The 127,623-nt window shown below is 40.4% G+C and overlaps 2 protein-coding genes across 2 annotated transcripts; one reads left to right on the forward strand and one right to left on the reverse strand.

The window, feature by feature from the left end:
- The first annotated feature begins 43,758 nt into the window (after window positions 1–43,758).
- On the forward strand, window positions 43,759–47,648 carry MOCS2 (molybdenum cofactor synthesis 2). Its single transcript, XM_048291710.1, has 4 exons — window positions 43,759–43,879; window positions 44,752–44,905; window positions 46,306–46,429; window positions 47,540–47,648. Exons 1-4 carry the CDS (start codon window positions 43,759–43,761, stop codon window positions 47,606–47,608), a joined length of 468 nt encoding a protein of 155 aa, XP_048147667.1. The 3' UTR covers window positions 47,609–47,648.
- A 6,112-nt stretch (window positions 47,649–53,760) lies between these two features.
- Window positions 53,761–121,583, reverse strand: ITGA2 (integrin subunit alpha 2). Its single transcript, XM_048291709.1, has 30 exons — window positions 121,428–121,583; window positions 102,406–102,529; window positions 94,351–94,460; window positions 93,311–93,402; window positions 89,585–89,699; window positions 89,054–89,181; window positions 87,776–87,924; window positions 86,631–86,781; window positions 86,037–86,202; window positions 84,695–84,768; window positions 83,233–83,371; window positions 80,488–80,633; window positions 79,640–79,783; window positions 77,551–77,754; window positions 76,649–76,785; window positions 75,080–75,219; window positions 73,952–74,103; window positions 72,780–72,890; window positions 72,125–72,207; window positions 71,188–71,329; window positions 69,443–69,535; window positions 68,358–68,434; window positions 68,176–68,259; window positions 65,010–65,112; window positions 64,107–64,217; window positions 63,541–63,645; window positions 63,123–63,236; window positions 60,866–60,955; window positions 57,429–57,545; window positions 53,761–56,697 (listed from the first exon to the last, which is right to left on the reverse strand). The coding sequence occupies exons 1-30, from the start codon at window positions 121,471–121,473 to the stop codon at window positions 56,608–56,610; spliced, it is 3,537 nt and encodes a 1,178-aa protein (XP_048147666.1). The 5' UTR covers window positions 121,474–121,583; the 3' UTR covers window positions 53,761–56,607.
- Window positions 121,584–127,623: the final 6,040 nt, after the last annotated feature.

Consider the following 127,623-nt stretch of genomic DNA (forward strand, 5'->3'; position numbering starts at 1 on the left):
GAGTGAGAGGCTGGAGAGCAGTGCCATGGAAAGGGCCCTGGGGGTCCTGGTCAGTGGCAAGTTGAACAGGAGGCAGCAGTGCCCTGGCAGCCAGGAGGGCCAAGCGTGTCCTGGGGGGCATCAGGCACAGCATCGCCAGCCGGGCAAGGGAGGGGATTGTCCCCTCTGCTCTGCACTGGGGCGGCCTCACCTCCAGTGCTGGGGCAGCTTTGGGAGTCCCAATATAAAAAAGACATTGAACTATAAGAGTCTGTCCAAAGGAGAGCCATGAGAGTTGTGAAAGGTCTGGAGGGGAAGCGTATGAGTAACAGCTGAGGTCACTTGGTCTGTTCAGCCTGGAGGAGACTGAGGGGAACCTCATTGTGGTCTTCAACATCCTCATGAGGGGAAGCAGAGGGACAGGCACTGATCTCTCCACTCTCTTGACCAGTGACAGCACCCGAAGGAATGACCTGAAGCTGTGTCAGGGAGGGTTTAGACTAGATATCAGTGTTTTTCACCTAGAGGTTGGTTGGTTGGCACCAAGCCTGACAGAGCTCAAGAAGTGCTTGGACAACCCTCTCAGGCACATGGTGTAATTCTTGGGGATGTCCTATGCAGGGCCAGGCATTAGACTCAATGATACTGACAAGTCCATCCCATCTCTGTATATTTTATGATTCTATGATAATAATCTTAGAGCTACAAGGAAGAGTAAAGCACAAGCAATGTCAGCCCAGATTGTCCCAGTGCACCTGAGAAGACTTCAGTTTCCTGAAAACATAAATATTTTGGCTTACCAGGCTTCCTTCAAGGTAAAGGTTTGTAGTTTTTGTATCCCTTGGACAAGAATCATGTTACTTAGAGATATTTGTGCCTCAACTCAGCAAAGAGTAGATGCATATTGGAATTACTATTGTCATTGGCAAACTCACTAATTTGAAAAACTGAAAAAGTTTAGGCTTTTAAAAAAACCACCCTGAGTTCATTTACTCCATTTCAGCAGTATGAAAAAAACCAAAAATCTGTAGGAAAAGTCTGTACCACTGCAAAGGTAGGAAACAGAGACATGGTACCTCTCTATTATGAAAATTGATTTGTTCTTAACTATTAAGACTACCACAATACCAAAATCTTAGTGAAGAGAAGGCAGATTAAAGATTTTACACATTTCGGGAGGCCCTGCAGATAGCAGGAAAATACAAGGCCATAGGTTGATAGCAACCTTGATCTGGCTTTGATTATGAGCTGCGCTATCATGTGTGGCACAGGGTCCCCTTCGGCTGCCAGGTATAGGTAAGCTACTTTACACTAGGAACAGAAGCAGAGCTGTCTTCAGCAGGATTTTACCCTATGTTTATTCTGGTTCGTAGCAGAGGAGCAAGTCACTGCAGGCATGGAATAAGCACAGGACTGCTTGTGATAACTATCCTGGTGTCTTTTTTCATGGAATTGACTCCTTCACGGCAGCAAGAGTAGGATAGTTTGTACTTACTACAGAATATGATGTGCAAGGAACAAATACAGAGCAACCAAATTAATGCATGGCTCTGTGGCAACAAGTTTATATGACAAAGTCCCGGCATAGGTGAGCTCAGTGAACTTGGATCCTTCCTAATGAAGACAAAAAAAAAAGTGTAAGTGTGCAGCAGGTCTATCCATCTTCCAGGGTGATTTTCCTGTCACAAATCACTCCTGTGACTGAAGCAAATGCCCATTAAGAAATCTGACACCACCTTTTGCAAACAGTATCTCATTATATATATTGCCTGATATATTGCTTATCTTCCTTTTAACTGTTGAAACTGTAAACTTAAAGAAACTTTCCTTCGCCAGTGAAATCTTCTTATTTTAGGAGAGCTCCTTTACAGCTGCTGAGGGTGAGGAGCAGGTGACAGATCCACCTCTTCTATTATTGAGGTCTTCAGTGAAAACTCCCAGGTCTTTCCTGATTTGGAGAAACTTAGGTATTCCCACTGGCAGGAATAAATAATTGCAAGTAACACTCAAACACTGTGACTACCGCTAACAATGTTTTTTCCAAATATCTTCAGAAAATATCAGTCAATTTTCAAGTATACTTACTGCTTCTTAGTTCAAAATGTGTTGTTGCTGTGAAAAGCTATGCTTTAAATTAATGTCTAAATTCTAAACTGAATCCAGTGTAGTTCTCAGTGTAATATACTAATTGGATGCCAAAACAAGAAGGATATTAACAATATGACTCAGAAACTACTAAGTGTTCTATCCCAAGAGTGTTACTGTTTCTATATTTCTGACCATTGTATGGCATAGCAATATTTTAAACGATTCTGTTCTTTCATTTCCAGAACCCAAAACTCAGGTGTAGTGACACTTGTCTCCTGCAGACAGGTGTTGTGAGGTTTCATAAATGTCCCATACTGAAAAAATGCAAACACTATAAAATGTAGGAAGCCAGACTGTCAAACCAGAGAAGATCAAATCAAATCAAACTGACAGTTCTCTATTCAAGCATTAGGGATGCCCATCTCTACTACAAACTGGAGTGCACCTGTAGGTCTTGTTGAAAATTGAGGGACTTCCGAAGTTAAGACTGTTCATTCAGATTACAGTCTTCAAATTCACAGAGACTTTAAAATGCAGAGGTTATATTCTCAGTTTTTGTATACATAAGCATTACTATGCATAAATATTTAGATATATATGTGATCTATACTTCGTGCATTCTGCACCTCTATGTTCATATTTCAGAAATTATTTTGCATCCAGGAATGTTTTGCAGGTGGTTGCAGCCTGCTTGAGAGCACACAGTAACATTAATACAAGCCGACTACACGTTGTTTAGCTTGAAGCCTTACTGTTGTCCAGCACTGAAGCTCAGTGTCCTTCTGCCCTTCCATCCTGTCATTACTTTTACAGGTCTCCTCCTTGGGCCCTTTCTAGGATCCTTTCCTGGTTTCAGCTTGTCCTAATGAGCTTCTTTATACACAAGCTTACTCTACTGCAGATGGCTTTTGTCCACAGCCAGAAATAGTTCCCAAGAAGTATCACAGCTCAATAAATAAGTTCAAAAAACAACTTAGTGAAAATAAACAATCCAGTGAAATACTGCTTGTATCAAAACTGAGATTAGCAAGTATCAACGCCTCCGAGCACCATAACTGATCCCTTTTCGCCTTCATCTTAGTTTTAACAGTCTGATCTAGTACACTAGTATTGGAAATAGAATTTTGGTTTCATGATGATATATATATGATTTAATGAGACAGTATTTCGATCTGCCAACACCTATGCTGCATTAAAAACAGGATATTGTATGCTTCTCTAAACTGTACCAGATAGAACTGTTCACTGAGAGTGTAGTGTGCTTTGCATTGCAGGAGTGTGGTAACATGTGCCTTTTACCAGGGGAAGTCCTGCCATGTTTTTTATCATATAGCTGGAATTTTTCCTTTGTGTGCAGGTCATTAATTTTATTTATTTTGTCGTCGTTTTCATTTCCATGTAAAGAAGAAAGTAATCCAGGCATACTGTTGATATTTCATTATAAGCATAATTTCTGTGAAAATATGTCACACTACTATAGAAGAAAGAATGGTAGGAAATAAAATGAACTGTTTTGTCATAGATTAAAGACTTACTACAAAATGTTAATGAACACCATTTTTTCATATGAATATCCTGTTTACCTGTTTCTCTTAGTAGGCTTTAAGAACAGGCACTCACCCCTTTGCATTGCAGAATTTATATAAAGATTTGGCTCCTGTACTCGACACATTTGAGAGGAACAAATTTGAGATACAACCGTAATGAATAACACGTTATCATCCAAAAGTGAGGCTAACGTGTACTGCCACCAAATGGTCAATTAAATGAAAAGCACATTTCTCCTATACACCAGGCAAAATGACCAGTATTCTCAGAAAATACTTATGTTGTTTGTACAAAAAACATGGCTTTATTTATAAAATAATAAATTGCATACAGTACTTAGTATTTCAAGAACAGAAAATAGAATGATAGATGTTTCAGATCCAAAGGGAAATTATTATTGTATTAAATACAATTGCCTAACCTTTTAAAATACCTTTCCTATCCTTCATTCTTTCAGTTCCAGCCTTTATTACACCATTTCCTCACTGACATCTGATCATCCCACATCTGAACTGAGATTTGTCCCTTCACTGCTGCATGAAGGAGCCTTTTCTCCCCTTTAATACTTTTCTACAGCTTTTGTTCCGCAAGCCTACCCAGCATTACCTTGTCAGGGATTTACTGTCCCCTCATTAGGGCAATAAAGAAAAAAAAACTAACCAAGCCATATTCCTCCCCCTCAGTCTGCATGGCTTTGTCTACTTAATTCATCTTGTCACCTTCAAATTCTGTTTCAGGACTTGTTCCTGACACCAACTGATGGCTGATGACAGAGCCACAGTGCGTCAGTGACCGATGCTCTCCAACACCATAGAAGTCCCAGTGCATGATGTAGCTCTGTTCTTTGGTGACCATACCAGCCTATAGCAACTAGTCACCCTGATGCCTATCTCACCTTCTTTACAATACTGCATCTGTTTCCCAAAGTAATTTTAAGTTCTCCAGAGAAAAGCCTGTTTCTTCTTATATGTTTCTATGGTGTTGAACACAGCAGGACCCTGACTGGGACATCTGGGTACTATTATAAAACAAAACATGAATCAATAGTAACTAGGACTTGCAAAAAACCAGCAAAACTTACGGTCAGATTTTGGTGTTAGTGGCATAGGAATGTAAAATGGGCATCTCCTTTCTCATGGTCTCAGGCACAGACTGTCCTAATGTTGGTACTTGGGCTAAAATAGAAAAAAACAAACCAAAAAACCAAAACAAACAAAAGACCCAAAGACTGACTTATTTGAGGTGAGGACTACTCTTGTGTAGTAGCTGGGAACTCAGAGGGACTTTCAGACATTGTTCTAGTATGGAAGTGTTACCCCAGCTTTGACTCTGTGATGAGATGGAAAGGCCAGTCCTTATCCAAGATACCCTTTTACAACAGATGTTGAAGTGGGTGCTGAGCCATGTGGAAGAGCAGCATGACTCAGCTAGAAAAACAGTTAAAGCCTTTAGTCTGTGCAGTCCTTGAGGCAGCACTGTGTCTTCCATCTGCCTGAAGAGGTTTTATTTACCGGCACCCACAGCTGTGCTAGAGCTAGAGCAGAGGGAGAAAGCTGCCTTTGGCATGGACCTCTCCCTGTCTGAGTTTGGATGGGATGAGACAAAAAAGGGGAAGTAGAAGTTGTGAATTAATAAAAGATGAAGGACAAGATAAAGTACTGAGATTGCTGGTAGTTAGAGAAGGCATGTGACCAGCTTGGGATAATATATTTTTTATTTTCCAGCTCTGGTCTTTACAGAAATAAAGTTGTTAATGTAGTCCATGTTTCTTGGCCTGAGGGACCCAAAAGTGAGAGCAAACCAAGGCACAGTGGAGGAAAAGGTGCAGATGAAATCTGAGACGATGTGTAAAGCTGCCTTTTTGAGATGAATGGGGCATCAAAGCTGTCACCCCAGGAACGACAGAGAGAGATAGCAATGCCAAAAGAGCAAATTTAAGTGCTCAACAGATGATTAAAATGACAAGAATAGAAGAAAGTATCCATAAATCCTGTAGTTATTATGCACAGAATAATTTGTAAATATGAAGTTAATTTTTTTATGAAAGGACATGTTGGCATATAAGCACCAGCAGCCAGGAGACAGGCTCCAGTATGCCAAAACCAAGCTTTGGTATGCTCTTCTAGGCATCTCAGTCACAAAACTAGACTGGGTTAATAGAATGTTAATGCTTGTATTTAGGCATCTGAGCACACCTTATATTTTGTAGACTTATAAAAGAAAGTTAATTCCATTCAATTAAAGATAGTTAGGAAAAATTATATCCTGGAGGGCAAGACATAACAAATACTGAGATCTTATCCTATGCTTGTCTGTGGCAACAGCATGGACTTAAAAAAGCAATCAAGTAAAGGGGAGACTCAAAAAAAACCGTGGAAAAATTAGTCTCAGTTCGCCTATCCTCTGGAAAATGTGTCACTGTGATGGTTCAGGATTAATTAGAGTTCTGACTCTACTTTTAAGATAGAAAGCCAAGTATCAGCCACAAAAAAACAATAAGCATTGTATATAATATGATTACCTCAACTACTCATAACTACTGTAATGTCCTGAGAGGACTCTTCCAGACTTTTGGTGCCTATCCTACTATACATATAACCCTTCTGCAACTGTAGCTAGTAACAGAGGCTTGAGCACCAGGACCTCCTCCATACTGATTTATGGGCCAAAGAAATGTTGTCTAAAAAGCTCGGGAAATAAAACCTCCCAGAGAGGACAATAGGTTTTCTTTACAAAACATATGTGCTGAATTTCCATCTTTTTATTCTTCTCTGTGGTTTTACTCAAGATGTATTGCAAGTTAATCACTTTATCATTTTTCACATGTGAATATCATGGAAAATAATCTCTTCTAGATGTCATGAAATAACAATATGCTTTTGCCTAATTGAAGGGGAAGAGATGGGGGTGGGGAAGAGGAGAATTAAAAAAAACAAGCCTGAAAATGATAGACTTGTGCCAGACATGCTGGATCTGCATTTGCAATACCCTTGCTTCAGGGTATTTGGATGTATCCAGAATTTTGATTCAGACCATTAGAGTGACAGAACCCAACTGTAAAAGTCTGAGATCTGAGTAAAGCTTAGAATGTATTTGGAAGTAGAGTCTTGGCTGACCTATTTAAAGGATGATGTTGTGCAAGCGATTACTCCATAATCTAGGCAAGTGCCAAGTAATATTTAATAGTAAAAAAGTAGCCAAGACCTAAAAGTTTTCTCCTTTTTTTTTTTTTAATAAAAACTGTAAAAAAGAACCACATATCACATTGTAGAGTTTCATAGATATCTTCTTGTAGAAAAAGTCAACATTTCTCCCAGAACAAAAACAGCATTCAAATTAAAGGGGGGCAATTTAGGCTTATTTCTGTAAAATAAGACAGATTTGCTGGGGTTATGAAAAAACTGTGAAGTTTCTTTTCCTGTAAGCTGGAAGAGGTTAGTTAGCTACTACCTAGTGATCTCTTTGGGCAGCTTCACCTTACAGAGGTTCAAAACCATGCCACATTCCCAGAGCTGTGTTTATCTCTATTTCAGTTCTTCTCTTGCACTCCAAGAAACCCGAAAGGGTTCAGCTATTACTACTGTAGTTATTATGTTCCTCTAAAACCAAAATATGAGTGCTCTAAGAAGTACTGTACTGTACTGTACTGTATTAGCGTGGTGAACAACAGGGGAAGTTAGCAAGGAAAAGGCATAATCTAAATAATGGACAAAGAATAAGGGTTTTAATCTGTCTTCTGCTAATGATTTCTTTGTGGCCTGGAGGAATACTGCATATTCTGCCTGCCTTTGCTTCCACATGTGAGCAGTTCAGTGAGGGGATAATGATCTCAAAGCTTGCTCTAAGAATTAGTTAATAACAATGTGTGTTGATAATGTCAACAAGCAGTTTTGTGTAACAAGAAAGTGATCTTGAGCATGAGTGAGTCTTTTCCTGATTAAAAGGTGGCATAAAGAAAACAGATTTAATCAAGAAAAAAATATCTTTTAGTCAAACCAGAGCGTTGAAAACGTAGAAAGTCTATTACTGGAAAAAGCAGCTCCAGATTAGAAATGCAGAGTATTCAAGGCCCTGTTTGTAAATATTTGCAAATGTTTATACCATACCCCAAATTCACTTGAATACAGATCCTGTCTAGTCACAGAAAATAGGTCAAATTTATAAATGTAGTAGCTAACATACAGATAAGCACTACCACACACAGAGTATTACTGATAAAATACATTAGGTGGGCTGGCTGATGCTGAGATTCTTCTTGTTGGGTGATGACATATTCACTGAATTCCATCCATATTTGCAACAGCTTGATGGTAATGGGCTCATTTTGGTTTCTCTTCTGAGAAAAACATCCCATCATTTCTATTGGGATATTCGACTCTCTAGTGAGCTTCACAGCATACCTCAAAACATCAAAAAATTTAAAAAAAAAAGTGTGTGGGGGGAAACAATCAACTCAACAACGTCTATCAAAACCCACTAACTGTGGAAATAGGAGTTGCACAGATGGTGGAGAGCTGGGAGGTTGGTCCTGGGGGAGGCCATGTGCTGCTCACCCTGCTGACGTGCCACAGTGCCTGCCTTCTATTAAACTCTCCTCTTGATGGGGTGGGAATTCTTGTGTTCCTAAACCACTCATGGACAATTCATAAGCATAAAGGAAATTTAATTAATTGAATAAAATGTGTGCTATAAGTTAGGCAATTGTGTCTAGTACGCTCTCTGAAAGCTTTGTGCACTCAATTTCAAATGATTCCAAAGTCAGATACAAGGATATAACTTTCGATTTCCTCTGGCCCTCAGGAGTTTAATGTCTGAGTACTTTACCATCTGTGGCATATTTATTCTCACAAGACTCCTGTGATATATAGAGGGACTATTAAATCCATTTTAAATTCATTTTAAGAATGAGGAATGAGAGCCAGAACAACGCTGGGATCAAATAGGTGATTCAGGCCTCAGTAGGGTATGAATTGAAACCTTCCTGATCATTGACTAAAGCCTTAATTACTGCATGCTTCACCCTCCCAGTATTATCTTTGCTGTGATGTTTTTCAAGATGGGGAATTCTGTAAAGTTGGCAAAAATTCTACAAAAATTATTTATTTCCCTTTTCTACAATCTGGATGGCTTTTTCTCAGAATGGAGGATTGGAATGAGAGAAAAATCTGAGATAAGGGATATAGATTTACAAGCACAACTTGAAGGTAAGTTTTGTGGTATCAGTGAGACAGATATTCAAGTGAGGCCTGAAGGAGGGAGGGGATGGGAGAATTTCCTTATAGCTGTGGGCAAAAAAAATCATAAGAGTGACGCTTTATACTTTTTAGAAGTGTACCAAACTTAGGAGCCCTACATGGCTATTACCTAGCAGTGCTGGCTCTCCTGTCAGAGCTGTAGGTAGGTTTAGTTTTTCAAGTTGATTTGTATCTCAGTTCCTGCTGCCACTCACTGCCTTTTCCTATGCGTGTCTGGCCCTGAAACACCCTTTTTAGGCACTAGATCATATTACACATATCCAAACCACTGTCCATCATTATTACCTTTCATTTTTGCTGATATCCATAAATTCTAGATTCTTTGGTTATATTAGGTTGCATTTTTTTCATACTGAATCACAGTATAATACTTTCAATCCATATTCCTTACTTTTTAGTGTGGACTTCTGGCCTCCTTCATGTTTATTTCAGTTTCCAAACCTAATTACTGTATCCTTTTCTGTTGAATCAATAATGACATGCAATGAGACTAATGCCTATGACACTGCATGGATAATTCATCACCAGCTTAACTTATTGCCATGAACTGTTACTTTCATTTTTAACTCTTGAGCTCATTCTCTTCCAGTGAATTTACAATAACTTTCCAAGTTTTTGAGAAGCATCAAAAAAATTCCTCTCTCATATCTGGCTAGATTTCCTACATATACAGTGTCATAAATGTCACTGATGCTGACTTACATGCTGCAATGGGTATTCTTCTCTCTCTCTGTAACTATCTTGATATGATCATTTCCATTTTTCAGAAATTGCAGCAAGAACAATGACCAGGCTGCAAAGTGTGCAGTACATTAACTGAGCCTACTGACGGGGAATGCTGTTAGCCTGCAGCAAATGGACTTAATCTACAAAGGTAAATGTTTGTGTTTTTAAATTACTTTGTAACTAGTGGAGGCTAAAAACCCCACACAATTACCATGCCTTGAATAACTTATGGAACTTTAACTGCATTTTTAAGTCAAGAGTGATAAATCTGTATTGTAAATGCTTATGGATCACAGTTCCATTGGCTCTGATATTCCCATATCAATATATTCATATATCACGAACTATTGAGAACAAATATAGCATCTGTCTTGCCACTGCCAGTATTGTATCACATTGAATGGCGCTGGGACTCTGATTTTGGTGTGACAGGATTCTACCTGGACATACCTGTGAGACACTGAATTGTTGAGGGATAACAACTCAAACCATTCAATTTGTGGAGATGCCAGAGTGCTTTGCTGAGGCAGAGGAGGTGAGCAGTTGGGTGTGCAGTGGCTAAATCTCTGATCTAAAAAGACAGAGGGTGAAGGATGGGCTATGAGTGAGACAGCAGAGGGTCCTGTGGAGTCGGGCAGGTGCCTCTTGCCATGCTGAGTTGTCCTGCCTTGCACAGAACACTGGGCTGTGGGGCTCCCTCTCCATCCCACCCTGGGGAAGTACTGGGCCATTGACTGTGGCCTGAGAGTGTTCATCTCTGTTAATGGCCATAATGGGCCATAATCAACTCAACTGTACTGGTGTGATGGGCAGCTGTGCTGTCTCAGAAGGTGTCAAGGATTCACAAAGGGCCCCCACCCTGGGGGAGGTACCTGGGCATTCCCACCAGAACCTGAGTGGGTATAAACCCAGTAGATTTTGTGTTCCATGGATTTTCCTGTGGATTTTTCCCCACCACTTCTTCGGAACTTCCCCGTGACCCAATGGATCCAGTTTGTGACCACTACTTCAATGAAGACTGTGAAGCAATCAAGGCTTGTTGTGGGGCCTATGGGTGGTGAGATCTTCACACTCTTGTCCTTTCTCTCTCTCTCTTTTCCCTTGTGTATGTTCTTGGGTGATGTTGTACTTTCATATTGCAATGCTTTCATGTGGTTGTATTACTGATAGGAAAGGTGGGTCCTAATGTCTTTGCAAACAATTCGATGGGTGAGGGTCTTTAGGAGAAATGGGTGTTAATGTCTTTGAAATGGGTCTTAATGTCTCTACCAACCTCAAGCTGCACAAATTTGTTGCAGAAACCAGACAGTTTGACTACAGTTTGAACTCCTGAACTTTAGGGCAATAGACAAATAGGTGTGCACAAAGTCTATTGCAGGACCCAGATAGCCTGAATTTCTGAATTTTGGAGGAAAATGACATGTTCAAGGGGGGAATATGTGGTATGCGGTTTGGGAAGGCTATACTTTCCTAGTACCTCAGCCAAGGGGAAAGGAAGAGGGCAACAAGCGGCTGGGAGTTTAGGATCAAAGAAGGTTGCGTCCTCCAAAACCTCGAGAAACCCCATGACCCCAGTGGAGTCTCCTTTTATTCAAATAAAGTTGCAGGACTCCTTTGTCTCCTTCATGGACACTGGCTTTTCATAGCATGATTTTCTTCACATATTTATAGGTGATAATAACCAAAATGCCTACATACTTTCTTTGCTTTGCAACCAAATTGTTTCATAATAAACCCTACATGTGTATATTTATAAACACCAATTATTCACAGTTGTTCACTCTAATCTGCCCCAAGGGATCTATTAAAAGAACCTGGGTCACCTTTACATTCTGCAGCAGGTTGCAACAACACCCAAAACGGTTTTTTTTTGTTGAATTACACGAGATGGAAGAGTTAGAATTGTCCAGCATTTGGGGCAAAAATGTGAACATTGTAGAGCCGATTGTTCATGAATAAATGACATTCCCTTCTTTGACTAAATTTTGAAGCAATCCTTAAATATATGGGTTTTTTCTTCTTTTTTTGCTGCTCAAGGTGCCATTTCTGAGAAAAGATGAAATAAAGTCACAAGAACTTGTGGCAAATTAAATATTTATGGATACCCGTATTCCTATTACTGATTCATATACTTACAAGAAATCCCTTAAACACGTTGACCAAATGCAAATGCTAGTAATTAGATTCAGCATCCCGAAGTATTCCCATTATTGTTTCATATGAAGATGTTTTTCTTAATTTCTCTTACTCAAAAAAAGCTGTTATTCCTGGCATGGTATGGTTACCCTATTCTTCTGTAACAGTAACTGCATTTCAGTGGTGGGTGAAGAATGATTTTTATATGTACAGTCTAAGTTAAACTCTTTGGGATCTGCCATGATGAAAGGTGCTCTGTGTACAGCACTATTATTAACTTACTGTATTTCATCAGGTTATTCTCTTCCACATCATGTCACTCTACTGAAAAAGCCTTGACAAAAATAAAAGCTGTGCAATGTCATCAATTGAGAAAACATACTCCTTCAAGAGGCAATGTAGAATGAAGATAGCAGGCATCCCCAGGAGCTGAGGCTGCCATTGCTGGAGCATGCAGGGATACCTGTGGTTTCAGCGTGTTTTAGGCGTAAGACGTGGTGGTTTTCAATGTAAAGTGAGATGCAGAACAGGAACAGAATTAGATTTTGAAGAATGATTTGTACACCAATTTTTGAATTAATACCTCTTCAGAACTACTGAAAATGAGTATTTTATTAGTTAGAGCAGTTTGTAATTTGACAAATTATTAAATGGCTTGTTAAGCATTTTAGCAGTCCTAATAAAAAACATCTGAGTTCTAAAATAGAAAGCTTCCATTAAATTATTAATTACTTCAAGAGATAAAGTAAAACTATTTTATACTTCCATTTATTTTACTGGAAAGTCAGTGCTTATTTCCTTTAATAATCCTCCTTTTTTCCCCCCTCGCAAGCTCTTTTTAATAATATAAAACGTAGCATGTAGTTTTTGTAAAATTTATAGATTACTATTGTAGCTAAAGAACAAATAAAATGGAGATCAAACTTAGGATCTGATGATTTTTGACTCGTGACTATAACTCCTGAAAATCCTAATTACATTCAACCAACTCATGACTCTAGATGCATTCTAGAACAGCTCATTTTAAAGAAAAGTAGACTCAGATCAGTATCTAATGGATTTTGGAGTAAAAAAAAAAACACATCAACACTTTATTACTTGTTTTGCAAACCTTTGTAAAAACAAACAAGTACTACTGCAATTAATTTATTGTATTCCCAAGGCCTCATAAATCTACAGGCATTCTGTGACAATATATTAACAAGTTTTCTTTCGAAGGTTGTAGCTAATACTCTAGCTGACAAACTTGCCTTTCCTTAAGGCTGAACAGCAGATTTATTCCAAGCCTGGAGAAAGAGGAAGAGCATCGTGCACTGCCACCAGCAAAGACCAGGGCTGTGCTCACAATTTTAGGAACCACCGTGTGCTTTGGCCACCTCAGTGGGGTGAGGAAGCAGTGATTACACCAAGTGTCCGCCGTTTAAAGGGTGTGTTTCACAGGAGATCAGCTAGCACAGCATGCTTTGCACTTCCGTACTTCCAAGCTATCAGATAGCCCTACATTAATTTCCTTATTTTAATTTAAAGGAAAAGAAAAACTGTCAAACATGGATCAGATTCTCTGGTAAACCACACTGTTCTTAGAACAGGAGAATTCAAAATGAACAAAGGTGATTCTTCTCTTCACCTTCCTAATTCTGCCCTATGCCTGAAAATGATCTTTCCTTAGTACAACTCAAAACAGTCTGAAAATCGTTCAAAATTAGACTAGACTGAAATAGGTCTCCATAGGCTGCGTTCTGGTAAAAGAACTAACTAGTAAATGCACCATGGCCATAACTTCTGCAGCCATGGACTCACTGACCACTCATCACCTGCACTGGAATAAGTGATACCCAGGTTACAACTAACTTTGCAGTATTCTAAGGAGTAGGCTGCACTTTCTTCACTGCACTTCTTCAAATGCATAATGATGAAGTGTCAACATAGAAATAAAAACCTGTGTCAAAGTAGATAGTATAAGCTGAAGTAAAAACTAAGGTTTCTCATTTCAGAAAGAGAGGCAGCTATACTAATATTTTTTACCACACTTCTAGTAAAATCTCATAGGGTATTATTCTCAGCCCCCTGTGGCTGTAAGCACAATGGGTGGACTGAGCATTCGCCCTGCATATGCTGCTTGGCTTTAAGTCAGGCCTCTTAACAGTATCTCAGTGGCATTTTCCCCAGGCCAATTTCCTTTGTTGGGTTTTCTTTTCTTTTTCCATTTTTTTCTTCTTTTTAACAGGAAAAAATATATGTCACTGAAGCACCACATGAGAAACAGTCTTAAAATTCTGACATATCTTTCATCTCAATGGAAATGCCTCCAGTGTTTCATCTTAACGAAATTATTGTAGAGTTGGATAAAAATGTAACTTCTTAATAGTAAATGCAAGCAAAACCAGAAAAAAAAAATACTTGCTACCCTAGAGTGAAGTATATTGAACTCCACTGTCTCACTTCATTAGAAGTGACTGATGAAAGACAAGAATATCAGCGATGTAAAACAAGAAGAATGAAAGTGAGGAGGTTTCAGAAGTAGGGAGAAGGAAGTGCTGGCAGAGGTTGCTGAACAGCTGCTTGCTCAAAGGCCTTGTACAAATTAAATAAAAGTGGATTTTAGGTATCTGTCCATTCAAGTTCAGTTAAAGATAAATCATGTATGAAACAATTCGGCAACCTTATCTCTAACCCAAAAGGTTGGGTCAAGCTAACACACCACAAGCTTTTGCAAATTGCACTGACTGGGATCATTTTGGCAAAAATTTGGGTTCTACAACATTGCAGAACTGGCATAAAAAACTGACAAATATTTTACCTTTAAATCAAATGAATCTGCTAGTAACTGACACTTCCTAAATATAATTGGTTAGCAAACACAGAGCATAATTGCAATAAATAACAAATAAATTCCACGTATTTCATATATATTCCATATAGAGAGCCTCTCTCAGACCTTGAACATACTCCTGGCATAAGGCTTTCATAATCCAACTACTTCCTACAATGCTCTAATCTTCCATTAATGGTCAAAAGTTTATTTTTTGTTTATGACAATTACATTGTTTTTATGGGTCAAGCAAGAGGCCTTAGGAAAATGCTGGGATAGAAGGGAGGGGGAAGCGCTTTGAATGTTGATGAAGAATTAATTTAGAACTCAGTTCTTCCAGGCTTTTAATGATGTTTTCTTTCTGGAAAGACTTTAGAGGCTTAATTCATGTGACCTCTATGCCATTTAGGACAATGCTTTGATTTTTTTTTTCTTTACTATGCTTTCTGTTTTATCTTTTTTATTTGTTTAATTTAGACGTCTTTGTTACTTATCAGATGTGATGTTTAAACTCTGCTGTAATTACTGGCTTTTGTTCTTTCTCACATTTGGTTTATTAATGTTGTTACTTAGAGCAGATTGTTTATATATTTTGAGAACTCTTCAGGGATTGACAAAGGGCAATTAATATCAACTGTTGATATTGTATTTTCTTTTTCCCGTGCTCCCTAGATTTTATCTTCAATCTAGATTAAAGGGATGGGAGAAGGAAAGGAATTCTAGTTATTTGGACCAGGATTTAGGATCAAAATGTCTTCAAAGTTGTGCTCAGCTGTTTTGGTTTAGCCTTCTGCAATGACAGGGACCATTTGAGGTCTTTGGACTTGGATCCAGGTTTGGATTCCTTGGAAATGAACTTCATACAAAGAGGCAAAGATAAACACACAAACATAAACACGAATGTTCAGGCTGAACTGGGCCCACCTCTAATTGCATATTTATAAAATTATTCTGGTATCATAACAAGGTTTATAATAGAATAATCATGCACAAAGATAGATGGTCAGAGAAAAATTAGGAAACAAGGCAAAAACTGAAACACTATTGCTAGACCCCATTCCCTCTTCTATTTGCCAGTCTGGCATATAAATCCAGGATATTAATTCTTTGCATATTATGAATGAAGTAAAATATCTTCCAGAAAACACTGACATTTAAAATGCTAAGAGATTCTGTGTGTCTCTAATGAGATACAAAATGGCTCCAAATGTAGGCTCAGCAGTGAAAAGGAATGCACCAGATCCACTGCAGTTATTCATGTATACAAACTTCAGTGGGATAGGAGGAGTCCCAAACAACTGCAGGACTCCTTTGCAGCAGATTGAAATATTTTCCCAGGAAAAAAGTGGATAACAACTGATAAAGCTGACAAGAAGTAGAGAAAGCTCTCTGACCCCAGAAGTCAAGGGTCGAGGCTAGCAAGGTGCACCTGGTATTGACTAGTGGATAGCTATTAAATATTTGCAAAATGACAGCCAGATACATAAACTGGAAATACTTAAGCAAAAGAGGAAAAAGAAATCCCTACAGAATCCAAGCATACCAGCTGCAATTCACCTTTCTGGTCTTAGTCAGCTTTGCATTTCTCCCTTCTTTTAATTTCTCACATTGTACTTTTCCTGTACTTCCAAACTATTTTGTCACTCGATATTTGCAGGGCAGAATGAAATCCAAATCAGGCTCTGAATCTCATGGATGATTTTTGAGCTATTGCTGGATTCCATTCTGTAACAGGATGGAAGGGCTGTAGTACAGGGTGATATGCTGATCACTTACTTGCACAAGGCAGACTTCACACAGCTGTGGATGTTGCCAGCAATTAGGGCTTCTACATGTCTCCCAAAAGCCCAGATGCATATTCTCACAACCCAAGACTTTCTATCATCCCTCATCTTCCTCTCTTCTTCCTATCTTTCATCTCCTCAGCTCAGCATCTCCTTTTTCCCTCTCCTCTGCCTGTCTGCTGTTCTGCCTCCAAAAACTATTCCATGCATCTGTTCATCTATGGTCTGTGGCTCCTGCCTGTGAGCAGGTTTGGACCTTGAGACATGCCAGCTAGCTGCTATTGTTAACTCCTCCATAAAAGAAAAATTAATTAGTGTGGAGTAGGAACCCCCACATTGCTAGTAAGGACAATGCCATTGGCATATGAAAAGTGAAGGACAGAAGCACAGAAAAAAGGTTAAAGAGTCTGGGTCTGTGTGACTCCTAGGAAAATTAAATTGTGGATTCAGACTGTTTGGATTAGGACTGGCCTTGTTAGCATTTGTGCTCTGTCTGGTTTCCTCTCCCCTAACTCTGGGTAGCTAGCCAGATACCTTAATCAGAAATGTATTCATCGTTAGCTCCCTCTTGAAAGAGAAGGGGATGTCTCTTATGCAGCTCAGCCTTAACACTCTCCTGAAAAAGCCTGTTTCTTAACAAACTACTAAGATAGCCTACTGCAAATATGATCCTGATTTCAGTCCCTCAGTCAAACTGAGAGAATTAGATCTTTGTCTTTTGCATTCAGTTGTGCCTCACAAACTTTAACTCTGAATGCATAAAACTGAGGAAGAATGAGAGTGTAGACCTGCAGGCAAGAAAGTGGTGCAGCTGAATCCTGTGTGACACTTTTATTCAGCCAGTAGCACGGCGCATGTCATTGCATCATCTGGCACCCTGAATTTGCTTTTTGGGACATACGGTAACCAGAGAAGCCACAGCGCTGCTCAGTGCTAAAGGCAAAAAAACGTGCCGATCTTTGTTTCCTACATCCCCAGAGACTCAGCCAGCAAGAAACAAATGTTGAGAGGTCTGAAGGAAACCCACAAAAATGAGTCAAATAATGGAACCAGGTCTCCTACTCTCCAAGGAATATACACAAACAATGACATTTTCTGCAACTGAGCAGTTTACAACCTAATGGGTCGAGAAAAAATCTGGATAGGAAGAGTCCTACAGGTTGGGTTAGTTCTATCTGTGGATCAGAATTTTGTGGTCCAAACCCACTACCTGGACAGAAAGAAAAAATCCAGACCATGCCTCAGCTAAAGAAAAACATGAACTTGTTTGGGTTTTTTGTCTGTATCAGGGCTGATTTCAAATTTCTAATACTTCTGGCCATGTGCAACTGCAGTCAGAACAGTCAGTACAAAAAAGTATTTTGACATCCAAGCTATTAAGAGGCAATGACCGGCTTCTGTTCTCAAGAATATGTAGATCAGAGCTAACCCCATTCAAGAAATTTGTGTTAGGCTGCTGTAAAAGTAGTTTTTGTAAAAAGAAATTCACTTTTTATTATTGATAACCATGATTATTCAGCGCTTACTTAAGGTCAAAAGAAAAGTGCCCCACTTTTAAAATCACACTTATTTTGTAAAAATCCTCATTTCCTCCTTCTCAGTCAGTTATTTTATTTTACTAATTAATAAAGGCCCAGGCTTGAGTAGACAGTAAATGTTCCTGAGCACAGAGATCTGTTGTCAACTGAAGTGCAAGAGTTGAAGAAATTAGCACTTTCTGTGTAAGTCCTCAAGACAATAGATTAAGAGAAGAACTGACTTTAGAAGGGAGTGTGGGATATCACCCAATCCAAGAATCTGCTCAGAGCAGGACAACCTGCAATATCAGCTCAGGACGCTCAGTGCCTTGCTCAGATGAGCTGAATGGAGGCTCCACATCCCTTTGGGGCAACATGTTCTAGTGGCTGCCTGATCCCACTTGGAAAATATTTTCCTTAGCATCTTGAAAGGGTAATTCCCAGAGTAACAGCAGGTATCCAATTATCTTGAACTGATTCAAAGGTCGAATGTTTGCATTACAAAAAACATTTCCTGGAAGAGATAAAAAAAGTATTTTCTCTCTGGAAACTTTAAAAATTCATGTTACAAGTATATTCTTCTTCCATTTGCCCCCTAAGAAAATTGTTCTTGGAAGAATAGCCCCTTCAGAAGCTGTTATAACTGGAAACCTTAGAGATGCCAAAGAAAAATGAAAATAAAAGGGGCAGATAATAGAGTTACTAAGATTTTTGTTTTCTTTGCGTAAATGTCACAGAGTAACCTATACTTTTGTGTTTTGCACTCAGTGGAATTGGAACAATATTGAAAGAGATGTCATTGCCATCTACAAATACACTCCTGGCAGTTCATTCTATTTCAATGTTGACAAAAGTTTCAGTGTCTCAAAAACAACAAGGAAAAAACACCCGATTATTTTAATGGGCCCTAGCTGCAGAGCCCTATAATGAGACCACTTCATTGTCAGGGTCAGTTTAAATCAATTCTGCCCTTGATCCCTGTTTTGAGAGACTGTTTACAGCAACTTCTTTCCCCACGACTAAATGTAACACTGATGTAATGGCCAATACCGTTGATAAATGCCAAGAGCTAAAGGCCAGTGATATGAGAATTACCCACTTGCAAATTTTCCTTCAAGAAAGATATTGAACATGGAATAGTTGCAAAATTTATGATCTGTATAATTGCATATTATCAATACCTAACAGTTTCCTGGAAAATACTCTGTAAATTTGCCTGTCCTGCCATAGGTATTCTAGCTGCTTGAGATTGCATGGTGAAATAAAGCTGAGGAGCTCCCTAGACATGCCCCACTCTGGGGAAGGCAACTGAATTCCCAGCACGTCAGTGAGCCATCCTCCCTTACACAAACTGGCTCAGCTGTAAAACCCCCCACCCCAGCAAGGCCACATCCATGGGACATGCACATGAGGGGCAGCTGAGGAGGTGTCATAATCCATCAAAGACCCCCAAATCTCTCCCTAGACTCATTGCAGTAGTCTTGCAGCAGACCACTGCGTGCACTGCAAAGTGATGCAAGATTCAGAGAGATCGGCAACAGACTGTGTTAAACTCACCTCTGCCAGGGGAGGCACCTGGGCCTTCCCACCTGGCCCAAGTGTATATCAATCCACTGAACGCCATGTTTTCAGGGGGCCCTCACCATCAAAAAGCCCTCATGGAGAGCACCAACGGGACACCATTGGGATCCACAGGGTGATGATATTTTCTACTTAATTTGTTTCTGTCACTCTCTTTCTCGCCCCCACCTCTTTTCTATTTCTTTCTCTTTCTTTCTTTCTTTCTCTCTCTCTCTCTCTGTGTCTCTCTCATTTACTGTTGAATAAAAACTATACTAATTACTTTGGTATATGGTCTTGTTTGCACCTTAACTCGGGCAGAGGCATTTCTGATAATTTTAATAAAGGAATCATAAAGTTATGAGAGGGCTAGAAGCCCACAGTTCCAGCAGGTTTGGCTGTTGAAGGGGTGTCAGGTACGGCCCTTTGTGACACAGGTGTATTGTGTCAGGGCCCTTGGTGATGCAGGACATTGTGATGCCCAGAGGCCCTTGTGACAAGGCAGAGTCACATATTTAAGGGGCACAGAGCCCTGGGGTGCCCAGTCCTGTAAGAGCCACTCTCTCAGGAGAAAGCAGCTCCTGGGACCCCTCCGTCCCAGAGATCCGAGATGGAAGAGGACAAGGTGAACCCCAACTCCCAGCCATCTAGTGCTTTGCCCAGCTGGCAGGAAGACCAGGCCCTCAGCGGGCAGTGGGCGGGGGCAGGTGGCGGCTCCAGCCTGCCCCAGTTGGACACTGAGGAGGAGGGGGCCTTTGTCAACATGGATGAAGAGTGGGAAGATGACATGGATCTACAGCTTTCCCAAGGGGGAAATATTAGTGGCCGAGAGCTTTGCCCATGGGAAGAAGTGAGAGTCCGAGAGTTTTACCAATGGCAAGAAGTGACAGTCCAGTGGGAGGTAGGTGTGACAGTCCATTGGGGAGATGGGACACAGCAAGAGCTGTACCACAGGGAAGAAAGTATGACAGTTCAGGAGCTGTACCCATGGGATGAAGATGATCACAGATACCAAGAGTTGTCCCACTGGGAAGAAGATGTGACAGGCCAAGAGCTGCCCCAGAGCAAAGGGGAGGGACACCAGGAACTGTCTCTTCTGGAACATGTGCGAGGCTGTCCGCACATGTACCAATGGGAAGTGGACGAGAGAGACTCAGAGCTGTCCCAAGTGGGAGAAAACAGTGACAAGGAGCTATCCCAAGGAAAAGACTACAATGTCCAAGAGTGGCCCCAATGGGAAAAATATGGGAGTGACCAAAAGCTGTCCCAACAGAAAGAAAGTATGAGCAGCCAGGGTCTATCCCAATGGGGACAAGGAGTCAGTTACAAGAGCGGGGACAAAGCCTTGCACACACAGAATGATAACGATGCCCAGACTTGTGCGCAGAAGAGGCCCAGCTCTCCCAGCAGTGCGGGCACTGAGATGTCAGGACAGGTGGCCCATGAGCTGCCCAGCACCTCTCCTGCCCCAGGAAGTCCCATGGAGGCCAAGCCAGCAGCTGTTGCTGCCCTGGCTGGAGCTGCTGAGGAGGAGCCTCCCGAGCCTCTAGCTCCCAATGTGGAAAATGGACCAGCTTCTCCTGTCCTCAGTGAGGAGGTGCCATCAGCAGGGACTGAGAGCCCAGTCCCTGCCCCACCCAGCCCCCCAGGCTGCAGCCAGGTTCTGCTGGACTTTGCGCAGAGCATCAGCTGTGACATCGTGAGCCAGGCTTTGCTTGAGGTCCAGGCATCAGGCCAGCAGTCAGAGGAACAGAGGGACCTGGAGCAAAGCATGGCTGCAGAACTGGAAGCTCCAGAAGAAAGGGAAGAGAGCTCAGCCTCTGCCCCACACAGCACTCGCTGCCTGCCCAGCCCCTTGCCCAGCCTGCAGGGAACCCAGGTGCGCAGTGAGCAGCAGGAGGAGGCAGAGAGGTGGTCAGTCCTGGCAGAGCAAGAGAGCAAGGAGGGCACCTTGGCTGGGGAGCTTGACAACGATGAGGAAGACCCAGAGCTTTCCCAACATGAAACAAACAAATACCAAGACGTGTCCCAAGGGGAAGTCTCCATGGAGCAAGAGCTGTCCCCAGGAGAAGCTGGTAGCTACCAGGAATTGTCCCAAGGGGAAGCCTCCAGAAGGCAAGAGCTGTCCCCAGGAGAAGTTGGCGGCTATCAGGAATTGTCCCAAGGGGAAGCCTCCAACGAGCAAGAGCTGTCCCCAGGAGAAGTTGGTGGCTCCCAGGAATTGTCCCAAGGGGAAGCCTCCAACGAGCAAGAGCTGTCCCCAGGAGAAGTTGGTGGCTCCCAGGAATTGTCCCAAGGGGAAGCCTCCAACGAGCAAGAGCTGTCCCCAGGAGAAGCTGGTAGCTACCAGGAATTGTCCCAAGGGGAAGCCTCAAACGAGCAAGAGCTGTCCCCAGGAGAAGTTGGTAGCTACCAGGAATTGTCCCAAGGGGAAGCCTCCAACAAGCAAGAGCTGTCCCCAGGAGAAGTCGGCAGCTATCAGGAATTGTCCCAAGGGGAAGCCTCCAACGAGCAAGAGCTGTCCCCAGGAGAAGTTGGTAGCTATCAGGAATTGTCCCAAGGGGAAGCCTCCAACGAGCAAGAGCTGTCCCCAGGAGAAGCTGGTAGCTACCAGGAATTGTCCCAAGGGGAAGCCTCCAACGAGCGAGAGCTGTCCCCAGAAGTTGGTGGCTCCCAGGAATTGTCCCAAGGGGAAGCCTCCAACGAGCAAGAGCTGTCCCCAGGAGAAGTTGGTAGCTACCAGGAATTGTCCCAAGGGGAAGCCTCCAACAAGCAAGAGCTGTCCCCAGGAGAAGTCGGCAGCTATCAGGAATTGTCCCAAGGGGAAGCCTCCAACGAGCAAGAGCTGTCCCCAGGAGAAGTTGGTGGCTCCCAGGAATTGTCCCAAGGGGAAGCCTCCAACAAGCAAGAGCTGTCCCCAGGAGAAGTTGGTGGCTCCCAGGAATTGTCCCAAGGGGAAGCCTCCAACAAGCAAGAGCTGTGCCCAGGAGAAGCCAGGAGCTCCCAGAAATTGTCCCAAGGGGAAGCCTGCACAGAGCAAGAGCTGTGCCCAGGAGAAGCCAGGAGCTCCCAGAAATTGTCCCAAGGGGAAGCCTGCACGGAGCAAGAGCCGTGCCCAGGAGAAGCCAGGAGCTCCCTAGAATTTTGGGAAGAATGCACAGAGAAAAAGCCTTCCCAAGGAGAAGTCGGTAGCTCCCAAAAACTGTCTAACTGGGAAGAATACAGTGAGCAAAAGCTGTCCCATGAAGTTGGTAGGTATGAAGAACTCTCTGATCTGGAAGAGTCCATCGGCCAAGAGCTTTCTGAAGAGGAAGACTCTATTGTCCAGGAGGTGTCCAAAGGGAATGTTAATAGACCTTCTGTGCAGTCCCGCTGGGAAAACAACAGTTATAAAGAGCTCATGCAGGACAACTGGGAACACGTGAGTGTCCACAGCACCTGGGTCAAGCCCTTGCTGCAGGAGGACAGGTCGGATGAACTGAGCATCCTCGAGCTGCCTGAAGAAGAAGACAGGGAGCAAAGACTGAGACGCTTTGCAGAAGATGGGCTCCAAGTGCCTGTCCCTCGGGAGGCTTGGGTTGAGCACCAGGCATTCGAGACGCACCCCCAAGTGCTGTTCTGGGCCTTGCCTCTCCATCTGAAAGCCCAAGCCACCAGAGGACGTCCAGTTTCTCCTGCCTTCAAGGAGAAGGTGCCAGAGGCCTGCCCTGCCCTGTGCAGCTGCCCCAGTTGCTCAGCTCCCCAGGTGGGAGCCCAGGCCCTCAGGTGGCAGCAAGCTCCCCACAAAAAACATCCTTCCCTTGCCAGACGGATCCTGCAGGCACTGCGCAGCCTGTTCTGCTGCCCTTGCCTGATGCCACCGCTGGAGGGTTAATGCCCTCTGCCAGCACCAGGCCAGGCCCTGCAGATGGTGGCTGGCCTGCAGCCTGCCCAGCGTCCTGAGGAAGCCACACATACTGCCCTTGCCTGGACATGTCCCTACAGCCTGAATAATCCCTGGCTGCTTTGGATCATCCCAAGTGGGTGTCCCGAAGACCAAATATTACTGATGTGGCCAGCCCCAAATAAGCAGCCCTGGGGGACATTTGGTGCCAGATGGCTCAGCGGTGAATCACAGAGAATCATCAAGGTGGGAAGAGACCTTGAAAGTCATCCAGTCCCACCATCACCCTGGCACCACCATCATCACCCTGAAACCATGTCCCCAAGTGCCACATCCAGATGACTCTTTAACACTTCCAGAGATAGTGACTCCACCACCTCCCTGAGCAGCTTTTTCCAATGCCTGACTACTCTGTCAGGGAAAAATTGTTTCTGAAGTTTAATCTGAACCTCCCCTGGCAGAACCTTCTCTGGAGGAAAGGCCATTTCCTCTCATCCTGAAAGGATTACATGCTGATCCTTCGGGATTTTATCCATGAGGAATGGGCACAGACAGAAGGTATTGCTCCCAGGACTCCAATGCACACTGCAGGATTGCGACACACGCAGCTCATCTAAAACAAATGAAAGTTGGGTTTAAGTTATAGTAGTAGTAAAAAAAAGAAAACCCACACCAAAAAAACCCACAAAAAAACCTCATAACAAAAAAAAACACAAAATGAAGAATAAGAATAGGAATAATAATAATAAGATTTAGAAGATGAAGAAATAGTAGTACTAAATAAGAATAAGAATGAGAATAAAAATGAGAATGAGAAGAAGAAAAAGAAAAAGAAGAAGACGAAGTAGAAGAAGACAAAGAAGACGAGGAAGAAGATGTAGAAGAAATAATAGTAGTAAAGAATAAGAATAAGAATAGGAATAAGAAGAATAAGATGATGTAGAAGAAGAAATAGTAATAGTAGTAAAAATCACAATAAGTAAAAGAAGGAAAATGATAAGACTACTAAGATAAAGAAATAGTAGTAGTAGTAAATAATACTACTAATGAAAATCAAAATAAGTCTAGAAATAATAATAAGAAGAAATAGTGGTAGTAAATAATAATAATAATTATATTGATGATGATAATAATAATAATATCAAGTTAAAATACACACCCACACATCTTCTAGAATCACAGAATGTTTTGGGTTGGGAAGGGCCTTAAAGATCCTCTAGTTCCATTTGACTACCTTCTGCTGTCTTTCTCTCTGAGACCTTCTTTCCTATTTCTTTCTATCCCGCTACTCCACATTTCTCATTAAATAAAATCTATATTAAATAAAATCTGCATGTTGGCATCATTTGTGCCTTGGTTTGGGCAGATGCATCTCTCCCTAACTGGATTGGAACTCATTCTCTGCCCCACCTGTCTTTATAGCAGAGCTGCTGCAGCTCTCTGGGCATCTCCATCGCTCTCCTCTGAACTCATTCTAACAGGTCCACATCCTTCTTGTGCTGGGGCCCCCAGACACGGATGTAGTGTAGGTGGGCTCTGACAAAAGTGGAGTAGAGGGCCAGAATCACCTCCCTTGACCTGCTGCTCTTTGCCCATTTTCATGCAGTCCAGGACATGGGTGGCTTTCTGGGCTGTGAGCACAGACTGCTGGCTCATGCTGAGCTTCTCGTCCATCAGCACCCCTAAGTCCTTCTACTCAGCCCCTGCCCCTCTCAGCTTCCTGTTCCCTGCAAATGAGCTGAGGGGAAGCTCCATCCACTCTGTGTTATTGGCGAAACCACTAAAGAGCCCTTGTGCCAGGGTAGAGCCCTGAGGGACACCCCTTGTCCCTGGCCTCCACCTGCACATGGAGCCACTGAGCAAAACCCACTGGATGCATCCATCTGGCCAATTCCTCATGCCCTGCATAGCCCACCCTCTGAAGCCAGGCCTCTGCAGTGTGGGGCTTGGGGTGCCGTGTGGCACTGTGTCCAAAGCCTCACAGGGACTCTGGGCACATCAGGGCTGTCAGAGACTGAAATGTTATGGGTAATAGCTTAAACACTGCTATGAAGCAGTTTTGCCCATTACAGCAAAACCATATAAAGAGGCTGAGACCACCCCTCCTTGACCAACTGTGACCTTGAGCTGACTTTGGACTGTGATTTAAGCTGCCTAATGGAACTTGAGATATGAAAATGGTAACACTACTGTTCAATTACTTCAGGTCTGAGGGCAAGTAAACAAGACTAAGGGAGAATAATGTATCCACAAGAAAGCCAAACCCAGCAGCTGTCCTGAAAATCATCCCTGTCTGGGTTTGGTCTGGGGGAAGCCATAGTCCACAGGTTCATCTGCTGAGGCCAGGTTTGCACACACTTCCTACCAACCAAGAAGGAAGGAGGAGAGTTTTGGGGGTGTGGTGTAACCTCTGGTCAGAGCCAGTTCTGGCAGATATCCATGACAAGCATATGTCAGTGAATATCCATCCATATTTCTCACCTAGAGACAGAGTGGTGTTATGTTTCTTCTGGAAACACATATATACACATATAGTGTCCCTTAGTATCACACCCTCCATGAATGTTAACAGGTTCTGTTAGGATTTTTGTGCTGTTGTGCCCTCTTTCCAGCTTGACGTGTTTAAGCTTTAAGATTATGGTGATCTAGGTTGCTTTAGTCTGCATGACAGTGAAATTAAACAAACTGGTCTTAAATAGAATACTTAGTTGAATCATTTTACTGGATGACATTTAAATTTTCCTCTTGGGGTAGCACCATTGTTAAAACTCTTATAGTCTGGGAAATATTGAAATTTTAAAGATTTTTACTGTACTTTAGCTCCTAGAGAATGACATACAATGTGTACTTGATAATTCACATTATTTTTCCCTTTTATATGCTTATAACTAAAGCTGTGACACTTTCCTCTGCATTTACTAAACTGTAGCAAAATCTCTGAAGCACCAATAATCTGATTTTAACAACAGAATGTCTTTGACAGTGGTCAAGCCAGAACTGAAGAAATTCCAAGATGAAAATGTAAAAGCAGTGGTAATGCAAAGGCTTTGAAAGAAAGATACTCTACTTTTCCTTCCCAGCACTTCTTGACAGTGTTGTTCTGTCCCATTCATGTGACAGTAATATATGGCTCATCTATACATAGTTCTTTCAAATATTGGCCTTTGAATGCGGGGACATTATTTTTCCTTCATCGCTGCCAAAAGCAATGTGCTATAATTTGCCCTATCCACACGAAAGGACCAAAAAAAAAAAAGGAAAATAGATCCATTGTTGGAAGAGACAGAAGACAAATCTCATTCAGCAACCTACAAAGGCAACACCAAGGTGAAAATTTTTCACAGTTTGCATGTGCAGCTAAAGTGGTGCTGGGCTTTGCACCAAGTATTAAATTTCCTTTATCTGTGCTGTGTTAAAGGGAATTGTGACAGGCTGAAACAGGCACAGAAGGTATAAATAATATTGAGACTGGTCAGAAATTATTTGAATTTAATTCTTGCCCTGTTACTTTCAGCTTCACAATCTCTGGCATGCCAAGAGAGTCTAAAAGCCAGGATTGTCACATATCAACAGAATGAAAAATGGACAACACAGTAGAAGTGATTTCCAAAACACAGCTGCTCATGTATACCATATGCATTGTCATATGTATGCTGGATTATAAACTCAAGTCTTTTAAGTAACAACTCCCACTCATCTCGTTGTAGAGAAAAAGCATCGCTAAACTGAGCAGCAATTTTTTGAAAAAGAAATAACAAATATGTCCATTCTATCTATATTTGAATCCAAAGGAAAGATCCGAAGGAAAAACTTTAGGCTTGTAAGATACAGGCTTCCACTAATCTTTTTAATTTATGTGTGGATAACTGTGTGCATTATTCAGTCTTAGTAATAAAGAGGCTACAACTGGACGTGACCGGTTTTAAATTGGTCTAATGCCAGTGCTGGGTGAAAATGTGATGAGAACTTAGGAGGTGCAGTCTAAAAAGAGACATTTTCCCCTCAGTCCTGAGAAGCATTCTCAAGATGTAGCAACAGAAGCACAGAGGAAAAGAATGATTACCTTGGGGTCACTAAAGGAGGCTATGTAGTATTTGAGCCCCTATTAGGTTTGTTACAGACCACATTTATTTCCCAGGCCTGAGATCTGAGTACTGAGCCCAAAGGAAATTCCATATAATTTTATACTTTGGAGAGTTTACTTTTACAGGGAAAGCTTTATTCCAGATTAGTTGAGCAATCCATAGGCCCTGGTGTAAAGGTAGGATCTTACTTAATATTCTAGCAATTTCTGATTGTAACTTCAAATATTTTTTTTTCAGCTTAGCTAACCACTTGTGAGTCTTTATTTTGACAAACCAGTCACAGAGTCTGGATTTATTCTCAAAATATAGGACAATTTTACTTTTCAGGAACTACTCCTAGGTCTGCACAAAATCATGGCCTGTGTCTTGGAGCTATCAGCACCCTCACTACAGCTGCATAGAGCAGCTGCTGATGTGCATGGACAGCAAAATGAAAGGCACTCAACCTCATTAATTTAAACCTTCATTTCTTTGACAACAGCATGCCTATCTTCATGGACAAGTTTCCGACCGTTTCTTCTTTGGATTTAATTTTGAGAGAACAATTACATCCTAGTATCAAACATCTGGGGTTCTTTTTAGATCTCAGTCCAGTTTTCTATTCTTAAATTTATGAATGACTATCAAAAGACTTTATCAGTAGTGAGTTTCTACTTACATATCATTGTTATATTGGCAACGCTTAAGTCAGCAGACCCATGAGCAGTTTATTTTGGCATACGCTGATGAAATAAATGATTCCACTTTCCATCTAGCTCCTACCCATATCTTCTCTCCTGAGCTGGCATCAATGTCCATGCACCTGCATGGTGAACTGATACACTTTCTCTGCAAAGTTTTTTTGGCTGAGGCTGGACATCTTTCAGCAGTTACCACATTTGATTGTGAGGCTGGCCACACTAACCAGAAGTGCTTACAGTAAAAATGCTACATATGTATCTACTATGGCAACAAATGTTTTTGTTAGTCTTTTAATACTAGGCCAGTAATCATTAGCATCAGGTTGGTTGAAGTGTATCTGCACATTACCAAAAAAAGGGGTAATCACTAGGTGGTTATCTGCAAATCTTTCAGGGTATTCTGATTTTTGAAAAGACTTGTAAGTGCAAATTCTTCAAAAGAGACATTAAATAGCCTCATTGCAGAAAGTACATAAAGATGTGTGAAACTCAAGCCGACAGATACCATGCTGCATATAATAAGGAGACATGGTATGTTTCAAAGTTTTGGCTGTTCTTACATTTTGTGGTTTAGATGTATAAGCTTAAGAGGAAGTGACAAGATCATTCTTAAGATTAGCTGTAAATTCTGGCCAGCCAGGAAAAAACTGAAATTTGGTAGTAGTTTTACCCTTGGAAAGGCAGAGAGACATTTTTTTATTTTAATCAATATTCACTTGCCATTTGTACCAGTCCTGCAGAGGGTCATCAAGTCTCTGTAAAAGAGCAGGTTTGCAGTTTCCAGAGCCCTGTAAAGCTGCTGTACATAAGTATGGAGTAAGCTTCTCTCAAGCTGCTACAGGTATTACTTTTGGCACACTCTTGAAACATTCTGTAGCAGATCTAGACTCATTGCAAAGGTGGGGGGAAAAAAAAGCTGCTGCCATCTGTCCTGCAGAGCAAACACCAGTCAGAAACAAGTATGTTCAGGTCCTGCTGCTGCCTGGAAAAAAGGTTGGGGGTCCCTGTCAGTATATATATTTATTAAATAAAACTGCTTATATGTTAATAAAGGTAAAAACTTGAGGAGTCCAGAAGTCCAGACTGAGGAAGGGGAGGCCAAAAGTCTGCCTTGAGGCTGTGCTGGGGAAAAAAAGTGGGACATTCCCCTAACTGGGAAAAAATAAAAAAAGGTAACAGAACATCTTAATTCTACTTGAATACTTGAATATAATTTATACTAGCAAATGTTTGCTTCAACAGGCAGTTTGACAAAAGTTGCCATAACTTTAGTTCACTGCAGTTATCTTTACCAATCATACCACTAAGTGATCTCCAAGGTAGAGATATCTGATAAATCATCTGAGTTAATCTATGGAAAACATCTTAGTGCTTTTCCTCATGGAAGGATTACTCTTTTAATAAACAGATTGTTGAGTTTGGGGTTTTTTTCCATTAATTTTAATTTTAATCATCATTTCAAATATGTCACTGGGAAATCAGAAGCCTTTAAGGAAACTTTAGGTCTTGTATCACAGAACCTTCATGTTGTTAGCACATTTGGATTCAGTCTGGGAAACGGTCCACTTGAACCAACTTACTCTTATTTGTGTTTCGAAGTGCCAAGGAAGAGGAGCTTTTAAGTATACAGAAAGATACATATTCTCATTGAATACTTATTAACAAGAGAGGAGTCGAAGAAAACACCACACATGATTCCTGTTATTACTTCTAAATTTTTTCCAGAGTTGCCACTTCCCACAGGATGCCTGTGTATTCAAAGCCTGCATGCTTCTGAACTTCTGTCTACATCACAGCTTTCTCCTGTGTTGCACTGGTGTCCTTATTTGTGTGTTACTTTTAGCACCTGGGTCTCCACATACCAGGCTAAATATTAGAAGTTTCTTATATAGAATTGTAAGCCATGTAGCAGGCAGGTCCTGCTTGATTAACCTCTACAGCCTTTCCCTCATCCACAAGTGGGTCACCTTGTCAGAGAAGAAGGTCAGGTTACCCATCCAATGTGTAGATACGGCACCTGGGGATGTGGTTCAGTGGTGAAAATGTCGCTATTAGGTTAATGGTTGGACTCAATGGTCTGAGAGGTATCTTCCAACCTTGATGATTCTACGATTCTTTGCAGAAGACACCTTTAATCAGACAAAAGTTATAAATGCACACCACCACTTAGAAATTGATGGGACTGTTTCACTTAACTTTGGCTGTCTAAAAGTTATGTGTCTAATCTAGTCCCAGATGATCCTCCTATAGTCAGTGAAACTGTACAGTTGCCTCTAGACAGCAGATATCTTGCCCAGGATAAGTATCAAAGTTAGATTGGTATAAAAGACCTGAACCACTACCTGAAAATGTCGCCACCTCTTCATCAGCTATAAGAGAAACCTAGGCAACAAAATAAGGTTCATTATATTGGACAGCTAAAAGTAGGTCACACTACTCCCATCCTTTCTGACACATTCCCTCTCAGTTTCCTACAGAAATCACTGCTACTCTAGCCAGAGTTGCCACTGCTCTGTGCTACAGCTTCAGCTTACAGTCTTTTGTTTTTCATCTTTTTCTTAGTTCTTCTTGCTCCTGTGATGACTTTGAAAGTTTCTCTAAGTTGTTTGTACCACTTAGATGCAAGAGGCTGTGACTCATATGTGCCAAAAATCCTGGCACACAGAGTGTTATCAGCTTTACCAGTCTCCTCAGGTATGGACACTTCTGTAGTGCTTAGGCCACTGACCCTCTCAGGGCTTTACTCAGCAACAAAGCTACATTTTCTGCCTAACTCCTGTTGGCTCAGTGTGCATGCTGAAGTCTCAGGTTCTCTCTTGTGCATCATTAGATTTATATATATGCAGCTAATCCAGCCTTCGAGATAGCTGATCAAATACTTTATGGATCAAGCAGAACCTCTTCTATTGCAACACTTGAAATACTTACTGGCTATTTTTTTTTAATTAAAAAAATAGGCTATTAAGTTGACATTTTGCACTAGGATTTTCAGTAGATTCACATTTTCTCAATTTTTTAGTACCTGTTCCAATGCTCAGGTTACTTCTCATGCTACAAAACATGTTTCTGTCTGTAACTCTGCTTTAACAAGGACTGAGGATAGTTTAACACCTTTTCTGATTTTTCCAGCTGCATGGGATCTCTGCTGAGAAGAAATTTTCCTAGGATTTCTCCACTCCACCCAGAGAACTCAGGGAGGAAGTTAATTTCTTCAAAATCATTCTTTGGGAAAGCCTATGGGTACACACTGCTTAGAGTCTAGGGAGATTAGCCTCACTAGGCTAAAACTTTTTGTGAATATTCTCTGAAGCATTTTTGAAGTTCCTGACAAGTTTTTCTTTCCTTCAAAAAGCTGTCAAATTGATTTCAAAGAAACATAACCTTTATGTATCTTCATGTTGTGTGCACTCTCCTCTGTCAAACCCTGCAGTCTGCTTGGGTAACCTTCCCTATGCAGGTAACAGACTGATACCTCCTCCTTACAACATGCAGTCTGCTGGTCCCTGAGGAAAGCCTCAAGCCGTTGTGGTTTTGATTGCCTGACACTTTAGGAGACAGGAGAGGAAACTGTACATTGGTCAATGATCTTAATATTCAGCAGGGAAAGGAAGGGGACAAGCTTGGTCTTGGATCCTCAGCCTAACCCGGAGTACAGTATCAATTACTCTCTGCCTTTATTTATTTCTTTTTTAAGATTGTACAACTTTTATTATATATAAAAATAAAATATTAAAAATAACCTGATTGTATTCTTGCCTACAAATGGAATGGGTGTTGACTGCATATTGTTGTGGGTTTAATAAGAATGAAGCTAAAACCTTGGGATTTTTGTTCTGTTTCCAAAGCTAAGAAATAATAAAGTTTTCAAATTTTAATGAATGTTCCCTCAGATTCTATTATGTAGCCAAGTTAAAAAATAATTTTGATTTTCTTTCTTTTAAAAACTTAACATCCCCACATCTCTATGTAATTAAACTATATTTCAAGATTTCTGTTGCATGTAGAGTCTAGGGAAAGTGAAAATATTGCTGCCCTAAGAATTGGAAAAAACAGTCAAATTTGCAGAACTGTAACATTTAACTGCTTAATCTTTACTCTAGCTCTGTAAAGATGGAATGACCATTGATAAACATGTTCATCTCAGAAACAGATTACACACTGGTCCAAGAATAAGATGTCAGCTGGTGCCCTCATGTGGATAAGTGTGCCATTATATATAATGGAAAATGAAACTTTTAGTCAAAACAAAGCCACAGAAACTTTAGCATCTCAGATTTGCACACAGAATTTGGAAAGATTGTTTAAGGGTCTTTAATTATTCACTTGCAGTACAGGCAATGCCATTTACTTAGTTGTAAGCAGAATTTTCTACCTGGATGCCAGGATATAGCATAGGTCTTAATGTAAATTTTAAGTATGAAACTGAACTCATTCTTATCTGCAGAACCACAATCTGTCTCCCTCAAAAGACCCCTACAGATTCATTCTAAAATGTAGAAGTTATCAAGTGACTGGCTTTCAGAACTAATCACACAACTTTTTTCCAGGGTTTGGAAAAATTTCAACAGAATATAATCTTTTTGAAGAAATGCCTTTCTTATTTACAAAGAAAGCATTCCAGCTGCCAGCCATCACAGAGAAGAGTTGAATAAGCACAGGGCATATGGGCTGGTGGAAATAATTCCCTTCTGATCAGCCTCAGTGGAAGAAATTATCAGTCCAGATCTAGACGTGGTTTTCTGGAAGTGTGCAAAACAGGTAAGTGAAAAGCACAGATAAGAATACTAATTCAGTTTTATTTACCGACTGTGTGATGATGAACATCTGCAGACTGTCAGCTGAGATCCTGTGGATGGCAAGTAGGTAAGTATGAGAGCGGGCATGATGCAAGCTGCAGCCTACTCTGTGGGGTATGCCCAGCCACTGCCCTGGAGGGATGTCTGCTGAGATAAGGAGATTGGGCAATCTCCCAGCAGGACTCCCTGGAAGGGCAACCACTTCTCTGGTCACGACCCACAATCCTTTGGGAGACACTATGCAGATCATTCTGTAACCCACTGGTCTGTCCCAGATCCTCTGTAATCCGTTGATCCCTTGCTGATCCCCTGTATCCCTATAAAAGCAAGCTCAATGGGCCCCTGTAGCTCAGAGAGGGTTCTTGTCCCTGGCTCCCCCCTTCACCGGAGGGGACCAACAATAAAGCTACCTCTGTGCGGAACCAGCCACACGAACCTGTCGTCTCTCTCTCTGTCCCTTGTCTGGCCTGGAGGCTGCCCTGCAGAGCTGAGCTGGAATCACGAGCTGACAATCACTAAAGAGCTGACAGCTTCTGCAAGGGCCCTCCTACCAGCAGCTGAGGGAAGACACCGGGCCTCAGGAAGACGGTTCCTTTCGGGACCATCTGCCCGGACCGGTCACCTCTTCCTGGGTCAGAGCCGCTGACCCCCACCACCAGCTGTAATACACTCCCTGCCATGGACAGAGCAGGTACACTTCTACTGTCTACTGTACAACTGTTCCTTTGGAGTGCTTATAAATGTGTACGCATTTTTAACTCTATTACACGTAAATGTTAAACTCTAAGTGTAGAATTAGTCAAGTTGTGCAGTATTCTACAGAACCAGCTATATAATATTTACACCTTAAGTGTAAGGAAGATTGAAGCAAAACTTCCAGAATGTTTTAACAGATATCAAAAGAATCACCCTGTCATATAACCAGAATCTAAACCTAAGATGGACTGCTATTTGCAGAATGCCCTGTCACAATTGTGCTATCTGTGCCCCCAGTGGCAGCTAAAGACACTGACCTGCAATAAAGATACTAAACTAAAATATTAATCTGAAATAATAGTAAGTAAAAACTTCTGCAAAACTTCCACTTCCAAGCTGAGTAAAGCAGCAACAATGATTATAAAGAATTGAAAGGCAAGGTAACTGCAATCTGTAATTTGACATTACAAGTTCTGAACCGGTAGATAAAGAGGTTGACTTCATTTTCATCTGCCACCCACAGATCTGAGTAGCTCCTGGGGAATTCCATTGGCTTCAGCAAACTGATATTGTGAAATGCTGCTTACTTCGTGCTTTGTTTCAAATTCTTACACATCATGATAACTAGAGTGCCAACAATTTAACATTTTTACACCTGGGAATGTAAACTAACAATGTATTATTTATCTGCCAACCTTTCACATCTCCCTGCTCTAGGTGCTTTACAAAAGAAGGACAGAAAAGCATACAAACCCACTGAAATACTACAAATGAGAGATATTTTATCTTTCTAAACATTATTTCAGATATCTGATTTGATAGCATTCAAAATTTCTTGCCCTTTAACCACTTCGTTACAGAAATTCAAGAACTTTGCAGGAAGCAATGCATTTTTGACAATACAATCTCTTTTTTTTCCAAGACAAATAACACATTTGATATTTTAAATATTTAGATTATCCAGATCAAATATTAGCCAGGCAGTTCAGTACAAGGCACTTTCTAATATGAGGTTCTGTGGGTTAAAACTTGCACTTTCCTTTGGCACTGATTACGTTAGCATCAACACTGAATGCCCTAATGCCCTTTCCCATCCTTCTTCAGAGCATGTGTTGTACAACTTAATAATCATCCAAAACTCCATAACTGGCTTTATTTGAATGATGATGGTGTGCATTCTAGTTTAACACAAGCTTGAGATACCTTTTTGGGTAAAGGAGAGTATAAAAATGAAAGAGGTCACCTCTCTAAGAATACTATAGTTGCCAACAGAAAAGAAAAACACTTTTATACAAACCCTGAAAAATTGTGGGTTTTTAAAATCTTATTGAAGGAGTTACACATTTCACTCACTGCTGTTGCTCAATAAAAATAAATTCTTGTAGAAAAGACTTGCCCATAAATGCGACAGTTGAACAGAAAGACTTGTGTGCCTATGAATTATAGTTCCGGACTGCTTATACTCTGCCTTAAAGCTGTGTATTCTTTCTCTGTACTTGTGCAATGCAATTATATTAGAAGGCACTCTTAAAACTGGGTGATCTATTGGTTTAGGGAGCTAAAGATTAATTCCAGATGTAGTCATGCTCTTCTAGCCCTTCAAAAAGTAACTACTGCACCATCTGTTTTGTAATAGACAATTTCAAAGAGTGCCAAGGGGAATGTTAAATACATTGGTCAAATGGCCACAATATACCTCACACACAAGAATCCTAGAGGTCACAGTGCCTCAGACAGATTCATATTTCCAAGTTCTTCTCTCCATTGTTCCACTATGGAAACTCAAAGAAAAGCTCTTCTTCCTCCCAAAATAGTACGGAGATGTTTTCCAGATTATTACCAGTGTTGACATGTACAAGGCCAAATTCAGACCTGAATTCAGTGGAATGACTGGAATTCACAGTGTCACAGACATGTCTCCCATACCTGCCTCACTTCTGGATCCTTGTAGATTATTCCAAATGGTTTTTTGGAGCTTTTTGGGGGGTTGGGGTGTTGATTTTTCTCTTTTATTCCTTGTTTGGCTTTTTTAAATGAAATCAATAGCAAGAATTTAATGCTAAAATGACTTCCAATTTGGCTGGTTGCCCAAGGAAAATGAAGGGTGAATGAGGTAATGAAGGGTTATTCCATGTCATGAGTGATAATCTTTATTTTTCCTAGTTACTTAAGGAAGTCTGAAGTAAAGGAATTGTCTCTGTTCTTCTAAAGAAAGTCTTATGCATCAATATCTACATCTCAAGCATATAAAAAAAAAAAGCACTCAGGTCTGCCATCAACATGGCCTAAATTCTTCGCAACAACAAAACTGGAGTAAAAAGCATTCTCTGAAGATTTCCCAAGTATAAATCTGAACTTCAGAGCAGCAACTCATGATTTATACCAAATAGTCCTGAGAAAAGATCTAAAATGAAAACAAAGGGAAACAGAAAATCTGCTAGAAATTAGAGAATCACAATCTTGTGCAGTCCTAGAGAGGCTTTTTTTTTTTCTGCAGTGACATTAGGTAAATAATGGTAAAAAGAATTAAAGATTAACAACATGTCTCCAGTTCATTCCTCTTTGGTTTTCGCAGTGCAGCCAGTCATATTTTATACCAATTCTTGTAATAAGTTGTTACAAAATTAGCTTAGGACTAGCAGACAGGCTAGTGTACCCATGCTGTACATGTATTGCTGACTTTGCTGTGGTTCTCTCTATTCAACATCACATGTAGACATTCAACATCACATGCAGAATCAGTGCTTTAGACTGTAAGCATAGTGTCTGGGCATACTCCAGCTACATCTAAAAGTTCAAAGTTTGCTGCTGGTAAGTAAGAAAGAATTTAGTAGGAAAAACACACCCTTATGATTCCTTAGTATTATTAAAACTGAACTTCTTTAAGTCACTATTTGGGCAGTGTAAGGAAATCTCATACATACAGGACAATTTGCAGTTTTTCAGTATTAAACATTATTAAAACAAAGAAAAGTTGGGAAGTGGAATAGGAAATACCTGCTTTGGAGGACTTTATAACATAACTTTTTAGAAATTTTAGACATCTGAAAGAAATACATTCTGAAAATGTACACATACTACATCCTGGCTAATGTACCTATTGGTGTGGGAGGATACATACACACCTTCCAGCTACAGCAAAGACCCCATTGCTTAGGACAAGATTTAATTGAAAATAGTTGACTCAATAAGTAACAGAACTAGACGTTATACATTACAGATACTCATACTCCAAACCAAAAGCTTCAAGAAGAAAATGGTGCCTGAAAAAATGATACAGAACAGGAAATATTTTAAGGGAAAATCATAGAGAGCTGGTCTATAGAATTATGGATAATTTTGAATCCTGGTCTCTACATAGCTCACTTATCTCCTCCAGAGCTATAAAAACATCTCTTATTTAATCTTATGTAGGTATCCATAGTCTCCTCCCAAAATCATCAAACAAGCCAAACAACCACACAATCAAATAAAATCAATCCGGATCAAGCTCATTCTTGCAAACCAAGCAGTGTAGTTGCCCCACCTCTTGCTGAGGCTGATGTTCCTGGAAGATAAGGCCTCCAGAATGAAGAGGTACTCAGGGAGAATTTTGTTTTAGACACTAATACTACATCTCAAAGATGGAGCTCAAAGAAAGAAAATTCAGAAGAAAAAAAGAAAGAAATCCAGAAGCAAAGCTTCTCTCCTTATTCCATAGTTTTCTTAACCCTAAATGTACAGATGAATCCTTCAAAGCTCACTGTTTTCTAGGCTGAGAGGCTAATTTTCTCTGGCTGAGCCCAGCACTCCCTCACTTCACTCTATGAACACCTATGGTACACCTTTTGCATGGGAAAAATGTACCAGCCACTTGCTAGCTACTGGCTGGGTCATACACACCATGTCAAAGTGATCTATTCCATTTAAGATGTATAGATCCAAAATTACACATCCCAGAGTAAAAAGAAATCAATTATTTTATGCACTTGACACAAGCTGTGTTTAGGAGAGTTCAATTTGTAACACTAGTTAATCATTCACAAAAGAACAGAGTTTTAAAAAGTAACTTATTTGTTCCTCACAGCAGAGGATTAAGACACAATGTACTGAATAACTGGTGCAGTACAATTGCTCTGCAGAAATGATTATATTTCTATCACACACTTTTTGGAAAACGTAACCACTTTAAGTTTCATTGTGTTTGTAACTCAGAGGCAAGAATTATTACGCAGAAAGGTCTGCTTCCTTTCTCAGCCATCTTTTTAATTATTTGAGGGCTTTTTTTTTTTTTTTTTTTAACTGACAGTGTTGCATCCAGCAAAGATTGATGTTCATATCCAGAGAAGGGCAACAGAGCTGGTGAAGGGTCTGGAGCACAAGTCCTGTGAGGAGCAGCTGAGGGAGCTGGAATTGTTTAGCCTGGAGAAAAGGAGGCTCGGGGGTGACATTACCACTCTCTACAACTCCCTGAAAGGAGGCTGTAGCCAGGTGGGGGTCTCTTCTCCCAAGTAACAAGCAGCAGGACAAGAGGAAATGGCCTCAAGTTGCACCAGGGAAGGTTTAGTTTGTATATGAGGAACCATTACTTCAGTGAAAGGGTGATCAGGCCTTGGAACAGGCTGCTCAAGAAAGTGGTGGAATCACTGGCGCTGGAAGGGTTCAAAAAACCTGTGGATGTGACACCCAGGGATATGGTCTAGTGGTGCTGGGGTAACGACTGGACTCAATGACCTCAACGGTCTTTTCCAACCTTAACAACTCAATGACCACCATCCCAAATCACAATAACTGACCACAAATTCTGTGTCACTGATGACAGGAGAAATGAGTGTGCATGTCTTTACAAATGACTAGATAACCTGAAAGAACCAATCAGGTTCTGGAAGAATGGGTGTGGGGGTGCATGTTGGAGGGGAGATATGCAGTATGCAGATCTGGAAGGCTGTATCTTCCTAGTACCTCACCCAATGAGGAAAGTAGGAGGACGTTTAGAATAAATGGAGGCTGTGTCCCCTAAAAACTCTCGAGACACCCCAGATGGGTATGCCCCAGCAGAATCTCCCTAGTTTTGAGTAAAGCTGATTTTTGCAGGAATCCTCTGACTTGTTTGTGGACACTGGCCTTTGGCAATATGATTTTCTGCACACTGGTAACAACTGTGGACTTGCCCTGGTTTGTCTGCCTGGAGGAGCTCCTCCATTACTGCTGTGAGGTTGAGTGTCACCAGACAAGCACTACAGAAACAACCCTCGCCACCCACAAGGAATCGGTGCACAGTTGTGCGTTGTGGAACAACTGCTGTAGGTCTCTCGGCAGCACTTTCTACACACACCATGCCACTCGTCCCTCCCGGTGAGAGCCAGCGTTTTCCCACCCTCTGTCCTTCCATGCTTAGCTACTGAAAGCAAAGGTGTAGTTGTCCATCCCGCGCTAAAACAGGCCCTAACCCTGAAGTACTGTGTCTTGCGACGGATCCGTGGCTTTTACACGCCAACTACACCTGTGCATTTAGTAGATGTTTAACACGTGCAAGGCTGTGGACACGTAATGTTTGCGAACATCTGCAATCCCGATGCGCGCGGGGCTCCGAGTCCCCCTGAACATCCGGCTTGTAAAAGTGCCGTTCCCAAAACCTCAACCTGAGTTTTGGGGCAAAGCCGCAGCCTCTCCCACCTTCGCCACCCACCCGTCCGGAACAGCAGCCGGGGCTGCCCGGCCCGACAGCGCAAGCGGGGCCACCGCGCTCCCGGCCAGGCCGCAGGGGGCGGTCCGGGCCCGGCGCCGCTCTCCCGGGCGCAGGCGCCGCCGTGGGCCCGCGGCTGAAGGCAGCTTGCCCCGGGACGGCGGCTCCATGCGCTGCCAGGTAGGTGCAACCTGTCGGTGACCCTGCGGCCGGCCCTGCCGGAGGCTCCGCTGGTGCCGGGCAGTGCAGGGAGGCAGGGCTCCCGCTGCCCCTGGCCTCGGCGGGCAGCGGGAACGGCCTGGGCGGCGGGAGCGGGGCGCGGATCCGCGGTCACTCACCGCCCCCCGCCTTCTCCGTCTTTTCCCCGCTCTCCTGACAGCCGGGGCAGCAGATACGCAGCAGAACCGATCGGCTTCGAGAAAAGCCAGGGAAAGCTTTTCCTGGCGCTCTCGTTCCGGTTGTGTGCTGGTATTTTGGGAGCAGTGTTTTGGGCAGGCCCCGCGCCCCTGAGCGCTGTTTGTTCCCCGGGCAGGTCTCGGTGCTGTATTTCGCCAGGAGTGCGGAGCTGGCGGGGCTGCGCTGCGAGACCCTCTCGGTGCCACGGGAGATCACCTCTCTGCAGCTCTGGGAGGAGATCGTCAAGGCTCACCCCAGGTATCCAGGAACTTACCCTTAGGGTGCGCAAAGAAGTGTGGTTGCCTTTTTTTTTTTTTTTTTTTTTTTTTTTTTTTTAATACAGATTCGGCGTTTAGCATTGAGCTGGAGCACATAGCAATACTTCGACAGCACAAAACCAGTGGCGCTACCGCCTTCTTTTGGTAACCTGCACCAAATGTTTTTTATTTTGCACAGTTGGAAATGTAGTAGCTTTATGTATACACAAGGAAAGCCCAGATCCAGTACATGTACGCAAAACTGGGCCTCAGAGATACACGTGGCCCATTGTCCAGGAGGGCTGTGGTGTGGTAACCTGAAAGCTGTACTGTTATTGGCCTGTGGAGAAGGTGAGATGTCTCAAGGAGGGATCAAGCACAGCCAGGACAATAAATGAGAAATAAATTATAATATGCCGGTGTTTTCAGTCTCTTGGGTTAGACATTCGGATGAAGTTCTTCACTGAAAGGGTTCGTAGACATTGGAATGGATTGCCCAGGGAGGTGGTGGAGTCACTGTCCTTGTAGGTTTTTAACGAAGGACTGGGCTTAGCGCCATGATCTAGTTGACATGGTGGTGTTCAGTCTTAGGTTGAACTTGATGATCTCAGAGTGCTTTTCAAATTTAATTGATTCTGTGATTAACTACTGTAAGCCATGGGTACGAGTTTATGGCACACCCTGGAAGGCAGGTCAGGAAGGGAACTGAAGCCCCCACAGGCTTCCATCCACTCAGCCCTGACACAGAAAATAAGTTCAGCCACTTCAATGCTTTGAAAAAGACCCGCACCACTGCTGGTTGCATTTCATGAGGAGTCTGGTCCTGAGAAAGCATTGTGTTTGCTGTAAGGGCCTCTACAGTACTGGTGCTCTTTGGGGGTGTCAACAGAAATGTCCCCTCTGTTTAAGGCTGAGGGAAGATGCTCAGTCTTGTCAAGAACTAGTCTGACAGACAAAGGTGCAACACCATTTTGGAGGCATAGAAGGGGGTAAAAAAAAGTAAGGTATAAGAGAGGTTGTGGTCCTCAGGATTTAGTGCTCAGTGCTCTAGAATTTCCATAACTTTGGACTTACATGTCAAAGTCTTCCTTTAGGCACAACCTTTCTTTAGTAAAATACTCTCAACACTATGAAAGAAATGAGCTATTTAACAGTGGTATCTGTTTACAAGGGAGAAACTCTTCACAAAATGCTGGACCAGGGGCCTTTTTCTCACAGAGAGTTGAAATAAAGTATGTTTGGGTGGGAGAGGCAGTAGGGAATGTGTGTATTTTACTTTGCAGCCTATTCCTCTGTGTCAAATGCAGCAGCATCATCGTTGGTCGTTTTGCCATAATTTGTCAACCTTGTCCTTTTATGAATGATGACTTGGGGCAGCACAATTTGCATTTGCAGTTACTTCACAGCGGCCTCCTTGAAAAATGCTTCTGTTCCTAGCTTTGCTGGAAAAACTCAATATAATTGTAGGGCATTGACCACAGACTTCTATTCATATTGCTAATGGATATTCAAATTGCATCTTGAGCATACTTGACAGTGCTCTTCTGTTCCCCAACTAATTAGCTTGCAAGGGACTTCAATAAGAGCCCGTCCTTCTAATGGGCACTTCAGTTTCATGGTTATGTGCAGTTCTTTAGTGGCTTGCTTTGCTTTCATACAATTCCTCCCTTCAGTCTGTCTTCTGAATCAGTGGTACTACTGATTCAGAGGACAGACTGAACAGTGCTCAGCCTGTGCCTTGACTACTTTTGTCTATCTGGCTGGTAGGAAATAAGATGATTTTTACTTTTACTCTTTTGGTATGCTTATTTGTTACTAGGCAATACAGCTGAGCTGGCTGTGCCAGATTTTGTAGTCTCAAACAAGAATTGTTATTATGCCTGCACCATCTGAAGTAAAATGCAATTCTTTTTTCTGATGTCTAACTGCTGTGGCCCTCATGCTTGCTGTGTAATTGCACTTAGTCCTGGAAATGACTCCCTGTCTCATGATATCCAGAGCTATGGACTCTCTCAGCAATATCTCACATAAAAAAATATGTAGAAGATCTGCCAGAAGACACATCACATTTACTCTCTTAGTTCTGTGGCCACTCCTTATGAATAGCAGATTTCAGACCTGTAAGTAAGTACAAAAGACCGAAAGCCTCATAAAGTCTGAGCACACACAAGAGCAACTCTTTGACCACTGAATCTTCATGAGATCTCATGAACAGCATACCACAATGCTTCTTGGTGTGTAAGAAAATTACTCCAGTCCAGCCAGACTGCATCAGGACAATATTTCCTTCTAATTCCAAATTGTATGGCTGCTGCCTCTTGAGTTACCAACTTCTTTATTGTAAGCTTCTGAAGTGGGTCTAGTATGCATTGGTTTGTTCTGACATAGGCCTATGACAAATTCAATTCCTGATTTCTGAAAATCACTCTGATCTTGTTTCTTCCTGGCCATTACAAGAAAATCCTAGATTAGGAGGTGGGTGTTTGTTGTATTTTTGACAATGTCTTGGAAGCAAAGTTGTGTAAGTCTCAGTGGTTTACCTCAGCTGCCCTAGACTGTGTACCAGTTTGCTGGTGATTTAATGAAATCTCATGGTTAAATGCAAACATTGTTTGGAAACCTATTTATGCTCTTGCCAATCCCCCTCAGGCTTGCTGTCATCCGGGATCAAGTGGTTTTTGCTGTTCGGCAGGAGTACGTGCTTCTTGGAGATCAGCTCCTGGTCCTGCAGCCTGGAGACGAGGTGGCCATCATCCCACCGATTAGTGGAGGCTGAACCTGTGCAGGTTCTGTTAGGTAGGTGTCACTCATTGCCTAGTTTCCTGTGGTGTGTAATCCTGTGCTAAAACACCTCAGGAATTCTGTATGATGTTACAAGAACCTTTTCTTGTTTAGGTCCGGAGATGTGGCTGCAATTCTCTCCCTCCACCCCAGTACTCTTTTGAGAGAACCCAGCTTGTATTTCTGTCTGGAGAGTGCAGTTGTGCTGAGCAGAAACTATAAGCCAGTGCCGCTGTAAATGATTAACATGTATTCAGTAAATGTAAGACATTTGGCAGAGAGGTCAGGCATTGCTTTGAATCTGGGTTTTAGGTCTTGTTACTCTTTCCTGGTTGTTTCTTCCTACCAATAGATACTTGGCTTGCCTAAGTAAGATAATAATGAAATATTTCCTGCCACTTTTTAACAGAAAGATAATACAGAAAAAATAATTTTCTGCTGCTTAGAAATTTTGTTAGTTTGTTGCTGTTAAAGCGGTGTCCTTAGAATAGCTTCATTTCTTTGCCCACTTTCAAGTGCCTGTCTGTCTATTCACTGGAGCTTGTTCCATTGCTGCTGATCAAAATACTTCTCATTCTTAGGTAATCTGATGACTGGTTTCTACTCAAAAAAGTGAGAAGTGTCTCCTGTGTGTCTGAAACAGACTGATAGTATCAGGTCCTGAATGTCCTGGAGAGCATACTCAGCTTTAGGATTAGAACTCCAATCGCTGTTTATCAGAAATCTCTGTTATATATTACTTGATTTGGTAAGTAGGAGGGACTGACAATATCACCACAGCTTTACCAGCAGCACACGGTGGTCTGTGCTGGTTGAACGTAGTGTTAAACCAGGGCATCAGGCTAGTTATAGTTTCATCCCACTGTATGAGACTTTCCTATCAGAAAGAAATATGTATGCATTAAAACCAGGTCATTGCTTGTTATTTGCAGCTAATATTCTCTCAGTGAGACTGCTGAGAAGTGAATTTCACATGTAGGCTAGTCTCTTGGGCAAATAGATAGTGCCTATGTTCTGCATAAATTGAAGCATCAGCACTGGATTAAAAGCAGTTGCCTGATGCTAGTATCTCCACGAACAACAGTCTGTTTGGTTTCAGTTTTTCTAGGGCGATATGGAAGAAAGCGAAGATGTGCCAAAAGATTTTATCAAGCTCAAGTCTGAAAAGCTCTCTGTAGATGAAGTGTCAGAGCTGGTCGTTTCACCATACTGTGGGGCAGTGTCTCTGTTCATTGGTGAGTTTCATATTTGTGAGCTAAGTCTGTGGGTATGTTAATAGTCTAATAAATGGGACCTAGGCTGTCCACATCCCAGACTTGTAGTTCTCAAATAAATCAATTCCTGGTCTGAACCCAGGAAGTTTTCTAGAAAACAGGTTCTGAATTATTAGAGCAAGACCATGGCAGCTCATAAATAGCTGCAGTGGGCTGAAGTGGTGAGAAGCTTTCTGGCTGGTATAGCTATCCTAGGACTGAACAGAACCTCAGCTCTGGAGTAGAGAACTGCTTGGGAGTTGTTCTCCTGTCCCCTGGGATACAACTTGTTCAAGGTGGGAAATGGAATATTGTGGCTAGGCCAGCCTCATGTCCACACCTGTATGTGAGGTCCTGCAACTCAGGTCTTAGTTGAAAGTGAAGCACTCTTCTACTAATGGGCTGGTGAAGGTAAGGCTGGTAACTCTGTCCTGTGCTTAATGCACGTGGCACACATATGAAACCCCTTTGTGCTTAAACCTTAGTGCTACTAGGCTCCTAAGTACTGGACATTTAAAAATTGCATGGGCAAATGCCACGTAACTTAGCAGTTACTGCAGAAGATGTCCCAGCCTTGGGCGTTAACGGGCTGCAGACCTATATAATGTGTGAACTAAACTCTTCCTTTTTTAGTAAAGATTTATCTTGTTCAAATAATGTCATTATGCAGCCATGATTAGGGGAGGTTGTTTATATTTTCACAGTGCTGACCTTGACCATAGCAGGAGATCCTGGATCTTAGTCCGTATTAATATAGTATATATTATTATGCAGTAAATGCATAATAGGTATTATAAGGATACAATATGTATTATTTACTCAGTGCTTTTAGTTGATAAATCACTTTTGTTTAGGTACTACAAGAAATAATTTTGAAGGAAAAAAAGTGATCCACTTAGAATATGACGCATATACTTCAATGGCAGAGACTGAAATAAAGAAAATCTGCAGAGATGTTAGACAGAAATGGCCTTCAGTCAAACATATTGCAGTGCACCATAGACTTGGGTATGTATGTCCAGACCCCATTCTTCTGCGACTGGAGTATTAATCCTTGTCTGATGCATGGCTATGCTTACGTAGTTGCAGAACCTGCAGGAGTGTTTAGAAACCATAGTGCAGCAAAGCTGGCTGCAGGATCAAGCTCTTGCTCTGAAGCTAAGTTTCAAAAATTTTATTTTCAAAACTGTGTTTATTGGTAGGGTTTGCTGGAGTCCACGCTTAGCCTGGCAGGATCTTTGATGCTGGTGTGATGTTTTGAAAGTGGGGAGATATTTCACTCCAGGGAAGTGGAGGCTGTTGGTTTGTTTTGTTCTTTATTTTTAAAAGGTCTGAAGCTGGCAGCACTTTTCTTTTTTTCTTCTTTCTCCTGTTGAGAGGCTGCAGAATGTGCTTATTGTCAGATTTAAGTCTATTTATGCTATAAAAAGTCTGAAAGCTTAGGATATGGGGCATAGTAATTGCCAGCCATGCTTGTGGGAGAACCTCCTGTTGTTCCTTGTATCTTAGATAAGCATTTTCCTTTAGATTCAAAACATGGAATACTAGTGTCTGACGTATTCTTGGGTCTTCCCTGTTCGGGGAAGATTTCTTGCTGAAACTAGCAGGATTTGCAGAAATCCTGAAGGAACTTAGGATGTAATTGCAAAGGGTAAGTAAGATACTAGGTCTGAGGGGTAGTTTCCCTAGATTTCCTCTACAGTCAACAGAGAGGGTGGCTGTCTTGAGGGCAGCTCAAAGCATTTAAGCTGAGATTTCTTCCTATGGACTGTGCTGGAGAAGTCTTACTATTCAAGGAGGACTGGGAGGAAGATTTTGGGAATACTGCAATTGTGAGGAGGAACACAAAACCTTGTGCTTCTGTTAAGTTTGTAACACAACACACCAAGTAGGAAACTTCAGAATGTAAAATCAGGATTCATCAAAAATTGGGTTTCATTGCAAAATCTGCATAGTGTGAGGTGCTTAATTTCTTCTTTCACAAATTCTTATGCAAACTGAGATGATTTCTTAGGTTTTCAGATAAGAACTGGCTGTTCTAACTTGTTATTGTTCAGTATTAAGCCAGCTTCCACTGAGTTTCCTATGTATTGTTACAAGTTAACAACTTCTCCCTCTTAATTCCATAGGCTTAATTTAAAAAAAAGGAAGAATGGAAGAAAAAAGCCTACGTCTGGTGGGTTTATTTATTCTAAAGTGTGGAATTCTAACATCTGGTACTGCTTTTAGTTGTGGTTTTCTTTCTTTTAAAAAGTGTATAATCTTTTGGATGTGGTTTGACACTTGCTTCATAGGAATGAGTCAGGAGAGCATGTGACCAGAATACTGACGTGACATGGCTACAACTTTTGGATACTCTTGATGTTAAGTGTTAGCTAAAGCTGCTGTTGTTCCTCTTCTCTCCCTAGTGTGGTTCCAATAACTGAAGCAGGTGTAATTATTGCAGTCTCCTCTCCACACAGAGCAGAATCCCTTGAAGCTGTAATGTACTGCATCAATACCTTAAAAGCATCTGTCCCGATATGGAAAAAGGTATGTCTGGGGACAAATTCAAATTTAGGCATATGCTAGTCTTAGATGTCTGGGCTGCCTTAGAAGCATTACAGGCAGCTGCTCCAGATGGGCTGTCAGTGTCTAGCACCAGTGAGTTCCCTCTAATGCAGCCAGGCCCGTATGTGACAGGTAGAGTATCTGGAGGATTCTCCTGTACCTGTACCATCCAGTTCCTCTTTATTTTGAAGCCATCCTGGGGTCAAAGTGAAGAAGGCCTGCGTTCTCCTCTTTTGAGTAGCAAAACTCCATTCTGCACTGGCTTGTGCAAGAACTTTTGAGTCAGCTTTGCTTTGGACAGCATTGCAGTTTGCAAGTAAAAGGAGCATTTCTTGCCTTTCTCTTTTCTGCTCATTGCTGTGGCCATGAGAAAGCACAAAGCATTAAGCAACAGCACACAATGAAGGGATGAGCAGAAGTCCCAAAGCTAATATAGGCACACAACAGTGTGTGGAGAAACCAGCCCAGGTCTAGAAAGAGCCTCATTGTATAACCACAGTGATGCATGCAAGTAATGAGCATTATCTCTGCCTTCTCTCCCTGGCAGAACTTGGCATGGGGTTAACAGTGATATTCTTCGCTCTACACTTTTCTGATGCCTACTTGAGGAGACTGAAATTCTCTCAGAATGAATAGTCAGGGACTCTGAATTTGCTGCTTAGGACTGGACTGCAGCTGGGTCATCCAGTCTGTCCTTAGGATCTGATAGTGTATTTAGTATATTAATGTAATTTTTTTAATATTGACATTTTGTTACATCTAAATACTCTTCTCAAAATGATGGTACAGTAGGCTAATGTGGCAGTATGAATGCTGTGTATTCTACAGTTTTTACATAATTTCTTCTAGATCTCTTTGTTCAATTGACTTCAGTATAGGTGGGCCCTTTTAAATTCAGTGGGGATCAGCCCAAGGTTCAGCCAAGTTCATATGTTCTGAGGGTGCTGCCCTCTCTTCTGCTTGCCAGCCAAGTGCTGTGCAGTGCTGTTGTGATCAGTAAATAATAGTGGAATGGCTATTGAGTTATTTGGCCTGGTTTGTGGCTGTATGTAGCAGACTCACAATGTTTCTCATTCTTTGTTTATATTACAGGAGATTTATGAGGATGAATATTCTTGGAAAGAAAACAAGGAATGCTTTTGGGCAAATTCAGAAAAATAATTGTACTCTTTCAAAAATAAAGTGTTACTCTTCCTGATGAGCATATTTTACTTATGAATTCTTACAGAGTATCTCTATGTTTCTAAAGAGTTCTTGTAGCTGTTTCAATCTCAATCATGTAGTTTGGACTGAGTGAAAAGGATGAGGATTAATTAGGGGTTTTAGGTGTTCTTACCTCTGCTTTGGAATTGCTTTTTTGTGCATTTTAACATGGAGTGAGCTTTTAAAAGCATCTTCCCTAAAATTCTTGGTTGCAAGGTGTTTAGACTACTCTTTGATAAATACTGTTTTAATGCTTTTACCTTGGTAGTTGGTGTTCTCTGTCTGCATGGGAGGTTACCACAGGACAATTGCATTTTTTTTAATCTTAAAGAAGGTTTCAGAGAGGTTTAATTTTATATGACTGCAGACTTAGTTTGCAGGCTTTATGCTATTTTGACGTTCTTGTAACATGAAAGCTACTTGAAGTAGATGAACTATTTTAGTACAGACAGAGAAGAAAATACAAATTATACCCCAGAGTTATTAACTTTTTAGTAGTGGTTATGTTCCAGTACCTCTGTTTCACAGAAACATTTTTACTGTGCAGCTGGTATTACAAAATAATTGCATTAAAAAAATATGGATAGAGGTTGATTCAAAGTTAAATCTAGTACTCTACCAGCAAAAGACTTGCATTAGGAATAACATGCCAACCTGTAACTAGTTAATGATGTCTAGACAAAATTTTGAAGGTGAGTTTTTGGTTGTGTAATTGTATGGTGCTGCAGGAAAAAAACCCAAATCAGCTATTATTACAAATACACAACTATAATGTAATTAGTTTTAGTAATTGGACTTCATATATGTTAGGATTAAAATTCATCAAATGGAATAATTTTTTGAAGAAAAGGGAGTTTATTGAACTTATTGCAATTCATATATGCATTTATATTCATGTTTAAGATTTAATTTTAATACAGTTTTTCTCTTGTTGCTGTTTTAAAAACTAGTTAAATGAACTGACATAATATGCCTGGGCTTCACTGGAGATAATGGGTTACCTATCTGAGTAAGGTCATTTTATTTGTTATTCCACTGTGCCATGATAGTATTTAGATAGTAAGAGTTCAAGGCCCCATTGTGTATGGCATTTCTACTAATTCTGAGAGGCAGTTTTATCTAGTCATCATTATCAGTGTAGACAAGGAAGGTACAAGGGAAGGGAAGTAAGATAAAGCAAAATGATTTGCTCAGTTGCTCATATATATGTTCCTATATCGTATATAGTTATTTATAACACAGGTGCAAGGTCATGCTCCTGAGTCAGGGCAATCCCAAGCACAAGTACAGGCTGGAGGGAGAATGGATCAAGACTAGCCCTGGGGAGAAACATTTGAGGGTGTTCGTGAACAAAAATCTCAATATGAGCTGGCAGTGCGCACTTGCAGCCCAGAAAGCTGGCTGTGTCCTGGGCTGTATCAAAAGCAGGACAAAGGGTTTGATTCTGCCCCTCTACTGTGCCTTCAGGAGACCCCACCTGGAGCACTGCATCTGGCTCTGGAGCGCCCAACACAAGAAGGATGTAGATTTGTTGGGAGTGAGTCCAGAGGAGAGCCACTAAGTTGATCAGAGGACTAGAACACCTCTCCTATGAAGACAGGCTGAAAGCTGGGGTTGTTCAGCTTGCAGAAGGCTCCAGGGACACCTTGCATCACCTTTCAGAACCTAAAGGGGGCTTACAAGAAGTTTGGAGGGGGAATTTTCACAACAGCATGTAGTGATAGGATGGGGGGGGATGGCCTTACACTGAAGTGAGGGTAGGTTTACATCAGGTATTAGGAAGAAACTCTTCACTGTGAGGGTGATGAGATACTGGAACAGGTTGCCCAGAGAAGCTGTGGCTGCCCCATCCCTGGAAATGTTCAAGGCCAGGCTGGACGGAGCTCTGAGTAACCTGGTCTGGTGGCAGGTGTCCCAGCCTGTAGAAGGATGGTTGCAACTAGATGATCTGTAATGTCCCTTCCAATCCAAACCAGACTTTTATTCTGTAATCATTATATCACGCACTAGTGAAGCCTCAGCTGTATGTTCCATTTTTTTGTGTCTGCAGCAAAAATCTACTAACAACTGCTAACTGCACAAAGTAAAATGAGGAAAGTAGGTGGTGACCTTTTTCCCCCCAGGGATTTTAATCACTTTTAATACTTAGTTACTGTGTCTTAGATACTGTACTGAATTAAGTAAATTGTAATGAAACATACAGCTTCAGGCAGAAACATCGTTAATCTGGGCTTCTTAACTTACTGATGCACTTCCTCAGTGGAAGTCAGTCTTTCCTCTGCAGGACAGCAGCTGCTCATTGTGTGCTTACAGATATGCACCCTACAAACCATGTGGGCCCTGTTACCTAGGCAGAGCTGGTCAAGTTGAAGACTGAGGTTTCCTTTGTTTCAGAGGTTGGAAAGAAGCCCTCTGCTGTTTGAATGTCATTTTTAATGGGAATTGTACAGAATCCTCAGCACAATCACTTCCTCTGTGAAATAATTATTTTTCTCTTTAGAAGAGAAAGAAATACATTAACTTCTTTGTATTTGGTGTTCATTTTTCCATGTTCATATTTGCTGTTACCATGCAACTAATTAGTGTATTAATTTCACAAAAACAAATGTTTAGCTTGTCTTTCAGTGGATGGTTTATGAATGAAGTAAAAGTTATGCACTGCTTGGATACTAGTGCTGTGCTCTGATACAGAAAAACATGGTGTTTAGAACAGTTAAATTCTACTTGGGACCCCATGATCAGGGGCAATTCCTGAGTTGCAGTAGTGTCTCTTTAGGGCCTTTCTAGCACTTCAGTCTCGTGGAAGATTTCTCCAGGGTGACCTTAAGTGCACCTTCCCCATCAGTAATGCAGCTGGGAAGGATGGTGCAGAAAAGAAGAGAGAATAATTGTGTACTTCCCCACAGTGACCAGGAACAATGAATGGAAGAGATGTTGTACTGAGTCACAGCTGAGTGTTACAATGTGTGTATGCTGCCATGGTAAAAACAATGAAATGTCATTTTGTGTCCCTAGCTGTGCATGAGGCAAGTTCTGCTTTGTTCTGGAACAATGATATATCAGTCTTGTGTAACTTTGGGTTCTTCAGCTGGCATGTAAAAGCGAAATGCAAATGTCTCTGGGAGGAATGGTGTGCTAATTAGAGGTAAAATATATCTCACTGAAAAAAGTCCATGCTCTGAACTCAGTGTTCTGTCTCCCTCTGTAGGGCTACCCCTCTCTGCTAGGGCAGTGTTATCATAAGAAGGCAGATTACTGTGTTCTAAGATAAATGCCAAAGGCTGTGTCTGGAGTGACTTAGAAGTGTTTCCAAATTGCCAGGCCAGGGGATGAATCCCAGCTGTGGCTCACTGTGTGTTAGGAAAAGATGTGGCTGTGTTATGTCCTGCTGTCCCTCACATGGAGAACTACAGTGCTGGATGAGGGCTACTCCGTGTTATGGTGAGGTCCATTGAGTGGGATGATAGACAGCTGCAGATCTGCCTATCTACAAGGAAGTCCCAGCTTTCTGGAATGAGTCCAGCTGTTTCTCTGCCTTGTCGATAGGGAAGGGTAATCCCACCTCTCCATGAGATCAGCTGTGTTGAGTTGGTGGCTCTGGTATAGAGGGATGTTCCTAGAAACAAATGCTGCAGATGCAGAGGGTCACCATGTGATTCCTGTAGAGATCTGCCAGATGAGGGCTGTCTGTGGAAGGGGAGTGCATGTCTTCAGGGTGATAATTTGTCCTTCTGAAAAGATGTCTTAGTCTTGGCTGGCAAAATTTGAATACACTGATCTACCCCTGTTGTCTGGCTGAACATCCGTATACTAGCATTGATTGATTTTAAGAGTTTGCTTTCCTGATTTTGAGCATTGTGCTCTGTTCTCAAGAGAAGCTCAGCCTGATGTGCATGATGAAAACAGTAACCGATGGATTGTCGCGGAAAAACGGGGCGGGGGAGGAAGAGGGTTGTGTTATAAGGCGCCTACCCAGGAGATGGCAGCCGAGAGATGGCTGAGCGGGACGAGCGGCTCCTGGCCCACTCAGGTGCTGGCCGTGCTGGGAAATACAGGCCCTTGCGTCGGCTGTCGCTCATGAAAGTGCCACTGTTGCAGTCAAGAATGAAACCTTTAGATTGTTAGACTTTGAACTAGATTTTTGGCCTTTCTCTCAGCTCACTTTATGCACAGCTGTTCCAAGAAAGTTGTAGTTTTATAGAGTAGCACATTCATTTATTGCTTCAGAAGCATTTAAAAGAAAGAACTGCTAAATCTAATTATTAACAAATTTTATGTTAAAGCAGACAGTGCTGCCCTTTCCCTGTTAAAATGATGTGAAAAATAGTCTTGAGCATTAAATGCCATTCAGTACCATTAAGTGTACTGAAGTAGAGGTGACTGAAGAGGGTTCAGAATAGGCTGATGACTGTAAATTACCAGTTTCTTTGAGTACCTTAGGCCTGTTTTTTGAAAAACAAACACACCATAAAATTTGATTTTATCAAGTGTTACACAAATTAGCATCCTGATGTATCTTTATAGCAGTTCTTTTTATAAAAGTTCCGTTTTGACTATTTTAAGAGGCAAGTACATTTTTAAAACTGCGAGCATACCAAAGCCTGTGATTGCATACAAGTAATTGACCAATTAACTCGGAACAGAAAGGTTGACTTAAAATATAGGACTCAACTTTTCTGAAGCTGTGAAAATGTACACTTAATTACTTTCAAAGACAATAAAAAATTGAGGCAGTTAGCTATAAATTTTGAGATGCATTTTCATACCTTCATTTTTTTTGGTCTTTAATTTGCAAGCTTTTGTTGTAGTTCAATTTTGGATGTGATTTAACCCCAGTCAGCAACTCAGCCCCACCCAGCCACTCACTTACTCTGCCACTCATGGAATGGGGGAGAGAATAGGAAGAGTAAAATTGAGAAGTCTCATGGGTTGAGATGAAGACAGGTTAATAGGGAAAGTAAAAACTGCTCATGCAAGCAAAGCAAAACAAGGAATGCATTCACCACTTCCCATCGGCAGGCAGGTTGAGTCATCCCCAGGAAAGCAGAACTCCATTGCATGTAACAGTGTCTTGGGAAGACAAACACCAAACACTTCGAATACCTGTGGTCAGTTGTGGGCAGCTGTCGCAGCTCTGTCGCTTCCCACCTTCCTATGCCCCCCAGCCTCCTCGCTGGTGAGGTGGGGTGAAGAGCAGAAAAGGCCTTGAACCTGTGAGCATTGCTTAGTGACAGGTAAAACATCCCTGTGTTATCAACAGTTTCCAGCACAAATTCAAAACACAGCCCCATGCTAGGTACTGTCAAGAAATGTACCTCTACTCCAGTCAAAACCAGCACATGCATAAGTCAGTGTGTAAGGAATCTGGCTTTTAATTCTGCAAAACACTGAGACTTGGTGAAAGACAGAGTTTTGTGCCTTAAGATTAGGTTCATCTAGTATTATGTAAGTGTTAAAACTGGTAGCCTACCTAAATGTTTATGTACCACTGTTAAAAAAAGTATGGATGAGTTGAAAGTGGAAATAAAAAGCTCTGTGAAAGCGTGTAGTTTTCAGGTGGTAATTTCTGACAATATTGTCTTCTTGTCTTTCTACTCATAGCCAAGTTCCTCCTCTCTTCCTTTGCCACATTTTTCCCACTGAAAAGTTGAATTCAGCTTTTCTGACATATGGTGGGGTGTAGCCAGAGCCAGAATCATGACACACTACTGCTGACCAGTTCTGTAAATAGATAAAATGCAGAGACTTTATCTATTTACAGAACAGATATGTGTGTGTAATTTTAGATACCAGTGATGATAACCCCATGTTTATAGGATGGCCTGGCCATGGTAATGTTGTAACACCATCTATTCAGCTAGAGCTTTCCAAATATTTTACTCTAATGTGAACTGGGTTATACGACAGTACAGCTTACTGGTAGTGTTACACTCCTGACTGTGATCTACAAGTCTTCAAGTGCAGTTTCTTTGTATACCTAGCAGAGTCATTCCTGTAGGGTTCTTACTGTGTGCTACTGGAACAAAGCCATATTTGCCCCCTTCTATGCAGTGGTTTTTCAGTCGCACTGCTTCTCTTTAGGGTGCTGTTTAAAAACAAATGAGTCTGCATTCAGCAGTAGTCTTGGGTTTTATTGCAGTAATGCTGTTAGGCCCTCTGACAGGCCACCACAGTGATACAGTCCCTGCTCCCATAGAGCTTACATGCTAGCTTTTAGAAGTCAACTTTAATATAAATTCTCTTGTACATCCCAAATTTATACATAGGCTCATATGAAACCAACTCTGATTTTGGACTTGATTCTAGTACTTCAGGAAATCAGCAGCTAGATTTCAAGACCAGAATCAGATGTAATGAGTTTGCTGAAGGTATTGCTGACTTTTCTTGCTGCCAGCACAAACAGAAGTACATGCTGAAGCTCAAAATTTCAGGATATTTAAAACATGCTGCTTTAAAAAAGTAAATTAAAAAAAACCAAAACAACGAAACCCTTGCACACAATACAAAATATACATAATATTCCAGTATTATTTGCGGCTGTGCCAACTTAGAAGTGCAATAGACTCACCCATTACAAAAACTGAATTAACCTTTTAAGTATTAATTGTAAAAGAAAAATAAACTAGTAACTTGAAGTGGTTAGGATACAAAAACCTTACCCATTGCTATGTCTCCCCTTTTTTTTGGAAAAGCAGTATTGTGTCCAGGCTAGGAAGGAGAATCCTGCTGCCCATGTCAAAATACAACCCAGTGAAGTCTAGTGAATTGAATCATTGCTACCTGATTGATAAACTGTTAAATCCCCAAAGAAGTTGCATATTAGATATTGATTGACCTGTACCTTCCACCAAAGGTGGAAGAAGGAAATCTGGGTGAATGCCTGAATTGCCCTTGCCGGCAGCACCAAAAATCGAAGATTCTACCATCTGGTCTATTGTGAAATTCCCCCTCTGCTCTGGAGCGCATGACCCTGATTATGTAGGAGCTTCCCACATACATGGCTGTAGGGGTTATTTTTTTCTGAACAAGTTTATATAAGAATTGAGGCAGACAAATTTTTTATCTTTACTTTCAGAGCATTTGCCCTCAAAGTTTATAATTACAAGTCAGGAGCTTATTCTTTAGGTTTAGGAAATTGCTATTCTTTCCCCCCACTTTTTAAATAATTGTTTTGGTCACAGACTTAGTTGATGGCAAGAATCTTTTTTCAGAATTTAAAAAAAAACCCCAAACATCCCAAAACATAACATTTCATAGATATAAAATAAATTCAAAACACATATGAAACTACACTGAGCAGCTGTTGCTGCAAATGAAGCTGTTATTTGCCAAAGAGATGGTTGGCTTTTGACTGATTACCTATTAAAAAAGTAAAACTTTCAAACGTGCTCAAGCCTAGTCCCTCAGAAAATAATGGAAAAAGTGCCTAAGCATAATTACAATCCAGCTTTGGGGGAAAGAAGACATGACTTTGTGTTCTCAGTCAGGCACATTTGCATGTTTTACTCTTCAAGTAAATCACCTCAAGTTGGAAACAATCTCATTTGCATGGCAGCATACATAAGAAAAACACACATCTTCTCTCACAATCAATTGTAAGTGTAACTGCCAGCCGTGAGAGAGAAAGGCAGCCAAAAGGCCAATTCCCCTGACTGTTACCAGTCTTACTGCATGGGCCTTTGTAAGACTGAGCTTTCATTATAACCAGGCAGCGTAACAGCAAGTGATAAACTTGAGGTGCGTAACCAACACAAAGTCACTCAAGTGTTGTGCTTAGAGCTCATTCCAGAGCACTACAGTACTTCACTGTATAAAACATAAGTTCACTTCATCAAGACATGAACAGGTGGAACCAAAAAATAATGTGACAGGTAAGGAGGTTGTACTGAACTTTGGTCTTCTGGAGGGCACTGAGATGCTAAAGAAGTAAGTGCAGTAAACATTTTACAGAGCTTAGATCTTCACTATCCCCTTTTGTAACGTGCATAATTCCTCAGTCAGCTATCCCCTTTAGTTCTCTCTATGCTCTTAGTCTTGCAAAATCTTTCAGTACAGAATTAAAGACAAGATCTTGACTGTCTTTCCTATTTATGTCAAAAGCCAAACTGATATCAGAAGGACCGGGAGTGTAAAGGCCAGTGTAACAGTAGTGGTAGTGCTTCTCAAGATGAAAATCAGTAATAACATTGCAGAGTACATGCTGTAAGTGATTATGAAGTTAATATTTTCCTCTCAGGGAGAAAGTATTCAGAAGACAGTTTTACATACCATTTGGCAGTATTTCCCCAAAACAATATCCTTCAGTAATTTAGCTGTGACCTTAGTGCAAGAAATATGGTGAACTTTTGGAAGACTGCCCAACCAGTTGTCCTGTAGCACCCAGACAGACATCTTCATACACAGTTCCTAGTTTATAGATTAGTTAAAGCAAAGGTTTGATGGTGGAAATTACTTTTCTGAAACAATAAGGATGGAGCTAGTCAATGAAAAAATGACTTCTTCTCCCAGTCTGGAAGCAGTATTCACCACACATTCATCATCAACTTAATAGAAAATGTCCTTTAACACATATGGTACTTGTCAACTGAATTACCAACTGATGCTGTTCCACAATAATCTGAAATAAATTCTTCTGTTTCACTCTGCAGTGGATCAAGAGAAGGGCTGCTGGTACAGTATGTTACTGTATACTCCGGACCTGCCAGTTCTACGGGTTAAGTTTGTTTGAAAGGCAAAAATTTACAAGAAAAGGCACTATAAATCATTTTTGAAAAAACCAAACTGTCCTGCAGTTACTCTTACAATAGAGTAGAATCTGTAAAATAGTTTCATCTATAAAGACACTTCCATTAAAAATGTTTAACGTTACTAAGCTTTAAGGCACTCCAGCTGAAGAACTGACTGATCACAGCTACTGTTGGTGGCTCAGATCTCCTTTTTATCCACATAACTCATCTTCAGTCTTTGTCCTTTGTGAGTTCTGCAATTTCATCGACATCTTCTATATCCTGTGTCATTTTCTCATACTGTCTCTTGAAGAAGCCAAGCTGTGAGAAGTATTAAAATAACACCACATTGCAGTCAGTCACGGATAATTCATTTCTCAGCAAAGCTAAATACTGTGATAGTAGAAATGCACATATGTGCATGCCCACAGTATAGAGTTTGATTTGTAGACAATTCCTGCCTCTAAAATGAGAGGAGGTGGGCCCTAAAGTCTTGCCTGGTGCAACTAAATGCTAGAGCAGCAGTCCTGATTAGCCAGTTTTCTCCCTGCCAAAATAGGACATTTCCATGATGCCTTGGTGTGCCACCAATGCCCTGGCACACAGAAAAACCTTCCACTTTTTCTATGTAACCTTTGTAATTTGCTTTTTCCCCTTGCCCTTTCTCTGTTCTTTTGTGGTTTGTTCAATATATATCCTCTCCCACCTTGTTTGTAATCCCCACCTTTGTCCACTGGGAATATCATGGGTGTTCAGAGCCCAGCTAGGGTATTATGGAAGGAGATAGACAGTGTCAGAAGGAGAAGAGTAAATACCACAGCCCCTGTTTTGAATGACTGAGAACTCATTTATCATCTTCATGTTGCCAGTTTCTATGAGGACCCATTTTATAAACCCTTCTGAAATACATCAAGGGTGTAATGCCAAAGCAGTATTATTACCACCAAACTGCAGATGTGGTTTTGTTTCATACTAGAGAAGAGAGATTCCAAAGAAAATAGCCCAAATGCATTTATCTCTTTCTGGTTTTAAGCATATAAATACCTACTTACTTTCCACAAAACAGCAACCAGTACCAACAGCAACAGAAGTCCAGCCAATATACTGCCAATCACAACACCTACTGGTACCTCAGCTTCCTCATCTGGCTTCATTATTGTAACTGGGATCTGAAAGCGGAGAGATTGTTTCTTAGGGGTTAATGTTAACTGCAAATAAGGTAGGATTTATAAACCAAGGATCAAGAATGTGTGGACTGCATACATTCTAGGATCAATGACTGGAAAACACCAAGCAATTACAGCCCTTTCACTGGTGTCCGTGGGTGCCTGGTTGCACCACTGTGGCACACAGCAGTGCCAGCTAAGGACTAGAGGCCCTCATCGCTCTTGGCCATGCATACCAGGCAGAGAACCAATCTCTCATGCCAGCTGCCTCTCCATTAACAGGAGGCCTTTCAGAGGCTCCACACACCATCATTGTGTAGACATGTTTCATGAAGGTGGGGAACAGCCTGGTGTACAACCCCAAAATCAGAATGCTGGAGAAGAACTACTTTCCACCAAGTGTTTTCAGAGCCCATTATCTGTGGTGGGCAGCTGTAGGAGGCAGTACTAGTCACTGAGGCCAGACACCATTGCATCTGCTGAAATTCCAACCCTCCTGCTGGGCAGGTACCTCTGTCTCCTTTGCCTGCTGTTCCTACCTTCTGTAAAACCACTAATGACTTGACAAATCTTCTCATGGTGATCTGTATTTTCTGGGGTCAACTGCATGAATTTGCTGCAAGTTGCGTGGGTCAAACAAGAGAACTTCTAGCACACCTACATTTCCTGAACCACAAGCAATACCAGAGAGCTCCCAGAAGAGTATACAGTGTCTGGAAGTTAGTTTTCAAGTGATACCCTATCTAGCTGGCTTAGGTATAACTAAATATATAATTACATATAACAGGGTTTCTCAGAGAGACATTGCTATAATATTTATGAACTGTCAAATTTTTGGATTTAATCTTGGAATGACATGCAGTTAGCTGAAAGTTTTTTCCCTTCCTGAAACATGATAAAACAAATCACACTGTTTTACTTTCTCAGGGTTGCTTGTTCGGTGCATTTGTCTGGAGTAATTTAATCTTAAACTTTCTGGGAAACTTGCACTGGACTGACATTTCAGTGATTTAAGTCATTTCTGTTGGAAGTCTCCAGTGTTGTGCTAGGTGTGGTTATGTGTATTCATTTCACCAAGGCAGGATGGCTTTGTGTATTTTCTAACTGAATGGCCATAATGATGATTCTAGCAGGTTAACATTCTGTCCTCCAGCTGGCAGTCCTTTCCAACTTGGAAAAAATCTGACAGCTTTTACGTAAAAATACCTAAGCAGCTTCCCCACATAGCATCACAAGGCAATATTCATTCATTTGGCTAAACAACAACCCAGTTCATCCAATGTAAAAAGCCAATTTCATATATGCAGTTTGCCTAGTAGTGCTTTCTCCATTAGATTAACAATGAAGTGGCACTGTTGGAAAGGACAATTGATGCCTAAGAACAAATTATCTTTCCTGAAGTTAAACTGTGGTCAATAAGACACCATGAGACTGGGATGCACCTCATCTAGTGTTATATCTACAACATGGTTCCTTGACTTCCAAAGGAGAATAGGGTTTTTAAGAGCCTAATTCACCCTAGTTATTTTCAGGATTATCTTTAGGATGAGACGAACTGCATTTCAGAAATACCTGTTCTTTTCAGGGACTAGGGTTTATAGAATGTGGATGACTAATGCAGATATTAAATTGGATGAATCCTATCACATCCATCTAAATTAACAGGGTAAGTAGGGAAATAAGCTCCATTTGCCTCTGCACTGTTCTGTTCCCAAGGAAGTGGGAAGGGCAGACTCGGTATCCCTGTTGGCCTGACAAGAAGTTAAGCGCAGTTCTGAGTACGGGCCCCAAGTGTCAAACTGTCTGCTGTAGGGAGAATGTACCTCCACAACCTGGCACATTTACCAAGACTTCTCACGGGGCAGTAGGCCATTGAGTGAAGATCAGCCTGGAAGTCACCAAAAGCCACCGTGTTTCTTAGGAACCCTGTGGAAAACTTTCAGGGTCTGTTCAGCTACTGCCTCACAGGTGTAAAAGTCCCAGCTCCACATGTGTCAATGGCTGGAGGAGGAATGAACTTTTACTTGTCAACTACCATTTTTCTAGTTCTCCTGAAATTACCATCAGAACTTCTGGTAATGTAGATTGACAGTACCATGCTTCAAAATAGAAGGTGGAAAAATACCTATTAATACATGGCTTATGAGCTACCTAAAAAGCCTGTGCAATTACCTGGAATATTTGCATTGTATAGTAATGAGTTTCAGCTCCTACTAGAAATGATACCATGCCAAACTGAAGCACTCAGAACACTTCAAACACTGGCATGTAATTTTTCTGCAAAAACATTCTTCCTCTGTTCTTCAGGCACTGGAGGTTTTCCTGATTCCAAAATGGTTTATTTAGAGGTTCTTCACAAGAAATAGAGTGATCCATGAGAAACCAATGATTAAAAATGGTATAGTCTTATCACACAGAGAGATAGATCAATCTATAACTGCTTTTGTATATATTTAGTTGAAGTCTCCATTGCCTGTGAATGGGCTATGCTGCACATTCTTACACATATTTTTCTCATTTACTAATTTGCATTTTGTTCTTCAGTGGCCTTGGTTATTTTATGGATAAAACAGGCTATTAAGTCCTGTAAAAATAAATCTGAAGTTAGTCCTGCAAATGGAAGGGCGTTCCTCTCAAGACTGACTAAGAGAGTAAGGTATCCTCTTTTATTACAACAGTACCACAGTGCTACTGTATTCTTCCAGTGCTTTTTATGTTTGTGTATAGCAGATGGAAGGCTTGGGAGAAGAATTCTGTACTAATAAAGCAGTAGTTTGGAGACTTCTCTTTAGATTAGCTGTGTCCACATTGTCCATATGCTAAAATGGCTATTCCAAATGCTAAAAATATTCCACATTCCTTTACAAATAAAATTATTTTCTGAAGACTTTGCCAAACATTTGTGTAGAAATATCAAACTGTATATACTTATAGAAGTAAGTAAGACTATAAATCAGATTTGTGAACATGCTTCTCAGAGCTCATTTATCTATAAGAATTAATTCCATTCCAGAAAGAAGTCCAAATTTTGGTCTTTTCATGAACAAGAAGCTATCTGAATTTCAGAAGTTTCTAGCTGACTTTTTCTCATAGTTCTACAGTTTATTTGAGACCTACAGGTTTTAACTATGTTTGGTTTATATAGCAGTGGGCTGAAATGAAAAAAATTTAATAATTTAAGGGAGCTGTATAATCAGAAGGATATATTAGTTCAACATAATCAAATTGCTATGTACTCCTAAAGGACACAGAAAATTAAATACTATCACTTTGATACAGTCAAAGATAGAGAAGTTGAAAAAATATACTTATCTATCACTTACAGTTAGGGTATTCTCTCCAATTATAAATAACTCAGTGTTATGTGTATCAATTTTTGCTTCTGCAGAGAGTTGTAATGTCTGGAAAGTTACCTGAAAGAGAAGATTAAAACAACTGTAAAGCTCTGTTATAGGGCAACTCAATTAAAAGTAGAATGTCCTAAAATGATTCTCTTGCCTTGAAATGAAGACTTTGCAACCAGAAAAGAAAATCATAGTATTAAGAAAATTTAAATTATTTTTTTTATTTTTCCCCAGCTAACATGTTAATCAAAGTAACAATATATCAGTAATCCACTTAGCAATGACACTGGGAAACTCGTTTTTCTTTTTCTTTAATGTATAATTCAAGCAAAACAGGAGGAATTATTTATGTAACCCTTTTCATAGTTATTTCAAAGCTGTCACTGCTGCTAGCAGGGAAGAGATGGGGTAAAATAACAGTGAGAAAAGGAGACACGGCAACAAAAGACAGATGGGAATATATCTCTGGCCTTTGCAAGAAATGGAAACTGGATGTTCTTTTACTTCACCCCGCCTTCACCTCTATCCAATGCTTCTGGTTTTCCCCATTTATTTTTTCCTTTCACTATGTTCCTCTCCACGTCTCAAATTCTGACATGGCTCTCTCAGTTTAAACAGAGAAGATAACAAAAATCTTAAGCCAATTCCTGTTTGAAAAGGGTCCTTGTGCCAGATCCCACTTCCCTCTGTAGATGTACTGGAGGAGAGGTGCATGGCTGTGTAGAAACTGATAGCTCACTACTGCTCTTCTCCTACAGCACTACGAGGAATGGCCTCAGGTTCATGGGAACACAGCACCACTCTCCAGATGAACCAAAGGCAAAGCCTGCTCTGTCATTTTGCCTCCTCAGCCATTTCTCTGTGGCAGGGCCAGGTACTATGGACCTGACATAGGACACAAGGGCAGCCATGGGTCTGTAGCAGCCCACACATACCAAACTGTCTCTGCAGTGTAAGTTATTGCATCCCTGCACTGTGGCCATCTGCCCAAAAAAAGTTTCTAAAAGTTTAGAAACACACCTGAGCACTATTCAAAGCACCTCAATTCCTAAACACATCTTTTCTTTGCTTAGCAGGTACTGGCAAGCCTGCTATCCCCTTCTGGGACAACGGCTGATTGCCACTAAATAAAAAGGCTGATGATGTGCAGATTGAGTGAGTAGTGCTTGCAAAATTATTTGCAATGAATCAAATAGAAAATTACAAAATGGGAGATGTGAGAACTGTGACATGATCTTTCCTTCCCATTGGCCAGGGGTAAACAAACCATTCCCACTCACTTTTTTGTGAGGGTAGTAACGTTTTTTTCAGGTCTCCACCTTCTGCGTACCTAACAGCACTAACAAATGGTCTTGACCCAGCTGATTAGAAAAATACAAACTCTAAAGACAGACAGATACTTTTTGTCACACATTTCCATAACACATTTTACAATATCAACCTGACTTTTTCCTTTTAAGAGATGAATGCTAAAGCTGACAACAGCCCTGCTGTTAAATGTCAATACCTGCCACAAGACTCGCCAGACACACTAAGGAGACTGCGTCATGTTCCCGACACGTTAGGCAAATCCAGGACTCCAAGACCATTTGGTTGGTTGCCTAGCTAAGAAGCAAACATGGTCTAACTTCAAAAGTCTGGTAACTCATGATAAGTTATATCCTGGAGGACACATGGTGATTTAAAAAAGGCTGAGATATTACTGATGGATATTTTAAACATCCTGTAGGTCTCTAAGCAAGGGCTGTTTCTTTAACACCTACTCTAATAAAGACAAAAAATCAATTAAAGATGTTTTCCACATTCTGTATCAAATAAAACTGGCAGCACTAACGGGGTTTTGATATTTTGATGTGATTTAAAATGATCACTATGTAGGCCATGATGTTCAGAAGCTAAAAGCATGATTATATTACAGGCTATGATGATACTGTGCTCTGCTGTCCTATGATGAGTTTGTGGAAACTGTAGTTCCCCTAGAATGAGTATAACAGATGTAGGAAATGTTTTATTCGGCTGTGAAGGTTGCATTATCACAGTATTTTCTTAGATCCTTTGCTGGACTGAAGTTTTATCATGCAACCTCACTACTTTTAGGTCTCAAGTTTTCTGGAAAAACAAACGTAAAACACACAAACTAATGTAAAGTAAATGAAGGTCTTTCTAGATTGTAAGGTCTCTTTACTGGACTTTGAAAAAACTTGAGTATTGGATCCTCCACAAAGATGATACTCACAGCAGCGAAAGTGCCGTTCCAGATTTGGGTGGACACGTTCACAAAGTATTCTCCCTTCAGCATAATGTCTTCCAGTTTGCATGTGATGGTACTGCACTTCACATTCTTACAGTTCTTCCAGGGGAAACAGCAAGAAGAGGCAACAGCATGAATTAAAAATACGCTTTTAAAATGTTCTTTCAACATCTAGACTTTCTGCCCTTGCATATGCTGTTCTGTGCATACAAATTAAGTGCTTGCAGTGCTAAAGCAGATGAAATATCTGTGACAACATCCATAGGCTGAGCTCCGGCTCTGTAAATGGGGAATGCCACCCCATCACACCTTTCCTCACAAGTACAGCAATGGGCTCAGAAGGTCAGCTTTGCTTACCTCAGCTCAGAAGGTCCTGCTTACTGTAGCCCTGAGTTTTACTCACCAGTTCTTTGGAAGCTCTGAAGTTCTCTTTTGTGAAAGATGGAGAGTAAGGTCTTTTCCCTATTTGTAGTGGATTTATCTGAGCATCACAAGTAACACCTCTGGCCTAGGAAAGATGGGGGAAATGAGACTGGATGATATGATACTTGGGAGTTTATAGTCATCATAATAATTTATATGTCTGGGATTAGATGGTAGCTGTTAAAGGCTACATTGTGAACACTGAATTCATTAGGAAACTAAGAGTATGTGGTTTTGGTCAGAAGTAAATAATTCTTACGACACTCTTTTTTTCTCCCGAGATTGACCTGAAGGGTTTTTCCTCACCTAAAAATTTCATTTTTATGATAACTTTCCTAGGAACTTGGAGAAAGACCTAACTGAGGACATTCAGATTGGACTTTGCCAAGTAATAAGCTAGTGTACTATGGGCATTGTGGTCCCCCCCTTTATGAGGAAAGGACAAAGAGAAAGGGCATGGATTCTCTTAAACTAAGCCATAATACTGGGGAGATAATTGATGTTTATAGTACTGCTAAACCCCCGAAACACAGTTTAGTTCTATACCTCATCTGTGGTGACTGCAGTTAGGTACATCAATGGGTTGTCTTTGCTGGTCAGTTCTGGAAGTTTGATAGTTACATATGCCATCTTTACTGGAATACTTCCTGTTGTTACCTGCAAAGCAAATAATTCAAGAGTTAATTCAGGTAGCTATGCATAAATTATTTGATATAGCAAGAAAATTAGAAATAATGGATGAGTATGGAAAAACTGGAATCCTTTTACATCAATGTATTTTTTACTAAAACACTGGGGTAGTAATTTTGTGAATAGTAAAGCAGAAAGCATACTATATAGCTCCAGGTTCCTGTCTGTTTTCTTAGCAAAGCTCATATTAACTGCATGAAATATGTTTTGAAAAGCAAATATTCTGCCATGGCCAATATGCCTGTTTAGTCCTTTGGAGTAGCAGTTACAGGAATGGAAATGGAACATAATTTAAGTTTCTTCCACCTGGCATATTTGGATCTAAGTTTTTTCTGTGTTATATAATAAGCACTGTGATTTGGCTGGTTCTTGCATCAGGTTTGATCCCTTAACCCTTGCCAAACTTCAAGTTTTAAAGTCCAAGCCTGCAAAGACTTGTTTTTCTTTATCAAGTTGTTAGGAGACTCTGTGAAAAAACAGTCTAAGTTGGCCTAAGGTTAACCATTAACCATCTTCTAAATATGTAAATGGTGCAGGACCAATCCCTCCCCCATTCTGCTTGTGCAAATGTCATCCTTAACCTTATGAAGACTCTAAGCACTTACACTATTTGCAAATTTTTTTCTTACTTGACTTATTCAAAAGCCTCAAAATCAGACAATGAAAGCAGGAGTGGTTTTTTTTAAATTAGTTTTTGGGAGCAGGCTACAGAGGGAGCTAAGGCAACTTCTTGAACCAGAACAAAACACACTTACTAACCTTAACTGAGAAGTTGAACGTGGGGCCAATATCTTCAAAATTATTCACAGTGGAAGGAATGTTATGACCAGAGTATACTTCATAAAAGTTGATGTTGGCAAGCCTAGTTAACAACCATAAAACAATACATTTCAATTTGGCAGCCGCTTTGAAAACATATGTTACTGGATATGACTTTGTAAAACAGGTCAGAAGTACAGAAAGAGAAAAAGTCCGTCACTTAGATTGCTGTTTTAATTTTACAAAGTTGGTTAAGAAAATGGTGTACTGAAGCCCAGAGCTGGAACAAACATGTGAAATTAAGACAAGAGAGTTGTACAGGGTACAGGCTCTCTCAGGCTTCTAGACCCTGCATTGTTTCAGGGCCATACTGCAAACTCCTTTCCTGGGCACAAACTACAACATCCAGCCTTGCAGTCATCTTCAGAAAGGGTCTCCTTGGCTGTCTCCCTTGGTACATCTGTAACTGGCTGGGTGGGGATACACAGGCATCACCCTGCTTATTTACATGGTACATATCACATAGCCCTCAGTCCTCTCTGGGTCATTTTCTTGAGTCATTATGGGGTTTAAAATATGAATTTGCAAAGTAAGGTAAGGCTGGTTTCAGCCCACTGCAGCATGGAATGGCAGGTGTGTGATGAAAGGACATGGTGCAAGGACCTGTGGGTGCTCAAGGAGCTGAGTCAGTCAGACAGAACCATGCTCAAAGGCAAGGAAAATATCCCCGTGCATCACACCCACCGCCTGCTACCTGTGAACAGCCCCTCTGCTAAACCATCCCAGAACGGTGTCTGCTCTTCATCATTAGCTTTCTTCAGAAGGATAATTTGAGCAGTCAAAAAGCAAGCTGGTGACTGAGTGAACAAGAAATAGGGGCTATTACAACTCCTACATCAGCTCTTCCTGTTACACAGGGAATCTATCTTCTTTACCACTCTCCCTGTTTAATCTGGGTAACACCTGTGCATTCAATACCAAATTAACATGTGTGCAGTCTCACAGATGTACTTCCTGATCAGTTGTGGTCCTCCATACTGCACTGTGGATCCTTTTTGACCCTCCATACTTTCTCCCATGGGCCCTTTCCTTGACGGGCTTCCTCACAAAGACTCCAAGGAAAACACACATGACATATTTTCTGCTTCCTTACTGCTGAAGACTCCAGTTCTTCCAAGATGCACAGTATCAGCTTCCGTGTCCTTTCAGAAGTCTCTGGTAAGACATATTGCTACACCTTCTCCTAGAAACTCAGGAAATTATCCCTAGAAAGACTTCACTTCATGAAAACAATACTTTTTTCTCAACTCTTGTATTTTAAGGGATTACTTCTTGGCTGTATTACCTGCCTCAAGAAGGAACTAGTTCCAGGTAAATACTTCCCAAGCCAAGTTATGACACAGCTTAATATGTATTTTCATTTAGTTCTTTAAAATTTATTATCTCCAAGAATAACTAATTTTCTGGCAGGAGGTATTCCTTCATTCCTTGACTTGCATATGAAATTTCATTTTCTCATATTCAGGAGATGTAGATGAACTGAAACCCCTGTTTTCCCTTGAATAACTTTTATAGACTCCATTCCTTGCTTCTTCTGAAGCATTTCATTTCAGCTCATATTTCTCAGCTAATTAAACCTGCTGATTCAAGTTTGCACCATCTGAATATCCTAAGAAGCTATCCCTCTATACAGATGCTCTTGCAGTCTCTGCTGCTTCTGACAAAGTCTCATGCAACTTTCTCAGGGAGCTGAAAGAACTTGCACCACTGACTCAAATGCTTCTCTGCACTTAAAATAATCTCAGAAATTCTGCATGACTCCAGGACTGGTGCACCTAGTCATGATGCAGGGCCTCCAACGTTCTGAAACTACTTCTGCAAAGAAGGTTATAACACTAAATCTTCTGTACTGTGGTCTTTATTCCAGCTCATCCTACACAGCAGCCAATAGTTCTTGTAGCTATGGTCATCTCTGAATTTTAATTTCCTGGATCCATTGTTGATGTGCATTTTGAAGTTATTCTCTGAATAACTACTGTTTGTTTTTTATCAGTTTATATTTACTAATTTTTGATCACTTTGGGATGCAAAAGCATTTTTTCACCAAGAATTTGTGACCAAGTGCATTAAATGTAATTACATGTTTATCCTTGAAATTCAGTACTTGGGAAAGATAAATAAATCTTTTCTTTGATGAAAATTAAAATATCCTACCTTGATCCGAGAGTGAAACCAGTGTATTTTTGTTTTAGTTGTAATCTAAGTTAAACTGTAACTGAAATCATGTGTGTGTGGAACAGCTACAGACTAATTACTGTTTGAGTGCATCCCAAATCACCAAGGGTTTCCAGGGCTCAAGGTAAGAAGTTTCAAGAGCACTATATAAAGATTGTTCTTAAAAGGCTTTTTGTTGGTCTCTCTCCCCTTGTCTGCTCAGCTGCCTCTCCTTGCAAACCACCCTTCCCAGGGTAAAGGATCCTTCTTGCAATAGCCCTGACTTGCCTTCTACATGGAGAAGAAAGGGCTGGCACCAGGCAGGGAGGGGTACGTTTGAGCCAGAATCTGGATGGGTGCATGGGAAAGCTGGGTGTCTGCTCCCAGTGCCCGTTCAGCTGCAGCAATGGGGAATCTGCCATGTGCACAGCAGGTTTTAGTATAAATCATTATCTCACACTGCTAAAAAGTTTATATTCTTGCTCCAGGTTCATACATCCATAATTTTTTTCTTTTTTTCTTTTCCTCCTTTGCTGAGAGTTTGAGTGGGGCGTATTTTTCCTTTTGATGTTCTTTTGTTTAGTTTTGATCACTATAACTCCAGATTTGATCCCGTATCATTACACTTGAGCCAAGAAGCCTGATGTTATTATACAGTATGTAAGATTTATGGTATCAAAACCACATGCACTGTTTGGCCTTTATATCGCTTCTGTTCACAGGAGCATCTGTAACAACTGCTCAGAGGTAAACACAGGTCCACAACTTTAATGATTCTTTACATGTAAGGTTGTTTGAAGGACAGACAAATCTGTAACTACTGGTGAAGAAGGAATTTCTTATGACTTCCAAACCAAAAGCAAAACTTCACTATATTTTTAGTGGCCTTTCAGGACAGTTACTTCAAGCACCTTGGCAAAATGACAGTGTCTGTTTACATTATTCAGCATACCTTGTGAAGTGAATTTCTGCATCATATCGCAAAGGAATTGATAAGGTGACCTGGTTGTCTGAGTCTTGCTGTTCCTTACTCTCACTGTTCATCAAAACACATTTGAGTCAGATGTTATAATATTGTTTTATACAAGAAAGCTATTAATACCTAACTTGCTTTCGTATCAGTGTGTACTTTACCTCCACGCATGAAAACTTAGAACTGCCACGTTCTGAAGGTTTTTAAGATTAAAATCGAAACTAATATCAAAGGATACCTATGGAAAAGACAAGGAACACATAGTAAATGAGTTGGTACAACATCCAAAGGACTTCCCAACAGACATAATTATTTATTCATGTGTGCAACAATCTAGAACTGCCTTCTGTGTCTGAATTTTCTACAGATTTCTGTGTAATACTTCAGTAATTTCTTAATACTCAGAACTGATTTATTCTTGCGTTCCCCTACAAGTTGGCATTCTTACATAAACATGAGTTATATGCATTTTAAAATTGTGTATAAGTAGCTACAAGCTGCAAAAGAAGGTGTTCACAATTTTTTGCTTTTAAACTCCAGCTAAACACAAGCTTTGTATTCACTCTTTACTTCCATTTGTTCCAACTGCACTTCGAGCAATTCCATTAAAATTCAGAACAAACTGACTTTTTTATATACAACTTTTTTTATTATTCTGCATGTCTCACCACAGAACATCATATTTGTATTCTTTCTATTTTATATTCTATTATTATATCTTTCTATTCTTTCTTGAGGAATAAAAGATTCCATAAAACTGTGGATATCCTGAGGCTTATGGTATATATGAAAAAAAAAAGGTATGTAATTCATCCTAGGCCTGTGTGGACTTCCCATCTCTTCTCAAAACAATACTGCGTTCTTGGAGAGATGAGATTCACAGAGCAGGTGAGGGAGTTACCCCAGGTTCACACTGCAGGAGGGATTTGATGGGAATTGTGCTCAGTTTGTAGGAGCCTGCACATGATGCTGCTCCATGCTTCTCTGGCCCCAGGCTTCACTCTCCAAAAGTTATGCAACTGCAGCAGCATTTGGAAGCTGTGAGTTGTGACAAATGAGCTTTGAGAGTCTTTTTTCCTTTAATCTGGAAGGGAGTAAAAAAATTTAACCCCTAGTTTACTTCTTTTAATGCCTCTGTTGTCAAATCTAAGAAGCCCTTATCAGCAATAAATGCAGAGTTAGGGAAAAACAACAGCAGAAAAGGTTTTGGATGTCATTCAAGGTTATTTAAACATGCTAGCTGTACCTGTTGTCCTGTTCTGAAAACAGGATAGCTTATTTGGCAAATGACTGTACTTTGTGCTGTTCCTGTTTGACATGAGACTTCAGTCCCGTCACTCTGCAGAGAAAACAGACAGAAACACCATCTTAATAATCAGGTTTTGATAAGGTAGAGAGATGTATACCTTTAACAGCATCTGTATTATACTAAGGAGTGGTGAAAATAGGTGCTATGGCAGTAATTTCTAGAGATGCAGCAGGTGGGTGGGGCATAGGCAGGGCCAGGAGGAAGTCACGAGAAAGGTGGGACAAGGACCATTCCCACGCGATTTCTTGTGAGCTGTAATCCTCTTATTAGAGCTTTGTGCTGGGCTTGGAAGAAGGAATACAGGCCAGAGAGTACAGGTCAGCTCCAGCACTAACTTCTACAGTCCTTTTTTACAGAATTTTTGCAGAACTTTTGCAGACATATTTACAGAATCTTGGAGCTGGTGAAGTACTTTCACTATAGAATTTAGTGTGCAAAGGGGAATTCCTACAGAAATCAAACTTTCTGTAGGAAAATCTGCAATACATAATAGTTTGTTTTAGTAGTAAATATTTACTATTCTGCAGAATATTTGGCTTGTCATCGTCCTTGATTCAAAGACAAATTCACAGACCAGAACCAGTTACCAACCCTTGGAGAAAAATTTCTTAAAAAGTACTGTCTTTTGTAAAAAAAATTTCTAGTAGACATTTACCATTCATGAGCTGTGCTACAAAAATCCCCTCAAAACAAAACTCCCCAAAAGACCCATATATACTCAGCTTATGTTTTTCTTCCTGCTTTGAAGCAGGCACATTTTTGGTCCAAACTTCACTTGCAGGCTGAAGTGCTTCTAAGCAAAAAGGGCTTTTAAAGCAAAAGGAAGTTCTAGCTCCAGTGTGGTCTTTTGGCAGGAGTGCAATGAGCAATTTTTCTGCACAACAGGATGGGGAGGTAGAGGGGCACCCCCAGCACTGTGTGCAATACTTTTGCCAATTCATTGTTCAGAATAATACTGGTCTCAGGCAGGAATGAATGCTATCCCTCCTCTCCCTTCAGTATAGGGATTTCTCTGGATTTCACCCCGAGAATTATCACGCACCTCTCCAGTAGCAGCCTGACCATATAAGCCAAGCACTGAAGTCTGCATTTCATCCTTCATGACTTGGGAGCAACAATTTAAATTATAGGTATACTGCATTCCCCAAAATAGTATGCATAAGTCCTCTCTTTCCCCTTCTCTAAGACAAAATTTGTTGGAAGAAGAGTTTCTGGTATAGCAATCATGTCAATATGACTAACTGTCTAGCTGGAACACATGACCTTGGCAGTAACACTATTTCTAGATCCCAAGTCTGTGCTTTAAGGATTCATCATCAATGCTGCGTGATCTGATTTATCAAATACAAATTCCCTGTGGCACAGCAACTGCTTCAGGCACGTTGCTGAGAGTTAAGGAGAAGATGTGGGTGCCAAGGCCTAAAGTGAGGAAAAGATGTCTGAGGTGAGGTCAAACTCGACAAGTTGCCAACTTTTATGCTGAGTTGGAAGTATTTTGCCTTGACCTAAATAAACTGATATGCCGGGGGAATAATTCTGGTATCCAAGAAAACAAACTGGGAGAGATTTTTGTACACACATTCTTTTCTGGAATAGGCACTGCTAGAAAGAAGAAAAAATTTCTCTGAGAACCTCAAAAATCAGGGGCAATAACAGAAACAGTGAGGTTGGGTATCACGCACCGGTAAAGACGATGAAGCAAAAAACAAGTTGTCTGAAAATGTAGCCTGGATTCTGGTGTTATATGCATTTTCCTTTTTATTTCTCAATTTCACATTGAATGTTAGTCTTCTCTTTTTGCTGCTGACAATAAACTGTTGTTTGCTGTTGGAAAATAAAGTCCATTGTTGTAACTAGAGGTACCAGAACAGCTGTGAATCAGGAAAATGCATTGCCTGTAGCCAACAACAAATAACAAGCACAGCAAGACATTTCCTACACTCTACACATTTAAACGCTCTGCTTTCTAAACCCCTTGGCATAAGAAATTCTGTGATGGTGTTCCCTAAAACCAGATAGAATTATTTTCTTCTGAAAGTGCAGGACTTTGCTTATGTGTTGTCAAAGTGACTTTGCTGAATTTTCAAGGGGTCTACCCTGGTGGGAAAGTGGGCAGAGTGGACAGCAGACATAGACAGCCCTGTCTGTTTGTGCTGTACATGTAAGTGTGTATCTGACATGGACTTGGATTATGTGCTGCCCAAATAGCTGACCACAGCTCCCCACTGGCACAGCTACTGCAGGATCCTCGCTGCTCCCTGCAGGAGGGATGGAGACAGCTGCTGCAGCTGCTGCTACTCTCCCAGTGTGCTCCTCTTCCCAACAGCAGCCAGTCAGACACAATTTGTCCAAATACACCCTATGCCCTCATCTCTAAGATACAAAAACTTGGATTGGTCTAAGCTGACAAGCGTCCTACTTCTATGTTTGTGTTCCTATCTTACCTCTTTTTCCTTGACTAAATTTAGATTAAAATGCCATTGCTTTTTTTATCCATGCTGTTTCGAAGTAGATGTTGAACTAGAAAGGCACTTTCCTCTAGAAATTCATCCAAAGCCCCCAGACAAACCGACTGGTGAAAACACTAGACTCCAACAGTTCCACTGATTCAGCTCTTACCTGTCGTCTGCCTTCTGCTGAACATTCAGAACAAGATCACAGATACAAAGTTCATCTTCACCACAGTCTTTAATAAAAGGAATCTGGGGAAAACAAAAACATTTCCTGAATGACAGGGCTCAACCTTTAACATTATCTGCAGACACTAGAGTGCAAACACCTTCGAGCTGAAGCACATTCTTGGTTTGCAGGTAAGAAAATCCCTCTGATGGACATTAAAAATTCTTGACATGTGAACGAGTGAAATGAGTAACGTGTTGCTACACGTCAACTGATCCAAGAATGGTACAGACAGGTTACTTTTCACTGACAACAAAGGTGATGTAGTCAAAGTAGTTCAATCTCTCTTTTATGTACCTTTTTATTGTAGAATAAACTGACCTGAAAGAACTCATCTTTGCCATCAACTGGAAATGCACATCAACAGTGACATGGCTGAACTAACATGCCTGTTATGCTACAGTTGCTGATGTGTGTATGTATGAGCAAGCTCATGCAGTACAGGCAAAGGTATAAAAGGAACCAGGGGACCGCTCCATATGACTAACACGGAACACCAGTTTTCACTTGCCTGTACCTCTTTGGTGTTTGTGGGGGCCACACATTATGGATGTGCATAACCACGCATTTCTGAATAGTAAATCTGCATACTTACACTGTAGGCCACAGATGCTGGAGAAGATATGTCAAGGACAGGGCTGGAGACAGGATTTGCAAGGCCAATGTCAATGCGCAAACTAAGTGAATTCACTGCGTCTGAAGGCTCCTGTAAAACATGTGGATCAGATAATGGCTGTCAGCAGAGAAAACAGGGTAAAATTGGTAATTTCTATTGTGAATTGAGAATGCGTAGTAAAATCATACTTGCCCTAAACAAGGAGAAACAACAGTTCAAAGCTTCATTTTTTAATGAAAATAATTTTGTGAGATTGACTACTATGTGCTCCTCTAGCTTAATAGTTTTCAATTAAAACTGCCATTTCCATGATAAAACTGATTTTTCTCGGATTCTTGGAGACTGTACACATCACAGTAACTACTAGCACTAAGGAACATGCAGATTATCTGCAGCTGTAGGAGCTGGTCCTCAAAGCCATCACCAGGTAGCTTTCACTCTCATCTAGCTTCAGAAGTCAAATTCCTATTCCACTCTGCCTTACCATCACAAAGAGCAGCTGGGCCTGAGTGACACTAAAACACAATAAACTCCTTGTTTCCTCTTTTTCTCAGTACTGGATGAATCACATTCTAGCCCTATGGCACACCGCTCCACAGGGCATTAAACGTGATCAATAAGTCATTGCAAATCAAAGCAGGGACTGAAGTCCTCTACCTAACCTAGTGTCATGCAACAGGGCTTAAGGCAACTCTCAGGGCTGTGTTCAGTCTTTGTTTCTGGAGAAAAGTGGAGACCTGGTTATTTTTATTTAATTCCTTGGTGTATACCAGGAGTTAGAATGCACCTGAAGTCTGCCTGAATGTTAGTGTGAGAGAAAACATTTGTATGTATGTCTTAGTTCCTACAGAAGAATCTACTCAGAGGGAAATTAAAGTCTATTTAAAGTATAGACCATGGGCTTTGTGTTACACCAAAGCTGAATAACATAATTAAGAACTCCCTTTCCTGTCCTAAATATCTGTACTGAATATGAGAGTTATTAGTTTCTATGATATCATAATCTTATTAAGTATTTTTCAGCTGGGGGGATTTGGGAAACATAAATAATTCAGTACACCATGCATGAAACTCACATTACAAACAAAAAATTGATCCATGTCTTCCTCTGATCACTTTTGTTATGCAAGACTACTTGCAATTGCACTTACTTGTACACTGAAGACCTTATGAGCACAATTCTCTTCATGATGCACCACAAGATCCCTCTGCATGTACCTTTCATTATTTTCTTTGAAAAATCCTCTAGAAGTCACTCTGGAGGACTGGAGATCTGCATCCAGTGTTGCGTTGTACTTTATAGCTACAAGAAGAATAACAGTACATTTTTCACTGATCATGGTTGCCTGTGATCTCATTACTATGCTCAATATTGTAGTGACCAGGCTTTCCAAACCACACTAAATATTTCATGTTTTTCATAGCTGGCTAAACACAGAGCAGTTTCAAAATGAAAATACTTTCTCTTGTGTTTTGCAAAGCAGTCAAACAGGTTTAGGTATTGATATAAGTTCTGGTCCACTGGGAGCACATTAAATAGCAATCAATCCAGGCTCCACTGCAGATGTCTGAGCCTGCAGCTCAGGCAAGAAGCCAGTCAGCAGGGCCAGGATTACTCTAGGTAAAGGGGCCTTGCAGCAGTATCACTGAACTTAGAGGTGACTTTAAGGAATCTGCATCTTCTGTTCAATCACATAATAATTTCTGCTGCCTTCTCTTTGTGTTATGACTAATATGCTGTGAAAGTTCACTGTTATTTTATAGCTTAAAATCATGGGTTCCTAAAGGCACTTCATGTAGCACTGAAGCAGTCCAACTGGTGTTATCTGTGAGATTGAATTTAAAAACTTAATGGGAGCCCACTGCTGGTCACAGAAATATTCACTGTCCTCTGAAAAGAAGAGCTTCCTCCCACTGACAACTGCACTGCAACCAATATCTGGAAAATATTTAGTTTTCTTTTTCTGAAGAGAGAAGAAAAGTATGCAGTCTGCTGTTGAAACCAGAAGGTTGGAAAAACCCAGCTTCTCACTAACAACATTTTTTTTTGGGATTGTTGAACAAGGATACAGCTCCGCTTTATAATGTTAGTTCCCCACTTTTTAAAGATTATGTAGCCAGTGACGAATTAGGTCTGAAAACCACTTTCTCAAGAACTTAAGGTTTATATTGATTTTGTGATTCTTGACATTCAATCTGTCTTTAGACTTTCCATTACTCATTTGAATAATGGACTTTTGAAGAAATTAATATAAGACAAGTCATTGAAATACTCTTACCCACTTGATTATTTTTCTTAGCAGGTCTAAATGTAGCCTGAAAACATATTTTGACAGTTATGTCCGTATTCTTGTTCAGCAGACTGATTTTCTCAGGTTTAAAGGAGGCAGTTATGGAGACATTTGCAATGCCTCTTGACCTGAAAAATATGTTTTAAAGGTTACATGGGTTTTGAAGAACATCTGTAAATGTTAGCATTGATTTTTATGGTTCCCAATGTAAACTTCTTTTAGTGGCACTGGTAAAATTAGTTTTCCTTACATATGAATGAATTTGTTGATATAGTAGCTTTCAGTAATGACAATAATATTTTCATGTCAAATTAATAGATAATTAATGTATTAGTCCTAATGCTCTAATCAATCCCTCAAAGTATCAGAGAATGAGGCCCTTGGCCTGTTTTCCAAATAAGTAACCTTCTTCTGCTCCTTTAGGGAAGTTACTGAGCTCTTCCAGAAAGGTGATAATGAGCAATTCTTCATTTTATTTAATAATCTAATTTTTAGAAAAAACATCTTTCATGTAATTAATGAAGATTTTGAAGAACAGTTTCAAAGGAGCCCTACATGTTAAAGCAAACACTTTAATCAAAATGAAACACATTAATCAGCCCAAATGTCAGAGCGAAAGAAGAATGAGCATCTTCATTAATCAAATCTAAATAAATGCTGGTACTTCAAGGAGCATAATTCATCTCGAATGAAATTCCCAGCAGCAGCAGCAGTCAAAGGTCCAAACTGACCGTTCATTTTTAATTATCTTGTTTCATTATGAAAGAAGCAGCAATTCAGTGATATTTTTCTTACAATGGGGAGCCTCAGGCAAGAAGACAGGCAGCAGATAGAAAAAGGAAACAGCATTTGAATTTAGCTCTTCAAGCAAGGCGTGAAAGTCACACCCTACTTAGGCAGGCCGAAGATTTGGATTCTGGGAAACCTTTTTATATTCTGTGAAAGTACTCAGACTTCTGTGGCAAAGGCCATGGACCATTAAAAAGATATTTATTGCCAGAAATAGGTGTCAGCTCTTTATTACTGCTCTCTGGCCTTGCCCTGCAGGACAACACTCCCCCCATACCAGCCTACCAGCCAGAAAAAGTCATGCAGGTTGTGTGAGAGGTGGTTTCATCTGTCTCAGGCTCAGCTGTCAAATTTATACTGTGGCTACTGAAGTACACAACCTGCTGTTACAAATACTCTCCATCAAGCCCTGTTCCCTGCTGCTGTCCCTTCCCTCTGGACCATGTGTCTGCACAGCAGTAGCAGGCAGATGTGTCCTGAGCCACCCCAGCAGGCTCTGCCACCTGGCTTCCTCCCACATGCCCTGGCTCTCCCTCTGTGCTGCCTGGGCTTCCAATGGTTTAATGGTAAATGCTTGAAAGAGATTTAGTCTAATGCTCTTTTTTTAGCTAGTTTTGATAGCAGTGATGAGGCACTAAGTGTGTTAGCACTGAATATGTGGAACAAAAGAGCTTTTTAATTTGCTTATTTTCCTCTTTAATTAACTAAATATTCAACTGCTGCATCTGAATCACTAATTGCTTCCTTTCTAAGAAAGAGTATACCAACCATAGCACAACCACATTTCCGTCAGCACCAACTGATACATCAGTAATGTCATTGTCATCTAAGTCTCTATGGCCATCTACTGATCTTCCAAAGAACTGGAGTTTTTGTCCAAAAGCAGAATCCGATCCTAAGATTTTCTGAGAAAGAGAGTTTGGTTACTGAGTTTGCCAAAGCATGCTTAAGTCTGTAGATTAATAGATTTTCACTGATACTCCCTGTATATCCAATCTATTGTCTAAACAAAATGCATTTGTGGGTGTTTTCTCAGATGCTTTTTTAGCACTTCTTTCTCCTCTGTTGGAGCAGACAAAGGAGTAGACTTTTCTATCTTGGGAGTAGATCAGCTAACTGACTGCTGTATGCCAGATACAGATGGAAACTTTTCCCATTCACATTGAGCAACTCAAAGAATATGAAGCTTAATAGGAGTTCTAACAAATTACTTTTTCTGCAACCAGAAAATCTGCATGGAAAGTGATATTAGATTACCAATATAGTATATATGAAACCCATTGAAAGACTTTCCCTTTAATACTATGTATAGGTAATTTGCAGAGCTGGGATTTATCTAATCTTCATTGTACATCAACACTAAAAACCTGGAAATAATGGCTGTCAAAAACATTTAGGATATTAGCTGACTTCACACTCAGGCATCAAAAATGGCTCAGAATGAGCATCTTGCACATCCTTTTCCTCCATATGGTTCAGTTATAAGCACCACAACATCAACTTGGGTATGCTGAAGGAAGGAGAGTCACAAAACGTGAAATAAACCATGAGAATAACAGTACTCCTTTAAGAGGATGAAACAGTAGCCAATTAAAACACAGGAAACCTTCAGTTTTCCCCTAGCAGATCTTAGGGCACTGAGTACAGCATTATGCAACAAAGTTATTTACCTGAGAATATTTGGTACGTATAGTCTTTTGAAATCCATTATAAATGTAAATTGCTCCAGAGTTTTGGTTTTCCAGTGGTGCACCTATTACAACATCATTAAAGCCATCCAAATCAATGTCTGCAAGTGCTGCAATTGCTGATCCAAATCGTGCATTTTCTGACCCCTGTGGACCTTTCAAGAGTTCTCGTTGATCCAAGATTCTCTTTAAAAATTGAAAAATAAGAAAAAACCGAAACACAGCTATCATTGCATCAGATTATTCATAGGAGCAGTATCTATGTGCATTGTTTTTGGTTTCTGTCTTCCAGTACATTCCCCTCGGACAGCTCAACATTGAATTCCTTCCCCATTGTATTGCCCATTCAGTTTGCATTATGTCTCAAAGTCTTGGCAAGAATTACACAGCAAAATCAAAGCATGCTATGCAAAGTACTAAAAGCAAATATAACCATATGTATGAAGCTTAAATGCCCTCACTGTCCTCATCTGACTGTTCTGAAAGTTTCACAATACATTGAAAAGTACAGTTTCCAGTTTTGGATTACCAGTTTTTATGCAGAGGGAATGGAAATTATGTAACTGGACATAATTCTTTGAAACAGAAATGGAATTTCCTTACTAAACTAATGCAAAAAGCATGTGTCCAAATCGTAAACTCCTGACCTCTCCAATGCCAATGAAGAAAGAAAGACTGGAAATCTTCATAGTTAAGTAATCCCATTTACACTAGATAAAATGCAATTCTGGCAAATAGCTTTCTCACCTTTAACCTCAGTTATCATGCTGTGCTTAAAATTTTAGAAATAACAGCCAAGTTATTTATTAAAAATGACTAGAAAAGTATTACTTGTACAACAGGGACAACTTGCACAAATCCAGATTATTTTAAAAAATATTAAAAAATATCTTTCATTATTCTTTGGTATTTAAAATTTAAATAATTTTAAACCTAATATTTGACAACAACTACAAGTTGTAATATGGTCTTCCAATTTATTTGGTTTTCAAAAGTAAAAAAAAAAAATCCTTTCATTTTTCTTTTCTTTCATATTTCATGTCTGATGCCACAGGCACAAAGACCAGTGTCAGCTGCCAACTTTCAGCTCCTTCATCTACCTTGAAATTTCTTTAGGGTAGTTTCCTGTTGCTTCAGGATGGTCTGACTGAGGTCCTGCTGAGGAGGGTGATCCTTTCTCTCTATTTATTTGATTGCAATTTACCTAGTAAAGAGACCATTTTCTGTTTTCTCAGATGGATGGCAGATATTAATTTGCTTTGAAGACACCCAGTGAATGAAAGACTGTTCAAAACTGCCAGAGGGCTCCATATGGTTAATACAGATATTCTGGAAACACCTACTACAGGTCTGAATAAAAAGCGCCATCAGTCAAGCATCAGACAAGTAACACAGCTTTACTGGATAGAGGGGACAACAAGAGTTATAGTAACCATCCAGTGTCAGAGTCTACAAAACAATACAGAAAACTGGTAGAAGAGCATTTCTTCGAACTGCTTTGAGAATACTGTCAGGCATTGAATACATTCACCAAGAACAAATGGCAGATTAATTAGCAAAAGCCTTGCGCTAAGTTTTTCAGAGATATGGCCAACCCATGCTATATTACCATGAAGCACATTCCTTGGTACTAGGACCAGGGAGACACCAAGAACACCAGGCCCCTGACCACTAAGAGTGCTTAGCTACTGTCTTGCTCATTTGCTCCATTTTGGTCTGTTCCAGCTGGCTAATTCCCAGATTACATGCACAAGCAATTCTGGGGAAAGTTTGCAGCTGCTGCTGAAAAGCAGAACACATGAGGCAGCACTAGAAAGGCCTCCACACACAGCCCTCTAACCAGGTAGGCTTGGCACCATTCATCCCTGCTCTTATGCCACATCCCAGGAAATGCACATGCTCTGTTTCTTGTTAAAAAAAATGTCACTTGAAATATTTCCAACACTTTGAAAATGTTCACTCAATAGTGACTTAGAAGATCTGGAGAGGCCAAAGGCCTTTTAGCCTGCATGTGGCCAGTCTGATTTGAAAGAAACTAGCCTTAAGGAATGCTGGCTTGAGCCATTTTTACCTTTGTGACAGAAAACATGTATACTCTCCCTTCTTCTTTCTTCAGGTCATTCATAAACATTGGTGCACCCACAAGAAGCACATCTGTCACAGAATCCCTGTTGACATCCACTGAACACACCACACTGCCAAAGTAGGAGCCAATCTGAAATCAGTAGTAAATGGGTTGTCACTGCATATGCTTCTTCTGAATCATGTTTTAGCACCTGATTCAGAAAACTTACATCCAGTAAGATTCCAGTACTACTAAATGTTGCTGAATAAAATTACTTTGTAGCATACTTCAGTGTTGGAAGAATCATATCCTTACCATGTTTCACTGTTTCTGTCCTGTAGCTGCTACCATGGCTTTACCAGTCAGCAATACAAATGCCAATGGAAAGTAAGATATGGGAAGTACATTTTTTTTAGAACTGCGCATGAAACTACCCAACCTCTGATCTACTCTCAGATTTGTCTTACGCATGATACCAAAACCACCTAAAATCATTCCTCTTTTCCAAATAAGAAAAAGAGATTGAGCTCCCAGATCTGTCTTCTGATGTCATCTACTTCGCAACTTCTCAGGCAGAACAGAGTTCACTGAGTCTCTCCCAGTTTGAATTGTTGACAGAAGGATACATTAGTTAGGTTTGTATATTATATTTCACCACTAATTGGATGACTTCCTAAAATACTGTTTAAGAGTTACAGCCAACCTCATTGAAATAGTCTAGTGACAGAGAAAATTTCAAGTGGATTCTAAATGCTTGGAGAGAAAGAGGAATTTTCAAAACTAATTGCAATTTACTGCTGGGTCAATAAAAACAGATTCCCGAAAGTCTGTATTCATGACCAAAATATACTTGCCTGCTCGCCTCTCTGTGACTGCACAATTGCAATATTACCATCACTGTCAACATCAAAAACCACCACTCTGCCAGTGTAGTTGGATCTTGGCGCACCAGCAACAAAATAGACAGAGCTCATAGTTGAGAGAACAGCAACAGAATAACCTGGGGATAGAAGCCAATATTTAACATGTGTGGGAGACCATTAATTACAATTCATCAGTTGGTTATCCATAAAGGCATGGAGGATGAGTCAATCTGGTATGTTAATCACAGAGAATGATGGTTCCAGATGGGAAGTTATGCTGTCACATAAGCATAAAATTTGCAATATTCTCCTGGAGAGAACAATGACACACGCATCAAGTCGAAGCAGGTTTACAGAATCACATGGACAATAGTTTAGCCTATTCAGTAAAATACAGACCACGAAAATGTCATGCTTGTGAAGGAGATAGGAAAAAAAAGTGCGAAGAAAAAAAAGGGGAAAGAAGAAATAAAGAGAAATATGAGATTTACATTTGGACCAGTCTTCAAACTAGGGAGGAGGAACACCTAGCTTCTGTAAAGTTTGCAGCACATTTTCCCACAGCTCACCAAACCACAGACCAGTGGTTTGTCTGAATAGAACAGGCTACATTAACAGCTTGTCAGCTGGGAGGGTTGATTGAACTTCTTTGAACATTTTAATCCTCATTACCATTATTCTAGCATTTACTTGCTTTCAGGAAACATTGTTTAATACCTGCAAAAATGTAACCATATTTTAGCAGTATAAATCTAGCATTAGTACACACTTTACATTTCGGTGGTTTAGTTCCAGCAAATTTATTTTAAGTGAAGAAAACAAAGTCATCCTTTATAAAGCCTATAGTTAAAGACAATTACAAAATGCCAGTGATGGGACAGAATATGCAGATCTTTAGCAACCTGCAGGACAATACAAGGAGCACAGTCTAAAAGGATTATGCCTTGATCTTTATATTATACCAGTCTAATTCAGAGTTTTGTTCAGACACAGTTTTTCTAGGGTGAGGACAACTTTTGTGACTGGCAGTTCAATGAGCAACAAAACAAGATTTTGTTCTGCAAATTAAGTACACACCTTCCTAATTAATACAGAATACAGTCATTTGATGTGAGGGGGTGCAGTGCAGAACAGGGGCCAATCAAGCAAGTTGTGATGTTCTAGCAGCTCTTTAACTTATGTTCCCCCAGGCTGGTGAGAGAGAGCTGGTATGGAGAGCTCCTACTGGAGGACAGAAAGTGGAGGGGAAATGAACGGACAGAAAAGGGACATTATTTTCTCCAGAAAGATTTAAGTAAATGCACTAAAACTGCCTTGTAGAGAAAGGAAATTACCTGAGCTTTTAAAAATTATTAAGAAAATGAAGTAACAGAAAGTCTGAAGAGGTCATACATGCAAAAGAGCTATGGCTCATTAGGTTTGGTTTAATTTATTCATTTTGTTGGATGCAAGTAATGCTGAGTCATAGGGGAAAAAAGAGTATATTGGTTGCAAAGACAGCATATTATTAAATAACTTCAAGAATAAGAAATTCATAGGTGCTTAATGTAGTAGCATTATTCAGGGATGAAACAGCAGAGCAGGCATGTTCAAAGTTTACAGAAAACATTTAAATGAATTGAGAATAGAGAGTGACTGGCTTTATTGGGTCAAAAAACATGTCAAAAATACATAAGGAGATTATAAGTAAAATCTCTATTAAATGGTAGCAATATTCGAAAACTACAAACTGAAGTGGTAAAGGCTAAGAAAACAGCAAGCACATATGAAACAATAGAAAGCCAATCAGCTTCTCATCCACATCAAACTGGGGAAAAACACACAAATATTGTAACAGAAGAAACACATAATGATCAGTGTGATTCACTAAGCAGCCTTTTCAAATCCCATGATTTATTATGTCTCTGTGACTGTGCTGGCTTTGGCTGGAATACAGTTAATTTTCTTCACAGCAGCTGTTATGGAGCTGTGATTTGGATTTATGCTGGAAACACTGTTGATAACACAAGGATGCTTTAGTTACCGCTGAGCAGTGCTCATGCAGTGTCAAGGCCTTTTCTGCTCCTCACCCCACCCCACCAGCAAGGAGGCTGGGGGGGCACAAGGAGTTGGGAGGGGACACAGCCAGGACAGCTGCCCACAAATGACTACATGGGTATCCCATTCCATATAGTGGCATGCTCAGCATATAACGCCAGGGGAAGAAGGAGGAAGGAGGGATGTTTAGAGTGATGGCATTTGTCTTCCCAAGTCACAGCTGTGTGTGTTGAAGCCTTGTTGTCCTGGGGATGGCTGAACACCTGCTTGCCCATGGAAAGTGGTCAATCAATCTCTTGTTTTGCTTTGCTTGCATGCATGACTTTTACTTTCCCTGTCTGTATCTCAACCCATGAGTTGACCCACTTCTGCTCTTCTGACTATCCCCCACTCTCACTCCCCTCAAGAGGAGTGACTGAGTGTCTGCTTAGTTGCCAGCTGGGATTAAACCACAGCAGTGACAAAGACTGATTTTTTTTTTAGCTTACCACTTTGATATTAGTAGAATTTAAAAACACAATAAAGTTTTTATTCAATGAACTGTTGACCAGTAAAAAATAATCTTTTTTTGACCGAAAATTCTTTTCATATTCTCAAATAATTTCTTAACACAAATCTGGCTAGAGGAGAATTTTCCAACTTCTTTAATATCTTAATCAAGGTTTCACACATTTCCAGATTTACATTTCAGCCCCTTACCTAGGTATGAGCTATGATTTCTGTCCTGAAGAATCTTCTCAAACACCTGGCTCGGAAAGGTGGTGACTCTGTCTGAAGACCCCTGAACTACAGTTCCACTCCAGTCGTAGGCCCCAACAGCACCTAGCAGCAGAACATCCTTTAAAAAATAAAAGTCAACATTTTAGAACTACCTGATTTAGAAAAAGTGTGAGCAAAGCTGAAGCTACCATGCCTAATTTCCTACATCACTGTGTTTAAGCCTGTGATGCAGACTAAAGACTGCAGGCAGCTGACTGGAGCTGTTCAGAGTTACCACTTATGTGTAAGACTTTACTGCCCTATTAAGAGGGATTATCACCCGTCTACTGGAAGAGGATAAGTGACTGCTTTAGTTCCCATGGCACTGCAACTCATGATAAAATGGGTTTATTTAAACACTGTGATAATTTCCTAAGTCTGTCCACCATGGGGTTGGGCTTGCTAAGTCCATGCTTTTATGCACCCATGATCCTCAGAAGACTGAGGATCACACAGACCCAGCTGTATGAAAAAGCTAAAGCCCGTTTTGGCCAGCAAAAGTGCCAATGACAGCACACAAGAGCTGGTGCAAATAGATACAGTTTAATTCTTTACATAAGGAGATGTTCTTGAGAGATCTAAAATCCAAATTAGCATGGCTTATTATACAGAATACTTCATACAGAAATCCTTAATCTTGTACACAGAAAGCAAACATAGTTTAGTTTATTCAAGTTATTAAAATTCTTCACTAAACTGAGATACTGTTATAGAAAACTGCAATAAAATTGAATGTGTAATTTTCCTGAATAAACAACCATATGTTTCTCATTTTTTTGCCATTTCTTAGCATCAAGTTCTTCATAATTTAAAACTTTAATTTGTGCAAATACAGAGGACTTTCAAAAAATTATTTCATTCATCTTTAAAGGCTATGAGAAGGAAAAAACCTTCTTGTATTTTCAGTTGAAAGCTTATTGAACCACACTTGGATTTTACAAAGATAATCTTAAAATTGATTAGCATTAAAATATATCTGATATTTTGGTTCTAAGTTTTAAGTGAAATATGCTTTAAACAAATATTATTAACTTTATAATTTATAAAGAAATTATATAATAATTTTCAGACTTGTTTTATTTATATTTTGGTGATTGCCTACCAGCTTTACAATATAGTTAGTCACAAACATAGAGGAATTAATTTTTTCCTGCTACATGAACTCAGAAATCACTGAAATAATTATATTAATACATCTCAAGATGGTTACATGAAACAAACTATTATGCAACTTTACTTATTAATATGTATTCAAGTTAAAAAAATTAAAAGGATTATTTGACATTCTCCTTGCATGTAAAAAGATCTTAAAATTGGACATTGTGCTTTTATTTCTCTTTTCTTGCACTCAAGTGTACATACTTACTTCTATTTGTATCATTAAATAATTAAACTCACATACCTTTTTTTGTGAATAATATGCACTGAAGCCCACCTGTGACATTTCCATTTGGAAAGTATCACCTTGATCTGTACCTGGTAAAACAGATATGCATATATGGTTATCTCTATGTAGTCACACAAAATCCTGCCTTGCTGCCTCTGAGTTTAGCTGTATAGGGGGGTTGTATATATACACGAATTTGGCTAAAGCATTTACAAGCAATGGAAATCAGAGCTGATAAACTGTAGAAAATTTGGAGGATTTAACGGCAAATTGATAAGATGAAACCATGAGCCATGCTATAAGTCTCTTCCAAAAAAAGAGCAGAAGATAATGATGAAGTTGGTTTGAATCAGTTTGCACAGCCTTGTCACTGTGGCTGATCTCTTTTTGTGTTTTCTAGGAAGCATTAATATCCTGAAATTAACAGCTTTAGTAACTGTATATTCACAACTTTCAAATAGAACAGAAATTTTAATTTTCTGATAGGATTTTTAAAAACTGTTGGAATTCTCCTGAAAAATACTGTGATATCCATTTCCTAAGCTGGATAGGAATTCAGTGGGAGTACTCAGGAAAAAGACCTGTTCCCTTGCTTTGAGTAGCAGCATGGGCCTAGTAAAGAATAAGTGAAAGTGAAAGAGAAGATTTCATCCTGAGTGCAGGAAAATGGCAGCCATAAGCTCCTTAAAGAGTGTTGAGGGCAGGTTACACATCTCTGAAGCAAGGTCTGAATTTAACTTAAAAGTTAAAAGCTGGCTTTAGGGAGACAAAGCATCTCTGTGTCACCTCTGCAACACCTTCCGCTGAACAATACACAGGAGTAGGGGTGGTGCGAGGGAGGGGGCCTGGTAGGCACCGCACAAATTGCATTTTCAGTTCTGTAATTAGTTACCTAGTCTTCTGGTTTGCTTTGGTTTTTTTTGTTGTTGTTGTTGTTTGTTTGGGTTTTTTTGGTTGGTTTTTTTTTAATAAATTTAATACGGTTTAGGATTCACACAGGTGAAGCTCACAAGCATGAAGATGCCTTTATTCTGCTGGTGATAATAGCTCCAAGTATATTTGGTTGCATATGGAAAAGCTCCCATGCCTGAAGCCCAAGATATGATAGAAATTTACATCATCTGGGGAATGTTTTCCTCAAACTGCAGAAGTTAACTTGAAGCTCAGGTTAATTAGGGGTGGAGTAGCTGGGGGAACACCTATGAAAACAAGAGCTCTCCTGGTGAGCAGGGAGCAGCCTGCAGCTCCAGCTGCCACTTATTTTCACAATACTGCACTAGGCTGAAGCAAAATAAAATTCTAAGCTTGTCAGCTGGGAGAAACTGATCTAATTTTTCAGGGACATTGAGTATTTTACCTTCTATACTAAAAATGCGCTCTCCAAGCGTTCCTGCTTCTTCCAGTAGCGCAGCCTCAGATGACACATTGAAGAAATACTTTTCTGTTGGATGACTAGCAATTCCCTTGATTTCTTTAATTAAGTTTTTAGTATCAAGTTCATTCCTTATTAAGTATCCCAAAACCTTGTTTAAAGAAACAAACAAACAGCAAAATAAGAAAAGTGAAAGAGATCATGGTGCTACTCCATTTCCTTCCATACTATTTTAGCAAATATTCTGTGTATTAAAAAAAAGTTACCTTTATTTGTATTACTGAATTGCTTATTAGGTTCATTCCTAGGCAAGGGACCATTCATACAGGAAAAATACATAAGGTATGGCAAAGGGGAAAACCACTGAAGTTGCTCAGGCAATTCTAGTCTTGCTTTTTCAGCCAGTGAAAAGACAAATATTGTCACCAGTTCATAGGATTAATTTGACTTAGTTTCAGTCTCACCAGTGTAACAATGTATGCATGATATACCACTTATGTATAGAACATGCACTTTCATACATACACAGCAAAACAATCTTTTGAAAATGCAGTAATGTATAATTTCAGTATTACTTACAGCAATGCCAAATCTGGTTATATTGTCTTCATTGCATTTACCTATCACTGTTTTCAAGTTGGATCCATCATGTGATTCACCATCTGTCACAACAACCATTACTTTTGTGGCTGTCGGGCGTCCTCCCGATTCAGGTGAGAAGGCATACTGTCTGTTATAAAACATTGGTTTATCACACCTCAATCCGTAATGGATGGAATCCAGCACATACACTGTAATGAATACCTTCATCACTGAATTAGAATAAGGTGCTTCTGTAGTGCATAAGTAATGTAACCAAAGAAGCAGAAAAAAAGACTGGAAGGATTGGATGGTGTTTCTGATAAAAATGTAAATTTCAGGAAAAACAGTGTATTTTTTGTACTAATATTTCTAAATGAACAGGGGGTTTTATCAGAACTCTTAAAGTTTTATGACACCAGGAGCTGGCATCACCAAGCTCAGACAAAAGTGGAAGACAATTAATAAAAAACTTCTCAATTCTACTGCATATATGGACTCCATTGAAGGCTGAGTCTGTTCCTAAACCAAATTCTCAAATTCATTTGATTCAGCATGTATTTTGGCCTAGAGTTCTTCAAAAAACTTCAAAACAGCACCTTCCTGTTGAGAAACAGACCTGGTTTGTATATGTGTTCAGTCATAAAACCCTTTAAGTTTAACCTGTTTTTCACACTTACGGTGCTGCAGTGACAAACAGACAACAGACAAGAGGTTTTACTTTCTCTGCTATCAACCAAAGCCTGATCCACAAACACAAATGTTACTGCACCCACTGAATCCCTGGATAAACTTTACTTCTTTCAATGGTTTTGTATGTTTCCTAAAACCTTGTCCACTCTGATGCACTGTCATGTTTAGAGATCTGTGACAGAACAAGCAATTCTGTTGGGTACCAGAATTACTTCAGAGTGGAGCTCAACCCAGTGGTTAACAACATGCTTTTCAGCAATTCTAGTTTATATATTCCTGTACCAATCTGCATGGGACACTGCAAATGCACCTGATGGATTCTGCCTAGTGCTGGGAATCCACTCCAGAGGTCCTGGGCACACGGTCTTCCAAAGGGAATGAAATTCAAAATGTTCTCATTGCCACGTAGAGTAAGTCAAACAGTTGCACCGTAAATCATCAATGCATCTCACCTTGCATTGTCAATGGCTTTGAAGGTATTAGTGAGATCTCCTCCCTTCTGAGATGTTTTCTCCATTGCTTTAACAACCTCATCCTTTGTTTGATACGTATTCAAGTTGAAGACTACACGGGGATCATTAGCATACTGAATTAAACCCACCTATGCAATAAAAAATTACATTAGATTATGATGCTTTACAATTAATTACATAGAATCATGATGCTTACTTATGTGTCAGGTTGGTGTAAAAGGTCTGCAGATGCATGGTTTTCTTTCAACACATGTAAAACCAGTTAATAATAACACATTTGAAAAGCAAAGAAAGCTAAAATGCTGTTGCACTTCATATCATTTGTTACGGACTACAATACGTTACTGCAAACAATCTGAAACAGCAGACATTAAATGTTTGCTTGGTTACTTCTGGAAGAGCTGATGGATAGCAATAATACAAGGAGCTCTGGGTAAAATAAGAAAATAGTAATAGTTCTACAAGCTCAGAGCACCTCAGTCTGATCTCTTCTAAGGAAGTCCTAAAGGTTAGTTACTTTACAGCACTGCAAACCCTACTTATTTTTAATATAGGTGAAGCTAAAGCTGTATGATAAGATGTAAATTTAAAAAGAAAGAAAAAAAGAGAAGATGCTGAAGGTGAGGTTCAGAAAGAGCTGAGCAGGAAGCCTAGCTTTTAAGCACCTCACTTCCAAAGTAGCCCAAGGAAGAAGGCAGCCTTTGGGAGAGAGATTTCCAGTGCCCCAGTCTTTGTTCTCAGAACTGTTTAGGGAAAATGGACAACTGTAAAGACAGAAGATGTTTAAAACAAAAAAAGGCAATAAAATTTTCCTTACCATCATCAAATCAAAAGGAAAAAACCTCAAAGATCAGTGAGTAAACCAGCAGGAAAAGCTCCTGTTTTAAAGATGCAGCAGTTGGAAAGTGAGAGCTGTATGAAAAGCCCATTAAAAATCTGTTCTACTTTTATCATATCCCCAAAGGCTGTATTTTCAACTACTTTTACACCTAATGCATGAAAGAGATCTGACTCCCCTAGATACAACCTAGACTTCTATTTCAGTTGTATTTTGGATCAAATTACTAATCCCTTTCAAAATAGGATAACCGTAAGATAAAATCCCCAGCGCTGAATAGGATAACTGTGTAATCTGTGGCTTTGAGGGAGGTACTGTAGTTACACAAAATCACACTTGGTTGCCTTTAAAATTGGTTATTTTAGGTTTTGTTCTGTTTGGGTTTTTTTTGGTCTTTCTTGAATGTGTCTTTGACTTACCTGAGTCTTGTTAACGCCTATGTCTAAGCCTTGTACAAATTTTTTCAAAAATGCTCTCACTGCATCCCAGGGATAAATGCTGTTTGACTCATCACAAACCACCACAACATCTATAACAGAGGAACACTCTAAAACAAAAATAAGAAGTGGACATTAAATGCACTTGCAGTCTCAGTATACTCTTCAGCTAAATCCAGAGGTGCATATTTAGGTCTCACACAGGCAACGCTTTGGACCAGAAGGCTTTGCCAGAATGAGGACTCAATAGGAGCATATGTGGGTTTTGAGCCTGCACTGGTGCGATGCCCCTGAATACAGAGGACTGAGACCATATTCACATCAGCATTGGATCACAATTTGTCAGCCTTTACATATCAATCACAGGGCTTTGCTTTTGGCACATACACTTTTTTAAGAAATCAAAATTAACAGTCCCCAACACAATATATGTTGCTATTGTTTGATATGTTTGGTTTTTTTTTTTTAATTTAACTTAAAATTTAATTTTAAAATTTGCACATGTCACCTTACTTTGAACAGCAGGAGAAAAGCTTCTTAGGATCTTGAAACTTGGACTGATTTCAGAACAAACTCCTGTTGCATAGTATTGTCTTCCACACTGCTGTGCCCACAAGGGACCACAAGTCTTAAAAAATAACAACAAAAAGAAACTATAAAAATAACCAATACTTGTCTCACCATATCTATATACAAAACCACCACAAGCAGGACGACAGGGATATAGGATCAGCAAAGCTCTCTTGGGTTACCAGGCCAAATCCCTTCAGTGAGCGTAACCCCTCTCACAGAGTCTCACGGGGAGGATTTGCCGCCCGTGCGGATCCCGGTGCTATCCCGGTGCTATCCCGGCGCCCATCCCGCGGCAGCGCCGCTCGTGGCCGGCAGGTGGCGGCAGCGCCCCGGGCACGCGGTGCGGGGAACGCGCGGCGGCGCCGAGCGCGGGGTCCGTGACCGGAGCGCGGGGACCCCTCGGAGCCCTCGGAAAGCCTCGTCCCAACGGGAATTCACCCCGCGTTTGCAGGTTAAACTGCCTCATCTCCCTCCTCACGGTGAGCACGGTCCCATTCTCACCAACGGGAGACGTCTGCCCCTGGCCGCGCACCGCCCCCCCACCAATCCCCCCCACCAACCACCCATGTTCATTGACTTTGGGGGAAAACAACCTTGCTTCGGTGCTGAAAACAATCTCTGTAAAAAAAAAAAAAAAAGTATTTTCATCTGGATCGACCAGCTGTTATTTACGTCTTTATGCATCTTTATGTGTGCTTTTATCAACCACATACAGAGACAGCATTTTGCCGTGAGAATATAGGGGGAGTTGTGTGCGTGGGGGCGGGGGGGGAAGGCTGAGGTGGAAAATCGGTGGGTGTATTTCCTTCTTAAAAGAAAATATTAGAAACTCAAGGAAATAAATATAACCTCTACATAACCTCTCTCCAACTGTTCTGTGAGAAATTATAGCTTCCTTATATATACACTCTGGTTGCATCACCTCTATTTAGGAAAAGAGGGACTATTACACTTTTCTCAAGGATACTGGGGGGCAAAAAAAAGGTAATTAAATTCAAAAGTAAATAGAAAATGAGCTAAATCACTCACTGGTTTACCAGTGAGACAACATCAAACTATCCTAAGATATTTGACCAGATGGTGGATTTTCTAGATGAGAAAGGAAGTATACCCACATTATCTGATCTTGAGATAAGTGCTTTTTTAGCTGCTACATGGGGCATGGTTAGTTCTTAATGGAAAAGACAGCTTTTTAGAGAGGTGAAAGGTGCAAAATAAATCATCTATAATGGTAACTATGAAGCTGGAGGAGAGTTACTGGCCTTTAGAGTTAATTTAAAGTTCCTTTTAGATCAGTCTTGTTTGGCCATTTTCTTTTTTTTTTTCCTGAATTGGTGGGAGTTCAAAATCGTGATGTTAATCTTGGAGCAAAAAGCAAAGATTTTCTAATAATCTTTGTTGATCTTCAGAAAGAAAAAGGGAAAAACTCTAATGTTTAAGTCAGAAATTCAAGATGCATCATTAATGAAGGGGAGATCACATATCAAAAACTGATGAACTTGAAAGGCAGAATATTATAAAGGGGTGTAGGCTTGCCCTTCAGGACTAACATTAAGAAATGTGGACCTAAACTGGAAGGTCACTGGATGGAAGGGAGAGAAGCAGAAGGATCGGGCCCTGGATGACTGCAGGGTGACAGCAAGCACGCAGCCGGCATGCAAAGCAAATATGGCTTAAAGGTATTGTGACGAGAAGCTGTTGAGTTGGGGAAATACCAAATACACTGTATAGTGCCTGGGAAAGACTCACATGGAATACAGCACAGATGTGGTCACTGATATTTGAGAGAGGTGTATTTCAAAAAGCACGTTTCAGCCAAAAACTCTGTATTTGTTTAGCAAGGCAAAGGAGAAAGGTGAGTGGTTGTGGGGTGTCAAATACAAAAAGAAGATTTTACATGCAGGGAGATGAGAGCTACTTCTTTCAACTAAAGGCAAAGCACTGCCCAGAAAACGAACTGATAAAAATTTAGTCAGGAAATCCAGAAAAATCTTGTTAACCATCAGTGAAGTTCTTCAGCACCTCTCCAACAGGACTAAGCATGCCTCAGAAAAATGTAATGAGCGTGTGGGAATAGACTGCCCTGTACTTAGAATATCTGTGGGAACCAATCCCATGGCATCAAGCAGCTGAACCAGCAGGGCTTGGGAGCTGCAGCACAGACACGCCAGCCTGGGTCGCATTCCAAGCCAAGCAGCCCAGGGACTGAGCACGCAGCACAGACTAGGACAGGCAGGTGGAGGGGCCACAGGAGGAAGGAGAACAGTGAGCTGGGAGGGGGAAACCCTGAAAGAACCCAAAGAACCCATCACAGAGGCCAGCTGCCACAGGCAGAGTCTCAGAGCAAAGTCCTGGCTGGCAGCAGCTTGCAATTATGAGCGGGCAGTCCATGCATGTGGTCCAATACCTGCCACAACTAAGTCATGGGGCTTTTGGTATTTGTTGAGGCTGAGTCACAGATAAGCACCTGTCTCCAGTACTCCATTCTCCTCATGTTAAAAAGAAGCCTTTTTTGACAAAGACGTGGCTGTTTATGTCTTAGAATTCAACCTTTTCTAATTCATGCAACTTAAGGAGAGTCAATCAGTAACATATGGAGCAGGAAATTCTTTTTCATTGAGAGAAGTTTAAATATTATTAGAAAATACAAATTTTCTTGCATGAGATATTTTAAAACACTGCAGTTACTCACACTGATTAAAAGTGGGTATGCATAGGACATTACCTGTAATTGAAAGTATTATTTAAGAGACAGAGTAAGATTTTTTTAATCAGTGCCTTTTCAAGCCACAAGTCAAGAAAAGCCCTGTTGCTGCATTTTGAAGTTATGAGTAACTTTACTAATTCCAAGAGAGCTGCTGAAGAAGTTGGAATTAGGCATACTTCTAAGTACTTCAGTAAACTGAGCTATGTATTAATGAATACAATAAATATTTGAATATTTTTGTGATTACTAGGAAGATGCAACAAAAATTACAAAGCTTAAGGACACCCTAGAGGTCTTCTGTCTGTAATTTATTGTTTCACTTATTTCCTGCACATGGCTACATCAAAGTGGAGTACACCTACACAGCAACAGTTTTCATGCGTATGACTAGGATCATAAAAAAGCACATGAAACAGGCATTCGCTTCCTTTTGAGTAAGATTCTGTTTTGCAGGCTCCAAGGACAGTGGTTTGTGGAATATACACAGAGAAAATGCATCCTCCTTCAGCTTGCTAACCAAATAAAACACATCACAAATCCATGGGACTAGAAATCCTACTATCTCAGGAGAACAGGTGCCTGTGCTAGTGCAAATGATGGAGGAGAGATTATATAAAGTCTTTTGAAAGCACAATCAGAACTATACAAGACTTGTATAATATTCTTGTGTATATTGTCTGACTTAAATTACTGAGTCATTAATTCGGATAGGATGCTTAGGTAAACGATGAAGGAGAGCCTTCTCAATATTCCTGCATTAATGATACATTTCACAATTGCTTTTGGACCCTAGGTAATTGCAGTGGGATGCAATATTTTAAAATATGGAAAAGATACACTAATACACGCTGCATAATAAAATACATTTAGCTTGGACTTATGAAAAAATGTGGAGAATTCTAGTTTCTACAGTCTCCTCAGGAGTGTCTGTCTGTACTGAATATGATCTTGATACATACCAAAAATCCTCCCGTTTTTGAGTTCTGTATCAGAGTCAAGCCAAGGTTCATGTTCTCTTTAATTTCAGTCACATTTGGAATATTTATTAAAGCTGAAATAAAATTAGATTAAGTAATGACAGATAAATAAATAAGATGTAGAAGCAATTTACTAAGTTAGAATTCTTTTCAAAAACTTGACTTTTCAGAATCTAAGGCACCTTTTCCAAATCGCTGTGTACAATTCTGAGACAAAAGAAACAAAAGCCAATCTTTGGGAAAAAAATTGCTAACCATTAACTGTAGACATGAATTAAGTATGGCCATTTAGAGTATCTGCTCTCAAGACACCTGAAGACGAAATAGAGGAAAAAAGGATCTACCTATGGCATATTTTTGGCTGGCTGAGTAGCTGCAGCTGAGTAGCTACTGTTACATTCCTCAGGACACCAGACTCCTCTGATCCAGTATCAGGCTTTAGACAGAAAACTGGAAGGGGCAGTGGAGGGCAGATATGGTCTGCACCACAAATAAACATAAAGGAGGCAACTCAGGACACTCTGCTGCCCTGTATTTTCACTGTATCCAGACTTGAACTCCATTTTATACTTAGTTGGCAAACACAGATGCCCACCCCTACTTGGTTTAGGGAAAGTAGAGACACTTGCCCTGCCAGCCACCCACCCCTGGATGCCAGCATGGAGCCCTTCAGTGACACAGAGCCCTGCATCTGCCAGACATTGGCTTTGGGACCCACACTGTTCCTGCCCCATGGCTGCAGGGTAAAGACCCCAGTTGCTCCAGTGGGTGACACTGAGACCCCAGTGCCTCCAGCAGCTGGCACCACCTGGCCTGACTCCAGTGCCAGGCACCAATTTTTGCTCAGAGAGACACAGGTTTCATCAGCAGCTGGCACTGACGCCTTGCAGCACACACACCCCACAGAATCTGAGATTATGAAGACAGCTAGTTAGAAAAAGTTTTAATAAAATCGATTGGCCTCATACATACACAAGGAAAAACTGGACAATTGCAGCAAGACATTGCCAGTTAGAACTTACCTTGTAAATTCAGTTTTTTACATGTGTTTTTGGACACACCAACAGGACATGCATATATATCTCCAGTTCTGTTAGCAGGATAGCCACTCCAGGGTGATCCAACCAACAACCTAGAGGAAAAGGAATGTCATTAGATCCTCAATGATACTGGAAAAGTTCAGCATGCATGGCTCACTATGGATAACAGGTAAAAGATGCTTTCCAGAGATATAGCACCCAAGGCATTCAGGTGTAGGAGTCTTCTCCAGAACTGTTCAGAAGCTTTATTTGCATGTCAATACCTTACACTGGATTCACCAGGGGCAGCTTTGGTGGAGAAGAAGAATGGGAGAGCCTTTGGGGTTCAGCTGCCTCAAACACATGTACTGTTTTTAATGTGACATTGTGTCGCAGGTCAGACGAAACACAGTGAAGATACTAATATATACAGGTACACAAAAACTTAGAAATATATATGTTGAGGATCGAGAGACATATTATTTATTGTTCTGTCTGTTAATGGTTAACTGATTCCTTTTAGGTTATTCTTTTAACTGATAAGAAACGTTTTCTACAGGATCTGCTCAGCAGCAGTCAAACACTTACATCTGAGCTTGAACACTACCACACCTTGATAACACTGAGTCAGAAAGAAAGTACTGCTGGTGGTAACAATCTGCTGCATAAAGTCTCTGATCTTGAACACGAAAGTTAATACTTGTGATCATTTTGCCTGCAATACAAAGTGATTAATATTCTCTGACTCATTTCTTCATTTGCCATAAGGTTTCCCCTCCAGTATCTGCTCTTCAAGACTCCTTTAATCTTTATTTGAAAGCCTTCACAAAATTGTTTAGTTCACCTTCTGGGAATACTGCTTAAGAACACCTATATTTCATCACAACTCTCTAAAAGATGATCTCAAGGGTTATTAAAAATAAAACAGATTATTGAAAAGCAGGGATCATGGGTACTTGCTCCAGCAGCACTATGACTTTATTTTCAAACAGAACAATCCATGGTAGCAATGAATGCATTTTGGGGACAGTAAGAGGACAAGTAATAGGGGCCCAATATAGAATATTGAGTTCCATTAGAAACCATTGTTTTTAGTGTGTCAATAGGTTGTTTGAAGCAAAGTTTTTATTCTCTATAATTTTATAGGTAGCTAACACAAATATACCTTACACTACTAAAAAAATTGTGAAATTATTATATTTCAAAGCAATTGCTATATATAGTATTAACTTCCTATGGATCATCTGATTTTCCTGCTGCAATGTTATTACTACTTTGAATAAAATGGTTGTGACAAAAAAGAGTTTTAGATGCAAAAGAAAGAGTTTTAGATGCACAAGAAAGAGTTTTAGACCTTTCTAGTTTGCTCAGAAAAAATACTGCTATCTGCGTACTCATTTTTTAGTTTATTTCACCTCAATTAAACACAAGTAACATTATTTTACCAATTCGACTGGGGGTTTGGTTTCAGATTATCTTTCTCGTGTGTCTGGATATTTTAAGAATGCCTAACTCCTTCTCAATTACCTTGTTGGAAAACACTGATTATGCAGGCAGCAGGAACAGGACTTTGTGTACTTCCAGCATCTCTAAATATGCAGCTTAGGTTCATATAAACACCTGTCTCTATCATAACATTGTACATTACAGAAGCCATGAGGAGGCCTCTGATTTTCTTATTTTATGTGTGTTTCTGAGTCTTTTAGGCACAGTGGAAACCAGAACTGCTGCAGCTCAGTATCAAATAAACAGAGCTCATAAGCAACTACTGCACTGGTCATGTGCCAACAGATAACATAATCTGCAAATACTTGCAGTGACACAGAGGGCTGGAGCTGGTCAATAGTCGGAGGAAGAAGGAGGAGGAACAGGAAGAAGACGTGGTGTTACACTCTCCCACCTTGCTAGGTACTACCAATTTTGGTACGGCTTTAAAATGCTAACTGGGCTCATGAGAGAGAAGGGGTAAGAGTTTTCGTGGAAACAGGAAATAGTTTTAAAATGGATGGCAACACTGCATGTGCAATATCTGAAACTGGAACAGCTTTCCAGCATTAACTGTCAAGCTGAACATTGCACTGTGTACATTTATAAACACTTGTATGTTTTTTCTAAGTTTCCCAGAAGGCAAACATTTCAGAGTTCTTGCAGGATGACAGCTAGAGTTCAGGGAATGACCTTGTATCTTGGAAATAACCCCTGCAACCACTCCCATTTGGCCATGAAATCTGTGAATCTCTGTGTTGTGCTGGCACTGCTGTGCGGCCACAGGTTTTCCTGAGAGCCCAGTGCACACAGTTTCACTCACAAGCAGAGTGAGAACCAGAGAAGAAGAGAAACAGAAGCATAGTCCAGCACTAGCTTACCCAAATCCAAGCCTAACTCCAAGCTATCTCCAAGTTTCACCCCTGCTAATGGCATAAACTAGAGACAAATATCATCCCCAGTGTTTGCTAAAAGCTGCTCTCTCCCTTTCAGCACGCATAGTTTTGCTCATTCCATGGACATTATTTGGCTCCCATTTTCCCTGCCTTCAACATTAACTGCAAGCCAAACATCTGCTTATACCAAGGAACCATCACTTCTTAAACTTGATACTCACAAGATAATTTTACTTTTGCTACCCCTGAAACTAACCTTGAAGCTGTTGCATGGTACAAAGAGGAAAATATAAGACAAAACAAGATTAACTTTTATTGTTTTAGATACAATTTTTAATCTATGCCAAGTGTGCACAAAGCTACTTTATTTTGTCTTTCATTTATCTTGCACCCCTCATAGCTTACTGGGAGTTATTTTATTAACTTATTTTTCTATATCCCCTGTAGATTTGCAGAGTCTGTGAAACTCAATGTCATACCTATGATGAAGGCCAAAAAATGCCACTCCATACACAGAAATTAACACTTAGAACTGACTGTTACTGACTGTGATTTTCAGAAATGAACATAGCTGTTAAACCCATTCCATTATTTGATTTAACTAACCTGTCATCAATACATGCCTGAGAAAAAATTATTAACTGGCATAAGCCAAGCTTAGCCCTCTACTTTTAATTGCCAACCTTAAATGCTTTAGGAAATAACATAATTTCTATTTCTCTTGTATTCTTTGCCTTATTTATATTTAATACTAACCTTAATCTACATTAAAAATCAGGAAGTCCTACTTGCCTTTCAAAGTTAACATAAACCATTACAGTAGGGAGTTACACAATGCTGCTTTGAGAAAATGCATGTGTATCTTTCTGAAACATCAGAAGTGAAGACAGCAAGGGAGTATCTGGCTAGCATCCTGCTAACTACAAATTTTTTTTTTACTGTGATTAGACAGGATGCATGAGGCAAAGTGAAACAGAATATATCAGGAAAGAATGCAAGAAAGTAGTACTAAAATACTTGAGAATGCTTGTTTCCAAATAAACTGTATCATGGATAATGTATTAATTAAGGGTAATTTTCAGCCATGAGTTAAATATTTATTTTTACAAAATTTCCTTATGTGTCCTTGCAGACTGTCTTTACACAATACGATAGTGACTATAACGTAATATTTCTACCGATTTTATTATTCATCTCCCTAATCATTCTCCAACACTGTACATGAAGCACTAGGAAGTCAAATGAAGTTCAGCAGAAATGCCTTACCACACAAGCTGAGGAGTGGCAGATCAAAGTGCAACAGGAATTATTTCTGAGAAATTACACCATGACAAAGCTAGTAACCAGCAAACTGCAATGTAGCAGAAAGCAAAATCAGAATTCATAGTGAAGGGCTGAATTCCCAGCTGTTGTCAGAGCATGTTTTGTATTTTCTGGTTTCTTTTTTTTTTTTCTTTTCTTTTCATGTATTTGCTCTTCATTGTGTTGTGTTTTGTTTTGTTTTCTAAACATGAAGATGGCTAATAGGAAAATAAAAGTAGAAAGGACCTCTTAGATCATCTGGCCTTTTTTCCTACAGGAAATTACAGGAAGTGATGACTAGATATGAAGACCAGAAAACTCTTCACTCTCATAGATGCCTCTCTGTGCATACTAAAACACTTCTCACTATCTAAAATTTTGATCCTTTCAACAAGAATCAAAAGTTCAGAAACTACAGTGAGCTGTGGCAAGAGAGTTTGAGTGACAAACTCAGAAGTCCTACAAAAAAGCAGCTAGAGCTTCTCCAAGCAGAAAAAGGGCAAACTGTGGTGCATGCAGTCAGGGAAAACAAAAGCTGGGTAAAGAACTCCGCATTAGCAATGGTGCTGGCACTGAAACAACAGAGCTGTAACAATGGCAGCTTCTGTTAGGAAAAAAAAATTAAAAAAATTGCCCTCCTCAAAAGAAATGGCCATCCTCATTAAAATCAGAAAGCTTTGAAAATGTACTTATTTCAATAGAAATTCATACAGAAATGTGTCTTTTTGGAAAAACATCTTATTGGTCTGAAGGGGCAGAACAGACCCTCAGGAGAAAGGCCACTGTATTTGGTAACCACTGAGCAGTAGGCAATGATTTTTTAAACTATTTTTGGTAGTGCAATAACTATGTGATATACCAGTAAGTGCACTGTATATTAAGGTGTCATTATCGACGTGAAGTGAAACAAAATACTTTAAGACAGAAAAATCCCACAATATAAATTCAAAACCAAATTAATTTTAAAAATTGAAAATCATAAGCACACAGGCACAGCTCAGCATGTGTCAGAAGACACATATGTGTAGGAGGAAGCATTTTAAGAGTTATCTACAACTATTTCAATCTTCCTCACCTGTGACAGATCTAAAACCAATGGTCAGCATTCTTCATCTCTGAAGAATGTACTGTCAGCTGCTGTTCAGGGAATGCACATTCAAGATGAACTTGGCAGGGTACAATCTGGCTTTATAAAAGACTATGTTTATAAAATTACAGAAATTTTAGTCTCAATTTAGGATTCAAATGCAGATGGCCTCTTGACAGGGAGAACCACAGCATAAACTGAATGATGTTTCTGTGGTGTCTGATTACTTGTGTGGTGACCTGCTTAAACTTTTCTAATTGATGGGTTTTATTGGTATTCACAATTTTCCTTGAGTTCATTAAAGAGCTCCTGTTTTTAAATTCCCACCAGACACTGCGAAAGGCTTGAGCTGTGCTTGACTTGCAAGTTTGTCCTTATTTATGAGCATCACATGCCATCAAGGCTCATCAATGCACAGCAGACCAGTGCCCAATTATCCTGGATCATTTGTCTCTACACAAAAAGTCTTCCTCAGTGGTTTGTGTTACAGCATCCTAACTTGTACTAAACTCTTCAATAGTCCTGCATTCCCATTTGGACTGCCTTCCCTCTTCTCTCTGAACTCATCTCCAAGAAAAGTGAAAACCAGTACCAATTCAGCAAAAATTTTTCTCTCTCTATCATTTCTATAGTTCTTACTGGCTCAGGAGATGCACCTCCCAGAAATACAGCTGAATAATATAACTGCATCTGCTGTGTTTCTCTATCTCTCCTTTCTACTCTTTGAGAGTGTACAGGAGGATTTTTAAAGCTGTGTTTTATATAGCACCCTGTTAATTTATTAAGGAAAATCTAGGAAATGATAGAATTTCTGGTGGACCTCAGATTCTGGATAACCTCTCTTGGGGAGAGAGGGCACCCCAGCAGCACATTGTGTGGTGAGCAGCCCCACTCTATGCCTGGACAGTTTTCTAATACAACACATTCTTGCTGCACAGTGAGGATCTCTTCACAAAAGCGTATGATGATGAATGCTCGCCTTGGACAGAAATAATCACCCTGATCTTATCTCAGACTGTTTATCTTGTTCCCAGTTCAGCCATGTCAACAAGAACTCTCTGCATGGACTGCAGCCTCTGCGTTGCTCATAGGAGAAAACAACTCCTACTGAACAACTTGAATCAGATTGACTGTTCTGTTTGGGTTTTTTTGTCTGCTTGGTTGGGCTTTTTTGTTTTGGGTTTTAGTTGTTTTTTTTTTTTTTTTTTTTTTTTAATAATGCATGCAGGAAAAAGCTCTGTTGTCCCAAGAAAAAGAAAATAGCCTAGAAATCAAGAGAACGAGACAGTAGAACATGACTCACCTTTTTCTTAAGCTTGCCTAATAATTTTTTGAGCGGGAGACTAAAAACGGCTTTTCTTCACTGAAGAGCCTCTAACAAGTCCTAGTTACTTGAAAATGAGCTGATAAAATTTCCCTGACTTTTGGAGCTAGGTCAGACATCATGCAGTTAAAGAACTAATGGTGAAGTGCCTATATACAGAAAAGTCTACCAGATTAAAAATATTCATATACTTAGGAGAAGATTGATTGAATTCCACAGCCATAAAGATCTTTTCCAACCTAAATGATTCTATGATTCTGTAAGACAGGAAAAGTTAAAAAGTTACTTTTTTTTTCCCTGCAATCCAGCACACATTATGCAAGAAAGTGATAGTGGAGGAGTTTTTATATCAAAAGCAAAAATAGAAGAGGGAAATATAAAACATAAATAGCTTCAGTGAGTTAGGCACCTATTGCTTCTGCTGCAAGCTTACAGAAAAACTGAGAAGTATAAAACACAAGGCAATTTCTCCATATATGAGGCAAAAGCATTCAATTCACTACAGGCACATGGCGCACATTCTTGTTCTCCTTCAGTGGCTTTACACAGAAGTTGTTTTTTTTAAAAAAAAGAGATCTCTGATCTATGGGTGACTAAACACAATTAAAGCAGGCAAAAATGCAGTGAGAAGCCACCACAGCATCAGATGAGGGGTGGGGGTAGGCTGGAAGCCTACCGAGCTGAGGGAGAGGAAATGCCAAGGTTTTAATTCTGAGGATACAGCTTTGCTCTCCTCTGTCTCCTGGTCCCTGGAGGTAAACACTGCTGAGATCTCAGGGGTCGTGCATTTGCATGTGTAGCCAATTGCAGCCATGCGGTGCCTCTGAGCAGTGCGGTCACAAACGTCTCTGCTGTCTCAGTAATTTTGTACCTGTTTTTCCAAATTTTAACTGCAAAATGCATTTTCACATGCATTTCCATGAATTTCAGATTTTGACCTCTCGCTTTCTTTTTACTGAGAGAAGTGCAGTTACTGAGTATCAGTCTGTTGTCACTTAAGCAAAACCACCAGTTTGTGGCTATTTGGGTTCTGACACATTTCAGTCTATGGAGGATGTCACATCTGAAGTGCCTCAGCATACCATAATTTATATTATCTGGTGTGGCTTCCTGCGGTAGACTTAAAGCCATGTACACGCAAACAGACATTTAACAGTTCAGTAGTTCTCAATTACTTTCATAGACTTATAGTCCTTACATGTAAGGACACCTTAAGCTTTGTGACTGCGGAGGCTGAAGAAGAGGAAACCATGTGTCTTCCACTAAATGTGCTTAGTCCCTGTAATTCGTTAAAACAACATTTCTAGAAAAAAAATTTTAACTAATTGCTCATCAAGCCCGATGTTGTGGTAACAACATTGGATTTCAGGTCAAATTTTATGGCTGAAGAGATGTAGCAGACACAAGACTTTGTTATGATTGTGTTACTAAAGACAGCCAAATACACCATCCCTTGAAAAGCAAACAGTTAATACTGTATCAGACACAAAATTATATAGATGTAATTTAATTTAATTTAATATTAATAATTAGAACTCCCCGGCTCTAATAATTTGTTTTTGACCTTAACAATGTTAAAATGGAAAAATATCCCACATATATGTAAAGTGTAACAAAGATGCTGTGAAGGAATGAAATGTGAGTTAAAATTCTAGAGAAGTTGTAAGCCTAAGGAAATTAGTGTACTGGAGATGAAAGTAAAAGATTACTGAAAGAAAGACCTCAGGTCACATGGTGTTAAGGAAAAGAGTCTGAACCATCACATGCATATGTCTTTAGAATATCTCAACTTTTGGTCTGATAACCCCAAGCATTTATTTGTAAAAATATAGGTCTAATATAAAAAGGAGTTAGCCAGAACGCATTTAAAAGAAATGTGGAATTATAAAAGAAATATTAAGAGTTGCAACATTTTTTACTTAAGCTTTTGGCTGGACATAAACCAAGCCATTCAAATTGCTTACCATTTGCCTTGTTCATTTACAAACTGTTGAACTGCATAGCCAAACTGCTCTCTTGGTGGACCAGAAAATATTTTTGCTTCCAGGAGCCCAACATTGTAGGCTTCACAGCAGTTATGAAGAATGCCTGTTAAGACAAAGATTATGATTACCACAGAAGCAATTAAAGAAGAATTTTGATCCCAGTGAAAAAGGCTCTTCATCTGAGACAGCTCCCACAACAGAAGAAAATAAATACAGCCTTTGACACATGCTTGAAAAAACAGTGTTTTTGCTACAGTACCCTGCCTCTGTGAAATGCCTCTCTAGCACTCTTTACATGTGTTGTGATACTGTGGGCAGAGATCAATGACTCATTCACTGTTGGCCTTAACAAAAGTCACAGCGTTACTAATGTTTTAGCTGAATGGAGGCAAAATGTATGATTCAGAGGTCTGTTATCCTCCTTTACCTTTAGGCATAAATTAATCTTATGGCAGAGCAAACACATCAACAGCCTGCTGAGGTACATTAGAATCACAGAATCTTTTAGGCTGAAAAAGCCTTGCCCAACCACTGCCAAATCCACCAATAAACCATGTCCTCAAGTGCCACATCTACACATCTTTTAAATACTTGCAGGGGTGGTGATTCCATCACTTCCCTGGGCAGAGTGTTCTAATACTTGACAACCTTTTCCAGGATGAATTTTTTCCTAATGTCCAGTTTAAACCTTCCTTGGTGCAACTTGAGGTCATTTCTGCTTGTGCTGTCGCTTGTTACCTGGGAGAAGATACTGACTCCCACCTGGCCATGACCTCCTTTCAGGCAGGTGTAGAGAATGATAAGATCTCCTCTGAGCCTCCTCTTCTCCAGACTAAACACTCCCAGCTCCTTCAGCTGCTCCTCACAGGACTTATGCTCCAGACCCTTCCCCAGCTCCGCCGCCCTTCTCTGGACTCCCTCCAGCACCTCAATGTCTTTCTTGCAGTGAGGGGCCCAGAACTGGACACAGCACTCGAGGTGTGGCCTCACCAGTGCCCAGTACGGGGGGCAATCCCTGCCCTGGTCCTGCTGGCCACACTATTGCTGATCCAGGCCAGGATGCCCTTGGCCTTCTTGGCCACCTGGGCACACCCTGGCTCATGTTCAGCTGCTGTCACCAGCACCCCCAGGTCCTTTCCAGCCCCTCTGTCCCAGCCTGTGCCGCTGCCTGGAGTTGTTAGCCAAGGGCAGGACCCAGCACTTGGTCTTGTTGAGCCTCACACCATTGGCCTCAGCCCATGGATCCACCCTGTCCAGATCCCTCTGCATATGATCTGCAGCAGATCAACACTCCCACCACCCAACTTGGTGCCACCTGAAAACTGACTGAGCGTGCACTCAATCCCCTCATCCAGGTCAATGGAGATATCAAGCAAAACTGTGCCCTGGAGAACACTGCTTGTAACTGTCCACCAGCTGGGTGCAATTCCATTCACCTCAACTTTCCATGCTCAGACAAAATGCCCTGACTGTATCTGCTAATACTGTTTATATTTTAATTTGTGTCACCGGAATAAAAATGAGATTATCTGCTGCATTAGAAAACCTAAGTTTTTGAGTCATTTCATTATCACACCAGAAGTCTTTGTTTTCAGTCCAAACAGTCTGAACAGTTGTCCAAACAGAAAAACTTAGAAATACAAACATGCAAGGTAGAACAGCATTAATAAATCGTGACACTTAATACTGCAACTCTACTTAGATGTGGTTTTGTTACTAATTGCTTTTCCCTGGGCACTAGGAATAATGGTGTGCCATTCCATGCCATTCTGGGATGAACCAGCAATGTGCACTGGGGACAAAGTTGATTTTGTAGGACATGGGGGCCCACTCCTCATTCACAAAGGGCTTGATTTCTGTCTGATCAAGAAATAGGTGGATATCTAGGAGAATACCCACTGGGGCAGCTGCAGGAAAAAGGCCAGACTCCCCTGAGAGACTCTGTTGTAAGTAGGCAACTCCTTCCCCAGCATGGAGGTGGAAGGATTGAGACAACGGTGGGATCCCAGGAACAAGCTACAGCCCAGCTGAGAAACACCTTAAAGCTCCTGAAAACCCTCCAAAAATGACAATGATGGAAGAAATCGTGGCCTGTGGTTGCACTGCGAAGCTGGTCCCTTAGGTTCCCAGGTGAGGCAGGTTCACAGAGTTGCTCATGGGTTAAACAACATCACTCATGTTTCCCCCTCCCTTCCTGTGTGCCCAGACAGAATGAGTTTTATCTGCTTTACACACAAATAGGCCTCACCACGGTTATTTAGTATGAGTCATTGTGTTGTAAAGAAGCAGCCTCTTCCATACTCCCTCATAACAAGGACCTTTTAAGGAGAGATGGCATCTTAAAAATATAAGCTCAAATTCTAAACACTTCTCTAGTTCTAATGGGCAGAGAGCTTACTGTTGGTATCACTTTCTCCCAGGTCCCAGGAGCAGTTTTGGAAGAGAGGTTAGCAGGGTTTATGTCAGCATAAAACAGCCCTTCACAGTAGCTGAACTGTAATAGTAATAATGACAGTAACATCATAGAGAAAATATTAAAATCACAACCACAGGTTTGCAGGCAAAGTTCATGACCTGTAAAAATTGTCAATGCATTTTGTACCGTCGCCCACAGAATTCAAAACACAAAGATCACTAGCAGATGACTAAATACAACTCTTTTAGAGTTACTACTTTTTTACCACAAATTCAAAACAGGAAATCATATATTAGTTATCTCAAACAACCATTATCTACAGTCAGCCTCTGGAAGGCAAGAAGTCACCCACTGCTAAAAGTATAGTTCCTTGAGAAACATCCTTAGAGACAAATATATTTCCTGAGTCATGCCATTTAAGACTGGAGAAGAGAATATGTACAGACTCATTACTCTGTGTTTTGCAATCCTTTTGACACTAAACACAACCTCATATAATCACAGTTTATGTCTGGGTTTTGAGGAGAGAGAAGAGGTGTATTGAGATAGAAATTGAAAATTGCTGGTAATTCTTTTGTGATTTAATACACTTTTATTTTATAAAAACATTTTTTTCCATGTCATATCCTGTGTTGTTTTCTGTCTGTTGTTAAATTGCATTTTCCTCAGTCAGAAATCAAGCACAATTTAGCAATGTCCCATTCTCAAGAGGCCACAGGAAACTGTAACACAGTGCTCTCCTGCATGTAAACACAGAAGAACCCTCCACATTATATGTTGTACAGGAAAATAAACCCTGGCTTTCGAACAAAGAGACAGAAGCAATCTAGAATGATAAACAGTTCCAGTCTGACCCAAAATATAATGACATTTAGAGAAAAACTCTTGACTCTCTGGACTGTTACACACTTATTAGCAAATCACATCACAAGCCAAATGGTAACACTGTTGAACATCTGAGTGGATTGGACAATTTTGGTGCAAATACATGGAAGATGTTTCTAATCTATGTCCAAGATGAGAGTTTTGTTAAATTCTAAAGGCAGGGCAAAAAATTCCTCCAGAACTGGGTAAAACTACAGGTAAGCAGGTATGACAGCCAACAGCCTGAGTAAAGTCCCCATGCTGGTTCAAATTCTCCTGGGGTGCTGTGACAAGTCAGATGGGGTCAGCACAGTGTGTGCTGGGTTATGTGTTGCCTGTTCATCTCCTTGCTTGACCTCCCACCGCTGTGCAGCATCCATCCCTGGACCTCCCAGGGCCACTCCTTGTGGTCCTGCTTTCTCCAAGATGGGAGCTTATCCCAAGGAGCAAGGGCATTGCCTGTCCCTGCACTGGGAAACTTCAACTCCTTGTAATTACTCTGGGCTTCACCACAGCTTACAGAAGCGGTGCCCTTTTACTCTTCCCAGTAACCCACCCCTTCTACTCATTGAACCATTTTACCCATCCTTCCCATTTACCACTGGGGCATGATTTTATTCTTTTTAAACAATTGCACTACTGCAGCATCAGAGCACTGCTCTTTGAGAGCAAAAATGTCCAACTGGAATAATGGAGAAGTGTCTGCCAGATCACAGGTCTCTTCAAAGCTGCCTCTATCATGTTTGCTTTCTGGACAGACAGACAGTTGAGGACAGTGACAAGAGAAGAGCAAAAAAAAAAGCAATCATAAAACCCAGCCTCTGAAGATATACCGTTGTCTGCAATATTCTTACAGATCAGCTTTGCCTCTCACTCACAACTGCTTTGCAAAAATCAAAGTAGAAAGGCTGGCAAACACAATCTGACTCAGCACAATCATTATCAAGTGAGCCTAGTTTCAGCATATTTCAGTCACATTTTAAATTCCACATTTTTATAATAATTAGCAGGTTTTTTTACATCTACTCCACACAAATCTTAGTTGGTTTGGGCTTAGCAAGTTTATACTGGCAATAATGTACTGGGCATTTTTCCTGCCATTTTCCTCCATCTTATATGGTGCTTACACTGTAAGAACATCTTTTATCCATTTTGTACATCTGTCTTAATATAGTATCCAGAAAAAGAAACTCGAGCATTTGCAGCCAAAAAAGAGAAAATTCTAAGTTTCTTTTAAACCTATTTTAAGCCTGTGCAAAATAAGAGGGTCTCTCATGCATTAAAAGGGTGCCAATCATTGAAATATCTAGGTTCAAAGTACTGTATATTCTAGGCTGGAACGATTCAGTATCTGTTGCTGCCTTCAGGCAATGAACTTTGATAATTTAAGAATCTTGAAATAAAGAAAACTAATTCACTATCTGGATTTTAATAGCTTTTGGTGACAGACTTCGTGACCTAGTGATCATGATGAAAGATTAGTCAGGCAAGTAAAAATCCACTTCCTAACTTCTGTCTGTAAATGGCACTTTATTTACAGTCAAGTAAACAGACTGTGTGGAACAAAGGAAGCCAGATACAAGCCTAAAGCTTCTGAAAGCCCCTCTGCAGACTTCAAAAGCAGCAGTTCCTCTCTGCTGGGAAGGGCATTTGGGCAGTTCGGTTTAAAGACAACGCAACACCTTCACTAAGCAGAGTACTCCCAACATCAAGATTCAGACAGGAAATGCAAGAAAAAAAATCATAATGGGATAAAAGAAACTATAATCTTTCTAATAAATTCCAGTATCTCTTCACATGGTATTTTTTTTCCTGGGAATTCCCATATTTCAGCAACTGCATTATTGCAGTGTGAGCCATGGGAGCTGCAGTGTAGGTGTATAGCTGGTTTTATGCTTTAACAACAACATTTTTTTTTTCTCCTAGCAGGACAAAAAATAATACGTGTCATGACTGGGCACCTTTAAGCCTCAACGTGTGGGAATTCTTCTGTAACTATAAATGTCATGTCTAATGATAGCTCTAATGCCTTCTGTTTGCTTCATTCTGCTTGCAGTACAAGCTGAAGCAAGTTTTAATGAAGTAAAACTCATATTAGGTACACCCAATTCATAATTGTTTTGATTTTGTGAGCAAAGCTCACAGCTTAAAGGGATCAAGCAGAAAATATCTGTTTGGTAATCAATCATTTAATGTTACGATTATCATAGTTGTTTGATTGAAACCCCTTACTCAGATTAACCAGCATTAAAAAAAATTCAACTGGATGAAAAAGAATGAAGTCAGATTTTTATGTATTTGATTATTTTGTTTGCTGAAATACATTTATAAAATTCTAATAGAATATACTGAACATATTATTAGTCTGTATTTTGTATCGTAAGTATCGTAATAAATGTGTCATTTTTTAAACTCTAAATAGTAAAGATTGAATTTTCAACCACATTTTACTACATTGCAAAAGTGATGTTCCAATTTAAAATGGCAATATATTAAAAAATACCATAATTACACAGACTTGGTTATGCCAAATGTCACCTCTCATTGAAATATCCAGTCAAAAAGAGGCTTTCTCTGCTGTTGTTATTTATAGCTTTCCATCAAACAGGTCTAGCAAAGACAGTATCAAGAAAAAAGAAGCGACAATGGAGTTTGACCACTGAGTCTGTAAGGATCCACCACACACTAAGTACTAGTTTTAAATATATCTAATATTAACCTTGCCAGTAGGGAATGTCACCTTTTTTCCTTACTGTTATGGTGTTCACTTCTTTGAACAACTACTAACTACAAACCAGAGAAAGTTTGTTACATAACCCAGCTGAGTAACCCTTTGTCTTTGTGAGTGAGCATTTGTGTCAGTCACAATGCCCAGAGCGCATCCTTGGCAGCTCCCCTCCACTTGGTAGCACAGCCACAGCTAAAACCACTGCCCCTTGTGCCAGCTCCAGAAGGGCAGCTGACCCTGAGAAACCTAAACTCAAAATCAGCAGCATGCTGAGGGATTTGAGGGTGGAAGGGATAAGCATGTAGTCACCAAAGTAAAGCAAGGCCATGACCTGCATTATGCTAAAACCATGCACTATGGTTTTTCATCTACAAATTGCTATTGGGGGAAAAAATGAATCAAGAAAACCCCACTGGATTATTGTCTGCTTCCTGAAGCAGTTTCTTAGATTGGCAGTCACTAAGATGTGTACTGCTGGCATTGCCTTAATTGCTCAGTCTAGCATTTTTAAAAATATCTATTCATTCCAGAAGAGGGCTTTGCTCTGCCCTTTATGTTATACTGCTCCAAGAGAGCCACTACAAATTCCATGAGGAAAGTTTTTCCCTTGGTCTCAAAGACTTCTACCTCCAAAGAACACCCATCAGCAGTGCCCTAAAGCCTGTCAGACCCTGCTGGGGACAGAGAAAAGAAAGGGGTGGGAGGGATGAGAGAACTTGTAGCTGTTGTTTTCCACTGACTTCATCTCACAGTGGATGCACACTCTGGTTCAAGCTTTCTCCATGACTGAAAGATTTCTAAGTGCTCTCTTCGGGGTAGATTTTCAGCTATTTTCTGTTGTGCAAGGTCTCACTGGATCTCCTTAGTTATCAGGGAACTTGTAAAAGCACTTTTGTCTCAGTCTCATGCCCAGCTGGTTATTTTTTCATCCCTGTACAAGTTTGCTGCAGTTGGCTCACAGATTCCAAAGTCAGAGAGGGAGTACAGGCACCTACAGATACCCCTCACACTATAATCACCTACTGTCCTTGAAATATTAGTCAGAAGGTGGAATGAAGGCAGGAAGGGGAAGCAATAAAGTTATGAAAAAGGCAGTAAAGTAGTATTTGCTTTATATTAAATATATTTAGTCTTACTTTACTGTTTTTTATTAAATGGAACAACGTTTTGGTATAAGAGTAACGTTACTCCCTTATTATTCAGAATGTATATTATCAGAACAATAATCCAACTGGAATTAATCAAGTATTCTTACAGAAAAACTACCCAACTTTCATAATACATTATGTTTTGAATGCTTTATTGACAAGACTGTGAAAACATGAAGAAACAAACAACCAGCATGCAGTTAATTTAGTCTATTGAATTGCAATAGGGATGTTCTTCATCATAGCTTTCAGAAGCCACTGAGCAATTCTCACTGCAATGAGCTAAATCTTCACAAAAAAGTGAAGATTTTTTTCCTTTTGTAATGTACTAGTCTCCACTGTTATCCATTTTACTGTATTGGCATGTGCATTGCGTGCAGGCACAGGTAAGGGCATCAAATCAAGTTCTCATGTTAGAAGAGCAATTCTACATTGGTTTCACTGTTTGGGACTTTCCTTCAAAGGAACATAAATACAAAATATCTTTTTTATCCATCTTTAGAATACTCACAGATGGCACAGGGAATCCAACCCAACAAGCAAGGAAAATAAAGGACAATTTATAACTCCATCTGGAAAGGTATATTAACATTTACCCAGTACAGTCAACATAACTGAAAAAAAAAAAAGTCTCATTAGTTTTCTCCTTTATATTCACTTTTCTATTTTCTGTAATAATTTTTTCTTCAATACGCACACCCACGGGGATAGATACTCACAATGGCATCTAGATAGCTTGTATACTAATCCAGCTGTTTTATAATCACGTTTAATCTGAAATTTAAAACTGAACAGATTTCTTATTGAGAACAACCTCCTAAATAGACACAATGTGAACCTCTGACAGGAATTGAAAGGAGCAAAGAAAGTCATTGGCAAGACACTGCCTTTTGTACTGGAAGTAGAAACATTGTATAATCCTCACATCAGTTTCTTTGTTGCTGTTTCATTATGTTTACAGAAGCTTGAAAAAGGCATCTTCATTTTACTACTTCATCTACTTGTTTAACTTTGTTATCTTGAGACCAAGTTTTTCTTCACAACAGCTACAGTATCTCAAACTACTTAATAATTAACAGAAATTATAGCATTTAGAGTAGAAATAAATTATAGGCAAAAAAGCCTCCACCAAATCCACCACTCAGAACAAAAGAGAAACAATGCCTCATTTAGTAACAATCCTCCCACCCTTCTTCCTCCCCTCCTTTCCAGCAAGTTTTCTTGGCTTATTTGGCTGACTGCTTCTTCTTGGAAATAGGTCAGCTTCCAGCCTGAGAGCCTCTGCGTGTGTGAAAGCCTGAGTCACTGCCTTTCACTTGCAACGGTTTGGAATGCAAGGAGCTGCACTGAGAAGTTATCAATAACCTGCTGTAAAGGCAGCACAAACATGATAGGACATGCATTGTGACTGAAATGTTGGACAGACTGTGGTAACACAACTAGGAGCTGTCTACTTTATTGTTCTAACACCGCAGCAGAGTAAGAGATCTAATTAAACTTACCCACTACTTCATTAGTTACTCTACAAGACTTGTCTTTCTCCTGGTAACTCCCTACTTGTGGCCCAGATACTGCCCTCCTTGGCTGCCAGAGCAGACAAATAAACTGCTCTTCATCTGCAGTTAAGAAATCCAGACAACCTACAGTACACGCAAGGACTGATTCCAAAAAAATGCATAGGAGCAGTTCCTGCAGGACTGAGAACTTCCTATGAGGTTTTAATAAAGACAGCAAGTATTCAAGCCATCTCAAATGTATTATCCTGGCATGTTTCCATCCACGCTTTCAGTGGGGAAAAGCTTTATTTTACAGAAAATTCACCTAAGTTCCATCTTTTTATTATGCCATGCGTTTTTTTTTTAATCTTGGTAGAAACAGGATTGTTCAACTTTGTCCTTAGAGTATCTCAATTTTTTCTCAAGACCACAAAGAGATTAAAAGTATGTGAGGCTAACAGGCTGTACACACATATATGTTGTTTATGCAGTTGTCACTGGCCTTCACAAGTAATGATGGTAAATACACAAAAAAAAAAAAAAATGCATGCCTCCCTATGATAAAAACTGACTTTCCAAGTGGCATTTCACTCCAGCAGTTTCTCTTTCCTTGTGTCCATGCTATCAGTGGTTGCATTTTGTCTTTTTTAAACCAGGAATATTTCCAAATATAGCCAGAGAAGCCTGAGCCACATTACAACTGTAAGAGAGGAAATGCATGTCATCCCACTGAAAGCAATGTTACTGCTATCTGTATACCCCATTTGCCACATTTGCTCCTCTCAGCTGCTATGAAAACATGATTGTACAAAGAAAAAAATGCATTTTTTCACACAAATATCAAGAAGAAGGGAAAGTAACCACATGTGTCTGTACTTCCCTATCCATATCACACTCTAGGCTATTACAGGGTATTATAACATATTGTATCATGTGTTATATCATATAATATCACTGTTAAATGTGACCTGAAAGGCTAAACTAGAAAAAAGCTGAGGGATCATCCATCCATCTGCCACTGCAGTGTCACAGCCTGAAGCATGAGGACTGCAGTGGCTACAGCGACCATGTCATCATGCCATTTTTAGGACACCATGTCTAAGACCCTGTTCCTCCCTCACAGCTTTTGAAGCTAGCTGGGAGTTTAGCTCTCTGCACTGCTCATGGACAGCCGCAGAAATAACAGTAGCCTCAGCTGTAAAAAGTTTGCTACATCAGTTTCCTGCAACAAGAAAACCTCCAAGGCACCACAGGATATATAATACAATACTTGGAAGAGCTATAATTATCAGAACATTTGTTCTCCTATGCCAGAAGTAATGACTCCTTCTCTCCTTTGATTTTAATGGGAGCTCATGGCTGGCCATCCTGAATGGTAGGCAGGTGGTCCCAATCACTCACCTGAAATTGCACTTTAATGCACCTTGAAATGATCAATTCTGGCACCAGATAGTGCCTAGGCAGAATTTGGGCACATTAAAATCAGGAAAACAATCCAGGAAGCCCAGAATTCAGCAGCTGCCTAACCCAAAATGAACCTAAAATTACCTGTCACTTAGGTTTCATTACACAAAGTTGCACAAAAGTTTAGAATATGAATCAGGTGTAGAAACAGCCCTAAGAGCAAAGTATTCTACTGTTAACCTATCCTACTGTTAACCCACTCTGATACAATAGTAAGAGGCAATGAAGGATTTTCAACTTAATTATTTCTACTTGAAATAATTAAATTATTTAACTAAATAGCTAAGTAACTTCTTTTTATGCACAACAAAATTACCAAATGTAATCGCATGGGTAGTTGGTCCAAAAGAGCCAACTCGGAACTCCTCCCACGTGAGTGCCCAGACATTAGGCCACAGACAAGATGTACCTTTGCCTGTCTGTCTGGAAACATGAGTATACGTCCCGGGATGAACTGAGACCTTGTCTCAATATACAGAGTAGAGGCTGCTTGTCTGACTGCTTTATTGCCTGGTAGCAAAGAGGCTCCTGGAAAACACTGAGAGGTGAATCTACATCACTGCGAGACTCAAGGGAGAACTAAACCATGTTTGCCAGGTGACTATTACCATTACTTATGAAACAGCAACCTCTTGAAAAAAAGCTGAACTGGATGCCTGTCTCCCAAAATTCCTCCCCCTCCTTGACCTCAACAGAAGGAGGCACCTCATGCAGGTGCCTGAGAAGGATGGAGTTCAAACACCCTTGATCCACCTCGTAGCTGCAGGAGTCTTCCTGCTTTGTAAGAAGCTGGGGTTTTGTGCGTTTTAAAGTGCTTAGTCCAAGGCACCTGACCTGCACTCTGGGGCAGGGGGACCCTGTTTTAGGTGAAGTGGGGCTGCAGCAGGCACTCTCCCAGCCCTCAGCCCGCACACCACACTGCGTCTACCCAGATGCCAGCGGTCAGGTTGGTGACATGCTATCTGTAGTCAGAGCTCAGAAGGAAGTTATCTTCTTTATTTGTAAAATGCAGCCATTGTACATTTCGGGGTCAGAAAGAAGGGTCCATGTACATTTAAGAAGAGTTTTCTGGAGATAATACTTGCTTCCACAAAAGCAGAACAGCCGCTTTTTTGTCTTCACAGAACCAAGGTCTATTGTAGCTCTCAGCTTCTCAGAAGTACAAATCCAGAGACTCAAGTATGTCTTTTACTGTTCAATATGATGAACTGGCTTTTGGCAGCTTGGAAGGGAAAACAAAAAATAATAAAAAACCCCAACCAACCCCTCCAAAAGAAAGAAAATAATAAAAAAAAAAAAGAGTAGAGACAGTGAAATGAAAGAATATTTGGCTAGAGTTAAATGGATAACTATTATTAGCAGAGCTACTGAAGGACTACTATGTGAGTAGTGCTGCTGGATTTTTCTCTGTTTATAGTTTTGCCCATCCTAGTAAGAGCTCATTCTCAGTCATTTCTCCTATTTTATATTTGACCTATATGTATTTCAGGCATGTTTAAATGGGAATTTTATTTGGTGAGCATAGTTAAAGGAAATGTCATCTCACTTAAATTTTTTCTACTCAGAAAAGGTTAGATAAATTATCATTAGAGGAATTTCAGCTAAATCTGAGTTTAATGTCTATAAATTCAATCAGTTCTATGTGCATCTATAGTACTGGATATAAAGAATACTATATTTTATACTACACAGTAGGAATATTGGATTAGTTTTCAAATTCATTATTATTAGACTGCTATCATTGTCTTATTAGAGTTTACTGTTAAGAAAACAGAATCACTGAAAAACTATTTATTAAAATTTTAGTTTTTTAGTTAACAATTAACGTTCTCTTCAAATAGAAATTCAAATAAGAATACAGGCACAGAGACATTTGAGTCACACACCCTCCTCTGCAGTGATATTTGGTATCTAGGATGTGCTAGCTGCCTCAGGACAGAATATTCCACTTGCTGCTGCTTTGGACAGGTGCCTCAAGGAGACTATTTTGTATTTTACTCTTATTGTAGCATGTTGGTATTAAGATACCAGGACACAAACTCTTGACATAGGTTGCCCTGATTTGGCACCTACACAGACATTTACTCAACTAAGAGAACGGGACCAGACAAGAATAAATGCAGGCCTGAAATGTAGTAATTTACGGTTTTGTTGGTTTATCAAAATATGCAATGAAGTAGAATTTCTTACCCAGTGTGTTTTCACAGCTGAAGGGAAACACGAATACAACAGTCTCAGAAACTGAGGAATTATGACTGTTGTGCATGTGGAAATTTAGACACACTGATAGCTCATTCCACTGGTTTACCAGCATGCAGCTGCCTTACTTCAGGCAGCACAGAGTACGGCACAGCAATAACACCCAGAAAGTCCTGGGTTAACAACTTCTAGTGACAGTATCCTTAGCTCCACTAAACATGCAGGCCTAGCGCAAGTCAGCTGCTCCTCTGTCAGGTAAGAAGATTTATCTTGCAGCTGGCTGAGGTAGTAATTTACCAGGTAATCCAATGGGTGAAGCAGCCTGGTTGTCTGCAGTCTTGTCATTACACACAGCTTTGTATTGCAGTCTTAACACAGCATCAACCACTGCCAGCTTTCTTGCTTAAGGTCACTCATGTTTGAGACATATAGCTAGACAGGAAGATGGGTTAGCTGTCATATACATAAAAGGTAAGAATCTAATTCAATCCTTCACAGCCATCCACCCCCCACTCACCTCCCCATCCTCAAACTCCAGTATTTCCTTAGGTATTTCTGCTGTGCAATATGCTCCCTCCCTGAAGTGTACTGCTGACAGTAATTTTTCTCAATATTTCCTCATTGTCTGTTATTCTCTAGAAATAACCAACTACATTATCCAAGGAGATCTGTGTGATTAAGAAAAAAAAAGGCATAAAACTGTATGAAATAAGAGAAGAATTATGAACTTGGAAGCAGGTTGTAAAGGGCAAAATAAATCAGGAATAAAGCAAGATTTCTACCAGGGCTGTGCATAACTTCCAAGCCCTTCACCCTGTCTAACAGCAATTTGAAAGGGACAAAAGAATCCGTGACATTCATCATGTGTGACATTCAACCATGCAGATGCCATTCAGTTGCACACAAAATGTCTTTGCTCATCCTCCATTCAAAGAGGCTGCGTTGATCCTACTTCTTTGCCTGCTCTTTTAAGTTCTGAATGGTATGCAAGCCTTATTCTATTTTTACAGCATATGCATCTCCAGGAGAAAATAAAATTTTCTCCTCTAAAGATCCCAAAATGCTACTCAGGGAATAATTCAAAATAACAATTACCAGCACTCAGAATACTGAGATTATTTGTCAAGTCAGAAATCACAGCCTGATTTGGAAGTGAGGGAAATGCCTATGTTGAGTCCACTAGATGCCTTTAGTATTCTCCACCTCCAAAAAATTAGGGCAGTATGAGCAGCAAGAAGATTATTGCATGTTGCTTCACAAAGATACATGCTCACACTCAACCAATATAGACAGAAGGTATCACTTATCTTAATTCACACTCACCTATTTTTATTACCCTTTTATAAGTGCCTTCAGAAGGGGTATGTCCCTATAACTATTTAGCACAGATATACGTCAGTCTTTCACCTAAGGGTTTATAAATAAAAATCCTTCTGTGTTATCATTTTTAATAGAAAAAAAAAGCACCTAAGGCTCAGAAAGTTCTCTGATGTCCTTGACTAATTTAAATTGGAACAGTAGAGCCAAATTATTTACACAAAAAATAAGCTTATCAACTTGTTCTGTCTTGCTGCACAGGGTCTGAAATCCCAACACTGTGTAGTATTGCAAGGCCAAAGATCTCTATGAGAAAAGCTCTAAACATTAAAACTGCTAATGGAAATGTCCTAAGCCAAGCAGATAACATGTGTTGGTATGCAAGTGCATGGCTATGCCGATGAGAATCCAGCCTGTGTCCTGTCTGCATTTCAGCATGGTCACCATGGAAATGGGAACCAGCCTGCACAGAGTCTAACAAAGGAAACCTTTAAATGGAAATAACAACACTAGATAGAGGCTACACAAGATTTCTGCTGGGGAAAACTACTTGCTTTACTCATCTGAAGATGCAGAAACTCCCTCTTACCTGCATTAATCCTAAAGGAAAGTACTTTCTTCACACTTAGCTTTACAGACATTGAGGCATTACACTTACTAACTCCAGTTATTAGCCCTCAAGAAAATACATTACATGAAGTACACGCAAACCCCACTTTCATTCATTCAAAATTACAATAGTGAAGAAAGACCACAATGAATAATATTTGTATAGTGGCTAGGAAGCACAATGAAAACAAGGAGTAGCTGTACTTTTACTTAACTTCTTAAATTAAAGTTCCGTGACACTGAATCAAAAAAGCAAGGAACAATTCACAGGTTGTTCCAGAGAGAGGCAGCATACAGTTAAAACTTTTTGGTAGGATCTCGTGTTGACTTTGACCAAATTATGCACAAATAAATATTAACCGTTAATGTGTTTAGGTGTCAGATGGTAATACCCTGTATGCTTTCTAAAATAAACATAATACAAAATACAAGTCCTGTAATGCAGTATGAATGAAGCCTTACTTCAGTCTGCAATGCTGTGAAAGGCAAAACTCCAAAAATAATACGTAGTAGTGCTCCCACTACTTGCTACCTCAGAAAAAAGGAAAAGCTAGAGACAGCTTTACTTTAAGAAGAATTCATGTTTGAGTCCTGCTTTCAATCCATCTCCAGATTATAGAGTGATTTTTAACATTAACATTACTCACAAATATGATAATAAGACAGCAAGGTATCAAAAGGTGATCACAAAGAAGGAGAAAGGCAGAAATCAAAATAGTCTGTACAGACTTAAGTTAGTGTGCATGTGCATGCGTTAAAATCATGTCTTGCATTTTCACCCCCACTTTTAGCTTCATTTATTGCACCAAATGTTCAATTTTCATTTGCTTTTCAGTTATCAGTTTAGTACTTCCTGCTCTGTACATTGCCATATACTTTTTATGTATGATTTTAACCTTATCATCTTCCTTGTGGATTGTTGCCTACATATCTTGACCACAAACATTTAAGTATTTGCAAGTGACAGAGGATTTATTTTTCAACCCTCAAGTGAAATGAGAGATCATCCTTAGCTCCATTAAAAAACCAACAACAACAACAATAAAAAACAACAAACCAAATGTACTTACCACTTTTGGATATCTAGTGATACAGCTAGAACCCCTTTTTTTCCCCATTCAAATTGAAATTCACATTTCCATTGACTTCAGAAACAGCTGTGAATACAGAGCAGTTTGCGTGTCAAGATGTACTTGCACAAAAAGCTCAAGCCAGTGGAAGTGACAGCTACCAGTGAAAGGGACTTTTCCAGCTTTCCTCCCTCCTCTGGCCATGAGTTCTGACTGTCCCCTATGCCAGCACTAACAAATAAATTGCTCCAGTGAGCAGGATCAGTTTAGCTCATCTCCAAAACTAACCTGGCTCAAAAGGGGGAAAAAATTAATCAAGCAAATGGGTCCCTGACCTGTTCCCCAGCCTAAGCCATAACGATAGCACAGAGTAACTGGTGGAAACATGCAACCAGGAGTGGACGAAATGTCCTTACAGCGTCAGCTCCACATTCAGGTCAGCTTAACCAGATCGTGAAAACGCAGCTTCAGTTTTGAGAACCCCTGGCTGAACAAAGAGAAAGAGAAGAACACAAAAGCTCCAACCACATGTCAAAGATTTGAATTAAATGACTCATCTGAAATTGTACTCAGCTTTTGTGGAAAAAAAAATAAAAGAAAGAGAGAGAGAGAAAGAATCCACTTTTGTAAGAAAAAAAAATATTTCTCTCAATCCTATGTTTCATCTTCATTCATTAGACCACTTTCTAATCTCAAAACTAAGCAAGGCAGAGGTTCCAGCTCATTCTCTGGTCACACTATCTTTCTCTGTTTTTAGGCGGTGACAGCAAGATGCACTGATGTGCAAAAGAGACAAATCCAGGTGGCTAATTTTGGGCACTTTCCAACTTCTGCATGTTAAATGCCATTATCACAGCTTCCATCCCAGTTTAAACAAAAACGTACTGAAGTAAAAGAGTTTGTAAGTAGGGTTTCCTATTCCTCTATAGAGCCTTACTGCTCATTGTTTACAAGGTCCCCATCATTGGAAATCCTCTACTCTACTGAACTTTTTAGAGAAATACACTCACACCACCCAATTTCAGATAGACCTGTTTTCTCCTTCAGTCTGCCTGGGTCCCACCGGGAGATTTGAGAATCCATGGCACTTGTGGTACACCTGTAGTTCAAAAGGCAAAACCCTTATGTCGCTGCAATTTTTCATTCCAGAGTTAAAGAGTTCAAGGGATGTGTACTTCACAGAGTGGAGATTTTACAGATGTGCTAAGAGTCGTATCATTCACAGCCTGGGTTGCTGGAGGAAGGTGCATAGTAGGCTTCAACATGAAGGCCTGCTGAGATAGTATAGATGAGGCCACCCCAAATTTTACTTCCTCCCCTAGGTATGGCCCTCCAACACTATCAGTTGATAATTCACTCTGAAGTGAATGACTCTCATAAAAAGGAGAACAAGCTGATTCATCTGAAGCCCAGGAAGCAGTTAAGAGTGTGCAGTACAGTCAGCAGACTACCATCCAGAAGCAAACTGGAAAGCAGAGTGACTTAAACAACAATGAATATTACTGTAAAAATAACATGAGAAGTTAAGAGAGAATGTTTTTGTGTTTGCAGGTGTAGACCTAAGACCTCACACAGAAATATCTGACTAAGGTGCACAACAAGGTGGAGATAAATTAAGTTAGAATCTAGCTGATAAAAATACATTTCTTTCCAGAGGAATACAGTTTTGCAAAGACTTGTTACTTGGCCAAATTTAGGTAGACAATGCAAATAGCACCTTCCTGCCAAATTTCAAATATCTCCTCTGAAGTATGAGGGCACTAGAGCTTTCCAAAGAAAATGTTAACAGAATTGAGCCCAGGAAAGCTACTGTATTTTCCACTGGCCTCACTCTCAGAGAGAGCTGGGCGGTTTTGGCTTTGACTTTTAAGAACAGGATAAGGAAAAAAAAATAGATACTTAAAATGTAAATTTAAAGAACTGGACATGGCAAACCTATCAGCAGCATTTAACAACAGAAATGTTCGTGCTCTGTTGCATGGGTTGCCCTGTTAATGCACCATTTATTCCTTTTAATATAATCTACTTCTCTATGCTGTATACTTTTTGGTCAACAATTAACAAGGTTGGTAGCAAAGTCATATTATCAAAGTGGTAGTTCTGTTTCAAATCTTTTCTTCTTGTAGCATCTACGAAGTCTTAGTGACTTTCCAGACACAAAAGTACACATCAACCAAGAGTAACCCACTACTTCACTGTTGCACTAATTTTAGTTGAATTTGGAGACACAACAAAGCTCCCCCATGTGATCCATTTAATATAGATGATATTTGGGAAGTTAATATAGTGACATAAAATCAAGTCTGGAATAACTTGGAATATTTTCTTGAAGTAATGACTAACTCAGCTAAGATATCCCAATTAAATTCAAGAATATCGCCTTTGAATGTAAACCAGTTCACTAAAATTCAAGCAATTTGAAAATTGTTGTGGAGGAGCTACAAGAGTACCACCATAGCAGAACTCCAAAAACACTTAGGGAAAACCCTCCTGTGCTGAAACTTTATTTTCCTTGCCAATTCTAAAAGATCAAAAAGGCCTGAGCAAGTATTAACTTGGTAATTACATCTGCTGACATCAAATGTCGTGACACATCTGAAATCAAAATTATGACAGCTTTCAGGTGTATGAATTAAGATAAATCATGGATAATGCCTGAACAAAGTAGACCTATCCCACTTCTGTCATGTGCAATGCCAGGGGAATCCTCCTCTCACAATCAGTCCTTATCTTCTGCTTTCAGCACTGCTCTACAAACCTTTGCAAGTCTTAAGACCCCATGAATTACAGGGAATGTTGATGGTCCTGGTTTGCAGTAGCTGTAACCAGGAGAATAAAGGATAGATTAAGCAAAAGTACAGGGTGGAATGTTTTGCCCACTGGTACTTTTCAGAATTTTTCTTTTTTTTAAAAATGCCAGGTTGTTTGTGTACTGTATATCACATCACAGGTTAATATTTTTGTATTTTATTTCATACCCTGCAGCCACACATTCCACTGCAGTGTTCACTATAGTTACTGAAAGAACAAGTTGGAACAGCTCATCAGTGAAAACTCATTTTCATGCTGCCTCTTCGGTGACTTGCTAATTAAGGGTTTGTGAGAGTATACAGTAATATTAAAACTCTGAAACTGCCTGGGAATTTGCTCATGGCAAGTGACTATGATTGCTTATAGTTCCCAGGAAAATATATGTAATGGTAATTAAGTTAGCCAAGAGAAGAAGGAGATTTCAAGTTTCCCTATCCTTTTCCAAGGAGCGACATCTGCCCAACAGGGTGGTTACAGACCTAGAGGACTCTTGGAAATTAGGAACACCATTCACAAAGAGAATAACATCTTCGTGTTTAAAAAGATATAATCATCGTGTAACCCTAAATTCACACATCGGACTGCTCCCGTTCCCGCCACACCGCCAGCGCACACACACTCCATTTACGGGACAGTGAAATCCGTGCCACTCCAGGAGTTTAACCTGCTTTAAAATCGCCGCCGATGCATCGCACTCGCAGCAGCCACAGCCCCCCGGCTCGCAGCCGCGCACTCACCACGCGTCTTTGCCCGGCCTCGGCAGCACGGGAGGGGCCGCGGCCGCCCCCCGCTGCGCACCTCGCACCCGCGGGTGGACCTTCCCTCCCTCCTTCCTCCCTTCCTTCCTCCCTCCCGGAGCGGAGGGACAGACAGACGTACCCATGGCGAGAAGCAGGGCGGGCAGCGCCGCGCCCGCGGAGCCCATGTCCGGCGCGGTGCGAGGTCGGGCCGGTGCCGCTCCCGAGCTGGCCGCCTCCCAGCGCGACACTGAGCGCCACCTGCTCCGAGCCGCCCCCAAATACTCCTTCTCCTCCTCCTTCTTTCCCTCCTCCTCCTCCTCCTCCTCCTCCACGCCCCCTGCGGTCCACGGCCGTGGAGGGGCCGGAGGCAGCTCCTCCTGTCCCCTGCCCCTCGCCCCACACCCGCGGCGCTGCTGGCGGTGCTGTCCCCTGCAGGCTTTGCAGCCGGGCTGCTCCCAGCGGCTCTCCCTTAGTTTCATTCCCTGGAGGAGAACTCCTCGCGCTCGCCCCGCCTGGCGCTGCCCAAGGCTGCGTACCCTTTGCTCATCGCTGCAGTGGAAGGAGGGCTCCGGGATCGGGACACCCACCACCCCCGCCTGAAGAGCGGACAGAACTCCACTACTAAATAAGTAGTAAAGTAGGTATGTTTATTTCCACCTGGGACGCACGGGGGATCGCTCCTCCAAAGCCATGCGTGCCGACAGCTGCATTCAGCTCGGTATTTACCGGGTTACAAGTTCCATATTCATTAAGTTTCCCAACACGCCTATACATATTCATCACCTAGCCCTGCCCAGACTCGCTTCGTATTATAATGAACCCAAAAGTCATTTACATCCGCGTTGCGCTTGCGCAGTGTGGTTTGGTGTTTTCTTGGTAAGGGTCTTCGGGGATCTTTTGGAGGAAGGCTGACGGTCTTCCTCGTCCTTAACTTTTAACCTTTCTTCCCCGCGCATGCTCTTTTGTATCACTGGCCTTTGAGACTGGTTTGAGCTAGTTTGCAGGATATCTGTCTGAGACCCCCCTGGTTTTATCAGAGTTCTCTTATCTTTTCTTCCTGCCCTGGTATGCTTACCAAGCTGGATATATTGTTCCTGACAAACTAATTCTCCTGCTTCCCATCCCCCTGATTCACGCCCGGGGCACCCTGGACAACAGCGCTGTGGAGGGGTGGGAATGCCTCTTTTTCTCTGGTGGCAGAAACTTGCAGAATAGTCTTTAAACCTGTATTTATTAAACAATGTAGAGTGGCTGTTTAATACTTGCTCAAGTATTAAATTGCATGTTTAATGACGCTGAATCTATATCTTCTTCTTCAAATGAAATTCCTGCAGAATATGCCCCCAGCTATGCAGTAGTGCAACAGGATCCAGAAACCTTGCCACAAAACTGTCTCGAAGTTGGCAATGATGGTGAGGATGTATTGCCTAGGCAAAATAACTGCCTACATTGTCTTAAGTCCCAGGCCAATATCCAGGAAGACAAAGAGAATCGAAGCCAGTAAAAATAGGGAGGTGAGAAGTTTGACTTCCTAAGAAATCAGAAAGAATTCTTATGCAAAGTGCTGTGTAGCTTTCATCCTACCTAGCCTTGTCAGCACTGTTTGAGTACTGCATGTGCAGAGTATTTGAGAAACATGCATTTTCTCCATCCCACTGTTCCAGTAAATATCAAAATTTATGGGACTACCTTTTCATATGGAATGTATTTCATTTTGTACAATGAATTCTGCTGAATAATTTGAACTTCTTGGCATAACATCGTGTAATGAAAAAGACAGTTTGCCTGGCAAATTGAAATAGAAATTCTTCCTTCCTTCACCCGTCTCAGCCTCTAGGTCACGGCCCTTTAGGTGTGACACATCGTAGCTATTATTTAAGGCGTACATGTATTCTCTCAGCTTCTTAGTTGTTTTTAACGTTCGGAAAATAAGTTGTAAGTTAAAATGAAGAAACTTGTCAACAGGTGGAATTATTCAGCAGGTATTTTATGTAGACATCATGTGGTTAAAGAAATTTCCATCAGGATGTTAAAATCCACTTGATGGAAGTGCAGCAGAGACCTGCCTTTGCTTAACTTACATTGAATTCTTCCATGTATTTACTTTACAGGACACACAGGCATGTTACCCATTCCAGTGCAAGATCTTGTACATGAACTGTGAGCACTTCCCAAGATACTGTTGCTGCTGAACTCCAAATCCCTCTCCAAAGCCCAGTCCAAAGCCTTCTCCAAAACCCTTGGTCAGTCATCACCAGCGATGACTTGCAAGCCTCTGGGAGCACTGTAGCACTGTGTTTCCTTTGCACGGTGTCACAGAAGCCCTGCAGACACTTCAAGGTGCAGCTATTGAAGTAGTAACACCAGCTTCAGCACACAGACTGATCCAGCGACCAGCAGGCAAATTGTGAGGGGAAGAGCAGCCATGGCAGCTTTTCTTTCTATCTGCACTGAGTGTATACATGTGTGTGCCACTCCGGAACAAGAAGGAAAAACTATACTTCCACAAGGATGAAGAAGAACACAAATTAATAAATACTAATGAAAGGACAATAAAAAACAACAAACAAAAATCCACAGCATAGAGAAAAATGGTTTCTTAATAATGGAATAAACCTAGAATCACCCTCTTCCCCACCCTAAAATAACCTCTGCAGACTAATGTCTCAGTTTCCTAAGGAACAATGTCTTTGATTCAGTTACATCATTCTCATTATAAATTTACCCTTAGGATATGAAACTTTCTTTCTCATCCAGACACAATGTTGAAGAATAATTTCTCACACACTAAGGGTGTCTCCCAGGGTGTTGCTTCTTAGAGCAACATTCTTCTGTGTTTACAAAGAATAGGTTGTAGGAGAATAAACACTGTGACAATTACTGTATTCTTTAACAATACTCCCTTAGATGAATGCTTTTGTTTTAAATTATTATAAGCCATTTGATAACAATGTTCTCATATAATCCTGAGCTGTACTTTGCATACCATGGGAAACAAAAGTTTTTAGGTTGTGCAATATTTCACCTTTTCTGACTCACTTCAGAAATTTTATACATATATTGCACATATTCAGAGAAATTATTATTTATTGCTGTTCACCTACACTGATAATCAAATTACTCAGAGAACAGTTTGGTTAGTGTTCCTTATCTCTGCGCTATAAAATGGGGTCGGATACACCCTTTGCTGTACACGTGCTTGTTGTTTAATGATGTTTTATAGCACCTTGTCATGTCTGCTTGTCATCGATTACAGGGACTCTTGCCAAAACCACCATGTCTGCCTGAGCTGATTTGCAAGGTTTCAGACTTGGTTCTGTGCAAATATGGTTTACTTGCACATTAGAATAATCTATTTTGTTATCAAGGCCCAAACAAACTTCCCTTTTCACAGTAAGGACTGTGTGAAGTAGGTCGCTTTATCACCACGAAAAGTTCAATATAGTTTTTGCATTTTCAAGAAAAAATAAACATTGTGAAGTGAAGATAATGAACAAATATTTGCTTTTAAAAGTTATTCTGGTGAAGACATATTTAACAATCAATTTTACAGTTTATGCATGTTATTCTAGCTTTTTAATGTGATGAAAAAATGTACAAATTAATGCCAACCTGCTCAGAGAAATATGCAGGTATTTGCATTTTTGTCATTTGCAAGGGCTGACCACAGAATCAGAGCTTCTGTGGTATGCAAAACTTAGGAGTTCTCTGTTTATGTATTTCTGGGGGGAAATCTTGGAAAAGTGACTAATTTACCCACAGGAGGCCAAGATGCATCGCTCCAGGTCACTCTGATTTGTCTGAAGATGCTAGAGGGAAAGCCTCCAAATATCAGTAATTGTTTTTAACAGAAACATGGTGTCTGTAGCAAAAATGTTACATTAAGGGCTGCTCGGAAAGGAAAAAGAACAAGCTACTTAAAAGACTCAAATCTGTAAAGGAAATGTTAAAATTAGCTGTGAGGATGTAGATTAGACAGTAATAGTTCAGTTTTGAAATAAAACTGGAAAAGGTCAAAAATATGCAAAAGGCATTTTAGGTATCCATAGGCAACGAGTAGAGGACAAAACAGAACTTTGCTATGCTACTATCCAAACCCCACCTTTTTAACACTCTTTTGCAACTTTGGTTCGATCATCTCAAAGTGCTATACAGGAATTCTCCGGTCTTGCTCTTGATGCACAGCACCATTTCCTACTCTGGATGTACCGACACACATTTACCTGTTTCTTGCTGTTTTGACTGAACTGTTCTACCCAGCACAGAATATGTACACATATTTTCACCAATTATTTTTTCAGGTTAGGAAACCTTATACCTGTCATGGGGAAATTATATAAATGGGACTTAATGAAGCCCGTGAAGAAGTGTTCCGTTCACCTGTGATCCCAAAAGTGAGGTCCTATAGGGGAGCCTAACCCAACATATGTAATTTCAGGGTCTCTAGAGCAGCTGATATACTCCTTCAGGAAGTTCCGCCCAGTTACCAAAGTATTAACCTTGATACAGCTCCAATAATCACATAAACTCTTTAAAATAGTGGATATCTTTAAAATATTTATCAGAGAGGATTTAAAAGTACCCAATGAGAAGACAGGAACCTCTATTTCCTTAGAATATGCTCTTGTTTACATTTTTGACCATTTCTATTTTGAAAACATCGTAATTGTTTTCCGTATTTTGGAATTAAGATCCATAAATTCTTCATTTTTATTTTCCTGCCATTAAAAGTTGCTCAAGTATTTGGTAGGCATTTTTAGCAAACCTGACTCCCTTAACAAATTCTACTGAATCCCACTGAATTTTTAACTAATTATGTGAGAAATATTTTAGTCTTAATGCATTACTTTGTGAGGGATTTATTTTCTTATTTTTTCCTTAGATTGTTTGCAACTTAAGTGTGTGACTCTAATAAAAAATAACACTGAATATAAAATAAACCCCACTTTTGGTATATCTATAACTGCTTAACTTGACCTATTCTCTCCTGGTCATTTGCTACATTATCTAGAATTAACTACAAACCTTGAGTAAAAGATGAAGTACCAAAAGGTGGCAGATAAAATGTGGTAACGTGATCAGGTGTTGTCTAGTTGATTGTAAAAAAGTGTTCACAGAATCACAGAATCAATTTGGTTGGAAAAGACTTTTGAAATCATCAAGCCCATTCCAATGTCTAATCACCCTTTCTGTGAAGAAATTCCTCCCAATGTCAAATCTAAACTTCCTCTGGTGCAGCTTAAACTTATGTCCACTCATCCTGTCACTGATTAGCTGGGAGAAGAGGCCAACCCCCACCTGGCTACAGCCTCCTTTCAGGCAGTTGTAGAAAGTGATAAGGTCACCCCTGAGCCTCCTTTTCTCCAGACTAAACACCCCCAGCTCCCTCAGCTGCTCCTCACAGGACTTGTGCTCCAGACCCTTCCCCAGCTCCGCCGCCCTTCTCTGGACTCCCTCCAGCAGCTCAATGTCTTTCTTGCAGTGAGGGGCCCAGAACTGGACACAGCACTCGAGGTGTGGCCTCACCAGTGCCCAGTACAGGGGGACAATCCCTGCCCTGGTCCTGCTGGCCACACTATTGCTGATCCAGGCCAGGATGCCCTTGGCCTTCTTGGCCACCTGGGCACACGCTGGCTCATGTTCAGCTGCTGTCACCAGCACCCCCAGGTCCTTTCTGGCCCCTCTGTCCCAGCCTGTGCCACTGCCTGGAGTTGTTGTGACCCAAGGGCAGGACCCAGCACTTGGTCTTGTTGAACCTCACACCATTGGCCTCAGCCCATCGATCCAGCCTGTCCAGATCCCTCTGCAGGGCCTTCCTGCTCTCCAGCAGATCAACGCTCCTGCCCAACTTGTGTCATCTGTGAAGGGACTGAGGATGCACTCAATCCCTTGTCGAGGTCATTGATGAGATACCAAGCAGAACTGGCCCCAGTACTGAGAGCTGGAGAAACAGCACCAGAGACCAAATAAAATCTTTGAAAAGTGCAACATGCCCACCTTTGCACATGGCCTAATGGCACAGTTTCAGTCACATGTCACAAACCCAGAGAGGGGGCATGACCTCTCTCATCACATGGCATGACCTCCTCCTCCATGGCCGTCCTGCCAGCCCTTCATGCAAAGAACTTTCAGATTTTACTCCAGTTTTTGTGGGCTGGCATGTTGGTTCTCCCCAGACATATTTTCTTAGAAGGTGAATAAGATTTTTGCAATCTGGTAAGGAATGTGTTATAAACACATTAATAACAACAGGAAGATGAAGGAAAACCTCCATTCTTTATTGAACACAGTAGGGGAAATACAGTTACCAAAATGAGAAAAAGGCTGAGGTTCCT

The sequence above is a fragment of the Corvus hawaiiensis genome, chromosome Z (assembly GCF_020740725.1).
Source record: "Corvus hawaiiensis isolate bCorHaw1 chromosome Z, bCorHaw1.pri.cur, whole genome shotgun sequence".
In the NCBI taxonomy this organism is placed as follows: Eukaryota; Metazoa; Chordata; class Aves; order Passeriformes; family Corvidae; genus Corvus; species Corvus hawaiiensis.

Bases quoted from the DNA above. Each gene is read 5' to 3' on its own strand.
- ITGA2 (XM_048291709.1), bottom strand. From the start codon at position 121,473: ATGGGCTCCGCGGGCGCGGCGCTGCCCGCCCTGCTTCTCGCCATGG. The intron at 64,218-65,009 runs GTTAGTAAGTGT...TTTGCTTTGCAG, and splicing joins CGTTCAACTTCTCAGTTAAG to GTAACAACAGGAAGTATTCC. The intron at 63,646-64,106 runs GTATAGAACTAA...CATCTTTCCTAG, and splicing joins CTGCAGTCACCACAGATGAG to GCCAGAGGTGTTACTTGTGA.
- MOCS2 (XM_048291710.1), top strand. From the start codon at position 43,759: ATGGAAGAAAGCGAAGATGTGCCAAAAGATTTTATCAAGCTCAAGTCT. The intron at 44,906-46,305 runs GTATGTATGTCC...TTCTCTCCCTAG, and splicing joins GCAGTGCACCATAGACTTGG to TGTGGTTCCAATAACTGAAG. The intron at 46,430-47,539 runs GTATGTCTGGGG...TTTATATTACAG, and splicing joins CTGTCCCGATATGGAAAAAG to GAGATTTATGAGGATGAATA.